This window comes from Capra hircus, chromosome 5 (assembly GCF_001704415.2).
Source record: "Capra hircus breed San Clemente chromosome 5, ASM170441v1, whole genome shotgun sequence".
Lineage (NCBI taxonomy): Eukaryota > Metazoa > Chordata > Mammalia > Artiodactyla > Bovidae > Capra > Capra hircus.
In genome coordinates, this window is record NC_030812.1 from 102890681 (window position 1) to 103031674 (window position 140994).

General features: G+C 50.5%; 4 protein-coding genes and 1 long non-coding RNA gene across 11 annotated transcripts; 2 read left to right on the forward strand and 3 right to left on the reverse strand.

The window, feature by feature from the left end:
- LTBR (lymphotoxin beta receptor) lies at positions 7813 to 14706 on the reverse strand. Its single transcript, NM_001314281.1, is given in 10 exon segments — positions 7813 to 8054; positions 8349 to 8577; positions 9206 to 9231; positions 9544 to 9651; positions 13062 to 13153; positions 13286 to 13382; positions 13753 to 13905; positions 13996 to 14121; positions 14375 to 14471; positions 14590 to 14706. Coding segments are annotated over 10 exon segments (1287 nt in total).
- Positions 21937 to 47910, forward strand: SCNN1A (sodium channel epithelial 1 alpha subunit). 4 transcript variants are annotated; one of them, XM_018048602.1, is made up of 13 exons: positions 21937 to 22138; positions 24232 to 24592; positions 32342 to 32609; positions 34022 to 34215; positions 39303 to 39406; positions 40154 to 40317; positions 40744 to 40842; positions 41038 to 41155; positions 45246 to 45324; positions 45446 to 45503; positions 45633 to 45688; positions 46058 to 46133; positions 46514 to 47910. In XM_018048602.1, the coding sequence occupies exons 2-13, from the start codon at positions 24237 to 24239 to the stop codon at positions 46892 to 46894; spliced, it is 1953 nt and encodes a 650-aa protein (XP_017904091.1). In that variant the 5' UTR covers positions 21937 to 22138; positions 24232 to 24236; the 3' UTR covers positions 46895 to 47910. The 4 variants fall into 4 exon arrangements, with proteins under 4 accessions (XP_017904091.1, XP_017904090.1, XP_017904089.1 ...); XM_018048601.1 differs by lacking the exon at positions 21937 to 22138 and adding an exon at positions 22151 to 23564; XM_018048600.1 differs by lacking the exon at positions 21937 to 22138 and adding an exon at positions 23548 to 24068.
- LOC102178050 lies at positions 51084 to 53146 on the reverse strand. Of its 3 annotated transcripts, XR_001295741.2 has the most exons (4): positions 53066 to 53146; positions 52675 to 52739; positions 52336 to 52494; positions 51084 to 51614 (listed from the first exon to the last, which is right to left on the reverse strand). It is a non-coding gene; the product is annotated as an uncharacterized LOC102178050 (long non-coding RNA). The 3 variants fall into 3 exon arrangements; XR_001918112.1 differs by lacking the exon at positions 53066 to 53146 and having other exon boundaries at positions 51084 to 51551; positions 52675 to 52844; XR_001295742.2 differs by lacking the exon at positions 53066 to 53146 and having other exon boundaries at positions 51084 to 51491; positions 52675 to 52841.
- On the forward strand, positions 52907 to 65665 carry TNFRSF1A (TNF receptor superfamily member 1A). The gene is made up of 10 exons (XM_018048606.1): positions 52907 to 53338; positions 60232 to 60385; positions 60612 to 60740; positions 60958 to 61107; positions 61259 to 61337; positions 63496 to 63566; positions 63657 to 63770; positions 64053 to 64081; positions 64283 to 64559; positions 64700 to 65665. Exons 1-10 carry the CDS (start codon positions 53300 to 53302, stop codon positions 65005 to 65007), a joined length of 1350 nt encoding a protein of 449 aa, XP_017904095.1. The 5' UTR covers positions 52907 to 53299; the 3' UTR covers positions 65008 to 65665.
- Positions 65408 to 83161, reverse strand: PLEKHG6 (pleckstrin homology and RhoGEF domain containing G6). 2 transcript variants are annotated; one of them, XM_018048603.1, is made up of 16 exons: positions 83025 to 83161; positions 81514 to 81719; positions 80200 to 80355; positions 78749 to 78913; positions 78169 to 78264; positions 77881 to 77931; positions 77476 to 77625; positions 76510 to 76620; positions 76261 to 76410; positions 75928 to 76065; positions 75587 to 75706; positions 74183 to 74315; positions 73959 to 74074; positions 67901 to 68046; positions 66520 to 67218; positions 65408 to 66062 (listed from the first exon to the last, which is right to left on the reverse strand). In XM_018048603.1, the coding sequence occupies exons 2-16, from the start codon at positions 81649 to 81651 to the stop codon at positions 66053 to 66055; spliced, it is 2379 nt and encodes a 792-aa protein (XP_017904092.1). In that variant the 5' UTR covers positions 81652 to 81719; positions 83025 to 83161; the 3' UTR covers positions 65408 to 66052. The 2 variants fall into 2 exon arrangements, with proteins under 2 accessions (XP_017904092.1, XP_017904093.1); XM_018048604.1 differs by lacking the exons at positions 80200 to 80355; positions 81514 to 81719; positions 83025 to 83161 and having other exon boundaries at positions 78169 to 78280.

Below are 140994 nucleotides of genomic sequence, written 5' to 3' on the forward strand. Positions count from 1 at the left end.
TGAGTCACAGATGTACGTATGTCTCCTCCCTCTTGAACCTCGCTCCCACCGCTCACCCCATCCCACCACTCTAGGTTGTCACAGAGCTCCAGTCTGAGTTCCCTGAGGCATACGACAAATTCCCACGGGCTCTCTATTTACATATGGTGGTGTATATGTTCCTAGGGAGGTCTCTCCATTCGTCCCACGCTCTCCTTCCCCACCCGCAGGATAATGTCTTTTAATAAACCAATACATTTACGTAGTACAAACAAATAACGACACTATTTTTGCCAGGGTAGGGGGAGATGAAAGAAAGAAACTCCAAATTTAGTTCAACGTTTGTCTTTATATAGGTCGGTACTCAGCAGAGACACTTGACGAACCAAGAGCTGACTTGCAGCCACCAGTGCAAAAAATGAAAGTCCTCATTGCTAACGAGCGTTGCTAGGGAATGAAGGTGTGAGTGCTGGGGGCAGGCAGGGCTGCTCCAGGGTTATCACTCCAGGAACTGTGGGTTATGACTCCAGGCACTACCTGCGATACTGCCTAAGAGGACTGCCTCTCTGAGGCAGGAACAGACGTCCTTTCTCTTCCTGAGACTGCTGCAGTTTTAACACCACCACCACCAAGAGTGGCCTGGCCAGGGCAAGAGCCAGTGTCTCAAAATTGTCATGGAGCTGGATCAGCAAACGGTAGCTTTTGCTCAGACAGAACTCTGGATATTTCTCACCAACTCTCAGCACTCACAGCCTAGATGTCTCCTTATCAAAGTGGCTTCTCCATGTGTTCTCACCCATGTAAGCCCCCGAGGGGCCCCTCAGAAGTTGAGCTCTTTGGGCTTATCAAAGGCAATAGATGAGGTAGGGACATCCTGACCCAAGGCACTTCATTCTTACATCGAAACAATTTTCTGTTTTTTTTTAAAGTAATAAGGAAAAGTAAGACTTTATTTTTAAAACATTTTTATTGGAGTCTAGTGGCTTCACAATGTTTAATTTCTATTGGAGAGCAAAGGGAATCAGCTATACGTATACATTTATCCCCTCTTTTCTGAATTTCTGTCCCATTTAAGTCACCACAGAGCGTTGGGTCGAGCTCCGTGTGCAGGAGGTTCTCGTTAGTTGCCTGTTTTATAGTCTTCCCTGGTGGCTCAGTGGTAAAGAAATTTCCTTGCTAATGCAGGAGACACGGGTTCGATTCCAGGGTTGGGAAGATCTTCTGGAGAAGGAAATGGCTATCCTCTCCAGTAGTCTTGCCTGGAGAATCCCATGGACAGAGGAGCCTGGAGGGTTACAGTCCATGGGGTCGCCAAAGAGTTGGACATGACTTAGCGACTAATCAACAGCAACAAATAGGATCAATAATGTATACATGTTAAGTCCCAATCTCCCCATTCATTGCCCTCCCAAGCAACTTTATTTCTAAAACAACCTTTTAAAAAAAGTCTTTACCATGAACAAGTGGATTAAAACAGCTTCACTGACATCATAAATAAGCTGATCTGAAATCATATTAAACCAATACACAATAGGATTTCCATCTGAAATGGAACCTGGGGAATAGAAAACGGAGACACACGTGTACTCAGGAGGAGGGAACTTAAAAAACGAGAAACTGATTCCCATCAAATGCCTGACTTATGGAGACAGTCTTATCTCCTGACCAATGAGCGCCTAACCAAGGTTTTCTCCCCATTCTGAAGCCAATGAACCTGCTGCTGGGACCCTGCCAATAAATCCAGCCCACTCCAAACCCTCAATCTGTAGCTTGCTGGAGATTGCATTTCCCAAATTGCGATTCTTTTACTGTTTCAGAATAAACTCAATTTCTGGTCATCGGAGCTTGCCTCAGTTTACCTCCTTTGTTCAGATCAACACTGACAACGTCAAATGGCAACCTTCAAAACTGAGTGGGCAGTGCCCTGGAAGACTTCTGTTCCTATGGTATGATGGTGAACTAGACCAGTGGTCAATTACCAAAGGGAGCTGCAGTGATTGGCCAGTATCTTTGAACTCCTATTTTTCAGGCTACATCTATTACCAAGGGTATCACTTGGGAAGCAGTTTCTGACAACTGCTTCCTGCTGGGCCTTCAGACCGGATGGTGTATGGCTCCCAACAGAATTGGGGTTGTGCAACTATAAATCTTAATGATAAAATTCATAACAAGGCCCCCGATTATAACTGACAAGATACAAAGGCAGCATGCATGCCCAATGTGCCATTCCCATTAGGTGCTATGCACTAATACACCCTTGTTTTGTGGATGGAAAGCTATTTAGCACAACATTGGGAAAAACAATGAGTCCTGGGTGGAATTAAAAGAGGGGGACATCACGTGGGGGACTTGAGTTCCCGGAGACCGGCCCCGCCTTGAGACATGGGACACTGTGAGAGGCCCCCAGGGCACACTCAGACTAAAGTACATCCAGGTATGTGTGCTCAGTCATGTCCCATTCTTTGCGACCCCATGGAGTGTCACCCACCAGGCAAGAATACTGGAGTGGGTTGCCATTTCCTCCTCCAGAGGGTCTTCCCAACCCAGGGCTCAAACCCATCATCCCTTGCATCTCCTGCATTGGCAGACAGGTTCTTTACATTGAGCCACAGTCACCTAACACCAGTGTGGGGGACTCAACGTTTTTGGATGCAAAACATATATCCTAACTGCACAGGAGTCATTAGTACCCAATGGCAACAACATGTACAGTGGACTGGCCCACAGGACAGGTAAAGGCCTTAGAGGACATAAGTGCTAGTCTAGGTATCTTGGGACAAATTGGAGTTTGCTTTAATGAAGAATGACATTCAGAAGAAAAGATTTATTAATTAGGCTAGGCAGAGTGAAGGGAGTTTTCAGGAGCAAAGCAAATGATGAGTCAGCTTGGAAAAACAATGAGGCTTTAGCAAAGTGGGTCAGGCAAAAACCAATAATGCTGGATAATGCTGGACCCAGCTTGGAAAGGGCCTGTATGTACCCTGGCCCAACAGACTGTCTTGACCATTTTATTACAGATGGAGGTTGAAGCGGCCATGGGGCAATGGCCCTCTGTCTTAGCTGTTGAAGCCCAAAGGGCTCATGTGTAGGAATCTTATGACCCCACAAACTTATGGAAGTTCTTTAGGGGGTTGTCTCAACCCAGATTAAACCAAGATAAAGCATATCCTATGGTGGCTCAGATGGTAAAGAGTCTACCCGGGTAGAGACCCCTGGGTTGGGAAGATCCCCTGGAGAAAGAAATGGCAACCCACTCTAGTATTCTTGCCTGGAGAATCCCATGGACAAGAGGAGCCTATAGTTCATGGGGTTGCAAAGAATCAAACACAACTGAGCGACTAAGCATGCGTAGTATAGTTAGTATACTGCTAATGCTACTGCTACTGCTAAGTCACTTCAGTCGTGTCTGACTCCGTGCGACCCCGTAGACGGCAGCCCACCAGGCTCCCCCGTCCCTGAGATTCTCCAGGCAAGGACACTGGAGTGGGTTGCTATTTCCTTCTCCAATGCAGGAAAGTGAAAAGTGAAAGTGAAGTCACTCAGTCGTGCTCGACCCTCAGCGACCCCATGGGCTGCAGCCTTCCAGGCTCCTCCGTCCATGGGATTTTCCAGACAAGAATACTGGAGTATAGCTATTCCATAAACCTAAAAAAATCTGTCCTATAAATGCTACATTCAGTGTAAATGCTCTGACAGATCTCATCAATTTGTTGTAAGGAGTCTGTGGCTAGAACTCCTATTCAATATCATACAAGATATCATACAAGATGGCCAGTGTAATCGTGAAAGTCGCTCAGTCATGTCCGACTCTTTGCGATCCCGTGGAAATTCTCCAGGCAAGAATACTGAAGTGGGTAGCCTCTCCTTCTCCAGGGGATCTTCCAAACCCAGGGACTAAACCCAGGTCTCACACATTGCAGGCAGATTCTTTACCAGCTGAGCCACAAGGGAAGCCCCACCAGTGTAATAAGTGAAGAAAACAAATAAAAGGCATACAGGTTAGAAAGAAAGAAAGATAACTGTGTTTTTTTTGAAGACAACATGACTTTATTAATCTACAAAAAGCTTCCTAGAACTAAGAAGTGAGTTTAACAGGGTTGTAAGATACAAGGCCAATATACAAAAGTCAATCATATTTCCATATTCAGTGACATACAATTAACATTTGAAATTTTAAAAATACAATTTATAGTAGCTTCCTCTCTCCATAAAGTACAGATCTTGCATACAAAACTTATGTGTAGGATCTGTATGCTGAAAACTGCAAACCACTGTTGAAAGAAATAAAAAAAGATGTAAATAAATGGCAAGATATGTTTATGGGTTGGAAAACTCAATATTGTGAAGATGTCAGTTCTCCCCAATTCGAATCATAGAGTCAATCACCTTCACTCAAAAATCACAGCAGGTTTTTTTTTTTTTTAAAGAAATTGGCAAGTGGATTCTAAAATGTATGCGGAAAAGAAACTGAAAGGGACTAAAAAAAGAACAATAATTGGAGAAATTACATCACCCAATTTCAAGACTTAGGAAGCTACAGAAATCAAGACTGTGATGTTAGCAAAAGGATAGACACAGGCTGATGGAGCCAGCAGAGTCCAGAAATAAAGTGGCACAAATATTATCAACTGACCTGACAAAGAAACAAAGATAATTCAATGGAGAAAGAACAGTCTTTTTAACAAATGGTGCTGGAATAATTAAACATTTATATGCAAAGACCAAATACTTCAACACATACCTCATACTTAAACACACACAAAAAGGCTCATAAGCATAAATTTAAAAAGTGAAACTGTGAAACATCTAGAAGAAATGTTTCCCTTTTTATTTATTCAGTTCAGTTCAGTTGATCAGTCGTGTCCGACTCTTTGCGACCCCATGGACTGCAGCACACCAGGCTTCCATGTCCATCACCAACTCCTGGAGCTTGCTCAAACTTACGTCCATCAGGGCGGTGATGCCATCCAACCATCTCATCCTCTGTCGACCCCTTCTCCTCCTGTCCTCAATCTTTCGCAGCGTCAGGGTCTTTTCCAATGAGTCAATTCTTCGCATCAGGTGGCCAAAGTATTGAAATTTCAGCTTCAGCATCAGTCCTTCCAATGAATATTCAGGACTGATTTCCTTTAGGATTGACTGGTTGGATCTCCTTGCAGTCCAAGAGACTCTCAAGAATCTTCTTCAACATCACCGTTCAAAAGCATCAATTCTTCAGTGCTCAGCTTTCTTTATAATTCAAGTCTCACATTCATGCATGACTACTGGAAAAACTATACCTTTGACTAGATGGACCTTTGTTGGCAAAATAATGTGTCTGCTTTTTAATATGCTGTCTAGGTTGGTCATAGCTTTTCTTCCAAGGAGCAAGTGTCTTTTAATTTCATGGCTGCAGTCACCATCTGCAGTGATTTTGGAGACCAAAAAAATGAAGTCTCTCACTGTTTCCATTGTTTCCCCATATATTTGCCATGAAGAGAAGGGACTGGATTTATTCGTTAAGTTTTATTTTAATTGGATAACTGCTTTACAATGTTGTGCTGGCTTCTGTCATACAATAATATGAATCAGTCATAAGTATATATATATATATATCCCCTCCCTCTTGAAACTTCCCTCCTCACTCCTGGCACCATTTCTTAAAAATAAGTTTCCTCCTTTTATTTTGTTGGAAAAAAAAATGTATAGTTTTTTAAAAGTCTAAATACCCTGAAACAACGATTAAGGAATCATGATGTCTGGCTCTCGCCTATGGCAAGAGCAGGAGGCTTTCATTCTCTGTCTAAAAATACAGCTCACATTATTTACTGCTCAAAAAAGGAAGTTAGATTTAATACTTTCAAGGTCAACCTTAAATAACCCATCCGCTGGGTTGGATCAGAAGACTCCTGGAGTGTGTGCCTTGGAGCTTCCCCACCTTGAAGGGCCCCAGCAACAGTCATAACATTAGACCCAGAGGGTGGCCTTTTATGGAAGGAGCCGTCAGCTGCAGCAGCTCTCCTCGAAATCTTTCCAGCTAAGACGGTTTCTACTGGGCAGCACAGTAGATAAATTCTGGGGCCCCAAACATTTACAAACAACAAGAGAGCCTGAGAAGATCTGGAGTTCTTTGGAGGAAGAAAAGAAAATACAAGCACATTCGGAGATGCTGTGGTTTGATACCAGACCACTGGAATAAAGCGAGTCACACGAATTTTAGGGGGTTTCTCGCTACATCTAAACGTTATATGTACACTGTACTGCAGCCTATTAAGTGTACAGTAGCATTATGTCTAAAAACCAGCATACACGCCTTCATTTAGAAATACTTTATTGCTAAAAAATGCTAACCATCATCAATAACTCAGGGTTGCCACGATTTATTAAAAAAAAAAACCCACAATAAAGCGAGGTAAGCCTGCAAGACAAGAAGAAATAAAGTAAAAGTCACGGTGCTTCTTCTGGTTGAAGGAGGCCGGCCTCCATCTCTTTATCAGCAGAATGTGAACTTGGCCTCTCAATTTAGGTCTAAAGTATGGATCTTTCCCTTCACCCAACCTTGCCAAATACGGCCTTCTCGGGTGTTCCAGGGGCTATGACTCCGTGCTTCCGATGCAGGGTATAGGTTTGATCCTTGGTCGGGGAGGTTTGCTGCATGTCACACAGTGCGGCCAAACAGACAAAACGGAAAGCCTTGCCAAACCCTTTTGTGCTTTGTTTTGAACCTGGGGGTTTGAGAGTCGGCTGAGAACTTCATACCTGCAGGGTATGGAGGAGGTCTGATGATTTGAGAAAACCAGTCCATTTTATCTATTCAGAGAAATTCTCTTTTTTACCCAGTAGGACTCTAGACCCAGTCTAACAGGGCCTATCCCAACCATGTACAGCTAAACTGGGCAACTGACTTATCCTCTCTGGGCCTCAGTCTCCTCATATATTAAATGGGAATAGTCCTCATACTTGCCTCCTGAGGGTTTTGTGAGGGGTGCATAGGTAAGGTTGCATGGCATTGAGAACACTGCCTGCCACATTGCCAGAGATTGTTGTCCAATACTATCATCACCTGAATTCCATATACCAGCCTGTCACACAAATACCTCGTGGGATTATAGTTGATGACATTTTATATTCCATGGTTTTGACCTGTGCCGTTGACATGGCCCCAGTGGAATCGTGTTTCTCTATAAATCCAAAGGAAATCAAGGGCCTAGGTCTCAGTCTCCTCTTTATTTGTATGTGGGTACAGTTCATAAATACACTCACCAATTTTTTTCCTCCCCATCCAAAACTCCCTTATACCTTGAACCCTACCCAAGCCCTTGGTTAGAGAGACTCGCTTTCCTGTCGAGGAGGGGAGGGGTGGGTGGTCCTCCTTGTCACTCCGGCTTCTTGTTGGGTCTCCCTCCGTCCACTGAAGTGCGGGCCCTCAAAGGGCCTCTGAAGCTTGGGGATGTTGAGCACCATGACTCTGCCAGGGGGGCCCCAGTCCTTGAGTGATTGCGTGGCTGGCTCCGTTCCGTGCCAGGCTTGGGATTCAGATGCCAGGGGGCAGGGTTAGGGTCACGTGCCCTGTCTGTGCCTGAGGCTGAGCCGGTGCAGCCGCAGTGGGCAGGGAGTCTGCAGTGGAGTCCCGGGCCTGCTCAGGCGGCCTGGAGAGTCCCGCCGGGGCGCCGTTCCCAGCCAGCGCCGGTCCTGCTCTCAGAGAGGCAATGTCTGAGGCCTGGCCCCTCAGGGTCCAGCCCTCCGGGCCCTTCCCAGGCCCTCAGTCAGGCCTGTGTGGGGAGGGCAGCCTCCCTTCTCCTGGCTCCTCCAGACATCGTCCGGCATGGCTGACACTTTGGGTCCTTGGCTCTGTCAGAGGGCGTAGCACCCCAGTGTCTCTGTCTCAGCCAGGTGCCAAGCCTTGCCATCCTCCTGGTAGGGCATGGAGAGCCCGGGAGGGCAGGGGGCACCCTCTTCGGGGATGGGGTACGGAGGCTCTGGGGGGGCGGGGGGGTCTCCGGGGCCCCGGGCTCCCCCCAGGACCGGCCCGTTGTAGATGTAGATGTTGCCGGTGACGGTCACAGAGCCGCCGGTGACATGAATGCCGTTGGTGCCTGTGGGAAGGAAGGCAGAGTGAGGGGGCGAGGGGTCAAGGTTGAGGGGGGCCCCCACGTGCTGCCAGCACGGGCCTCCGGCTTCCCCAGGGCCCCATCTGCCATCTCCCCTTTCTGCCCTGTCCCTCTCCATGCGCTTCGGTTTCCTGAGCTCTGCGCTCATTCCCTGTTTTCTTGGTTTTCAGTCTCGTCCCTTCTCTGTAGTCAGGACACTGGCTGTTGCAGTCTCCTCTTTTCTGCCCGGCTCACACGCTCTCCCCCTGCCCACCCTCCCTCCCCGTCCCCTCTTCTCACCAGGGGCCACCTGGCCTTGTTCTGGGGGCTCAGCATCCAGGTCCCTGGCCTGGCTCAGGGGACTCTGCTGTTGGAGCACCTCTTCCTCCAAACCCGGGTTCGCTGGGACGCTGGCCGAGGCCAGGGCCAAGTCTCCAGGGGCAGGCAGAAGCGGCTTTACCAGGTCAGGAACGTGTGTATTGAACCTTGGGGGCTCCCAGTTTCCATCAGCAGGATTCGATTCCTCTCCCTGCAGGACAGAGGCCGAGAACCAGCCAAGGACGGGGGTCTCAGACTCCATCTTTCTTTAATTCCCACCCCAACCCCATGCCTAGGCAGCTCCATGCCCTCACCAAGCTTCCTGCCTCAGGACCTTTGCACTTGACGTTTACTCTTCCTGGAGCACTTTCCCTGCTACATCCTGACGTCTGGCCCTCTTTTCTTCAGCTCTCTGCTCAAATATCAGCTGACCACAGAGGCTCTCTGTCCACTCTAAGATAGTATACCCTCATGGCTTGCCACTGTCCCCCCCCCCCGCCCGCCCACCCCACCATGCTTTATTTAGCAGTTGGGCTCAGTTGCTTCAAGCAAGAATACTGGAGTGGGTTGCCATTTCCTTCTCTATATTTTTAGTTGTCACCACCTAATACATAGTCGACTAACTTTATCCTTGCTCCACTGGTATGAAACTCTGGGAGGGTAGAGACTTTGCTTTGTTCACTGCTATTTCCATAGTGCCTGGCACACAGCGTGCTCAATAAATTATTAGCTGAATGATTAAATGGATGTTGAAGCTGCAGATTCTTTTCCTGCCTGCCCCCCACCCTTGTTCACCTGTCCCCTGCCCCTCCTTGCTGCCTCCCTAGCCTCCCCATTACCTCTGGGTGCCTCTTGAGCAGGGATCCTGGAATAGAAAATGAAATGGCAGGCCTCAGACCAGCAGGCTTTCCCCTCCACACCCCACCCCACAGTATGGCACTGCCCACTCTGGGCTCCCAGGATGATCAGTCTGTCATTACCCTTATCTCCAGCCTCAGAAAGAAGGGGCTGGATTAATGTGATGTCTGTGTTGGGGACAAGTGCTGGGTGTCTTGAGGGTGTGAAGGGGCAGAAGTGTTGGCCCTGAGGGAGCTGAATATTCTCTCCAGCCCCCTACCCCACCTGGATGGGCACAGTCCCAGGCAGACATCCCTGCTGGCCTCTGAGTCTTTCCTACCTAGCTTTCTGCAGAGAGAGGGGTGGCTCTTCCAGGTGTAGATGAAGACGGTGGTGAGGAGCAGGAACGAGACCAGAGGCAGCAGGATGGCCAGCACGAGCATCATTCCTGGAGGACAGCAGACAGGACGAGGCGTGAGGGACCGAGGAGAGCAGCGGGTGGATGGGGCAATTAGGGAGCAGCTCTCCAGTTCTCAGGCCACCCAGATAGGAAACGGGGCGCAGGCTTCCCCTCCTGCTACTGCTCAGTCCTGTCTGACTCTTTCCAACCCAGGCTCCTCCGTCCATGGGATTTTCCAGGCAAGAATATTGGAGGGGGTTGCCATTCCCTCCTCCAGGGGATCTTCCTGACCCAGGGATGGAGTCTTTTACGTCTCCTGCATTGGCAGGCAGATTCTTTACCACTTGTGCCACCTGGGAAGTTCTTTCCCCTGTAGACCCACTGCAGTTCCTAAAGGAGGAGCTGGAGAAACTTCCCTTGGGTTACAGAGAAGGGGCGTAGAGCCTGATGTGGGTGGGGGGGACACCCCCCACCGAGAACCAGGAGAACCAGGAGAGACTCTGCCTCGGATGGAGATGTTTGGGGTGAGTGTGGTTGGCCACCGGCACAAGGGCAGCCCTGTGAGGGTGAGGACAGGCACTTGGGCTGGAAATGGGAATGGGAGGCAGTAAAGGGAGGGTGGGCTTGGGGTTGTGAGCAGACATGGCTGCGGGGTAAAGCCATGTTTCTGCAGATTTGACTATCTGACAGCAAGATATACAGCAGTAGGAGCTGAACCTGTCCTTCTATAGCCATGGGAGTGTTTACAGGGGTGAGAGTCGGTGTCCCGGCTGCTGAACTCTGCCTGTGGCTTTCTGGATGAGGGGGGCTGCTGAATCTCCACTGGGAGATTGCTTGGGGCAGCTCCCAGGAGTGGGAGGGAAGGGGAGGCTGGGCTTCTCAGGTGTCCGTGTACAGCCATGGGCAACCATTGTCTTCCTGTGGGCCTTGTGCTGCCATTGACAGCATGGAGTCCACTATGCCTGTCACTTTTTCTGTCACCTGCGGACCTGGACGTTTAGACACTGGGAGTTCACCCTTGGTGGTTCATCTAATTCTGTGGCCTAAGTGAGTCCAGAGTAGGAGGTGTGGGGAAGAATTAGACCTGGGTTCCTGCTCAGTTGTGTGTTTTTCATATACAAAATGAGGAGATTAGCTTATGTACTCTCTGAAAGTCAAGCTCTAAATACCAATCTGAGAATTACAGAGCCAAGGACATGAAGACCTATTAGCATCAAAAGATGTGTGCTTCCAACAGGGGAAGGATGAGGGGAAGGGATAGTTCGGGACTTTGGAATGGACACGTACGCACGGCTATATTTAGAATGGATAACCAACAGGGACCTACTGTATAGCACATGGAACTCTGCTCAATGTTATGTGGCAGCCTGGATGGGAGGGGAGTTTGGGGGAGAATGGAGATATATATATATATATATATAGCTGAGTCCCTCTGCTGTACACCTGAAACTATCACAACATTGTTAATCAGCTCTGGTGGTGGTGCTTTAGTTGCTCAGTCGTGTCCGACTCTTTAAGACCCCATGGACTGCAGCCTGCTAGGCTCCTCTGCCCATGGGATTTCCTAGGCAAGAATACTGGAATGGATTGCTATTTCATTCTCCAGGGAATCTTCCCAACCCAGGGATTGAACCCAGGTCTCCTGCATTGCAGGCAGATGCTTTACTAATTGAGCCACCAGGGAAGCCCCGTTAATCAGCTATGGTGGTGGTTTAGTTGCTAAGTCATGTCTGACTTTTTCGACCCCAGGGACTATAGCCAGCTAGGCTCCTCTGTCCATGGGATTCTCCAGGCAAGAATAATGGCGTGGGTTGCCATTTCCTCCTCCTGGGGATCTTCCCGGCCCACAGGTTGAACCCAGGTCTCCTGCATTGCAGGCAGATTCTTTGCCAACTGAGCTACAAGGGAAGCCCTCATCAGCTATACACCAATGCTGCTGCTGCCAAGTCGCTTCAGTCGTGTCCGATTCTGTGCGACCCCATAGATGGCAGCCCACCAGGCTCCCTCGTCCCTGGGATTCTCCAAGCAAGAACAGTGGAGTGGGTTGCCGATTCCTTCTCCAATGCATGAAAGTGAAAAGTGAAAGTGAAGTTGCTCAGTCTCTTAGAGACCCCATGGACTGCAGCCTACTAGGCTCCTCCATCCATGGGATTTTCCAGGCAAGAGTACTAGAGTGGGGTGCCATTGCCGTCTCCACCAATACAAAAGAAAAAAGAAAAAAAGTGCCAATCATTTTTTATACACAGTTAAAAATTAATAATAGAATGTAGAAAAGATTATGCTATAGTTGGATGAAAAATTAAGTTACAAACATTCAAATGACTCCACTTTTAGAAAAAATGTTATTTTTTTCTATTGTGTGGAAAAATTTCTGGGAAGATATATTCAAAAATGTCGAGTGGATATGCCAGCTGATGGTTCTGTAGGTGAAGTTTAGTTTTGTTTATCTGAATTTTCTAATCTTTTACAGTCTGCATGTATTATGGCATGGGTTTTGGAGTAAGAAAGACCTACAACAGGTCTTCATAATACCAACTACCACATGGGTGATCTTGGGCAAGTCACCTAACCTCTCTGGGCATTGGTTTCCTCATCTGTCAGTAAGGATAATAATAGGACTATTTCATAGGATCATTACGAGGTTTAAATGAGTTAGTGAAAGTCAAGTTCACAAAGTGTCTAACGCACTAGCTCTTATTAAACGGAAGCTATGATTATAAATGCTCAGCCATTTTTTAAAATTAAGGAAATAAACTTTCCCTTGATTGATAACAATGATAGTCATTAGAAACATAATATAATTCTCTATAGGGCTTCCCTGGTAGCTCAGCAGTAAAGAATCCACCTGCAATGCAGGAGATGCGAGTTTGATCCCTTGGTGGGGAAGATCCCCTGGAAGAGGGCATGGCAACCCACTCCAGTACTCCTGAAGAGTCCCCTGGACAGAGAAGCCTGAGGGCTATGGTCCACAGGAACACGACTGTAGCGACTAAACACGAGCATGCCTATTCTTTCAGGCAAGGAAAGCAATAATTCCAAAGGAAAGACCAAGAAAGCATCAAAGGTGGAATCTTCTCTCTAGTGATGGAAACTGTAACCTACTATGCTCAGTAAATGGGTTATGGGAAGGAGGCATGTCCAGAATGATAACAGTGATATCAGGTACAGTTATATCTATATCTATAGATCTATAGTTACATCTGTATCTATGTCTCTGTGTAGACGTACTATTGTATGTAACTTTTAAGTTACATGTAGAACATATAACTTAAAAAGTGCGTGTATACACATACACGTGTGTAAGTAACCTGGCCCCGGGATACTCCAGTTTTTCTTTGAAGAGCTTCTTGCCTTAACTCTGAGAGGAAAGGGTTCATCATTTTCCCATTTTTTTTAGATGGATGGAATTAAGGCATTTTCCCAGATGCCCCCTCCCCATGCCCCTGGCCCCTCCTCACCTGGCATGTCGGAGGGCTCTTGTGGATTTCTGCAACTGGTGTCAGATTGGGGGGTGCCCGGGGCTTCCTCCACGAGGCCCTGGTCCTCACACCTGTGGAGGAAAGAGCCCAGCTCAGGGGGTCTCCCGGCTGGAAGTGGAGCTGGTCTGTGGAGCTGAGCGTGAGGTGGGCTGTCACTGGCTGGGGCTGGGAGGGCCGGAGGAATGCAGGCTGGGCACCCTCACCTGGTGTGGGGCTGGCAGCGGGCGGTGGGAGAGGAGGTGTTCTGGAAGTGTCCAGCTTTACAGGGGACACAGTTGCTGTTAGCCTCCGTGACTTCATCTGGCAGGAGAGAAGCGTGGGGCAGCCAGGATGAGTGGGCACAGGGGGCTTCTGTCCAGCTGTGGGCTTCTATGACACCTGCTGGACGGCCCCCTACTCACCCACCCTCCCCAGTCTGTACTTTGCAGCATCTTTCCTTCTCTCCCCATTGTCCAGCTTCCTCTCAGTGCTGGAAGGACCTTGAACCCTGCACCGTCCCAACTCCATTTCTCTGCAGGTTCCATGTGTGAGCCTTTCTCAGGCAGGGAGAAGCATTTTATTACACAGAGAACTAGCCACCTGGGGCATCACCATGGACACAGCACCCTGCACCCATTCACGAGCGCCTGCCCAGCCTCCTTCCCACCCTCTGCTGCCAGTGACCTCTGACCTTTGAGCTCGGCCTCAGTGCCAGGCGGGCAGTCGGAGAGTGGCTCACAGTGCTCACACTCAGAGTTCCAAAAGACGCAGTACATCCCCGGCTGGCAGTGACACTGGGTCTTGCGGTTGCTAGTGCAAGGCATGAGCTCCACGAAGCCCAGCACTGCAGGGGTGATGAGGGGGGTGCTCGGCACAGGGGCTGCGCTCCAGGACGTCCCAGCCCCCCGCCCCCACCCCGGAACACCCCACTCACTCTTGTCACAGGGGCGGCACAGCTGGCAGAAGGAGAGATGGTTCCAGTGCTCATTGTACGACTTCTCGGGGCACGTGGCACAGACGGTGTTCTGGAGGCGGCTACATTTGGTGGAGATGTGCATGCCTAGGTTGTGAGTGGGGCAAGAGAAGGCTCAGGGGACTGGGGTTCCCACGGTGCCCTCTGCTGCTTGCTGCGTGACCCTGGGCCTGTCCCGGTGCCTACATCGGATGGCCGGCCAGTGTCTCTTGCTCTCTGTTTCTGCCAGCTGATTTCCCTGGGAGCTGGTGTCCGGTGTCTATCTGAGGCAGCAAGGTGGGCTGGAGCCCCCTGTACCCCGCCTCCCTGTCCCAGACTTCCTCTGGTCCTGGCCTCTTACCCGGGGGGCATCGAGAGCAGCAGAGGCGAAGCTTGGACTCGTAGTACTCCTTTTCCTGGTCTCCGCAGCTTTGGTTCTCTGTGTGGTATGGGAGCCCCTTCAAGAAGAGATGGAATCGGGGGGAGAATTATTCAGGGGTCAGCTGGGAGGAGCAGAGGGACATCAGAGAGGATGGCCCAGACCCCTCTCCCCTAGTCAAGCCCGCCCCCACCTACCTGCATGGGCCCCTCCCTCTCCAGCTGGGGTTGGGCCGCGGCCAGGAGACCCCAGATGCCCAGGATGAGTAACCCCCAGGCCAGGCCGCTGTGGGAGGTGGCCCACGGCAGGCGCATGGCGGCCAGTCAGCCTGCCAGCCGAGCAGAGGGATGGAGGCCTGGGAGGGAGGTGGGAGCCTGGACGTCCTGGCCAGTGGTGGCAGAGCCCAGAGGCTGGGACAGGACTTGACGGACGCGCCCCGGGGGCCGGAACGGCCGGGCCTGGCCTGGCCTCCGGGGCTCCAGCGCCGGGGCTCAGGAAGTGGGAGTGGAGCGGCCGGCGCGGGGCGGGGACAGGGAGCGCTGGAGCCCAGGCGGCCTCTGTCGCAATCGGGAAGAGGAACAGGCTTGGCTGGCCAACGACGTAGGGCGGGAGGGGCGGCCGGGAAAGCACGTGAGGGCAGCAGGGCCGGAACCCGGGCCTCCTCCCTTCTCCTTGGGCCTGATTGGAGAGGAGAACACAGGCCAGGCTGGGCCAGCTGGTGGGAAAGGGGTGGTGGAGCCAGGAGACGGTCCTCAGATGGGCACTAGGGAGCCCGGCTGGGGCAAAGCGGACCCGGGAACAGATAGAGTTCCAGACAGAGCTGTGTCTGGCCAGATCTGAAAAAATGGATGGGCTTGGGACTGTCAGACTTGGAGGGTGTGGAGATCCACTGGGAGCCATGGACAGCTAGCCAGACCAGCATCTGGGAACCAGAAGTACCTCTTGGCAGACTTACTGGACTCCTGGGTTACCGCCCTGTCGTGTGAATTTTTAATATAAACTGCAAAAGAGTTGCCCGCCCCCCTGCCCCTCCCCTGAGTCAACCCAACCCACAGACCAGTGGGCACAGGTCACCTAGGAGACACTCTAGAGGGTTCAGCAGCCCCTGCCCTCCCCCCCCAACCTCCGTGTTCTCAGAGAATGCAGGGACTTGAAGACTGAGTTCCCGTGGTCAGAGTGGCCAGGCCGGGGCTGGACAACCACCACCCTCAGGCCTAAGACCTCACCTTAAAGCCTTCGGATCCCTGAGCTGACAGCCCGCCTGTCCAGGCCTCTCACCTTAAGGATGAGGATGCTGAGGCCAGGATACCATGTAAAAGAGAGCAGGATTTCAGGAGGGCTTGGTCTGGCCCCTGCCCTGTTTTTTCCTACCATTTCCTTGCAATTCATTAAGGCATCCTCGCCCTCCCCGGCCCACACCAGGGAGTCTGGTTTCCACATTTCTCTGCTTCTGGCTAACTCCCACCTGTCACTGAGGGTCACCTGGGCTTGGGGAGGCACCCCACCCTGGGCTGCACAGCCACTCCACCCAGATCCCTCCCTGTGACCCGCTGCTTATCATCCGCCGGCCACTGGCCTTTTGTGCTTGGCAACAGCCTGCCCTGAAACTGCAAGTCTGGGTTCTGGGAGCTTCGCACAGAGTCCGGTATGGACCACGTGTCCAGCAAATATTGATGGACTAATTTGATGATGCGTCTGCCTACAATTCGGGAGACCCAGGTTCGATCCCTGGGTTGTGAAGATCTCCTGGAGAAGGAAATGGGAACCCACTCCAGTACTCTTGGCTGGAAAATTCCATGGACGGAGGAGCTTGGTAGGCTACAGTCCATGGGGTCGCAAAGAGTCAGACATGACTGAGTGACTTCAATGTCAATGTCAATGTCAATATTGATGATGACTTGCCCACATTACATAGCCAGTCCGTGGCAAAGCAAGCCTACAGTCTGGGCTCCAGATGTCTGGGCCCTAGCTCAGTCCAGTAACTGCCTCCTCATGACTCAGCAGAGCCCCTCCAGGCGTGAGGGGTTGACTTGCTGGGCATACAACCTTACCCTGGTTGGTCTGACTGGCTGGACAGGCTCCTGGTGGAGAAGCAGGGGAGCCCTGGGCAGGCGTGTACCTGAGGGGTCAGAGGAATCACAAAAGAGTGAACTGGCCTGCCTGAGATTTAGACACCTCTCTCCTCTCCTAGTACAGGCCCAGGACTTGTATTCTTCCAGTGAATGTCCTGCGCTGCCCCGGGGTGGGGAAGAAGTGTCAGAACGGGCGTGTGCACTGCTCAGGTCAAGGAAATGGAGACTGGGACTGGAGCAATTAAATGCAGAAAGGTCTGTGTGCGTTTTGACTTTAGATCCATTTTTCTGTTTTTTAGACATTTATAAAAATTGAAGTTTAGTTTATTTACAATATTGTATTAGTTTCAGGTGTTGTTGTTTAGTTGCTAAGTTATTTCCAACTCTTTTGCGACTCTATAGACTGTAGCCTGCTACGTTCCTCTGTCAGTAGGATTTCCCAGGTAGGAACACTGAAGTGGGTTGCCATATCCTTCTCCAGGGGATCATCCCAACCCAGGGATTGAACCTAAGTCTCCTGCATTGGCAGGTGGATTCCTTACGGCCACCAAGGAAGCCCAGTTTCACGTGCACAGCAAAGTTATTTTCTCAGATTCTTTCCCATTATAGGTTACTATATTAATTATAATTCCCTGTGTTGTACAGTAGGCCCTTGCTGTTTATCTATTTTATATGTAGTAGTGTGTATCTGTTAATCCCATACCCCTAATTTATCACTCCCTGCTGTCTTTCCCTCTTGGCAACCATAAGTTTGTTTTCTATGCCTGTGAGTTTATTCCTATTTAGCATATAGAATCATGTGTATTATTTTTTAGATTCCACATTTGTGATATCATATATTATTTGCAAAAGTAGGAAGTGAAGAAATACCTGGAGTGACAGGCAAATTTGGGCTTAGAATACAGAATGAAACAGGGCAAAGGCTAATAGAGTTTTGCCAGGAGAGCGCACTGGTCATAGCAAACACCCTCTTTCAATAACACAAGAGAAGATTCTACACATGGACATCACCAGATGGTCAATACTGAAATCAGATTGATTATATTCTTTGCAGCCAAAGATGGAGAAGCTCTGTACAGTCAGCAAAAATAAGACCAGGAGCTGACTGTGGCTCACATCATGAACTCCTTATTGCCAAGTTCAGACTTAAATTGAAGAAAGTGGGAAAACCACTAGACCACTCAGGTATGACCTAAATCAAATCCCTTATGATTATACAGTGGAAGCGAGAAATAGATTTAAGGGCCTAGATCTGATAGATAGAGTGCCTGATGAACTATGGACGGAGGTTCGTGACATTGTACAGGAAGCAAGGATCAAGACCATCCCCAAGAAAAAGAAATGCAGAAAGGTAAAATGGTTGTCTGAGGAAGTCTTACAAATAGCTGTGAAAAGTAGAGAAGTGAAAGGCTAAGGAGAAAAGGGAAGATATACCCATTTGAATGCAGAGTTCCAAAGAATAGCAAGGAGAGATAAGAAAGCCTTCTTCAGTGATCAATGCAAAGAAATAGAGGAAAACAACAGAATGGGAAAGACTAGCGATCTCTTCAAGAAAATTAGAGATACTAAGGGAACATTTCATGCAAAGATGGGCTCGATAAAGGACAGAAATGGTATAGACCTAACAGAAGCAGAAGATATTAAGAAGAGGTGGCAAGAATACACAGAAGAACTGTACAAAAAAGGTCTTCACGACCCAGATAATCATGATGATGTGATCACTAATCTAGAGCCAGACATCCTGGAGTGTGAAGTCAAGAGGGCTTTAGGAAGAACCACTATGAACAAAGCTAGGGGAGGTGATGGAATTCCAGTTGAGCTATTTCAAATCCTGAAAGATGATGCTGTGAAAGTGCTGCACTCAATATGCCAGCAAATTTGGGAAACTCAGCAGTGGCCACAGGACTGGAAAAAGTAAGTTTTCATTCCAATCTCTAAGAAAGGCAATGCCAAAGAATGTTCAGACTACCACACAATTGCACTCATCTCACATGCTAGTAAAGTAATGCTCAAAATTCTCCAAGCCAGGCTTCAACAGTATGTGAACTGTGAACTTCCTGATGTTCAAGCTAGATTTAGAAAAGGCAGAGGAACCAGAGATCAAATTGCCAACATCTGCTGGATCATCAAAAAAGCAAGAGAGTTCCAGAGAAACATCTATTTCTGCTTTATTGACTATGCCAAAGCCTTTGACTGTGTGGATCACAATAAACTGTGGAAAATTCTTAAAGAAATAGGACTACCAGACCACCTGACATGCCTCTTGAGAAACCTATATGCAGGTCAGGAAGCAACAGTTAGAACTGGACATGGAACAACAGACTGGTTCCAAACCAGGAAAGGAGTACATCAAGGCTGTATATTGTCACCCTGCTTATTTAGCTTCTATGCAGAGTACATCATGAAACGCTGGGCTGGATGAAGCACAAGCTGGAATCAAGATTGCCAGGAGGAATATCAATAACCTCAGATATGCAGATGACACCACCCTTATGGCAGAAAGTGAAGAACTAAAGAGCCTCTTGATGAAAGTGAAAGAGGAGAGTGAAAAAGTTGGCTTAAAGCTCAACATTCAGAAAACTAAGATCATGGCATCCGGTCCCATCAGTTCAGTTCAGTTCATTTCATTTCAGTCACTCAGTCGTGTCCGACTCTTTCCGACCCCGTGAACTGCAGCAGGCCTCCCTGTCCCATCACCAACTCCCGGAGTTCACCCAAACCCATGTCCATCAAGTTGGTGATGCCCTCCAACCATCTCATCCTCTGTTGCCCCCTTCTCCTCCTGCTGTCAATCTTTCCCAGCATCAGGGTCTTTTCAAATGAGTCAGCTCTTTGCATCAGGTAGCCAAAATATCACTTCATGGCAAATAGATGGGGAGATAGTGGAAACAGTGAAATATTTCATTTTTTTGGTCTCCAAAATCACTGCAGATGGTGACGGCAACCGTGAAATTAAAAGACGCTTACTCCTTGGAAGAAAAGTTATGACCAACCTAGACAGCATATTGAAAAGCTGAGACATTACTTTGTCAACAAAGGTCCATCTAGTTAAAGCTATGGTTTTTCCAGTAGTCATGTATGGATATGAGAGTTGGACTATAAAGAAAGCTGAGCCCTGAAGTATTGATGCTTTTGAACTGTGGTGATGGAGAAGACTCTTGAGAGTCCCTTGGACTGCAAGGAGATCCAACAGTCCATCTTAAAGGAAATCAATCCTGAATATTCTTTAGAAGGACTGATGCTGAAGCTGAAACTCCAATACTTTGGCCACCTGTTGTGAAGAGCTGACTCATTTGAAAAGACCCTAATGCTGGGAAAGATTGAAGGAGGGAGGAGAAGGGAACGACAAAGGATGAGATGGCTGGATGGCATCACCGACTCAATGGACATGAGTTTGAGTAAACCCTGGGAGTTGGTGATGGACAGGGAGGCCTGGAGTGCTGCAATCCATGGGGTTGCAAAAAGTCAGACATGATGGAGCGATTGAGCTGAACTGAACTGATATTACTTACCTGCCTCTGTCTTATTTCACTTAGTATGATCTCCTCTATATCCACCCAAGTTACTGCAAATGACAGTACTTCATTCTTTTTTATGGCTGAGTAATATTCACATATGGGCTTCCCTGGTGGCTCAGACAGTAAAGCGTCTGCCTGCAATGAGGCAGACCCGGGTTTGATTCCTGGGTCGGGAAGATCCCCTGGAGAAGGAAATGGCAATCCACTCCAGCTTCTTGCCTGGAAAATCCCATGGATGGAGAAGCCTGATAGGCTATAGTCCATGGGGTCGCAAAGAGTTGGACACGACTGAGTGACTTCACTTTCACTTTCAATATTCACATATATATATTTACATGTATACACACACAACACACACACGTACCACATCTTATTAAACCAATTGTCTGTTGATGGGCACTTGGGTTGTTTCCGTGTCTTGCTTACTGTAAACAGTGCTGCTATGAACCTTAGGGTGCACGTATGAATGGCACCCCACTCCAGTACTCTTGCCTGGAAAATCCCATGGACGGAGGAGCCTGGTAGGCTACAGTCCATGGGGTCACAAAGAGTCGGACACAACTGAGTGATGACACCTTATGTTTTCAAATTAGTTTTTGTCTTTACTGGATACACGCTCAGGAGTGGGATTGCTGGATCTTATGGTATCTCTTTTTTTAGGTTTTTAAGGAACCTCCATACTGGCTATATGCAGAGCGAGCTGGAAAGGATATTTGCAACCTCCTGGGGCTGCCTTAAACACTCCACCCTCCTGCTCTCTCCTTGAGAAGCCTGGGCCCCACAGTGGTAAAGTGTCATTTAGAAAGTAATTAATTAATGAATTTGGCTGCACTGGGTGTTATGTACTTGGGATCTTTGACCTTCATTGTGGCATTCGGATTCTTTTTTCAGTTGCAGCGTGTGAGGTCTTTAGTTACGGCATGCAAACACTAAGCTGTGGTGTGTGGGGTCGAACTTGGACCCTCTGCTTTGGGAGCTCAGAGGCAGGGAAGTCCTGAGTGTCATTTCTGAAGTCACATAGTTTAAAAGTAAAAATGGCAGTCATAGAATAATGACTATAACATGGTCCCATTTATGGAAAAGCTATATATTTTGTTTTCTAAAAATACATGGAAGTCTACAAAAGCACCCAGAAAAGATACAGATGGACACAAATGGCAGTGGCGGCCAGAGTCGAGGGGTGGGAACGGGATGGGACTGAGCGAGGCTTTCGTTGATCTGCAAACTTCTGTGTTATTGGAAAACTGTGTTGTGAGGAAAATGTGTTCAGGATTTTTTTTCTCTGCACCTTAAAAGATAATATTTAAAACAGAGCTCTGACATAAGCACAGGCCTCAGGTTTCTGGTTTTTTTCCACCAGAACGAGCTTGCTCTGGCCCATTCCAGATCTGGAATGCTGCTGTCTCTAAGCTGCCACACCTCGGCAGGTGCTTCGGGGACACTGGGCTCGCTCCCTGGCTCAGCCCAGACCGGGCCTCAGGATCCTGCTCACTGAGGCTTTGAAGGAAAAACTATTTGCCTTGCGGCCTTGGGCCAGTGACTGGATTTCAGGCATCAACCGGTAAACAGACGTGGCAGGGACGTGCCTCTCTGAACCTCTGAGATGGGACAGGCAGGGTGCTGGCTACCCCTTCTCTTGGTAGGATGTCCTTTGGGAAGGTGGGGATGGTAGACAGAGCTTCTCATGGAGCCTGGGAGACAGTCCAGGACCCAGATGGCTGGTGGGAATATGCGAACCTGCCTGACTTTCAAAACCAGGTGCAGGGGAGCCCCAGTTCCCCACGAGACTGCGGCTGGTCTGTCTCGGGGTGTGTGGCAAAAGCCCTAAGCAGATAACCCCCCACTTGCCGAAGAAGAATTCTGCTTCTGTTCTTCACGCTACTGTTGTTTGGTTTTGTGTCCACAGAAAACTGGTCTGTCTTTTCGGAGGGTACTTTCTTCAACTGGAAAATGAAGAAAAAGCCAGCCTTTCCCTTCTCCACAGAAGGGTCCCCTAAGGCGCTGGGGAAAGGCATGCGGTGGGTTTGGAATCCTGATTGACAGCAACTCTCACTTTAAGAGGCCACGGAGACCAGCCACAGACGGGAGCCTTCGTTTGTTTCGCAAGACCCAGCTGAGATGCCGCCTTCTCCGAGAAGTCTTCCTGAATCTCCTGGGTTAGTGCCTCTCCCTCCCTCCTCACCCCCAGGGTCCCTCAGCACTTGGCTCCCCTCTCTGTTCCGAGGATCCTTGTCTTATGACTTCATGACCTCGAGGGCCTGTCTTCTCCTATCCAGCTGCATCCAGGCTCAGGCCGGGCCTGTCTGCATGTCCCAGCCCGCCTCCTCCCGGAGGCGGGAGGAGCCAGTGGCTACCTCCTGCAGGATCACAGTGCAGACCTCTGGCCTGGGTGTATGCTTGGGTCTCTGTGCCTTCTGAGCCCTTCTCTGATCCCTCCCCCTTTTCCTACTTGGTCCTTCACTCTCTTGCTGGGTTGTCTGGGGCAGAGATTTTGAGGAAAACCACAGCCCCCACGTTGAGCTTTTCCTTCCTTCCAGGGTTGGTGCAGCCTTGGGCCAGGCTCAGCTTCTCTCTCCCCACTCTCTTCACGGCCAAATCCCTCCTGCCTCCTCGGTGCCCACTATCCCTGGGCTCCGAGGCTCTGCCTAAGTGCCCTGGTGGCCCCTCTTCTCTGAGCACACATTCCAGCAACCCCGTGACCACAACTGGGGACATTCCTGGCCCGGCAGCCGATGGTGTAAAAAGGAACAGAATGTCCCAGGGCCCCGCCCAGCCCCCAGCTCCACCTGGGCCCCTCCCTGGGCTGGACAGGCTCAGGGTGGGGGTGAGGGGTCAAGAGGGCAGGACCAGCTGGGAGAGGCAGAGGGGTGCTCCTGGGCGAGGTTGGGAGGTAGTCACACCTTAGTGAGCAGGGAGGAAGCCTGCAGGCCTTGTCTCCTTCTTCTCCAAGGCCTAGAAGTGAGGCTGACCCAGGGGTGCCCTTGGAAGGATTCCCTGGGGAGGGGCCCTGGTTCTTGGAAGCCCACTGGGGGCAGTCCCTGCCCCTGCCTCTCCCCCAGTGGTTGGGGAGGGGGACTCCTTTCGGGGCTGGCTCCCTCCTCTTCACCCCCCTTCTCTGCCTGTCCTCCATCCCTCCCTCCCGGTCCTTCCTCCTCCCCTCCATCCACCCACTTCCACTATCTGGCCTTCCCTGTTCTCCTGGTCCCCACACCTTAGTCTCACTCATCCTGACTTGTCCTTTTTCCTTGCTTTGCCCTCCTGTCTTTGCGTTCAGCATCACCTCCTGGTTCCAGACCTCCATCCCTCGCCTGCCTTCTTGTCTCCCGGTCTCCCTGCCTACTGGCTCCCCAGGACTCCCAGCCCTGACTTTTCTTCTGCCCCACCGTCTTGCTTTTCCAGTCCGGGTGCTGCAGGTCACCTGCCCTCAGGAGCCCTCCTCCCTCGGGAGAGCTCTCAACTCTGACTCCTCCTTGGCCCCTCCTCCTGCCCGGCTCACCTTTAATTGAGATGCTAATGAGGCTTCTGCCGCTTCCATCCTGTGCGGGCGGGCGGGCTCCCTGGTCTGGCTGCTGCACCTGTCAGGTGAGGGGGAGGAGAGGCTGGGCTGCCAGATTCAACTGGAAAGGAACCAGTCCCAGTCCAGCCACAACCTGGGATTGGGAAGCAGGAGGCAGCCCAGACCTCTTGGAGCCCAGCCGTCCCTGGGGCCGAGAGGGAGTCAGGTCACAGCCCGAGGTCAGGCCCGGGGACCAGAAGGGAGAGTCCAGACTGCAGGGGAGAGGGGGTCAGGAGAGGAAGAGGGGCAAGATCACAGAGCCTGACACCTGGAGAGGAAACAGGCAAGGAAGAGAGCCGAGAGACCCAAAGAGAAGTGAAAGGCAGAGAGAGGGACAGAAAGAGAGAGACGGAGACAGAGAGAAGCTAAGACGCAGATATTGGAGGAAGAAGACCAAAGACAGAGATTGACTTTCAAGAGGAGACAGAAAAGGAGAGTCTAGGACAGAAACCAAAGAGAGTCTTATCAGGGAGGCAGAGAGGCCACTCAGGGGAGGCTTGGCTCCAGCTCTTGTGACCAGACTCTGGCAGGTCAGCAGGCTCCCGGGGACGGGGCCCGGGGAGGAAGGGGAGAAAGTGGGCAAGAGGTGGGAGGAGAGTGGGATGAGGGCACGGGCCCCAGGTGATGAGGATGGAGGAGGCACCCAGAGCCCAGAACTCAGCCCAGCCCCTCGCCCTCCCCGACCCCACCAAGGGCTCATGAAGGGAGACAAGCGTGAGGAGCTGGGGCCGGGCCCCGAGCCTTCGGGCCCCCTGCCGCCCACGGAGGAGGAGGAGGCCCTGCTTGAGTTCCACCGCTCCTACCGGGAGCTCTTCGAGTTCTTCTGCAATAATACCACCATCCACGGCGCCATCCGCCTGGTGTGCTCGCAGCACAACCGCATGAAGACGGTCTTCTGGGCTGTGCTCTGGCTCTGCACCTTCGGCATGATGTACTGGCAGTTCGGCCAGCTCTTCGGAGAGTACTTCAGCTACCCCGTCAGCCTCAACATCAACCTCAACTCGGACAAGCTCATCTTCCCCGCCGTCTCCATCTGCACCCTAAACCCCTACAGGTAACCCGAGTCAGACGTCCCTCTGGGCAGGAGACGTGATGGGCCGGCCGTTCTGCCCAGGGAAGACTTCCTAGTGCCTGAGCCTTCTCCAGAGCAGGCTTGTTGTACCGACAGTCTCCTCCTCCACCCCTTCATCCTCCCGAAAGTGGGAGGGAGTGCTGATGAGGTCGAGATGCTGATAAGTTCAGAAGAGCAGGGTAGGAATCAGCCCCTCCTCCTTATCATGAGATGAATCTGATGGAGATCCTGCAATGAGATGACTGCAGGTGTGGAGGGGGGCAGTGGTGGTGGTGGTGGGAGCTGGCTGGGACTGGGCCCTGGCAGGGTGGTCTGGGTTGAGAAGGGCAGTTTGTGTTAGAGAAAGCAAAGTGGGGGAGCAGTGGTGATGGAGCTCTCCATGAGCCTTGAGGTGGGGTTGGGGGGGGTTAGTGGGGGTGTAGTCCCAGAGCCAGGACAGCAGGACAGGATGGAAGCTGCCCTGGCCAGGCTGTTCCTCCAGAGGCCCAGGTGGCCCTGTTGCGCTGTGCAGTCCACCTGTCCAGGTGCACTGTTTGGGTGTGTCCTGAAGTTTTGGGTTTCACCAGCGTTCTTTGCCAATTTTCGGTTTGCAAGCCAGAGTGGGTGGTGGTAACCATGGAGAAGACCGGAGGGCAGGGTTGGGTGTTTACACACACCTTTCCTGTGTCACACCTTGGTACACCTCCGGCAGGCCAGATACGGCTCTAGGCACCCAGCGAATGGGCTCATCAATAATTCCTACAATCGTTGCTGAAGGCCAAGTACTCTGCTAGGTACTGAAAGATAAGATGGAAGAGATAGGCATATAAACAAATAACCTCAGCACACTGTGACAGGTACCATAAAAACTGTGAGCTAGAGTCAGAGTGTAAGGTTTATGAGTGAGTGTGAATGTGATCGCACGAATGTGTGTGAGCAAACAAATGAGGTGTGCGTGCAATTGCGAGTGACTGGGATTGGTCACATATCAGGGGTGGTGTGGTCTGTTGTGTCCGGAGGTGTGTCATGAGCTGCTCAGGGTTGGGACATCCTGTCCTACAGAGAAAACACTGCTCTGCCACTTCACTGATAAACTCCTGTATGAGGCCCAGGTTAAGAGGCCAGTTACTGAGAAGCTGCTTCACGCACCAGACCACCGGACGCAGTTAAGGACGCAGTTGAGAACTCCTCGGGCAGCTCCTTTAATTCTTCCAACAATCCTCCGAGGCAGATATTGTTATTATTCCTGGGTTACACTTAAGGAAACTGGGCAGAGAGAGCTAAGGCACAAGGTCAGAGACTCCACTGTGACTTTCCCTGTTTGTGGTGGTTGTTGTTCAGTCACCAAGTCGTGTCTGACTCTGCAATCCCATGAGTTGCAGCACCCCAGGCTTGCCTGTCCTTCACTATCTCCCTGAGCTTGCTCAAACTCATGTCCATTGAGTCAGTGATGTCATCCAACCATCTCATCCTCTGTTGCCCACTTCTCCTGCCTTCAATCTTTCCCAGTATCGGGGTCTTTTCCACCCTGTTTGCTTGCTTGCAAACCCCTGCCTCTTCTTAATTCCCAAAATGTGAATGTGGAATAATGGAGTTTCTGCTCAGATGTTATATCTCATTTCTTTTTCGTTTGTTTGGGGTTTTTTTTTGTTTGTTTGTTTTGTGCAGCATGTAGGATCTTAGTTCCCTGATCAGGGATCAAACCCACACCCCTGTATTGGAAGCACAGAGTGTTAACCACTGGACCACCAAGGAAGTCCCTGCATCTCATTTCTGAGCCTGTCTTATTCCCTCTCTCAGCCTTCTTTCTCTTTCCCTGGTGCCTGCGGCTTTGCTTCTCTTCTTCCCAACCTCAGAGCTCCCAGCCCTCTTCCTTCCCCTACTTCCCCCACCCTCATTCCCTGGGGCAGAGGGGAGGGGAGGGCAGGCAAGCATGAGGAACTAGCCAATAGTAGGCTCTCAATAAAGACTGGTTGAAAGATACGGGTGAGAGATGGACAGTGCAAGGTTAATCTGTTGAGGCCTGTTTATTTTTCAAGGTTCCGCAGGGTGCAAGGCCCTGGGTAGTAGACGAAAACGCCCCAGGGAATGAAAACTAGAGCCCTGGCCTCTGGGGCTTGCAGGCTGGGAGGCAGGTGTTCTCACCAATTAAAACTCCCTCCTGCAGGAGTTAGTGGGAAGACACCCAGCACCCTGGATAGGAGGGGAGTCAGAGAAGGCTCCTCAAAGCCGGGGAAGGATATGGAGCCCCTACTATGTGCTCGATCCTGCACTGGGAGTTCTCTAAGCACTACCTCATTTAATCTTGACAGGCCCATGGAGACAGGCATTATTATTTCTATTTTGCAGATGAGGAAGTGGAGGTGAAGTAACTGAGCAGGGTCAAACAGCAAGTAATAATGAAAAACAACAACGAGAACTCTGGCGGTCCAATGGTTAAGACTCCACACTTGCAATGCAGAGGATGCCAGTTCAATTCCTGGTCAGGGAACTAGGACCTCACATGCCATAGGGTGTGGCCAAAAATAAAAAAAAAAGAAAGAAAAAAACACCAATGATAATGGCTAACACACATGGTACTTAATATGTGCCAGACAAAAAAAATTTATATTAATCAAATGATTTAATTTTCATAACAGATCACTTATGTAGATACCAGTATTGCTCCCATTTTATAGATGAGGAAACTGAGGCCCAGAGAAGTTAAGTAATTGCTTAAGTTCATACAGGGAACTGGTGGTGAAACAGATTCAAAAATTCGTCGCCCCCCCATCACATAGAAGCCAGTGAATCTAGGGTCAGTAGCTGAGTCGAAGACCAAGTATGTTTGCTTTCAAAGGTCTTTCTCCCATTGCAGTTTAAGAAGGGGCCAGGCAAAGGCATCCAGGGTTGGGGGCTAGTGGGAGCCCGTGGGGGAGCAGCAGGAGTCCAGAGGGAGGGAGAGAAGAGAAGGGAAGGATCCGGGTTATTGGTTCCTGTTCCAGGAGAGGGGCAGGGGTGGGTGCACAGGTTGATGTAGCCTGGTGGGTGGGGACCTGCGTGTGACTCATGCTGCTAGCTGGCGTGGGTGCTGGAGGCAGAGGCAAGATAGGTGACTCGGACTGGGAAGCAGGGAGGGGGTGGAAGTCGTGGAAGAGATAAAGGAGCTTGTGAGATAACTGGAGGCAAAGTCAGCCCAGGTGCCCAACTGCACGTGGCAGGAGTGTGGCCAGCAGAGGGGGAGGGGTATTCTGGGCTGTTCTTAACTTCCAGGAAAGGGGATAAGGCTGAAGACCTTCATACTAAGAAGGAGGTGTTGAGAGTCCAATGTGAAAGGTCAGCCACAACGATCCCCAGACCCTTTCTGGTTAACAAAGGGCTCTTTTCACCCAAGAGAGGGGGCCAGACAAAGCCACATCAATAGCAAACAGAGCCCAAGAGCATATTTTTTTCATTCAATCCTGCGGGGGGACTGAGGCTGGTTTTAAGGAAGAGTGTGGCATTCTTGGACAGCAAAGAAGGTCATGGAATCTTCCTTCCCCTCAGAGAGCTACACTGAGGGAGGGGAAGGCTCTGAGCCATGTCATTCAACCTTGACCCTGGGGGGGACCCTGCACTGCCCCCCACTCCCCCCACAGGATCTGGAAAGCAGGCTTTGCATTGGCAGGACTGGGAGGGACAAAAAGCCCAGACTCTTAGAGCTGGGACCCCCTCCCCCTGCCACCCCCACCAGCGATGGACTCCTTTGTGTCAGGAATGTCACTTATCTCTGCAGCAACTGCTGATGGAAAGTTCTTCCTTAGGTAAAGCTGCAGCTTGCTGCTACTGCTAAGTTGCTTCAGTCGTGTCCGACTATGTGCGACCCCATGGACGGCAGCCCACCAGACTCCCCCGTCCCTGGGATTCTCCAGGCAAGAACACTGGAGTGGGTTGCCATTTCCTTCTCCAATGCATGAAAGTGAAAAGTGAAAGTGAAGTTGTTCAGTCGTGTCCTACTCTTTGCTACCCCATGGACTGCACCCTACCAGGCTCCTCCATCCATGGAATTTTCCTGGCAAGAGTACTGGAGTGGAGTGCCATTACCTTCTCTGAAAGCTGCAGCTTACCTCACTGTAACTTCTGCCCTCCGGCCCTGGTTCTGTCTTCGGAGCAGCTCTAAAGACCATCTCCTCCTTCTTTACCCAGTGGTCATCAGTTCAGGGGCTCCAAGGACAGCAGTCACCAGGCTGTCTTTTCGGCATCCATTATCATGATCTGACCTTCGTCACAGGCTTACTGGATAAGGAGAAAACTACCAGCTCAGAGTTGGAGGAGAAGACAGAGGCTCTGAGAAACGTACAGGTTTTGCAAAAGTCACCCAACTGTTTAGGTGGATGAATCAGAACTGGAATCTGGTCTTCGGCTCCACTTTAAAAAAAAAATTAATTCATTCATTTTTGGCTACACTTGGTCATCGCTGCCATGTGCGGGCTTTTTCTAGTTGTGGAGAATAGGGGTGCAGGCTTCGCATTGCCGTGGCTTCTCTTGCTGTGGAGCACCATCTCTAGGTGCGTGAGCTTCAGTCCTTGTGGCGCACAGGCTAAGTTGCTCAGCCCCATGTGGGATTTTCCCCTACCAGAGATCCAGCCCGTGTTCCCTGCATCGGCAGGTGGATTCTCAACCACTGGATCATCAGGGAAATCCCTCTGCTTCTGTTAAGATCACAAAGTCACAGGGCAGTTGAGTGGCAGGCTCTCCTGTCTCCTCAGCTTTCTCTTCTCCAACAATAGGTTACTATTATTTTACTATTATTGTTCTTATTAAAGAACAGTTGTGACCATAAAAACAATAGCTGCAGTCAGACAGTACTCACTCTGCCAGCTCTTTTTCTCACTGTGTTTCTCATATGTTAATTCACTTAATCCTTATGACCACGAAGGTTAAGTGGTGAGGCTACGAAATGATCCTGGGAAGCTGATTAGAACTCAGTTCCTATAACTTTTACTGCTTTTTTTATTTTTAACTTTTAATGTTATATTGGAGTATAGCTGATTAACAATGTTGTGATAGTTTCAGTTGCACAGCAGAGCAACTCAGCCATACATACACATGTATCCATTCTCCCCCAAACTCCTCTCCCATCCTGCCTGCCCCATAACACTGGGCAGAGTTCCCCGTGCTATATAGTAGGTTCTCGTTGGTTCTTGGGAGCCTGGTGGGCTGCCGTCTCTGGGGTTGCACAGAGTCGGACACGACTAAAGCGACTTAGCAGCAGCAGCAGCTGTTCTTTTAATGACCAATAACAGACAAATCTCCAAATGCCAAACACACGCCTTCGACCTGAGCTGCATTTCTCCCCTATGAGAGGTTGAGGGGCAGCCTGCTAGACTTTTATGAGGGAGATGGTGGCTGAGGACTGTGAGGTTTGGACTCGGCACATGAAGACCACCATGTGTGTGTGTGGTGGCTGCTCAGTCTTGTCTGACTCTTTGTGACCCCATGGACACAAAGGCTCCTCTGTCCATGGGATTCTCCAGGCAAGGATACTTGACTGGGTAGCCATTCCCTTCTCCAGAGGATCTTCCCAACCCAGGGATCGAACCCAGGTCTCCTGCATTACAGGCAGATTCTTTACCATTTGAGCCACCAGGGATTGTTCTCCATATCAGTGGTCCATTTTAGACTCCCGCCAGCAGCAGTTTCGGATGCTCCACATTCTCACCAACACTTGATGTCATCAGTCTCTTCGTTTGAGCCTCAGTTCAGTTCAGTTCAGTTCAGTTGCCCAGTTGTGTCCGACTCTTTGCGACCCCATGAATCGCAACACACCAGGCCTCCCTGTCCATCATCAACGCTCGGAGTTCACTGAGACTGTCCATCTGGTCAGTGTGGATGTTAAATGGTACCTCATTATGGTGTTAATTTACATTTGAGTACTAATGATGCTGAGTGCCTTTTCATGTGTTTAGTGACCATTTGAATATTTGAGGGGTTCCTTTTTAAAACCATGTCATTTTCTTTTTGATTTGTAAGAAATTTTTATATTTCAGGATTTCTTCTTTAGATATTTTTTATTCTAATGAATTTTGCCTACCCCTAGGTTGTGAAGGTATCTTTGATGTTTCCTTTTATAATCTTTATGGTTCTGAATTTTTTGTTTGGGTTGCTTGACTTAATTTTTGTATACAGACTAAGGTAGAGGTTGAGGTCCTTTCTTTCTTCCCCCCCTTTTTTCATACAATATCCAGCATCATCTTTTTTTAAAACTTATTTTCCTCATTGAGCTTGAACAGGTGCTTTGGTCAAAAATCAGGTTGACTATATATATATTTGAGTTTATTTCTGGACTCTATTCTGTCCCATTGATCTTTTTATCCTTACATAAGCACTACACTGTTTTGATTACCATGGCTTTACAGTCTTAAAGTTAGGTAGAGTAAGCACTCCAACTTTGCTCTTCTTTTCCAAACTTGTTTTGGCCATTCTAGATTTTTGCATTTCCAAAGCAATCTTAGAATTGACCCGTCAATTTCTGCAAAAATGTCTGCTGGAATTTTGATAGGGCTTGGCTTGAATCTGGGCTTCCCGGGTGGTTCAGTGGTAATGAACCTGCCTGCAATGCAGGAGATTTAGGTTCAACCCCTGAGTCCGGAAGATCTCCTGGAGAAGAAAATGGCAACCCACTCTGGTATTCTTGCCTGGAAAATTCCATGACAGAGGGGCCTGGTGGGCTACAATCCTAGGGTCAAAGAGTCCCACACAACTTCTCCACTGAGCACATATGCACGGCTTGAATCTAGGGAGCAATCTGGAAGGTGGCATAGGAGTTCCCGATCTACTAACGTCTGCAGCTCCTTTTATTTTGGTCTTTGATTTATTTCAGCAGGATTTTCAGTGTACAGGTCTTATACACCTTTTATCAGATTTACTCCCAGTATTTGATGTTGTTTATGCTATTTAATATGGTGCTCTTATTTCATTTTCCATTTTTTTGATCGCTAGCATGCAGAAACATTTTTTGCATATTGGTTTTGTATCCCGCAACCCTGTTTATTTATCGGTCCTAGGTGTTTGTTTTGTTTTGGTAGAGTCTATCCCTAAGGCCCTGCTACTTTGCCTGCTACTTTCATGATGGAGATGATACAGGCTCTGTATTGAGAAGGAATGTGAGGATTCATACTGGACAGTGTTTTTTGAGCCCCACCTGAAACTCCCTAAAACTGAGTCTTTGGTGTAGGAGGGCGGGGAAAGGAGAGCGTGTGGTATCGGTATTTTTAAAGTTCCTCGGAAGGTTCTAGAAGTGCAGTTGAGAGTCCCTGATTTAGAAAGTGTCAAGTAGCAGACGGTCAAAGGCCACCCTCGCCGAGAGGTGGCAGATGGCCCATGCACCTCGGGTCCGTGAGAGTGTCTGGGCCTTGCCGGCCCACCCCTTCTCCTGCCTTGGGAAATGGCAGACAAGTTCCGGGTTGCCTTCCAGGCCAGGGCGAGTGGGAAGAGAGCACCTCCCGTCTCTCCCTAACGAGAAACATGTGGCAATAAATGCCGTCCCCGCCGGGGCTCACTGTCGCCTCCAATCACCAGGAGGACACACCTGTCTCCGCTCCCCTACCCTCGCCCCAGAGATAGCCCTGTAGACCCCAGAGCTATGCCCCGCAGACTTCTCTGGACTGAACTGATCTCACCCGTTACAGACGGGGAAACTGAGGCACGGGAGATGGTGGCGTGGGAGGGGGGGCGAGGATTGTTACCAGGCCGCCACCTCCTAGTCCGACCATTTGCCATCGCCTCTTCCAGGTACAAGGAAATTCAAGAGGAGCTGGAGGACCTGGACCGCATCACGGAGCAGACACTGTTCGACCTGTACAAGTACAACGCCTCCCACACCCTAGTGGCCCACGCCCGCTCCCGCCGAGACCTGCGGGAGCCGCTGCCGCACCCTCTGCAGCGCCTGCCCATCCCGGCTCCGCCCCACGCGGCCCGCAGAGTCCGCCGCGCCGGCTCCAGCGTGCGGGACAACAACCCCCAGGTGAACAGGAAGGACTGGAAGATCGGCTTCCAGCTGGTAAGGCTCCGCCACCGCCCCGCTACCGCCCCGCCCCGCCCCCGCCCGGAGGCCCCGCCCCCTCCCCGCCCCTGCGCGCCGCAGTCGGCTCAGCTCCCCGTCCTCTGCGGCCCGCCTTCGCTGCCACTGATACGAGGCGGGAGTCCGCGCGCTAGCAAAATAAATAGGCTACATACAAGAATAAATTTGAAAATTAAAATTAAATAACGTCTCTGTGGGCACCAGCTTGTGGAGGCTCCTCGCTGGGGGCCTTTATGGGGGAGCGTTTATGGGGATGGGAAGTCAGATCTACTGTGGAAATGCTCTTTCTGAATTCTGATCCCCAGTGTGGGACTCACTTGGGACCTTCCAGGGTGATGGGGCATTGGGGCTCCGGCAGGCCCAAGACAGAGGATTGTTGTTTAGTCGCTCAGTTGTATCTGACTCTTGGCGACCTCTTAGACTGTAGTTCACCAGGCTCCTCTGTCTATGGGATTTCCCAGGCAAGAATATTGGAGTGGGTTGGCATTCCCTTCTCCAGGGGATCTTCTCGACCCAGGGGTCCAACCCAGGTCTCCTACATTGATAGGCAGATTTTTTACCACTGAGCCACCAGGGAAGCCCATATCTATCTATCTATCTATCTATCTATCTATCCTCTCTCTTAAGCCTCCCTCCCATCTCCATTTATTTTTTTAGTTTTCTTGCTATCGTCTCCCTATTCTGTCTTGGGCTTCCGCGGTGGCTCCCTGGTGGCTCAGACGATAAAGAATTTGCCTGCAATGCGGGAGACCTAGGTTCAATCCTGGGTCAGGAAGATCCCCTGGAGGAGGGCATGGCAACCCACTCTAGTATTCTAGCCTGGAGAATCCCCATGGACAGAGGAGCCTAGCAGGCTATAGTCCATGGGGTCGCAAAGAGTCTTACACAACTGAGCAACTAAGCGCACACACCCATATATACATATACATATATATATATATTTATGGCTGATTCATGTTGTATGGCAGAAACCAACACAATATTGTAGAGAAATTATCCGCCAATTAAAATAAAAATAATAATAAAGATTAAAAAAGGGGGAGCGAAGCAGAGAGATGGTACCCAGAGACCAGGGTTCCAGTCCCCCCTTTGATACTGGGACAAACTGCTTGATCCCTCACAGTATTCCCATCTGTGAAATGGGGAGAGTAATCTTTGCTTCACCCTCCTCAGAAGCTGCATAAATGACCCCAAGGTGTGTGCAGCTCCCAGTCTCCTCTATCAATCCTGTGCTCTCCAGGTCTGCTGTCTTCCAGGCTTCGGCTTCTCGCAGCCTGGCTCCCCGCCCTTGTCTATCAGTCTTTAGGACCCCAGACCATTCATTGCTTGACCTTGCCCCCCCCTGCTTACCCTTGCTGCTGGTCCTCTGATGCTCTGGTCTCTGTGTCCAGTGCAACCAGAACAAATCGGACTGCTTCTACCAGACATACTCGTCAGGGGTGGATGCTGTGAGGGAGTGGTACCGCTTCCACTATATCAACATTCTGTCCAGACGGAGACAGGACACCTCTCCCTCGCTGGAGGAGGACGTGCTGGGCAAATTCATCTTCACCTGCCGCTTCAACCAGGACTCCTGCAATGAGGCGTGAGTCCTTCCCTGCCTCCAGGCTTCCCGCTCTGCCCACCGCCCCCACCCCCGGTCTCCGGTCTCCTTTGCTGGACCATCCTGAGACCCAGCATGGAAGGCACCCTGAAGTGCTGGTTGAATAACTGAATGCCTGCAGGTGGGGAGAAAGGGAAAGTATTGACCTCAGGTCTAAACCTCTGCCTGGGGAATGGCCCTGCGGGCCATGTGTGGCTCCCTGCTCCCTGGGTCTGCGGAAGTGTCAGATGGGAGCTTTGAGAAGGCCGGGCTTGAAGTCTGGCTTTGAGAAACCAAGGACTGAAGCATGGCTCCCTGTTTTGCTGAGGCCTCTTTCTCACTGGCATCAAACTCGAGAATGCCTGGAAGGTCATCTGGTCCCCTGCTCCGCTGGCTCAGATAATGCAGGCAGCAGTGGGGGGCGGATACAGCATGGACTGAATCAGGGACTAACCCTCAGCTCCTGCTCTGGCTCTGTTTCTTCTGGATCAGGTGACTCTGGGCATTTCACTCCACTCTTCAGAGCCTATTTCTTTGTTTATGAAATGGAGGGAAATGAGATTCTTTCAGTGTTCATTGAACCAATATTTTTGACTGTCTGGACTATGTGCCAGTCACTGTTCTGGGCATTTGGGATACATCAAAGAAGAAGAAAAATATCCTTGCCCTTCTGACACTTTTTCTTTCTTTGACCACACTTGGTGGCATGCAGGAGGATCTTGGTTCCCTGAGCCATGCCCCCTGTACTGGCATCTCAGAGTCTTAACCACTGGACCACTGGGGAATTCCCTTGACTCTTATTCTTAAGCAATGAAGTTGATAACATCTGTCTTCGAGTGCATGAGATAAGGAGTTTGAGGGCACTTTATACACTGCAGTGAGTTGTGGGTCTCATTGTTGGTGGGAAGTGACTGTCACGCAGGTGAAGTGACTTGCCTTAGGACACCAGGCCGGCCAGAGCCTAGGGTCCCCCTCACAATACTGCACTGCCCGCCTGGCATTCTCTCAGTCACATCTCCTGTCATGATGTCCTTGCAAAGAGGTCATGGCTGCTGCCAGCTCTCTGAGGGCTGTGGAGGGGAGGAGGCTAGGAGTAAGGGAGGTCCCCTTCTGTAGCCGCTGCTCACCCCCACCTTCCCCTCCGTATTCCTTGAAGTTCAGGCATTGTCTCCCTGCCTCTACCCGGCTGAGGAAGGGCCTGAGGCAGCATCTCCACCCCACAGGGACCCTGTCCCTTCCTTGTCCCTGACGACTGTCGGCAGGGCCAGGTGTCACCTGCTTCTGCACCCCACCCCCGCCTGGAGCACACACTCTGCCCGCACACACCTTTGCTCCTGTCTTGGGTTTGTGTGTTTGTTTGAGGACAAGTGAGGCAGGAGCAGCACCTGAGCCTGTGGCAGCCCACAGCTGCCACCGAGTGGCTCTGTCACCGTCTTGCTTTGCCCGCCCCAGGCTCCCGCCTTCTCATCAATGGAAAGTCCATAGTTCATCTCAGTCTTGACACTTAGGTCACTTCCTCACTTCAGAGCCCCATCGACTCTCCCCAGGGTTATCATAACCCCCTAATCTGTCTCTCCACCTCTCGAGCCTCCCTTTATTCTGAGACCACAGGAAGCTTTATTCTTCAGCCTTCTGACCGCACTTCGCTGCAGTTAACTATTCCAGACAGTCCTGTGTGAAATCCGTCAGTGGCTCTCTGGCCTTCGGGATCGAGTTGAAGTTCTTTATCATGGCTTTCTCAGCCCTCTCCTACTCTGTATTCAATTCTCTTGCCTCTCTCTCTATGATCTTTTCTTTAATAACAGCTTTATTGAGTTGTACATCGCATACCACAAAATTCATCCTTTGAATGGATATAATTCAGTAGTTTTTACTATATTTACAGAATTGTGCAACTATTAACACTGTCTAATTTTAGAATGTTTTCCTGTCTCCCTATGTTGTCCCCTCCTCCAAGCCTTGGGAACCTCTAATCTACTAACCACTGTCTCTATGGATTGCCTGCCGGGGACATTTCATATAAATGGAATCACATAATATATGGTCTTTTGTGACTGGCTTCTTTCACTTAGTAATGTTTATCCATGTTGCAGCATGTATCAGTAATTCCTGCTTTTCTTTCTGTTTTTTTTTAACTGCATCACAAGGCAAATCTTAGTTCTCTAACCAAGGATCCAGCCCTGGTTCCCCCTGCAGTGGCAGTGTGTAGCCCTGACCACTGGACCGCCAGGGAAGTCCCCCAGTTCATGTCTCTTTTTCACTAAATAGTTTTCAATTGGATGCTTATGCCACATTGAGTTTATCTATGCTTTGTGGATGAACATTTGGGTGTCTTTCACTTTCCGGCTCTTATGAATAATGCTGAATGCTGCTATGAATGCTGTACACATGTGTGTATGGATGTATGTTTTCATTTCTCTTAGGTAGATACCTAGGAGTGGAACTGCTGGGTCATATAGTAATTATATATTTAATATTTAGAGGAGCGTCAGACTGTTTTCCAGGTATCTGTGCCATTTTACATTCCTACCTGCAGTGTGTGAGGGCTGCAAATTCTCAACATCCTTGCCTTGTTATATCTGTCATTTTGTCTTATTGATTCCCTATACCCTTTTTTTTTTTGGCTGCACCATGAGGCTTGTCGTATCTAGCCCCAACTAGAGACTGAACATGGGCCTACAACTGTGAAAGTGCTGAGGGCCACTGGATCACCAGGGAAATCCCTGATTTCCTATACTCTTAATAGAAAATTTATATAGCCCTTACTCAGTGCTAAGCACTGTTCTGCTGCTACTGATGCTAAGTCGCTTCAGTCGTATCCGACTGACTCTGTGCGACCCAGAGATGGAGGCCCACCAGGCTCCGCCGTCCCTGGGATTCTCCAGGCAAGAACACTGGAGTGGGTTGCCATTTCCTTCTCCAGTGCATGAAAGTGAAAAGTGAAAGTGAAGTCGCTCAGTCGTGTCTGACTCTTAGCCACCCCATGGACTGTAGCCTACCAGGCTCCTCCATCCATGGGATTTTCCAGGCAAGAGTACTGGAGTGGGTTGCCATTGCCTTCTCCGAAGCACTGTTCTAGGTGTCATTTAATCCTCCTAGAATCCCTATGAAGTCAGTACTAGTATCATCCCCATTTTACAGATGAGGAAACTGCGACATAAAGAGATCAGTGCTTGGGCTGGTCCCCCAGCTCACAGTCGTTAGAGCTGGGGTTCAAGTCCAAGTGGCTTTGCCCTGGAGTCCGTACTCTTCACCGTCATGTTACACTGCTTCTCATACACCCTCGTAATGCACTCAATGTGTTTCTCTTTGTACGTGTTTTTACCAAGTGTGTGTGTAATGTGGACGTAAATGGTGTTGTATGATGTATCTCATGTTGCCCTTCACTTTTTAAACTAAGCTCTGTGAGTTTAAGATTCATCTGTGGTCTGCTCTATGGATTCCACCTGCTGCAGACAGCCCGTGGTGTCCCTGTCCCCTCCCCTCTGAGCAGGGCTCCCAGGCCTCTTCCTCTTTTGTCCCTCCCTGAGCACAGCCTGAGCTCTGGAAATGCTGCCATCCTAGCTCTTCCCAGAATGTGCGCTAGTACTTCACACCCTGAGCCTCTGCTTTTTGAGGCCAATGGACTATTCCAGATCATTGAGCTCCATTTCTTTGTTTTATAGACGAGGACAGTGAGCTTAAGGAAAATGGTTTGCTTAAGGCTGTATAGTCATCGCCCCCCACTCCTCGTCTCTGTCCAGCCTTCTTACCTCCCCTACTTCTCTTCCTTCCTCCTCTACCACCCTCAGCCCAAAGACCTGTCCCCCTCTTCTCCCTGCTGCCCCCATGGCTGGGGAGTTAGAACAGATACCCCCTGTTGGCTGGGGAGTTCAGTTCAGTTGCTTAGTCGTGTCTGACTCTTTGCAACCCCATGGACTGCAGCACAAGAGGCTTCCCTCTCAATCACCAACTTCCGGAGCTTGCTCAAACTCATGTTCATTGAGTCGGTGATGCCATCCAACCATCTCACCCTCTGTCATCCCCTTCTCCTCCTGCCTTTAATCTTTCCCAGCTTCAGGGTCTTTTCCAATGAGTCAGTTCTTCGAATCAGGTGGCCAAAGTACTGGAGTTTCAGCTTCAGCATCAATCCTTCCAATGTATATTCAAGACTGATTTCCTTTAGGATTGACTGATTGGATCTCCTTGCAGACCAACGGACTCTGAAGAGTCTTCTCCAGCACCACAGTTCAAAAGCAAAAATTGTTCGGTGCTCAGTTTTTTTATAGTCCAACTCTCACATTCATACATGACTACTGGAAAAACCATAGCTTAGAGTTAGATAACCCCTGTTCCCATGTGGGCTCTGGCTGCAGTCTGCACAGCCTCCCCATTGGGGGACATGTGATTTGCTATCAAATCATGTTCCTATTGTAGCAACACAAATCTGGGACTCCTTTCTGTCTGTTCCCGAGCCTGTCCCAGCCCTGCTTTGGACCTCCCAGTGGGAGGCATGCTGTTGCAAGACCTGTTCCTGCCCTTGGATCTGACCTTCCTGGTCTCACTGTCTTGCCCCTGCCCCCTACCACTTCCTTTCTCTTCCGTTCATTCATCAACTATTTGTTCTCGATCTCCTGTATCTCCTACATGCCAAGAAACATGCCATTAACCCAGAGATGATTCAGCCATGAAGGAGATTTGTTTCCTGTCCTCAAGGAAATTGTAATCTGAATGGGGAAGTAAGATGTAGACGTGTGAGAAGCCAGGGATGCTGCAAGAATTCATAATGTAGTGCGGCACCGAGAGGGGAGAGGCCACAAGGCCAGTGAGGTCGGGGGGCCTGGGGGAAGCAGCCTGGGTGAGAGGTAGCTGACCTGGGCCTGAGCCCCATCTCATGCTTGCTGCTTGTGTCAGCTTGGGCAGCTACTTGACCTCTCCGAGCCCACGCTTCCTCTCTTGTGAAGTGGGGATGATGCCTAGTGAGAGGGCCTGGGTGAGGCTCCAGCACCAGGTCCACACATAGTAGGTGATCAGGAAACAAAGGGCTCTGAAAGTGCTCCCCCTGACCCCTGCACCTTCCCTTCTGACCCCTCTCTCTCTCTTCTGAATAGGAATTACTCTCACTTCCACCACCCGATGTACGGAAACTGCTACACTTTCAACGACAAGAACAGCTCCAACCTCTGGATGTCCTCCATGCCCGGGGTCAACAACGGTGCGCTGTCCCGAACCCAGCCCCAGCCCCGGCCCCCGCCCCGGCCCCGGCCCCGGCCCCGGCCCCGGCCCCCGCCCCGGCCCCCCCGGCCCCGGCCCCCCCGGCCCCGGCCCCCCCGGCCCCGGCCCCGGCCCCCCCGGCCCCGGCCCCGGCCCCGGCCCCGGCCCCTCTGCTGCCCTGTGTGCCCGCATCTACCTGCCTTGAGCTCCTGTCCTAGAAACGCTCCAGGCCTCTCTGCAGTACGCCCATCTGTATCCTGGAAAATCCTCTTTGCTTTTTCTCCCCTCTGGGTACCATGTATTCCATCCCAGGTGTGATAGGAATCCTGTCCTGGCTCTGGCTGGCCCTGCACCCCAAATCCAGCTCGTGCATGTGCGTGCTTGGTCACTAAGTCATGTCTGACTCTTTGCGACATCATGGGCTGTAGCCCGTCAGACTCCTCTGTCCATGGAATTCCTAGGCCAGACTGCTGGAGTGGGTTGCCATTTCCTTCTCCAGGGGATCTTCCTGACCCAGAGATCGAACACATGTCTCCTGCATTGGCAGGTGGCTTCTTTACCACTGAACCACCAGGGAAGGCCCCCGGATTCAGCTCAGGGGTTGCCAAATCCATTTGGAGGTCTTCCTGAACTTGCTGCCCTGGGAGGCTTAGAGACTAGGCAGGGTGGGATGATGGGTTTCCACACCCTGATGCTTCTCTCAACCAATGTGCCCTGCCCCTGGCTCTGTTCCCCACGTTCCTCCCAGGCCTGTCCCTGACACTGCGCACAGAGCAAAATGACTTCATCCCACTGCTGTCCACGGTGACCGGGGCCCGGGTGATGGTGCATGAACGGGATGAGCCTGCCTTTATGGATGATGCTGGCTTTAATCTGCGGCCTGGCGTGGAGACCTCCATCAGCATGAGTAAGGCAAGGATGCTGACTGGGAGACCTGGGGAGGACCCCAGATGAGGGGCAGAGAGAGGGCTTGGAGGGTGACAGCTAGAGGGCCAGAAGAAGTTGTGATGGGTGAGCTTCGAGCATGTAGCAGTCTTCAGGAGCAGAAATCTGGGGCGAGGGGCCGGCCAGGTTGAGTGTCCGTTAGGAAGTAGCTTTCTGAGGAGTACACGTGGGATGAGAATACCAAGAAGGGGTTCGGAACATGCTGAGGGTTCCAGGGGATGCTCCAGGCCCAGCGTCCTGGGAAGTAGCCCTGGGGGCATGTTGTGAAATGACCAGGCACGTGGGAGAGATGGTGGAGGACATACAGCCAGGGACTGAGGGAAGACTGTGGTTAGGAAGAGGCCTGGACCACTTGCTCTAACCTCTGACCGCTTGGTGACTCTGGATTCTTAGGAAGCCCTGGACAGACTTGGGGGTGACTATGGCGACTGCACCAAGAATGGCAGCGAGGTCCCGGTGGAGAACCTTTACAATACCAAGTACACACAGCAGGTGAGGCCCAGCCTGTTTCCATGGCAACCGTCTCCCAGCCGTAGCCAGCAGGTGTGCGTAATGGGCGATGGGAGCAGTGGAGTGAGAGGTGGAGGCACACTGGGGGGGCTGATTTGTCCTCCCCTCCCTTGCCATCTGGGGCTGTGGGGGGTGGGCAGGCCTGACCCCGTCCCCCTTCGTGCTCCCCTCCTCCAGGTGTGCATCCATTCGTGCTTCCAGGAGAGCATGATCAAGGAGTGTGGCTGTGCCTACATCTTCTACCCACGGCCCGAAGGCGTAGAGTTCTGTGACTACAAGAAGCATAATTCTTGGGGTGAGACTGCGGGAGGCCGGCGCCCGCTCCCACCTGAGCCCAGGACTATCCCAGGAGCCCTGCACTCTCAGCACCCCCACTGTGGCTTCCAGCTCCCACGTCCTCCAGCCAGTTCTCCCACCGACTCCTGTTTCCCGGTGGATGCTGCCCTGTCCATTTTCCTCTCACTCTGTCTGTCTTCCCTGTTCCTCCCTCACCGTTTTTCTCTCTCTCTTGACTTCTGTGTGTTTATAATCGGATGTCCCCATTTAAAAATAACTTATGGGACTTCCCTGGTGGTCCAGTGGTTAAGAATCCACCTTGCAAAGAAGGGGACGCAGGTTTGATCCCTGGTCAGGGAGCTATGATCCCACATGCTGCAGAGGGACTGCACCCGTGAACCGTAACTAGAGAATCCGTGAGCCGAAAGGAAAAATTAAGACCTGACCCAGCCAAATAATTAAATAAGCAAATAAATATTTTTTAAAAAATAAAAATAACTTGCAGCAAAAGGAAAGAAGAGCACGTGAGGAAGATCTCCCTGGGTTCCTTGCTCTGCAGGTAGCATCCTGCTCACTCCCTAGGGTACCAGCAGGGCTGTTGCTGGGCGCTGGTGAGACAGTGCTGGGTGCAGGAAGAAAAGACTAGAAATTGTGTGAATCTGCCTCATTCCCTAACACCTTCCAGTTTATGTATGTTTTATCATGGACGTAATATATAGCAGTTCAATAGGAGCAGGTGTATCATTTAGAAATGACTTGTGGAAGAATTAAAACATTAAAACTAGAGGAGAGCACAGTCAAAAGAATCTGGAAGACACTAGACTCCCCTCCTGGCCCTGGTCTAGGAGCAGATCAATCTCTTTTCCTTTTCTTTACAGCTGAGTTATTCAGCAGGGAAGCTGAGAGGGAAAGAAAGTCCCCAGCAAGAGAACACAGAACATAGAGGGCAGACATAGAATACACAGCGCGGGCGTCCTTGGTCCACACCCCCTTATCTGGCCTAGCCGACCCCTCCGAGGGCTCAGGGCAGGGACACAGTGGACTCCAGGGTGGAGAGCAGCCTCCGTCTGTGCATCTCTCCGCCTGCTTTCTCTCCTGGTGCTATTCTCTCATCCTCCCCCGACCCATGCCCTGTAGTCTCGGCCTCTGATTTCTGGCTTTCTGGCCTTGGAGAATCACAGCGCATCCGAGCTGGAGGGAAGCTCAGAGGCTGTCTTGCCTGATGGGCCCCTTTCTCAGACGAGTAAGCTGAGGCCCAGAGGGAGGACAGGATGTCCCAGGACATGCGGAGCAGGCACTCTGCCCACTGTTCCCCGGGCCCCAACACGCTGATTGCTAGGTGGTTGTGAGTTTGAAAAAGATCCTTGAGAGAAAAATGACCTTGCTGTTTGCTAGAAGCTGTGAGGATGAGGGAGAGAAACCCGGCTAAAGATACAATCTGCTGAGCTTCCTAAGGACCGCTTGCTCCCCAGCCTAATTGCTTCCCAGTCTTTCTAATTAAAGATTAATTCTGTGATTAATTATATAAACCCTGGTATTCAGAGGGATTTGGGTCAGAAATGAAGAAGGACCTGGGTGACTGAAAGTATCACAAATAACAAAAAAACCTTACCTAGAACCTGGGAAGAGGGGTGAAGGGGGAAGCTGTGGTCCCATTGAAAGTGAAAGTGAAACTCGCTCATTCACGTCCTACTCTTTGTGACCCCATGGACTGTATAGTCCATGGAACTCTCCATGCCAGAATACCGGAGTGGGTAGCCTAGCTGTTCCCTTCTCCAGGGGATCTTCCCAACCCAGGGATCGAACCCAGGTCCCCTGTATTGCAGGCAGATTCTTTACCAGCTGAGCTACAAAAGAAGCCCAAGAATACTGGAGTGGGTAGCCTATCCCTTCTCCAGCGGATCTTCCCGAACCAGGAATCAAACTGCGGTCTCCTGCATTGCAGGTGGATTCTTCACCAACTGGCCTATCAGGAAAGCCCTTAAAAGTGAAAGCCTCCCAGTCGTGTCTGACTCTTTGCGACCCCATGGACTATACAGTCTATGGAATTCTCCAGGCCAGAATGCCGGAGTGGGTAGCTCTTTCCCACTCCAGGGCATCTTCCCAACCCAGGGATCAAACCCAGGTCTCCCGCATTGCAGGCGGATTCCTTACCAGCTGTGCGACAAGGGAAGCCCATGGTCCCATTATTCTTTTTTGGTAACAGGTGTGCTGAGATAATTCATTTCCTGGGTAACTCACTCATTGACAGTGGACAGTGCAATTTTAGTATTGTGTGTGCCTAGTCACTCAGTTGTGTCCGACTCTCTGTGATCCCATGACCTGTAGCCCTTCAGGTTCCTCTGTCCATGGAGATTCTCCAGGCAGTACAGTTTTAGGTTTTTTGCACAGTCGTGGAACTGTGTGACAATTGTTGCAATCAGTTTAGAACCTTCTCACCACTCCAAAAAAAAAAAAAAATTGTACCTATAGTGGTCTCCAAGCTTGCCATTCCCTGTATCCACAGGCCCTCCCCCTCCCCCACCCCCTACCCCGGCCCCTCAGAACCACTCAGCTACTTTCTGTCTACTATAGATTTGCCTCTCCTGGACATTTCATAGAGCACAATATGTGATCCTTTGTGATTGGCTTCTTGTACTTAGCGTTAATATTTTCAAGGTTCATCCACCTGGTATCAGGTGTTCATCTACCTGGTATCAGGGCTTCCCTGGTGGCTCAGCTGGTAAAGAATCTGCCTGCAATGTGGGAGACCTGGGTTGGGAAGATGCCCTGGAGAAGGGAAAGGCTACCCATTCCAGTATTCTGGCCTGGGAAATTCCATGGACTACAGCCCATGGGGTTGCAAAGAGTTGACTGAGTGACTTTCACTTTCACTTTCCACCTGGTAGCATATATCAGTACTTCATTCCTTTTTATGGCTGAATAATATTCATTGTATGGATAGACCGCATGTTGTTTATCCATTTATCAATTAATGGACCTTTGGGTTGTTTCCCCTTTTTAGCTGTTGGGAACAATGGTGCTGTGAACATTTGTGTACAAGTTTTTGTGTGGTCAGTGTTCTCAGTTCTCTGGGGTGTGGAATTGCTGGGCCATTTAGTAGGTTTAGGGTTTCCCCAATGGGTCAGTGCATAAAGAATTTGTGGGCAATGCAGGAGACGAAGGGGACACGGGTTTGATCCCTGGGTTGGGGAGATCTCCTGGAGAAGGGCATGACAACCCATTCCAGTATTCTTGCCTGGGAAATCCAATGGACAGAGGAGCTGGGTAGGCTAGAATAAGACCCAGCGGAGCAACTGGGCACACATGTGTGTAGTATAGTATTTTATGTTTAATCTTTTGAGGAACTGCCAGACTATTTTCCACAACAGAGGCACCAATTTATATTCCCAGCAGTGATGAGTTCCAATTTCTTCATGTCCTCATCGACACTTGTCATTGTCCTTTTTCACTATAGACATCTTGGTGGTGGTGGTTTAGTCTCTAAGTCGTGTCCAACTCTTCATGATCCCATGGACTATAGCCCACCAGGCTCCTCTATCCGTGGGATTTCCCAGGCAAGAACACTGCAGTGGGTTGCCATTTCATCTCCAATAGCCATCTTAGCGGGTGTGAAGTGGTAGCTCATTGTGGTTTAATTTCATTATTCTTATACAAAGACTGTTCCCACTTTTCTTTTTCACTTTTCAACGTTTGCCTGTATCCGGAATTTGCCTGCAATGTGGGAGACCCATGTTCAATCCCTGGGTTGGGAAGATCCCCTGGAGAAGGAATGGCAACCTGTTCCAGTATTCTTGCTTGGAGAGTCCCATGGACAGGGAAGCATGGGTGGCTATAGTCCATTGAGGTGGCAAAGAGTTGGACCCATGACTGAGCGACTAACACTTTCACTTTAACAAAGGTGTAATCTGTTGGTTTTATTTTTCGCTGGACTTGGCTTTATTAAGCCATTTCTTAAACATGCTCTGGTGCTGTCACTCAGGAGCCCTTCCTGTTTTGCTCCATAATACTCTTGTGCACTGGGTGTCAGGGGTCTTGGGAGACCTGGAGGGTGTGGATGGAGAAGGTGGAGGGGGCCTAGGAAAATGAGCACCTCTCTGCACCCGCAGGCTACTGCTACTATAAGCTCCAGGATGCCTTCTCCTCAGACCGCCTGGGCTGTTTCACCAAGTGCCGGAAGCCATGCAGGTGAGCATCCCCTCCTGGAGCCCAGGTTGGTCGTCTGGGTACCACAGAGGATCCTTGGTCCAGCTTTGAATGGGAGAGCCCCACCCCTACCCCCCTCACTGAGCACCTTCTCCATCCCCAGTGTGACCATCTACAAGCTCTCTGCCAGTTACTCACAGTGGCCCTCCGTGACATCCCAGGTAGTGTATGTGTGTGTAGCACTGCGGTCTTCCCTGGGCATATGTGTATGCGTGTGTTTGACCCCATCCCCAGCTCTGTAAGCCTGAAGAGTACGGGGGTGACCCCACTGACACCTCACCCCCTCCCAGGACTGGGTCTTCCAGATGCTGTCCCGACAGAACAACTACACCATCAAGAACAAAAGGTCAGTCCTATCCTGGTCCTGGGCTTCCCTGCCTGCTGATGCAGGAGACTCGGGTTTGATCCCTGGGGTGGGAGGATCCCCTGGAGAAGGAAATGGCAACCTCTCCAGGGCTCTTGCCTGGAGAATTCCATGGAAAGAGGAGCCCAGCGGGCTCCAGTCCATGGGGTTCCAAAAGAGTCGGACACGGCTGAGTGACTAAACAGTAACAATAATTCCTTTCCCTGGGTCCCAGCCCTGGGAAAGGAATCTGTGGGAGGGAAAGCAGACCCAGGAAGAGGGATGGGTACAGCTGATTGGAGGAGAGTGGTTTTGAGCAGCAGAGAAATTAACCCTGGGCCGTCTCTTCCCACCCTCTCCCCCACTCCAAAGGGATGGAGTTGCCAAACTCAACATCTTCTTCAAGGAGCTGAACTACAAATCTAATTCTGAGTCTCCCTCAGTCACGGTGCGTCCTGCCCCACCGAGCCTGGGATTCTCTGCGGGCGGGGGGTCTTAGTCAGGGGGCTGTCCATGAACACAGGGGATTACCTCTGTGGGGCCTGAGGGTTTGGGCCTCAAAGGTGGGGGACCAAGGAAGGGGAGAGGGTGAGCATTAGAAGGGTGGAAGGAGGGCTGGGTGATGGGGAGAAACCTCTCGAGACAGGCCTGGGTGTCAGCCATCCCCATGGTGGCCTCATTCTTGGTTTTCCCTGGAAGAAACCAGCCAGCAGTCCTGTGCTCCCAGAGGAGGGGAGCAGAGGCCAGGGGCCCTGGGGTCAGGCGAGGCCAAGTGGAGTGGAGAATGGGCTCCCTGCCAAGTACTCAGCGTGCGTCTCTCCCTCACAGATGGTCACCCTCCTGTCCAACCTGGGCAGCCAGTGGAGCCTGTGGTTCGGCTCCTCCGTGCTGTCCGTGGTGGAGATGGCTGAGTTCATCTTTGACCTCCTGGTTATCACCTTCCTCATGCTGCTCCGGAGGTTCCGAAGCCGATACTGGTCCCCAGGCCGAGGGGGCAGGGGCACCCAGGAGGTGGCCTCCACTCCAGCCACCTCCCTCCCCTCCAGTTCCTGCCCCTACCAGGCTTCTTCCTCTTCATCCCCGCCGGACCCTGCCATCTCCCCGGCCTTGTCAGCCCCTCCACCTGCCTACTCCACCCTGGGTCCCCACCCAGCTCCGTCAGGCTTGGCAGAGGCCAGCGCCTCTGCCCACGCGCCAGGGGAGCCCTGAGAGGGAAGGACGGTGTCCCCTCCCCAAGGCAGGCACTTCCTTTGGTGGGAGGGACCCAGCCTTGGCAGGATTCAAGAATGTTTGGTGGCTTCCTCTCAGAGCTGCCCAGCTGCCCCTGGTGTGTGCGTGGGTGGCGGGGGGATGAAGCAGGATGGATAGGGGGCTGCGGAAATTGCCTGGAGACCCCCTGCCAGCATCACCCCGGTTCCCCCGCTGGTCTTGCCTCGAGAACACTTTGCTCTCCCCCACCCCCAGTGCAGCCAAGTCCTCTTATCCCTTGGATCAGCCAAGCCAAACTTGGATCTTTGACAAACAATTTTCCTAGGAAACAACTGACGACCAGAACAAAACATAGACAAGGGCACACAAAGGCGTGTGTGGTTTCCTTCCTAAAGATGGCTGGATTCGGCCCCAGAATGGCCCTCCACACCGCCTTCCAGTGACACAGGCGTTTGCTCTTCTTCTTGAACTGGGGTGGGGAACCCCACCCCAAAAGCCCCCTCAGTTAGTTGCTAGGCAATTCTGTTTGCCTGACTCCCAGGGCAGGAACTGGGGCAGCCCAGTGTAGTGAAGACCTGGATTCCCAGTCAGCCTCACTACCCTATCCCCCCACGGAGCCTCGCCCAGCGCCTCTGCCCTGTGTCCTTGTCTTTCGTAACTCTGCATATTTGCTCAAGCTATCTCCTTCACCTGGAAGCCTCCCCCATCTGCTGGAGAACTCCTAAGCATCCCTGAGAACCCTGCTCGGATACCGTTACTTCTGTGAAGGCTTCTTCCCCAACCTGTCTACCCCAGATCTTACCACTTCCCTCTCCCGTGGACTCCCATCACACACCATCACATCCGTGGAAGTGCTGACGCTGCATTTAATTTTCCTCTTCATTTGTGTCTGTGTTCCCAGCATGACTGAGCTCACTGTGGTTAGGGATTGAGTCTTGTTCATTCCTGTATCCTCACAGTCTAGCCCAGTGTCCCACTTGGAGCAAGTAGGCAGGTACTTAATAAATATTATTGCATAAAGAATGCCTGGAGGGACTTCCGTGGGTCGGGGAACTAACATCCCCCTGCCATAGGGCGTGGCCTAAAAGAAAATGTCTGGAGAGCTGCATGGCACCATGAGGGGGCCAGGGAGTGGGTGCAAGTCCCACAGTTCTGGGTTGGGGAGTGGGGCACAGGACAGTCTCCCATTTCCCTGGCTGCACAATGGGAACGACCATCCTTCAGGGGCCTTGGAAGAGACAAACCGTCTTGCTAGTTCTTCACGGGCATTGCTGAGCATCTGCTCTGTGCCCAGCACCACGTTCAGGTGGGAGGTGAAGACAGGTGCCCTCTGCCAGGAGTCCTGCTGTGCAATGCTTGGGGTTAGTGTCGCTGTCCACAGCCTGGACCCCTTTCCTTCTCGACTTTGGTCACCACCATCTGTAATCCTCCTCTCCTGCTGAGTACCACTCACCACCCAGCTGCAGCATCCTCACCTGCCTGCCTCTCCATCAGCTGTCCAGTGCTGGTGGAAGAGGATGAGACTCAGCCCAGCTTCCTGAGGAGCCTCGAAGCCTGTGTATTCTCATTCGCACATCAGCACAGAGAGAGCAGCAGCGGGCATCTCCCCAGCTTTTATTTCAACAGAGGAGACGCTGAGGGATGTCAGAGTGGAACCCCGGTTTCCAGACCCCCAACTCCTCCTCCCACACCAGCATCAGCCCTGGGAGCCAGGCGTCACCCTTCCTCACCCTCCTTAGGGCCGAATCCTGATGCCTTGATCTGGCTCTCCTAACCAACCCCATCCCCAACCTTTGTGATCTGCTTGACCTGAGGAGCCGCAAGAATCTTGGGAAAGAGGGGGAGATGGCAAAGGGAGGGGGAGGTAAAGGTTGCGAGGAGGAAATGATGCGATGACTCTGGACTTCCCTTTCCTAGATTCACAGTGATGAGGGGAAAGTGTCACGGCAGTTTCCTCTGAACCCTCAGGTTCAGCCTGCTTCTGTGCTCTTTGACCCCAGCCTGCCCTGGCTCCCTCTCCCCTGACTCAGTGGGCGGGGCCTGTCAGACAAAGCTGGAGCTATTAAGGATGACAGAAGGCAGCCCCTACTCCCCATCCTTCCCCTGCCACCCCTGGTCCTCCGGAGTTTCTCCTGCCAAAAAGCAGGTCCACCTAAGGGTCTTTCATCCTCCCTTCCATCGGTGTGTTACCCCTGCACACTAACTTTTGGGTTTTTGGGTTTTTTTTTACCTTTAAAAATAGTTTATTTCCTTCTTCACCAACATCCTCCCCCTCCACATGCACATCCTGACCATTATTCAAAACGTCACAAATTCAATAAAAACTGATGTTCATGTATTTATCTGACGTGGTTCAAGATAAGGTTAATTTCAAAAGCAAACAGATGCCAATTATGGGGGCTTCCCAGGTGGCGCTAGTGGTAAAGAACCCACCTGCCAATGCAGGAGACATGAGAGACTCAGGTTTGATCCCTGGGTTGGGAAGATCTCCAGGAGGAGGAAATGGCAACCCACTCCATTATTCTTGCCTTGGAGAATCCCATGGACAGAGAAGCTTGGTGGGCTACAGTCCATAGGGTCGAAAAGAGTCTGACACGACTGAAGCGATTTTACATGCAAATGTGGGAGGGAACTAGGGCAGGTACCAGTAACATGGGGCATGCATTTTTCTTGAGTGTTTATTTTTTATTTTTTGGCTGCACTGTTCAACATGTGGGATCTTGGTTCCTCAACCAGGGATCAAACCCCATGCCTCCTGCATTGGGAGCACAGAGTCTTAACCACTGGACCACCAGGGAAGTCTCTCTAGTGTTCATTGAAATGGGTGGTGATCAACACATGTGCATCATATGAGCAGTTATCCAGAATGAGCACATGCAGGAGAGGGGTGCTGTCTGTTTCCTCCTTTCTAGATCTCAGGTTGATCAGACAGGTAGAGGAGACAGAGTTCACGCTGTCTCATCTTCCTTATGGAGCTTATCAGGTGAAGTGACTTGTCCAAGTTCATGATTAATACAGAACCAGGTCTCCCTGTGACACATGGGGTTGGAATGACTGGGCTGGGGCTGGGACCCACGTCACCCCGACTGAGAGTCCAGTGTCCTTTCGATGACTCTGTGCTCCTGCGGGGTGTGTGGCACATTATGGAGAGAGGGGGCTCTGTTTTCTGAAGCTCCTTTCCCTTCATCCTTTGCTCCACAAGCCCTAATAGCCAATCTTAGTTTTCCCCCTCTTCTTTTTTAAAAAAAATATTTATTTATTCAGTTTTGGTTGCATGGGGTCTTAGTTGTGGCAGACAGGCTCTCTAGCTGAGGTGTGGAGGCTCAGTAACTGGAGTACAAGGGCTTAGTTGTCCCGTGGCCTATGAGATCTTAGTTCCCCGACCAGGGATCAAACCCACTGGAAGGCAGATTCTCAATCACTGGACCCCAGGGAAGTCCCCGGCCTCTTCTGTTTCTCTGTGTCTCCCTTACCATGATTCCTTCTTCCCGGGAGGGCTGATGCTTGGGCTGTCTCCTCTGCCACAAGACTAATTAGCTGTTCATATTCTTAGATCCACCCACCTCTCACCACCTTTTTTAAACAGAATTTTATTGAACAGTTGAATACCATGTTTCTCAAGGCTTTAAGCTTGCTGCGTAAATAGGCATTCATCCTAAACAATGAAAGAAATTCTCCTTTTGTGCCGGGCTATGTGCAAGGGCATTGGCAGTTGGAACAGACCCTTAAAAGTTTCTTGGAACATTGAAAATAGGACCCTGGCACCTGAAACTAACACAGCATTGTAAATCAACTGTGTTTCAATAAAAATTTAAAAGAAGAAAAGAAAAAAAAAAAAACCCAGGACATTGAAGTTGTTAGTGTTAATACAAAATATTAACATGATTATCACTGGGGAATTCCCAAGCTGTCCAGTGGTTAAGACTCTGTGCTTTCAAAGCAAGAGTGTGGGTTCAACTCCTGGTCAGGGAACTAGGATCCTACATGATGAAAGCCATAGCCAAATAAATAAATAAAACCCGTTGCAACCACTGACGGATCCTAAAGGAAATCAACCCTGAATATCCATTGGAAGGACTGATGCTGAAGCTGAAGCTCCAATACTTTGGATGCTTGGAAAGACTGAGAGCAGGAGAGAAGGGGGTGACAGAGAATGAGACGGTTGGATGGCATCACCAACTCAATGGACATGAGTTTGCTCAAACTCCAGGAGATGGTGAAGGACAAGGAAGCCTGGCATGCTGCAGTTCATGGGGTCACAGAGTAAGACATGACTTAGCAACGGAACAACCGCAACAACCACTGACTGAATGCTTCGAATATGTCAAACCCTTGCTAAACACTTTGCGTCATTTATCGTCCATGCGTGCGGTGTGAGGGGTACCAGCAAGCTTCCCATTTTTAACACGAGGTGTCTCTTAGTGCCTTCACACTGGAAGCTGGGCTATTGGACTCTTGCACTGTATTTCAATGACTCGGCTTCTTTAAGAGCTCTGCTTTGGGTCTACTCATGTGGCACTTGGAGCCTCCCCGGGTGATGGTAGAGGTGATCCTCATCCTCTGTGGGTCCAGCTTTAATCCTCTAGTATCTCAGAAGCTGGAGGATGGGGTAGAGTGAAGTCAGCCAGAAGTAGGGACATCGAGGCTCCATTCACACCTGGGATCACAGAGGGGAGGCCAGGAAGGGCCAGAGAGGGTGGATTCCAGGGTTGAGGGTTAGCTGGTGGATCAAGAGATCAATGGGTAAGGAGCTCCGATGCCAAGTCACAAAACCCTAGGCGCTCCTCACTCCTGTCTGCTCTCCCTGTATTTCTAGCAGTCTCAGCAGCTGGAGAATTCGGGGCCTGGACTGGGTCTTGGGGATGCTCCGCGCATCCAGAGACCATTTGGGTGAATGCTGTACTCCGTTGTGGGATTCATCTGGGAGACGTCCCGCACGGATGGGCATGGCATAAAACATCCTAAGAGTCAAGGGTGGAGTCTGACTGGTTCAAAAGGACTGATAGGGAAGTGGCCATTATCTGTTGCAACAAAACAGGGCCTTTGGTCCGAAGTCAGAAGTCTGCGGGCTGGGCTGGCCCAGCAGGGCACATGACCGGCACGTCTCTGGGCCTCAAAGCATGGAAACATACACACTGCCATATGTAAAAGAGACCGCCAGTGGGAATTTGCTGTATGACTCAGGGAACTCAAACCAGGGCTCAGTAACAACCTAAAGGGGTGGGAGGTGGGAGGGAAGTTCAAGAGGGAGGGGACGTATGCATATTTATGGCTGATGCATATTGACGTATGGCAGAAACCAACACAATATTGTCCTTCAGTTTAAAATCAATTTAAGAAACAACAACAAGGGGGGACTGTCGTAGATTATCTTTGAGGGCAGTTTGGATCAATGTGTCAGAATATTTGGGAAAAGGGCACTGGGAACGTTCTAGCAATACCTGATGGAGTGAGCTGTAATTCCATTAGGCCTCATGACGTCACCTTCCCCATGGAAGCTGGGCCAGGCACTGTGGCTCTCATTTCATGACCGAGGTCTTCTGGGAGGTTCAGCCAGAATCAGCAGTTGAGGGTCCTGCCCGGCACAGATGGAATGAGACCTGGTGGGGTGGGGGGTGGGGAGTGGGGCAGGTCAGGATCCCCAGTCAGGGTTAAGCTTTACTCTGAGGTGTGGATTGCAGGTGTACATTCCCAAGAAAGTGAGACATTAGGATGTCATTGGAGAACCCTGGGAAAAGGGGAAGAGCCCTGAGGACGGGATCAAGTCTGGCATCACTTACCTGACTGCGACAGCGTGAGAGAGGGTCTCTTCATTACGCAGACTGGAACACAGAAGACCACCCAGCTAAAAAAGCAGAGAGTTCTGAGCTGGAACCCAGTGAATCTGACTCCAAAGCCCTGTCTTTCTCCTTCTGTTCGCTTGGGACAGGCCTGGAGTTGTGGGAGAGGAGGTGGAGGGCCGGGAGGGGCGCACCTGGGTATTTGGGGCGGGTGGGGCGTGGTTAGGCCCTGGCACGTGGCCGCTGGATCCCAGAGCCCTGCCTCTGTCTGACTACAAAGGGTTAAGGGACCTTGGCCCCCCCTTCCTCCCGCCTCCTCCCGCCTCCACCCCAGGCTCTTCCTGTCCTGAAGTTGCGATACCCCATCTGCCTCTCTCCCTTCCCCTCCCACCTCCTCTCAGCTCAAGTTTTCTCGGAGTTCTCCCGGCTCAGGGCCGCAGGGCTGGCCTTCCGGGTTTGAGGTCCTCTGGATTGGGCTGTGTCCCCGCCCCAGTCTCAACCCTCCACTCCCCGACCCGAGGCCCAGCCTCCACTGGGGATACGCAAGGACTGTGTTGCTGCCACTGTCGCGGGCCGCCACTGCCCCAGCCCTGATGGGGGATTGAGAGGCCACAGCTGGCCGGACATGGGCCTCCCCACCGCGCCTGGCCTGCTGCTGCCACTGGTGAGACGGGGAGGGGCCCAGGGAGGAGCGGGCCGGCGGGCGAGGGGCGCCTGGGGCTGGAGAGGGCCTCAGGCCTGCGCGGGCCTGCCCTCACACACTGCCCCATTCACCCGCGTCCCAGAGCCGGGGGCGAGCTTGAAAGGCCAGGAGGGAAAGTGGACCCAGGCCTGGGCAGGCTGGGAATGTGGCGGCAGGTGCCCACAGGGTAAGGAGAGGTGGTTTGTTAGGAAATCGAAAGGAATGAGAAAAAGAAGGTGGGTCTTCTCAGAGTCCGGATGGTTCTGCCCAGTCGCTGTGTTGGGCCGCGGAGAAGCGAGGCTACCTGGGCGCCGGGCTGAGAATGGAAAGCAGGGGCTGGACGCCTCTCGTGAAGTGGGGAAACTGAGTCCAGGAGAGGCCCTGGGCTGGGGGCGGTGGGCTTGGGGTGCTATGTTGGGGGCGTTTGGGAAGGGAGTGGGTAACCACATAGGGGCTGGAGATCCCGCGGCCTCTCCAGGCCCAGGCCTCCTGGACCCCTGGGGGGCACCCTTCACCCTTGGTCTGTGGCCTCTGGCCTTAGGACTGACCCCCGCTCCGAGGCCGCAGAGCCCAGGGGCCTGTCCTCTGGCCCCCTCCCCCGACCCCAACAACAGATCACTTGCTTTCTTCTTCCACAGCTCAGTTTGGGGAAGTTGGTAGACACTTGTTTTCGTCACTGGAAAATGTCCCCTTCTCTTGCCTTAGCCTTCTTTCAGTGTATCCTTGACCCCCCACCCCCCCTTCAGTGGTCTGGGGGCAGAGACCCAGCCCCTCGCCTCTGCCTAGTTCGGGGACTGCGTTGGCCACTTTCTCCTGGTTCACTCTTCCTCTGCCCAGTCGCCACTCCCCACCTTGACTCCCCCAACCTCTTCTCCCCCGACCCTCCTTCCGCCAGCGTCTCCTGCTGTGCGCCCTAATCATTCCTTCTTTTCTGTCTAGTCTCCCCACAAGTCCAGACTTCTGGGAGCCTCCTCTTTGAAACTTTCTCTCTGGTTCCTCCTTCTCTGCTCTGGTCCACCTTTCTCGACACCAGTTCCTCACGAAGCACCCCTCCTCCCTCCTGATCTCCTTCGTCCATTCTTGCACACCCCCAAACCCGCCTTTCCCTTCTCTCCAGGCTGTCCTCACAGGCTCCCCCCATTTCCCGCTGCAGCCTCCCTGACACCTCTTCTCTCCTGGGGCAAACCACCCGATCCAGTCCTGTCTCCCTCAGGTACTCGCTGTCTGGACTTGAACGGGTTACGTAACCCGCCACGTCTTGCTTCTTTATCTCTAAGATGGACAGAATAGTCACCACCTCATGATGTCGTTGTTTTGGTTTGTTTTGTATTTGATTTGATTTTTATTATTGGGGTATAATTGCTTTACAGTTTGTCTTAGTTTCTGCTGCATAGTATCGTTTCAAAGATGGCATAGATGGATACATGTCAGGTATTTCATTCCTTTGTGCCTGCTTGGTGCTGGATACTGTTTGAGGTGCTGGTAGTGAACATAGTCTTTGTCTTCATGGGATTTCTGATCTCGTGGAGGAGCAGGGTATGGCAAACGGAAAGCACTCAGTATTAATGAGAGCTTTTCTATTGTTAGTAGTAATAGTGTGTGTGTGCGTGTGCGCGCGTGTGTTGCTTAGTCATGTCCAGCTCTTTGTGACCCCATGGACTGTAGCCCGCCAGGCTTCTCTGTCCATGGAATTTCCCAGGCAGGAATACTGGAGTGGGTAGCCATTGCCTTCTCCAGGGGATCTTTGTGATCCAGGGATGGAACCCGGGTCTCCTGCATTGCATGCAGATTCTTTACTGTCTGAGCCACCAGGGAAGCCAGTAGTGGTGGTTATTGCTCAGTGGCTTCTGCATTTGGAAAACAGAGATACAGGGGGCCTGGAAAGATAAAGAAAGGTGTCAGGTGCCTGGGGTTGCAGCTGATCCGGCCCAGGTTGGGGTGTGACAGCTAAGGGAACAAGCTTAGCTTGGAACTGGAGGGGACACAGGAGGTGTACGGAGCTGGGTAAGGCTTCCCTGGGCCAGTCAATGAGCAGTGCAGGGAACAATGTGTGTGTTGGGGGGGAGAGGGTGGTGGAGGCGGGGAGAATGCAGGAGCACTGTGACAGAACACACAAGATCTTGCTGCTCCCAAAGAGCTTACAATCTTGTAGCCAAGACAGCTTACAGAAAAAAATGATTCTCACGATCCTGGGGAAAACGCCCACAAAAGCGTGATGTGGTGCCCTGGAACACCGATGGGAGGCAGAACCAGGAAGGGGGGTGAGTGCTGTCCTGTCTGCGGATCAGTGCCCAGCTCCCTCCCCAGTCACCCATCTCTGACTTAGCTAAGAGTCTTTTGCGTCTTCATCTCATCTTCCCCGGCATTCCTATGGGACCTGCACCTCAAAGATGCTCCTCCCCGGTTTGTTGAATGAATAAAGGATGGAATGAGGGAGGGAACGCCTCCTGGAAATTGGGTTTTGGAGCTGAGATTTGAAGTCACAGACAAGCAGGAGGCTGAAAAAAGGGTTGCTGGTCTGAGGGAGAGTTTGGGCTTCCCTGGTAACGCTAGTGGTAAAGAACCTGCCTGCCAGTACAAGAGACGCAAGAGACACAGGCTCGTTCCCTGGGTTGGGAAGATCTCCTGGAGGAGGAGGAAATGGCAACCCGCTCCAGCATTCTTGCCTGGAAAATCCCATGGACAGAGGAGCCTGGTGGGCCACAGTTCATGGGGTCGCAAAGAGTCAGACACGACTGAAGCGACTTAGCACACACGGCTCGGAGGAATAGAACAGTGGGGTTGTGTGTTGGAGGCTGGTGGTGGCAAGAAGCTCAGTGTCTTAACTGTAGGGGTAAGATTCTATTGAGGAACAAAAAAAGTGAGAGAGGCTCCCCTGGTGGTCCAGAGGCTAAGACTCTTGAGCTGTCAATGCTGGGGCCCTGGGTTTGATCCCTGGTTGGGGAACTAGATCCCACATGCCACAACTAAGACCCTGCACAGCCAAATAAATAAAAATAAATAGTTAAAAAAAAAAAAAAGAAAGAAAAAGTGAGAAAGAGAAAATTGAAGGAAGTAGGGGAAGGAACGGAGAGAGAATCTTGACTGTGATCCCTGGTAGAGGAATTCCATTCGTTCATTCATTTCTTCATAAATAATTCTCTCAGGTCCGCTGTGTCCAGGAATGTGTCCAGAATAGTAGCAGGTACCTCTTCAAGTTCTCATTCAGGGAAGGAAGGCGTGACCTACGGAAATGATGTTCAGGGTCAGGCGAGAAAGATTCCTGCACCTGTGGGTGCAAGTTGAAGCTTGAATGCAGACAAGCAAGGGTGTAGGCTGGACTGGAGCAGGGAATAGTCAAGAACACAGTGGCAATGATCTGAGAGTGAGGCAACCCATGGAGAGGACTGAGAGATGACGGAGGAGATCTGGCAAGATGGACTACAGACCCGGATTGTGGCATGGGAGGGATGGGGACCCTGAGGAGAGAAGGGTGGCCAAGACAAGTTGATGTTGTGATATCTGTCTGGGTCAGGAGGTCAGTGGGTTTTGTTTGGGGGCATGTAGAAGGTCTGGGAATTCGCCTAGTGAAGTGCGTATCTGACAGGCTCAAGCAGAGGTTCTCAGACCCTTATCTGCCTCGTGTTCAGGCAGAAATGTTCAGACTCTTATCTGTAAGCGCTGCCTTCACTCACCAGGGATGCTCGAAAGGAGAGGAAGGCTTGCCAGCATCTCCTGTGAGATTGTGCAAGTGGGTGTGAGAGTGTGTGGGAAGGAGGAAGGAGTTTTCCCCTGGAGATAAATATATTCCTACTGCCCAGCACTGACTCCCATCTTCCCACTTTGGTTATCACTGGCTTTTACTGGAGTGAAAGAGAGATAGTCATGAAATCAATCAATCAAACCACATTTATCTTGCCCCTACCGTTCTGTGTGCGGGGGATTAGACAGTATCTCTGACCAAAACGCTTTCAGATCTCTCATCGCATAGTTTATGGTCTACTTGGGGAGATTATTATCTAGTCACCCAAAGCTGCTATGTTATGGTAAGAGCCCAAAATAGATATAATAAATTCATGTTTTTAAAGCTCACAGGGTGGGGTTTGCATGGAATATGCTGGAAGGGGGGAAGCCTCACTGATGGGGGGCTTCAGGGGAGGGAGGCCAGGCCTCAGCAGAGCCTTGGAGGAGAAGCTGTCTTAAGCTCCCCAAAGATTTTGACATCAAATGAACAAAACACTTTAATGAACAAGTGAATGGGGGACAGGAGAGTGAGGCGGCTGGTCAGAGACCACAGGGTCTCTGCTGTCAGCTCTTCCACCCCCTCGCTGCAGCCCCAGCGCAGGAAGTCGCACTTAAAAGCCTCCCCAGGCGGAAGTTGTGGGGGAGTTGGAGGGGTGCTGGGCCACCTCCTCAACTGTCTCTCCACAGGCACCCCAGCTTCCTGCCTTTGCCCTGCTCCAGGCCACAGACACTCAGGTTGACTGGGGTCTGGGCGCTCAAAGCTCACCCTCTGTTTCTACTGTTTCACTGCAAGCCTGCCAGTGCAGGAGACATAAGAAATGCAGGTTCGACCCCGGGGTCTGGACGATCCTCTGCAGGAGGGCATGGCAACCCACTCCAGTATTCTTGCCTGGAGAGTCCCATGGACAGACGAGCCTGGCAGGCTACTGTTCATAGGGTCTCAAAGAGTCGGACACGACTGAAGCAACTTAGCACAACGCACAGTGCAAGATGCAGTGGCTAAAGATGCACTCGGTGCCAAGGGATGGTGCCCACTAGTGGGGGGACCTGAGGCCCTGGCCCCTAGGATCCAAGTGGGCTGGCTGGGGGAGCAGGTGGGGACTAGGGGGGCCCCCCTGGGGAAATGGTGCTGATTGTCTTCCATCCCTGCTTACTTGCTCCTTCCCTCATGGAACTGGGCATTCAGAGCTCTGGAGCTTTTCCTGTGCAGCCTGTGGGCTTGCGGGAGGGGCTGAGGAGCCTCATAACTGGTCTTGTTTCCTAAGGATTGTTTAAGGACCCCAGGGAGGTCCCCAAGCCCAACCCAGCTGGCCAGAACCAGCTGAGCTGTGGGAAGGCAGTGAACTCAGCTGGGAGGGCAGCCTTGGTTCGCTCCCTTCTGGACATAGGGCACTCCCTTCTGGAGCTAGGGCAGGTCAGGGGCCCTTGTTGTCGGGGGGGGACTGGCAGAGCTGGGAGGAGGAGGGGTCTGGGTGAGGCTGAGTCTAAAGGAAGGATGCTGAGGGGTGGGAAGGAGCTGAGTGGCCCTCCGGGAGGGGGAGGGGCGGGTAGTGACCTGAGAGGGGGAAGCCTGAGGTCACCGGAGACTTCCCTTTGGGATGGAATGGGATAGGGAGCCATTTCCCGAAAAAGTGGGCCAAAAGGGACTGAGACCCATGGCCTGGCTGTTTGGAGGAGGATGGGAGGAAGGGGGGCTCTGCGTAGGGATACAGCCTGACCCCCAGGAGGGAATCAGATGGGGTCCAGATTGCGTGCGGGGTCCTGGTCCCATCAACCTTTCAGCTGACTCATGACCCTTAAGGAGCCGGGGAACCGACGGGTCCCCTCTCCCTCCCCTGGATTCCCTCCCTCCCTCTGGCCTGAGTCACTGGGCGGAGCTGCTGGGAAAAGATTTCCCTTTCCCGGATCTGAGTTAACCCCCAAAGGGCTGGGGATTGCGGCAGGAGGCATGTGGCCTGAGAAAGCCTCTTTCCCTCCTTCTTGGGAAGCTGTTTCCTCATCAACCCGAAGTCCCTGGAAGGCTGCACTCCCCCACCAACCCTGGCCCAGACCTGGACCCCCGCCCCCATTCTTTGTCCTGATGCTCTCTCTGCAATTTGGCTCTGCTTCCAGCCGCCTGGATGTAGTTCCAAGGTCCTGTGACCTTAGATGCTATGAGGCCTTCTTCGGGAAAGGAACTGCACATACAGGATTGGGAAGCCCTTCCCATAAACATCCCCAAACTCTTCCTGTTGCCCTGGAAGCCCCAGGCCTGTTGTCAGGGGCTGTGGCACGGGGCTGGGGTGGCTAGGGAAGGGTGCTGCCTCTGGGTAGGGGAGGTGCCCTACAGGGTTGCAGCTGGGTTTCTGAGTGTAGCTTCCTCTGGCTGGCGCTGGGGCTGGGGCTGGGGCTGGGGCTTCTAACTGCTGCAGCGACACCCAGTGGGGGACTGGGGGGTGACCTGCCTACGGCTTACCTGCTCTGGGCTGCCAAGCCCTCCTGTCCCCGCTGGGGTCTCTGGGCTCTGGTTAGCCTGTTGCTCTCCAAGCTTAACAGGGCTTCCCTGGTGGCTCAGCCGTAAAGAATCCGCCTGCCAGTGCAGGAGACACAGGAGATGTGGGTTCGATCCCTGGGTTGGGAAGATTCCCTGGAGGAGGAAATGGCAACCCACTCCAGTATTCTTGCCTGGAGAATCCCATGGACAGAGGAGCCTGGTGGGCTAGAGTTGGATGTGACAATGTAATACAGGAAAGGGCACAACCCTATAGGTTCGCCTCTGTGAATGTTCACAAAGTGAATACACCGTGAGCACAGCACCCAGATGGAGAAACGCCACCTCAACCTTTAGGGCTGCTCATTGGAAGGAAAGAAAGGCCTGTTCTCACCCCCTCTACTGAACACCTGCCCTGGTCCAGTCCTGAGAGCTGGTTTGGGGAAACAGGATGAAGTATGAGCCGCACCTGGGATCTTCCAGCCTTGAGTTGGAGGGAAAAGGATGGGAAAACGAGAGAACAATGGCGATGGCACGGTGCCGACAGCCCAGGCGGAGTGTAGGTGGGGGTGTCCCGGCGAGAAGATTTGAGAAGGCTGAGAAGGCTTTAGACTTGCTACCTCTATGATCCCCATCCTCCCTCCCTTTCCTGAAGGTCCTCCTCCATCTGACTCCTCCCCAGGTGCTTCCGGCTCTGTTGGCAGATGTGTACCCCGCAGGGGTTCATGGGCTGGTCCCTCACCCCGGGGACCTGGAGAAGAGAGAGACTTCCTGTCCCCAAGGAAAATATAACCACCCGCAAAATAGCACCATTTGCTGCACCAAGTGCCACAAAGGTAGGAGAAAGGGATCCCCGTGGAACTCCTCAGTCAGGAGGCCCTGCTTCTTCCTTTGCATTTTCCAGATGTTCTAGAACCTGGCTTGGTTGCCTCTGCTGGTCTGGGGCTTTCTCCCTCCTTTCCTCTCCGAGGGACTTTGGGAGGTGCCCAGGCTATCTTCCCAGGCCTGGAGCTCCTCCCCTGAGCTCCTGGCTGCAGCCTAATTCCAACCCCTGAATCACAGGTACCTATCTGTACAATGACTGTCCGGCTCCAGGGCGAGACACGGACTGCAGGGTGTGTGCCCCTGGCACCTACACTGCCTTGGAGAACCATCTCCGACGATGCCTGAGCTGCTCCAGGTGCCGGGATGGTGAGTCTCAGGAGGGCGCAGGGCTCTGAACAGGCTGGGTCAGGTGGGTGTTCGGAGGGGTGTGCAGTCTCTCTCTAGGGGAGGGGACGGGTGCGTGCTGCTGGGGGTGGGCAGGGATGTCCGTGCACGAGTGACTGAGTGCATGGCGGTCGTTACTCAGAGAGACACACCAGATGAGGACCATGGGGGCTCACACCCCATCTCCTCCCCTCACCAGAAATGTTCCAGGTGGAGATTTCCCCTTGTACAGTGGACCGGGACACTGTGTGTGGCTGCAGGAAGAACCAGTACCGGGAATACTGGGGCGAAACTGGCTTCCGGTGTCTGAACTGCAGCCTCTGTCCCAACGGCACAGTGAATATCCCCTGTAAGCATGGCTCTCCCAACGCCGCTCCTCGCCCCGTCTCCGTCTCCAGAGCAGGGTCTCCACCTTGCTGTGCCCTGCCCCTCCTAGCCCTCCCTCTTGCCCTCAGCGTGAGGCGCGTCCTCTCTCAGCTGTGCTGCTTGTCTCCCCGCAGGCCAGGAGAGACAGGACACCATCTGCCACTGCCATATGGGCTTCTTTCTAAAAGGCGCCAAGTGCATCTCCTGTCACGAGTGAGTCCTTCCGCCAGCTGCTGCGCACTGGACTGGGGTGGGAGGATGGCGAGGTTCTAGGGGGTGCTTTCGCTCCTGCAGGATGCTTTTATTTTTTGTAAATTGTTATTTACTTATTGGCTGCGAGAAAGCTTTCATTGAGCAGAGCAGGGGCCACCCTCTAGTTTTGGTGCACGGGCTTCTCATTGTGGTGGCTTCTCTTGCTGTGGAGCACAGGCTCTAGGGCACTCGAGCTTCTGTAGTTGTGGCACACGAGCTAAAGAGTTGCGGCTCTGAGAGCCAGCGCTCAGTCGTTGAGGTGCACAGCCATAGCTGCCTTGAGGCATGTGGGATCTTCCCGACCCAGGGATTGAATTCATGTCTCTGCATTGGCAGGCAGATTCTTAACCACTGGACCACAGGGGAAGCCTGCTACTGGCTGTTTGGTATGGGAGACACTTCATGTCGAGATACCAGCCAGTCTTCCCTGCCCACAACATGTTCAGAAATCTTATGAAGTCTTTGAGGAATAGAGGCTCATACCCCCAAGGACTTGCAGTTCCTTTTAGACATTCAGATCTTTTTCTGAAGACATTCAGATTCTTAGGCAACAGACTCTGCTATTGATTCAAGGAATACACGTTTACATCTCTGAAATCAGACTCCATCTTACAACAGTTGATGGTACAGGTGGCAGCTGTGTGTAGGATGTAAATAATGATGCCTTTGATTGTTGATCTTAGGTTTGATACAGTGTGGTCTTTCCTTCCCAGTCCTTTTGACCACACCTCCTCACTCCTTCTTGCTTTGCACACTTGCGTCCAAAGAGGAAACTCTGAGGGCTCTAAAGTTGAATTGCCCTGGGTTTAAACCTCAGGCTAGCCACTGTATTGGCTGTGTGAGCTTGAGCCAGTGACTTAACATCTCTGAGACTCAATTCTTCTTTACCTTTAAAGTAAAGATAATGACATCAGGTTGGCAAAGTTGTAAGAACCACAAAACATAACTACAAAGTGTCTGATGAGAAATTAGTTTCTTTTTCCCACTAGTCTCTTTTTCTTAAAATCACTTTTACACCGTTTCCATGTGGTTCTCCGCGTGAGCCTGTGAAGTGGGCAAAATCAGCTCTCCTTGTTTGCAGATTCCTGCGAAGAACTCACCTCCTCAAGTTCCTTCCGAAACCCTTGATGCAGTTCTCATCCTTCCGTGCTGCCGGGTGCCAGCTCCCAGCATGGGAAGACGTGCTTGTTCTAGTGTCCTCTGGCTTCCCCCAACAAGATGTGTTTTTTAATGGTTCACATGACCCCCTCTCAAAGTCAGGTGCTGTCATCAGCTGTGGCATCTAGAGAAAAAGTTCTTTAATCTCTCTGCCACTGGATTCTCATCAGTAAAACAATGATAAAATAATTCAAAGGACTTCCCTGGCAGTCCAGTGGCTAAGATTCTTCTCTCCCAGTACAGGGAGTCTGGGTTCCTTGATCATGGAACTAGATCCCACATGCTGCAACTAAGACCCAGTGCAGCTAAATATTGAAAAACAAACAAGAACACACAAAAAACCAGTTCAATGACAGTCAGCATGTATAAGAGTTTACTATATGTCAGACATAATTATGTTACTTAATCCTTAGTCCAAGTAGGATCCCTGTTTTACTGATGAGAAAACAGGCTTACAGGTTAAGTGATGTGCCTGTAATCACACAGTCTGGTGACTCTGACTCTGACTGGTGGCTCGGTGGTAAAGAATTCGCCTGCCAATGCAGGAGACACTCATTCAATCCTGGGTCAGGAAGATCCCCTGGAGAAGGAAATGGCAATCCACTCTAGTATTCTTGCCTGGGAAATCCCATGGACAGAGGAGCTTGGGGGCTACAGTCCACGAGGTCACAAAGAGTCAGATATGACTGAGCATGCACACACTGACTGCTTTTAACTCTTTCCCTACACAGCCTCTTCAAGATCAAATCCAGCTCTAAAATGAAATGATTCTGGGATCAGCTAATTTTTTTTTCCTTCCACTGCATCAGTTGCTGAGATAGGATTGATTTCCATTCTATCACGAGATAGCTAAATATTTGTAAAGGGCAGAATTTCCAACAATCTGTATGGGTCTATTTTTTTCCCCCTATATTCCTCTTAGTGGGGGGCCCCTACTCACCAGCACTGTCTCTTCTTTTAGTTGTAAGAACAAGGAGTGTGAGAAGTTATGTCCAACCCGACCTTCAACTGGTAAAGATTCTCAGGACCCAGGTGAGGAGAACTATCCTAATGCCCAACCAAGCCCAGGGGCCCTTTCCTGGTCTTGCCCTCGCCTCTGACCACCTTCTGCTCTGTCTCCAGGCACTACAGTACTATTACCCCTGGTGATTGTCTTTGGGCTTTGCCTGGCATCCTTCGCCTCTGTGGTTTTAGCATGTCGCTACCAGCGGTGGAAGCCCAAGCTCTACTCCATCAGTGAGTGGGGACTTTGGGAGGGCAAGGCGATAAGGGAGGGTGGGGTGCACAGGCACGAGGGAGATTAAGGGTATCCTCTTAGTTTCTTGCCAAGGACCCCGCTGGCCTGAGCTGGTACGGGATGGCTGGTGAGAGCTCGTACTGCATCAGTGATTCTTTCGTCCCTGGGGTCACATAGGCCCTGAAGCGTGTCACCACAAGGGCCCACCACCAGTCCTGCGATGGGCGCTAGGGCTGAGAGAGGAAGTGAAATTTGTGACGCTCTGTTTCTTTTTTTCTCAGTTTGCGGGCAGTCGACTCTGGTAAAAGAGGTAAGATGATACCGGGGAATGACCCCCAGGCTTCCCTAACTGTCCACTATTACCTTGTAACACCCAAAGCACCCAGAACCAACCCCTTGCCCTAGGTCTCCCCTGATTCCTTCTAGCCCGGCTCCCATCCATAATCCAGAAGAACGGGGGCTGTGGGGCTGTTTTTCCTCTTGCGCTAATGCTGTGCCGTCCCTTCCTCAGGGGGAGCCAGAACTCCTGGCCCCGGCCCCAGGCTTCAACCCCACCACCACCATCTGCTTCAACCCCACCCCAAGTTCCAGTCCTGTCTCCATTCCCCCTTACATCCCCTGTGACCGGTCCAGCTTCGGAGCCGTCGCACCTCCCTCCAGCGAGATGGCCCCGCCCCATCTAAAGGCTGGCCCCATCCTCCCCGGACCTCCGGCCTCCACCCACCTCTGCACCCCAGTTCAGAAGTGGGAAGCCAGCGCCCCCAGCGCCCCCGATCAGCTCGCGGATGGTGAGTTCCTCATTCATCCTCTCTGGGAACCCTGGCCCCGGCCGGGGAGGTGGGTGGGCGGGGCGCCCTGAGTTGAGAGCGCGGTGAGGGGCCAGGCCGGAGGGCCGCAGCTCCAGGCTCACCGCGCTGCCTCCCCGCAGCCGACCCCGCCACCCTGTACGCGGTGGTGGACAACGTGCCCCCGTCGCGCTGGAAGGAGTTGGTGCGGCGGCTGGGACTGAGCGAGCACGAGATCGAGCGGCTGGAGCTGGAGAACGGGCGCCACCTGCGCGAGGCGCAGTACAGCATGCTGGCGGCCTGGCGGCGGCGCACGCCGCGCCGCGAAGCCACGCTGGAGCTGCTGGGCCGCGTGCTCAGAGACATGGACCTGCTGGGTTGCCTGGAAAACATCGAGGAGGCGCTGAGCGGCACCGCCCGCCTCGCGTCCGAGCCCCGCCTTCTCCGGTGAGGCTCCGCCCCTCCGACTGCGGGCCGCCTCGCCTGTGGACGGCTGCTTCCTTCCTGCGTCAGGCAGCCCGGAAGGATCTGCGAGATGCCCTGTGGACCTCCTGTTTTGTTTTGTTTTTTTTCCTGGAGAGGAAGAGTCTTGGAGGAGCAGGCACGATCTGGCAGCCACTGACCTGGTGCTACTCCCTCAGTGTACATAGCTTTTCTCAGCTGCTGGCGGGTCAGCTGCGTGTAGTGTGTCTGCGTGTAGTGTGTGTCTGCGTGCAGTGCGTGTGTCTGTGTCTCTGTATGTGTGTCTGTGTGATGTGGAGTGTGTGTACTCGTGAGAGAGGCCGAGTGTGCCCGGAGCCCACGGCAGTGGTTGCGAAGGGGGGGGGGGGGGCGCCCTGCCTCATTGCCTGTTTTTTGGACTTGGAGAACCCAGCAAGGCGACTTGGGGACCCTGCGTTGATCCCTGAGCCGGTTTCCGCAGTAGATAAGCCATCTTTGTATCCACTCTGCACATCCACTCATCCACTCTGTACACTAATAGAAACTTTGTCCCCCTGCCTGGACCAGCTCAACTGTCCCCAGGCGGCGGGGGGAGCACAGAACAATGGGGCCTCCCAAGGGAGCTGTGGACTTCTGTAAATACACTAAAATCCTCCGATTGAAGCTCTGCCCTGGAGGGAGTGGTTTTTCTGAGTGAAGATGCTGTTGTGGGAGGCTGGGGAGGAGGCGGCCAGAGCCCCGATCCTGCTGGGGCACAGATGGAGTGAACCTGTTCTCAGTCTGTCACACCTGCCCTGACCCCCACCCCAGGTTCTCTTTGCTCCGCCCTCATCTAGTGCTGCTTGGACGGTGGTTTTCACACACAGCTTTATGTGGGGCTTCGGGGTATCTGTGACACATAAAGGTACAGTTCTTGATCCCCAAAGTCCTCTGAGCAGGAGGGGCAGGATGCCTGGGGAAAGGTCCTTGAGGTAGAGTCCCAGGGTGGAGGTGGCGACCAGCATTCATCAGAAGAGATTTCCTCCTGGAGAAATGCTAAGGGTCTTTCGTGTTCCTCACACCTCTCTGAAAGGGAAAGAAGCAGGCATCAGGTAGACATGGGTGAAGAGTGAAGCTAAAGGCCCCTCCCTGCCATGACACCACCACCCCCATTCCTGCCCTCCTGTATTTTCTGCCTTTGTGCAATGGCTGTCATGTCTAAGTCATGTCCACTCTGTGACCTCATGGACTATAGCCCACCAGGCTCCTCTATCCATGGGCTTTTCCAGGCAAGAATACTGGAGCGGGTTGCCATTTCCTTCTGCAGGGGATCTTCCCGACCCAGGGATCAAATTTGTGTTTCCTGCATTGGCAGGTGGATTCTTTACTGCTGATCCACCTGGGAAGCTCTCCTGTGTTGACCCATCTCACCACCACCCCCGCTCCCCCCCCCCCACCTGACCACCACCTCTTGCATCCCCGCTGGTTCCACACTGGCCTTTCCCTCCACTCCGGCCCAAGCCAGCTTCCGTTCTGCACTTACGACGTGGACAGGGGTGTGTCCAGGTGTACAACATGAGACCCTCGCATCCTCTGCAGTTGGACCCGAGTCAGCTTCCGAGGCCTGCTGCCTCCAGCCTCGGGGACGCCTTCGATCCTCTGACTGGCCAGTTCCTCGCGGATCTCTCGGAGCATATCCTCGGGCCGGAGGGGGTGAGGGGAGGGGGTGTAGTCAGGTCCCTGGAAGAGATACCCCTCTTCTTCTTCGTCCCCTGAGGACTCCCAGGGGCTTTCCTCAGAAGAGTCAGCGTGGGCTGGGGAGGGGCACAGCTGCCCCCGGAGCTGGGCCCTCTGCAAGGTTTCCGCCACCACATTCTCGCCTGCTGAGGTCCGGTCTTCTTCCTCAGACCAGGTCGGTGGGTCTACCCTGGGAAGACTGCCTGCTTTCCGGACACCTTCCTCTGGCAGTACAGGGGCGCTTCGGCGTTGGGGAGCCTGGGGGTCAGAAGGCTGGGGACGCAGAGGGACATCTCGGAGTTCCAGGGTGGAGAAGGTGAGGCGAGGGTCCCGCCGAAGGGCCCTCAAGCGTAGACGGCTCAGCGAGGAGTGGGACTCTTCAGGAGAGCCTGGGATGAGAGTGCCGTAGCCAGGGTCCGAGGTATCATCTGGCACCGAGGGGGCATCTTCATCCATGTCTTCTGTCACCACCAGATGGGGGATGACGGTCGAGGACGCGCAAGCACTACAGTTAATAGCAAGTGGTCAGAGTCAGATGCTGAGGGGTCAAGTTCAAGTCCAGGGAATCTCCCTTGATCTCTCCATCCAGAAATGACCTCTCCTTCAAACTTATTTTGGTCTCACTGTTTGCACTTCATTGATTGTTCTTCTCATCTCACTGGCTAGACCACAAGCTCCTTTAAGCCATTTTAGCCCCTACGTTCGGGTCCAGAAACTTGTTATCAAGTATTTGCTCTTTGCTAAGCTCTGCTGAGTTCTCCCCCAACCCCACCCCCACCCCCCGCCCATGGATGGAGTCTTTTTTTTCTCTGTAACAAACCATGATGCTCAGCAACTGTGTTATTTTGTGTGAAGCTCTCACATTATCTGTACAGATTTGAACTAGCCGGATTCCTACAGCCCTGACATTCTGCAAAACCCCTGGCCTGGGGAGCCTATTTCTCTCGAGGAGTTTGCTCCTCTCCTGTCTGTTTCCTTTACCCTGTGCCCACCCAAGGCTGGCTAACCCAAAGGCGGTCCTTTACAGGGCTGGTGCCAAACTATAGTCTGGGTTCCTCAACCAGGTCCCACCCCTGCCACCACCCCCAGCCAAAGTTGTCATTCCTAGCCTCATAGGTTCCCCTTCCTTTCCTCCCAGCCTGCAGCCCCCCTACCCTGGGAGAACTTGTACTCTCTGTGGTTCTTACCTGCCCTCCGTGCTGTTCTGAGAGCCCTCCTGGGAAGGCGTGGAGGGCCTGGTGCTCGGGGACTCCCCATCTTGGTTCCGATAGAGGGCCAAGAGCTCCCTCTTCTGTTGGATATACTCCTCTGCCTTCAGCTTTTGCAGGGTGGCCTGGAGTGCGGAAACATTAAGAGCTCTCCTTTATTGAGCACCTGTTGTATGCCAGGTACCATGCTAAGTGCTTTACAAATATTATCTTACTTCATCTTCTCCACGACCCTATGAAGCAGATTTTTTTGCTCCTACATTACTCCCAGAACTTCCCTGGTGGCTCAGTGGTAAAGAACCCACCTGCCAATGCAGGAGACTCGGGTTCGATCCCTGGGCCAGGAAGATCCCTTGGAGAAGGAAATGGCAGCCCATCCCAGTATTCTTGCCTGGAGAATCCCATAGACAGAGAGGGCTGGCAGGCTACAGTCCATGGGGTTACAAAAGAGTTGGACATGACTTAGGACTAAACTACAACAACTTTACTCCTGAGAAACAGAGACTCTGAGGTTAAGTAACTACCAAGGTCATGCCTTGGGAAAGTGGGATGGAGCCAAGATTTGAGCTCTTTTTTTTTTTTTTTTTATTTTAGTTGGAGGCTAATTACTTTACAATATTGTAGTGGGTTTTGCCATACATTGATATGAATCAGCCATGGGTTTACAATGTGTTCCCCACCCTGAACCCTCTTCCCACCTCCCTGCCCATCCCATCCATCTGGGTCATCCCAGTGCACCAGCCATGCAATCTTTAAACTATATAAACAATAATAGCTAACATACACAGTGTTTCAAGGCCTACTTAGCTGTCTTTCTCTAGTCTAACCCACCTGTTCTCTCTATATACATTTCTGCCCTCAGTTTGGAAGCTGGTGAAAAAATCCTAGGGAAATTGTGCCATGACCTGGAGGCCTGTGACCACAGGACACAAAATTATCTTTACTTTTTCCTTTTCTCTCCTTGGCCATCAACGAATCATGTCCAGTTTTTCCACATAGTATCTCTTGCACTTGTCGTTTCTTCTCCATTCTTGTTCACATCTATGGGCTTATGGACTCATAATTAGATTACTACAATAACTATCTAACTGGTTTTCATATATCCATCTCTCTTGGACTCAAAAGCTTCTGACAGCAATATAAAAGATTACATTCATAAAAGTAATGTTTAGTCAAGTAATATCTCCATTCACAAACCTTGACTGGTTTCCTTCTGTTTATTGAGTAACGTCCAAATGCTATTGCTGCTAATGCTAAGTCGCTTCAGTCGTGTCTGACTCTGTGCGACCCCATAGACGGTGGCCCACCAGGCTCCCCCGTCCCTGGGATTCTCCAGGCAAGAACACTGGAGTGGGTTGCCATTTCCTTCTCCAATGCATGCAAGTGAAAAGTGAAAGTGAAGTCGCTCAGTCATGTCCGACTAGTATCGACCCCATGGACTGCAGCCTCCTCTGTCCATGGGATTTTCCAGGCAAGAGTACTGGAGTGGAAGATTTGAGCTCTTGAGCTGGTCCTGGGGGTAGGTGGGGGAACAGAAGTGCCCTTTCCCAAGCTGTACCATTCTTCCTGCCTCTCATGCCCCCTTGGCAAGCCCTCTCTCTTGTTTGCTTTTTTCCTTCAAGAAGCCCTTCCTGATTGGTGGTGATAGTGGCATAATTGCTCTGAATGATGCTGGATCTTCAGGTTACTCTTCCTCCTACGTGCAGGATGGGCAGGGGTATGCTTTGTCCTGGGCGGAGGACTCTGCTGTCCCTCAGAGATGAGAGCAACATCGTTCCAAGAGGAATGGAAAGAGGATATACCACATTTTGTCCTCCTTAGCATTTTCCTACGGGCACCATCAGAATAAAAGAGTGATGTCTGAGAAGTTGTTCATAAAGCCCTCCTACATGCATATGGATATTGGATACACCACCTGGCAGGGTGGAAGCATGGATGTTAGCCCATTTTACAGATGAGAAAACAAGACTCAGAAAGATGAGTGGAGTTGAACCAGGCCACACAGGTAGAAGCCTTTGTGAGTCCTAATTCAATAACTGCACTATTTTTCAAGGGCAGCCGTAAAGGGTCAAGAATGATCCAAGGACAACTTTTCTCTTGGTGGCAGGGAAAGGCGGCAGCGGAACCCTTGGAGAGGCTAAAGGCGGAGGTTTAGCAAAAAGTCTGCGGTGGCGGCGGCTGCAGGCAGCGCTGGTACCGGCACAGACTGAAATGGCCGTATCACTGTGGAAATATCGAAGGACTTCATGCTGGTGGTTCCAGCTTGAGCCTCACGCCTTCCTTCCCCAAGGGCCAGCAGCTGAGAGGTAAAATCTGGTACATCACGGGGCCGACCACACCCCCAAGCTCTACTCTGATTGGTTGACGCCCATTAAAAAATTTGAATATACTCCAGCCCCACCCCACGCAGACTTGAAGTACACGAACCGGCAACTCTTAGGCACCAGGACCTTCCCAAAGCCTCTCTAGAAACACAGGGAGGTAAAGGGGAGCTGGGTCTGTACGAGAGACAAGTTGGAGAAACGGATGAACAGAGACAGGAAAATGACCTCAGGCTATTTCCAATTTTCCCGCCCTGGCTTCCTAGTCACTGTCTCCTGCGAGGATTCTCAGCAGTCTCACAAGACTTGGTATGTTGGCCAGAGCCAGGCTGATGGTTCCTGAGGGCAGGAGACCACCACACCAGGCCAGGTCCTGTGACCTGAGTGTGGTGAGGGAAACGAGGTGGGAGGAGCTGGTCTTGGGGTCAGGGCAGCGCTGGGGCAGCCTGCTTGATGTTTGGGACCCAGGGATCCAAACTATATCTCTCGCATCTCCTGCATTGGCAGGTGGATTCTCTACCACTGATTCACCTGGGAAGCCCCACCCTAGCCCTAACCCAACATTACGAAATGATCCCCAAAGAGTCTAGTTAATAACCATCACCATATGTTGTTACAAACATTTTTTTTCCTTGAGAAAAGGACTTTTTAGGATCTGCTCTCTTAGCAACTTTCATAGTTCATACTTATCTCTCACCTAAACTCCAGTCTGTTTCCATTTTTCCACAAACCCCCCAAAGCCCTTAAGAGATCTCTGGGCTTTACAGGTGGCTCAGTGGTAAAGAATCCACCTGCCAGTGCAGAAGATGCAAGAGATGTGGGTTCCATCTCTGGGTGGGGAAGATCCCCTAGAGAAGGAAATGGGGGCCCATCCCAGTACACTTGCCTGGAAAATCCCATGGACAGAGGAGCCTGGCAGGCTACAGTCCCTGGGGTCGCAAAGAGAGTCGGACATGACTGAGCTCACTTGCACTGCTAAGAGATCTCTACTGGGCTGTCCCCTACGACTTCATTTCCAAAGGCTTCTGTTTCAAACTAAACCTCACTACCCCAGCCCTGCCCCACCCAGGAAGCAGCAACTAAACAAACAGGTTTCCCTTTCTGTTGTCTTTGCCAAGGCAGCTTTTCACACAGGAACCTTGCAAGCAAGTCATCCATTGTCCTTGTGGATCTGAGTTACCACGAGCTGCCACCACATTGCCTGCTTAATCTGAATGGTTTCTTTGAATCTTCCCTGTGAGACAAGGACTGTTATTATTTAAGTCCATTTTGCAGGTGAAGAAATGGAAGATCAGCCTCATAACTCCCCCAAGGTCACCCAGTCAGCAAGAGGCAGAGCTGGGGTCTGAACCATGCATTCAATATAGGCTTCTCTTAGTCTCCCTAAGGCTCACCTGTCTCTTCTTTCTTCTTTAGCTGCTTTCTTCTTTTTCGCACCATGTCCCTAAGGCCATGGCACTCAACCTCAATGTTTCATACCCAAACTAGTACGGAAAGTCTCCTGCCACCAGTCTCTCCCTCTCCCAGTCCACCTGTCACATGGCCACCTAATAATTCAAGATCAGACAGATTTCACCGTGGCCCTCCCTTGCTGAAGAATCTATGGCAACTCTTGTGTCAACCTGCTAACTAAATTCAGACTCATCCAGTCCACACTCTTCTGCAGGCCCTGGGGTCCCTGTAGAACTTGGCCTGTCATCACTGGCTCCACACTAAACCCTTCCCTCCTGACTCAGAAAGCATGCTTACTGTCCCCCACAAATAAATCCAGCCCAATTTCTCCCTTGAGTCTTCTGCCTGGGGTCTTCCCATCCTTAAAGTCCAACTCAAATCTTCCCTCTTCTTTAAAAAGAAAAAAAGTTTATTTATTTATTTGGCTGGGTCAGGTCTTAGTTGCAGCATGAAGGATTTTTATTGTGTCATTCGAGATCTTTCACTGTGGCACTCGGGCTCAGTTACCCTGCAGCATGTGAGATCTTAATTCCCAGATCAGGGACTGAACCCACAACCCTCGCATTACAAGGTGACTCCTCAACCACTGGACCACCAGGGAAGTCTGCTTCCCTCTTCTTCAGCCCTTCTGCTCCCATAGTGGGTTGAATAGTGGGCCCAGACAGACAGGTCTAGGTCCTGGCTCCCAGAACTTGTGAATGTGGATGACCTTGTTCGGAAGAAGGGTTTCTGCAGATGCGCACAGATTCTAAGTGAAGGATCTCAAGATGAGGTCATCCTGGATTTGGGGCTAATGAGCAGTGTCTAAGAGACAAGAGGGGGATACTGGGACACAGAGACACACAGAGAGCTGGACCATGTGAAGACAGAGGCAGAGAGTGGAGTGATGCTGCCAAAGGTTAGGGAACACTTGGAGCCCCTATGAGCTAGAGGAGGCATTGAAGGATGCCCCCTAGAGCCCTGGAGAGGACACCTTGATTTTCAACTTCCAGCCTCCAGAACTGTGATGGAATACATTTCTGTCATTTTAAGGCACCAAGTGGTAACCAACACAGCTGCGTTTGGGGAACTTCGTTGGTGGTCAAGTGGCTAAGACCCCATGCTCCCAATGCAGGGGGCATCTGGGTTCAATCCCTGGTCAGGGAACTAGAACTCACATGCTGCAACTAACTAAAGATTCCCCATGCCACAACTAAGAACTGGCACAACCAACCAACCAACCAACTAAATAGATAAATATTTTAAAAACTATAGCTCCATTTGGGTCTCGCTGCTTTAGAACTCCTCTAGTTTTTGTTGCAGGAATCTGCCCAGGGTCACTCGCTGGGTTAACATTTTCACGGGCTCTATGTCATTTACAGGACAAAGTTCAAGTGCCCCGAGCATGGCATCTGGAGACCATGTGATCTGGCAGGGCACTGCTGCCCTTGTGCTGGATGCCCTGGTAACACCGCCCACTAGGCTGGTGATGGTCTTAACACACACAACTGCTTCCGATTTCCGACCTTCACACACTCTGCTCTCCATCTGGGATGTCTTTCCCACCCACCTCGTTCCCCCAACGTGCCCCAAGAGATCCACCAACTGGGCTCAGACAGTAGCTCCTTTTGAAGCCTTCTCATCATCCCTACCCTCTGCACAGTCCCTGCCCCAGACAACCCCCAGACAGAGTGAGCCACACTGCTCTGTCCCTTCCACATGCTTCTGTCGCGTGTATACTCATTCGTCTAGATAGGCTGTAGCGTGTATTCCGTGAGGGCAGAAATGTCATTTTATACTTTTCTGATTCCCCAGCCCCTTGCCTTTCATACGCAGCAGGTGCCCTGTCTGCTGACTAGAAGCCCAAGTTCAGCAGTTAATTGTTTCACAGCCTCGAAACCTTCAGGGAAGTGTGTCTTGGCTGGCCCAGAGATGGGCACCCAAGCTGGCCAAAAGCTTTTTTCTAGGCTCTTTTTTCTTTTATACTTTTCTTTTTTCGGCCGTGTCCCATGGCTTGTGGGATTTTAGTTCCCAGACCAGGGACTGAACCCATGCTCTTGGCAGTGAAAGCGCAGAGTCCTATCCATCGGACCACCAGGAAACTCCTTCTTCTGTGCTCTTAAGGATGGTCAAGGCTGTGTCTTCCTCTGAGAGCACACCAGAGGGGCAGAAGTTCTGTTCTGAAGCTGAGTGCTTCTCCCCTAGCTTCTCTCTCCTCTCCTTGATCCTCCCCTCTTGTGTCGAGCTCCAGGGCCCTCCCCAGCCCCACGCCCAGCATCACATACCTGGGCCTGCTGGGTCTTCTCCAGCCACCGGGCCCGGTCGGCAGTGCTGGGACAGTGCACGGTGAGGGCACTGGAGACACACTGGAATTCAGTGAGGTAGATGAGCAGGAAGCTGCCTGGGGGCGGGAAAAGGTCTGCTTCCAGGGCTGGACCTTATCTGATCCCCATCCCACCTCTGCTTCTGTGGCCGATGGGAAGGGAGACAGACTAGAGGAGAGGCTTACTGGGATCACGGAGTGGCCGGCACACAAGCTTCTCCAGCATGAGGGGCGGGCGGATAACCTTGGCTTTGTCCGCCTTGCGAGGGGGCTTGGTCACCAGGAGCACATCGGAGAACAGGAACAGGTATACATCCAGCTAAGGGCGTGCAAGGAGAGAGACAGGGGTCAGCTGGAGCAGGGGCGGAGAGAGAGGGGTCAGGCATGGGTGTGCGGGCAACACAGAGCAGCAGGAACTGAGAGCTGGGAGCCCCTCCTTGTGGGCACGTCTCTTTACAGGAGAGAAAGTGGCTGACTTGGGTCACAGCAACCAGCAGAGCAAGGCCAGAACCATCTCCTCTTCCCAACACACACAGAGACACATGGACACACTCACAGAGATAGACACACACACAGAGAAACATATGGACACACACACAAAGACACACACACACATAGAATACAGACATAGACACACACAGACACACAGAGAGAGACATATGGACACACACAGACATAGACACATGCAAAGATACACACAGAGACACACGGACACACACACATAGACACACACACATAGAATACAGACATAGACACACACAGAGACACAGAGAGAGACATATGGACACAGATATAGACACACACAGAGACAACGGACACACACAGATATAGACACACATATAGACACACAGACACACACAGAGACATATGGACACGCAAACACACACACATACACATACACACACAGACACACACAGACACAAATACACAGACACGGAGACACACACAAAGACACACACAGACACAGAGACACATAGACACACACACAGACATAGACACACACAGACACACAGAGAGAGACATATGGACACACAGAGACATAGACACACACACAGATACACACAGAGACAACGGACACACACACACAGACATAGACACACATATAGACACACAGACACACACAGAGACATATGGACACGCAGACACACACATACACAGACACACACATACACAGACACAAATACACAAACACACAGACACACACAAAGACACACACAGATGCAGAGACACATAGACACACAAAGACACACAGAGAGAGACATATGGATACACACAGACATAAACACACACACAGACACACACACAAAGATACACACAGAGATACACATGGAATGGACACACATACAGACACAGACACACATACACAGAACACAGACATAGACACACACAGACACACAGAGAGACACATGGACACACTAGGACACACAGACACTCAGACATGGATATACACACACACACTCAGACACGGACACACACACACACACACACACACAGAGCCCCCTCCTCCCATTTCCAGCCTCTGATCCAGCCTGGCTCCAGGGCCTCTCCTTTCTTCCTCTTCCCTTCCCTCCCATCCTCCCCGCTCCTCACCTTCCCTTCACGTCCCTCCTTCACACGCGCGGGCCCCTCGAGCAGCAGCTGCCTGGTGTGCTCCGGAGCGACCTCCAGCATGGGGGCCATCAGGTCCAGGGTGGAGAATTGTCGCAGGTTCTGAGGGTGCAGAGAGCAGAGAGGGCATGGAAACCCCGCCCCTTGGAGGAGTGCCTCGGGTTCACCCCGCTAAGCCCGCCCCCACCCCCAGCACCGCCCCCCCCGCCCCCCCCACCTCAAGGAACGATGGCTACACACAGAGCCCTTGGCACCTCTGCCCCTCTCCCTCCCGGCCTGGGGGCCTTACTTTCAAGAAGCCCGCTTCCCTCTGTCTCTCTCACCTTCTCCACCTCCTCGCTGGAGGGCTCCAGCACCTCGTAGGGCCCGATGCGCCGGGCTGCAGCCACCAAGCTCTCCTGCTCTTCGCCCTGGCGCACCTGCTTGTTGATGTGTCGCAGGAATGACTCCATCGCTGTGATCTGGGGGAGCAGGAGCGGAAGGATGCGGAGGAAGACGGCTCAGCTCCTCGCCGGTTCATCCCACCCACTGAGGACATCAGCGCCACACGGGCACATACGCACGAGGAAGACCTCAAGGGTTCCCGGAGCTGCGCCCCCACACACCAGCCCCCGACAGCCCCCTCCTCCCACAGGGGTCAGTCCTGACGGTCCTACCATGGCGGTCAGGGCCTCCTGGGCCTGGGGCTTGGGGGTCCTCTTGAGCACAGCCTGGAGCAGCAGCGGGTACTTGGTGATGCGCTGGTGGGGCTTGATGAGCAGGTCTCCCAGCATCTGCCTCCCTGAGCGCTTGTGCTTCTCACACCACTGCCAGGGAAGGGGGGCAGGGGTGAGGGACTGTAGGCTACCTTCCTGCCTTGGACCAAGGTCCACCGCTTCCCCCTTCCCCAGCGACTCCTCTCCCACCTGCACGAAGATGTGGAAGAGAGGGTTGTGGTCCTGCTGCTCCCGGGCGTAGGCCATGGTCTGCCTCACTCGCAGGCAGTATAGGACGTACGGCTGGAAGCGCTGGCTGCACTGGAGGGACAAGTGTGGGGACGGGGAGCAGGCAGGGGAAGGTGGGATGAGATACCGGCTCCAGCCCCACACAACACGCAGAGCAGCCTGGCCTAGACCCTTCCTCCAGTGCCTGCCAATCCAGACTCTCCTCCACTTCCAGCCCCTCTCCCTGGACTCCAGGGAGGGGTTGAGGTCCTGAGTGGTTGACCCGCTGCCACCCTTTGAGCTCCATCCTCAGCCCCTGCCATGCCCCGCTGCTCTGGATTTCACCCACCATCAATAATTTAGCAGACGCAGACGGTTGTCAGGGCGCTGTAGATCCCATTTCAGCCCAGCTGTGGAGTGGCGACCTGAGGCTTGCCCAGAGTCCTGCCCTGGAGAAGGGGCCCACGGAAGGCCCCCAGGAGACTGTGCCCCACCTCTCTACCCCAACCCAACCGTGCAAGGCCATGCTTCCCTGGCTGGGGAATTGGGCGGAGGTTGGATCCCCAGCCTCTTGCTTGCCAGTGCCCTGTGGTCTTTCATATCCCCTCCCGCCAGGTTCCCAAGGGACAAGTCACTAAGGCCCCCATCTTGTTTCCTGATGCTTGTCCCTGAATCTCTGTCCCAGACATCAGATTTCATGATGTGTGTAGCCCTTCCCTGAGACAGTTGCCTCTGGGATGTTCAGAAGCCCAAAGAGCCCTGGAAACAGAGGTCATACTGGTGAAATGAAGGCAGGAGATGAACTGGTATTTGGCGGTAAGGGCAGTGTCTTTGGACTCGCTTGAATCACAGCAGGATTCTGGCGGCAAGGTCTTGGCCTGTGGACAGGACCCCTCGGGGCCCTCCCAGTTCCACCCCATCTGGAAGCGGCCCTTGTCCCCTCCTCACCGTCAGGAAACCGTCCTGCAGGCTGACCGGGTCCAGAGGCTGGCCTGAGGCTCGTGTCTCCTCTAGGGTGGGCCCCAGCACCTCTTCCCAGAAGCTCCGGTGGGCTCGAATCAGGCTGGGGACGTTTCCAAACAGGGTCTCAGCTGACACCTGGGGGAGGGGGTGGTACTCAGCCGTGTGTCTGGGCAGGTGACCCGCGGGCTGCACGGGCCACGGACAGGCAGGCCAGCTGAGCCTGGGTTGGGGGGCTGGAGCAAGAAGCGGAGTGGAGAGGGTGGAAGGTGGTGTCCTAGTAGATGGGGCAGCGGCATTCAGTTCTCTGTGACCTTGCCCCCCCTCCCAGACCCTGGGCTCAGTCCACCCACACCAATCTGTCCCCCCGCCCCACACCGAGTGCCCACTCACTTCCGTCAGCAGACCCACGCGCTGCAAGTTCAGCAAACCCGCAGCTAGGAGCTGGATGCAGGAAGAGAGAGGGTCTTAATGCCTGGTCTCCTCCTCTCGGACCCCAGCCTCACCCTTCACAGCATTCCCACCCCCATCTTCAGTACCGCAAACCTCTCTCCCAAGACCCTGGGCAGGGGGCTCTCGGTATCCTGCCCCTCCCTCTCCAACAACCCTGCCTTGTTCTGGTCTGGGTGATGGGGGATGATGCCAGGGCTGGGGCCGCTGGCTGGGTGGGGGCTGGCTCACATCCGTCATGATCTTGAGCTTCCGCACGTAGATAAGCTCCGTAGTCAGTAGCTCCCACAGGGCCTCCTGCTGGTGGCAGAGCTCCCGGCTCATCTCCTGGGTGGGGATGGGGCTGGTGAACGATGACAAGACCAGCTGCTGCCATCTGCTAAATGCTACCGGATCTGCATCCTAGACAGCCTTTAACCTTCTCTGTCTTCCAGTGTGGAGTGGGTGTTTGTCATCCTCATGTCATGAGGCGACAGAGGCACAGAGAGGCTTGTTGTCTTGTCCAAGGTCTCACTAGTACGTGGCGGGGCCTCACTAGTACGAGGCTGGGCCTCGCTAGTACCCGGCAGGGCCTCGCAGGTACCCGACGGGGCCTTGCTAGTATCCAGTGGGGCCTCACTAGTACCCAGTGGGGTCTCACTAGTGCCTGGCGCGGCCTCACTAATACGTGGTCGGGCCTGGATCTGAAGCTTCAGTGACATGGCTCCAAGTGCTCTCCCCGCGGACTTCACTTCCCATGGCCTTTCCCTCCTCCGGGTCAGAGGTGAGGGGGGTGTGTTGTGTGTCTCGAACCCCACGCGGACAGGCTCACCTTGTGCCCAGGCACCAGCTCCTTCCAGGACTTCTCGATGGCCACGCTGTTCTCGCTGCCCTCCCCGATCTCCCAGCGCTGCCGGTCCTCCCGCGGCAGGCGGGGCATCCCAAACATGCTGAAGGTATGCAGCCTCACCTGCAGCTCGTGGGCCTTGGTGACTTCCTGGGGGCACCAAGCGGGGATTCGTCCTGGCACCCGGACCACCCGGCCAATGAAGGGCTGCGTGCGTGCATGCATGCGTGTATGTGAGAGAGCTCATCTTTAGGAGGGTTGATAAGGAGTCTGGGGCCCTTGAGGAGAAAGGAGTCTAGAGCCCTCGAGAAGGAGAAAGGGGTCTGGGGGTCTCAAGGAGAAAAGGACAAACTTTTTACATTGTTTTGTCTTAGTCAACATAACAGTGTATCTTGCTTGAGGGCATGTTTCCCCTTAACAAGAACCTTCTGACTAATCTTGATATCTTAAGACATGTTGCGGGAGTGAGTCTGGTGAAAGTGAAAGTGAAGTTGCTCAGCCGTGTCCGACTCTTTGCGACCCCATGGACTATAGCCTACCAGGCTCCTCTGTCCATGGGATTTTCCGGGCAAGAATACTGGAGTGGGTTGCCATTTCCTTCTCCAGGAGATCTTCCCAACCCAGGGATTGAAGCCAGGTCTCCCGCATTGTAGGCAGATGCTTTACCGTCTGAACCACCAGGGAAGTCCATCAGTTCTAACCTTGTTAATTTAAGATGTATGTTGTGGGAGTAGACCTGGTAAAACTCTATAGGGCCCTGATAAGACTAGGGAGGGGACACTCTCCATCCCCCTTCTGATGTCTGTGTCAGAAGCTTTCTCTGTCCCCTTTCACTTTAATAAAACTCTGCTACACAAAAGCTCTTGAGTGATCAAGCCTGGTCCCTGGTCCTGAAACTAAATCTTCAGAGATCATGAATCTGACATCGTTCACTGTAAGTTATCACATGCGTGTGTGTGTGTGTGTGTGTGTGTGTGTGTGTGTGTGTGTGTGTGAATGGGAGGTGGCAAGCAGCCCTGAGCATGAGTGGGGACACGCAGACCTGGCAGGGGCGAGGAGGATCAACCCTGGCTGGGATTACAGGGGTCAGCACAAGGCTGGAACCTGTATGGAGAGGTGCCTTGTCTTCAGGGAGGTCCCTGACTCCGGGCTCCCTAGTCAGAAAGACAGCTTCCAGGTCTCTCCTGAGTCAGACCCCTTCAGAGGGACCTTCAGGAGGGGGCCCGAAGGCGGCTTAGGGAACCAGCGGTCCCAGGAATATTTGGACACCTGCCCGTAAAGCGGACATTCTTATGAGACAGCCTGGCTGGGAGATGCTCCCTTGAGAGGATCTCTAGACAGAGCTGCACTTGGCTTCTTGGAGGGGCTCTGGTGTTCTCAGCTCTGATCTCAGCTCAGGCTGGGAGCTCAGTGATGTGAAGAGAGGGACCTCTCACCTTGAGTTTGGGGGAGTGAGGTGTCCCGACCCCAAAGGGACTCCCGTGTGTCTTCTCGGGCTCTGGTTCTCGAAGCCTCAGGGGAGACAGGCGTCGGGCCGGGCCAGAACCCGTGGTGAAGGGGACGTAGCCCTGGAGGAGTCGGCGGCTGGGATCCTGGAGGAAGAGCAGGGGTAGCTCTGGGTGTGCCCCCTTCCCGCAGAGGTCCCAGAGAGGCAGAGAGGGGCCCGGCTTAGCTCTGAACAGCGTCCCCTACACCTGCCTGCAAGTTGGGCTGGTTCACCGTTCCCCTAAAACCAGTTTACTGTGAGCCGCTCCGGCCCTGAGTCACAGTGGCCGCTGCCAGGAAGGCTGCCTAGATGGGCAGGAGCCAGTCGGGCAGGGCAGAGGGGCTGGGGGTACAAGCAGCCTCGTGCAGAGCAGGCGCAGAGGCACGTACGTGACTGGGCTCTGCGTGTGCCCCGGTGTCCCCAGCTCCCGTGTGCTCCCTACACTCTGGCCATGTATGTGCACAGGGCCCGGTGCACACGCACTCTGCAACCCACGCACGTGGGGGTGAGGGCACATGTGTGCCCTCCCATCCTGTTGGGAGTGGCTGCCCTTCTGTGGAAGAAGTTGAGGCTTGGGCTAGCAGTCCCTCCTGGGCAGGCCTGGTCACATTCCTTGACCTGCCTGTGGCCTCACCCCATAGACTTCCTAGTCTCCCTTCCCGCCCTCAGTGGTGTCCCATGGCCAAACCCTCTTCCAGTCAGACGAGGGATATCCCCAGCTGGAAACAGAATTGACCTCAAGGTGGAGGGAGGCTGAGGGAAAGGCCTCTGGGCCTCCACGCCCCTTTCCTTGGTCAGCGCTGGAGGCCAGCCAGGGGGGTGGAGCCAGGCAGGCCCCCACACCCCTCCCCACCTGTAGAGTAGGGACACCTTGAACCTTTGCTCTTTCTCCAGGCCTGACTCAGAGGAAGGCAGGTCTCAAGGAGCCGCTCACAAGCTCTTCCCTAGTAAAGGCGGGAGTCTGGGAGGCACCGAATCCTGGGTTTGGTGACCTCCCACCCCTAGCTCCATGCCTCCAACAGCACCGAGGGCCTGGCCCCTCCTGGCTCTCTGCCTCACCTGCTCCTTCTGTCTGGGGTGAATGTGGAGTCCCGTGACCCTGGCCCCACACAACCGTCCTCTCCCTCACAATCCAGGAGAGAAGGCGGGGGTGTGGGCTTGGAAGAGTGCCACCAAGGCCTGGCAAGGGGACAGAGACTTGAAAGCCCGGGTGTCCTCCCGCCTGCCCCTCCCAGATCACCTTTGGGGCACGGCCCGGACTCACCAGCAAAAGACCTCCTCGGGGAGAGACATTGCCTGGAGGACTCGCGACCGAGGCCCGATACCTGCCTCCATAGGTCTCAATGCGGGAGGCCACCAGCCCTTGGAGGGGACTCTTATTGGGAGGACCCAAGGCCTGCATCCCTTCTTTCCTGGGTCACCTGCAAAGGCTCATCACTCCACTGTGCAGGGAAAAGGGACCCCCTGAGGCTGCAGAGAGAATATAAGGATCAAAGGGTCAGCCTTGGTTAGTGGAGGGTGCTAGGCTGGAGACAGAGGTGGAGGGGAGGGGAAGAAGAAGAAGGGAAGGGGAGAGCCCAGTTTGCTTGTTGGGAGAGTACAGTGGCCTCATCAAGGACTTGGTGGGGTTGGGTACACCCCCACATGCTGGGCAGAAAGCCCCTTGGAACCATATCCCCTCATTCACATGTGCACACTTGGGATACCAGTTCCTGCACTGGCTTCAAAGGATGCTGACATCCTAAAGAGTAGGAGCAAGGGTCACAGGTCCCTGCTTCCTGGGTGCCCCCAGGTGAGGGGAATGCCCCTAGCAACACCCTTCCTTCTCCAATACACAGGAGTGGGGGTGTGGGTGGGAAGTTGTCGGGGTGGGGGAGGTGGGCAGGGGTGGTGAAGACATCCCGATCTGCCACCTGTTTTTGCACAGCCCACAAGCTAAGAATGGCTGTTTTACATGTTTAATTAGTTGGAAAAATCAAAAGAAGAATAAATTTAAAAAGTAAATAAAATCATGAAGAAGAAGAATAGTTAACAACACAGGAAGATTATATTCAACTCAAATTTCCATGTCCCTAAGAAAACACTATGGGATCAAAGACACGTTCCCTGCTTGGCCAGTTGTGACTTCCTCCCTGCTAGCTATGACAGCGACTGCAGCAGCTTCAAAGTCTGAAATATTTGCTCTCTGGCAACCCATTCCAGTATCCTTGCCTGGAGAATTCCATGGATAGAGGAACCTGGCAGGCTACATACAGTCCATGGGGTCGCAAAGAGTGGGACACGACGGAGTAACACACACACACCCCCTAAAGGAACGCCCCACCCCTTACCTAGACCCTGAGGCCATGGGCAGGTCTTAGACCTCTGGCCTTGGAGATGAGCAGAGAGGGAGCGGGCTCTGTCTAGTTTCGCCAGCCTCTGGAGCTCCTCGGTGAGGCTGGGAGACACGCGGGGGGGCTCCCTCCCCTCCCCCTAAAGCTCCGTAGAGGCCTCCCTGCTCTCTGGGTGGGCGGGGCTTGGAGAGGAGAGACCGCCTAAGCAAGTGCTGGTGTGCCTCCAGGTGGGCCCCGGAACCCCGCTCCGCCTCCCCTTACCTTTCCTCTGATTTGTGAGCAGGGGAGAGCAGCGTTCCTTGCCTCCCAATAACCCCTCCCTCCTTGGGCTCCGAGTCCCTCTCCCCGCAGCCTCGGGTCCTTTCTGAGCTTTGACCCGCTTCCCTTCCTCTGGGCCCCGCGCCCCCCGCCTCCCGTCCCGCCCCGCCCTCCCGCCCCTCACCTGTGCCCGCAGGTGTCCCGGCGCCCGCTGCCCGCGCCGCCAGCCCCGCGGTCTCCGACGACGACTCCCCGGGCGATGCGCGCCCCGCGGCCGGGCCGGGTCTGGGACCGAGCGGCCCGCAGGACCCGGGCTGCGCGGAGCCGGGCCGAGAGTGCGGGGGCGGGGCGGGGGCGGGGCGGCGGGCTGGCTCCTCCCTCTCCCGCGGGCAGCCGACCCGCCGCGCAGCGGGCGCCCTCGGTCCCTGGGCACCGGGCGGCTCTGCCTCGCTCCGCAGGGCTCCCTCCTCTCTTCCCCTCGTCCCTGAAGTCGCCACCCGCCCCCCAGTCCGGCCTGTCACCCTCGCGCGCTGCCCTCCGGGTCGGGGGTGGTAACGACCGAGTGACCCGCTGCAGGTGCCCACCTCGCTTTCCGCGTCGGTGAGTGGCCGGCTAGCCCCGTTCCCCGGCCTCGGCCTCGGGCTCGTCTTCCTCCTTTAACCAGGCAGGAGAGCAGGACCGGCAGCAGAAGGGGCCTCGCGGATCAGGGACCCCCGGGGCACTGCCCCCTTCTGGAAGCGAAGTCCAAAGTGTGACCCTTATCTCTGCTTGTCGGCTCCAGCCATCTGGTGGAAGGTTGGACTTCACCTTTGCTCCGGGGATGGCGCCTGATGCCAGGCTGAGGCTGGCCCAACTCTTCTTCCACTAACCAAGTCTGGGGGTGGGCGGACCCCACTCTTAACTGGCAAACAGCCACACTCCTGCCTTCAGGAGGGCGTCTGAGCACCTGCAGCCACTAATAAAACAGACACTGTTCAAGGAGGGCACACTTCACATTCCCAAGTCAGGACACATAGTCTGACAGAAACACTGGATATCAAGAATCAGGAGTGTCCATAGACGTGCGGTCACTGTCATCTCACACTCGGGGAGCCGAAGACCCGAGGGTGGAAGGGAGAGGAGGGCAGGTCTGAATGCAGTGGCTCCAGCCCTTCACCGTGTCCTGTGGTCTTCCTCCTGTGAGTCAGCTGTGCAGTGATATATGGACACTTTCTCTGCTTTCAAAAGCTCGCTCTCTCATTGTATCGGTGGCATACTGAACCCAGCAGTGATCTCAGGTGTTCCAGTCCTTGCTGACTGTGACGGCTCTGTTTGATGTGGAAGAGGGATCTTTATCCTTTGATACTTTCTAATTTCGTCCACCTTCCTCCTATTTGCCCTCCAAGTATTCTCTTGTTCTGAGCTTGCTGTGATGTGATTGCTCTTGTAGTTCAGAAGAGCTGTTGGTACCTCTAGCTGTATACATCCTTACCTCCTGCTTCCTGCTTTCCAGTTGATTAGGATCAGTTTTAGGGAGAGCAGTAGGATGGGGCAGGAACTGGGATGGAGAGAAGCCGTTTTCCCATTCGTGTGTGTGTGCATGTGAAAGATGGAGAGAGAGACCCAGAGATAACAAGACTAGCCATGAGGGAAAGACAGCCAGTAAACAGGAGGTGGTGATTACTGTCAGTATAAAATGACACCCCAGACACTGCTGGTGCCAAGGATGCCCTCCCAGGTCTCCAGGAAGGAAGTGGAGGGAGTAAGAATGGAATTGAAATTGAGAGACCAGAGGCAAGCCCGGACTTACAGGCTCTGGGGAGAGCTGGCTGGACTAGCCCAGTGGACATGAGGGTGTTAACCCTTTCACTTCCCTCTAGGCTGAGATCCAATCTCCACCAGCCACTGCCCCAGGGCCTGTCCTCCGCCCCTCTGGGAGGCAAGGTTCCCAGGGAAAGCTGGAGTCTAGAAGCTGGAGGAGTGGCCGGCAGGAGTGTGTGGGCTGGGAGGTGGGACTCCTGAGTTGTGTTTATTCTGCTCTGGCCTCCTTAGATGGTTCTTCTCACAGTCTCCCTGTCCTTTGGTGCTGTGGAGAAAAGACCCCTGCCTGTGATAGGCTGAGAGGGGAACACGACTCAGGGGGCTGAGTGTGGCCTAAAGACTTGAGAGATTGGCGGGTTGGCCTCTACTGAGTGGAGCTGGGGTGGGGGTGGGGACACCTGGAAAGTGTCTTTCTTCCTGGCAGACCCCTGCCTTCCCTCAGACTCCTCCCTCTTTTTTTTTGGCTGTACCACACAGCTTTCAGCATCTCAGTTCCCCGACCAGGGATTGAAGCTGCACCCTCAGCAGTGAAAGCGCAGAGTCCTAACTGCTGGACCACCAGAGAAGTCCCCCGGCTTGAGTCCCATTTCTCCTCTGAGCCTCGGTTTCTGCCCCAGTGCAGATGACCCCATCAAGTCCCCAGCTGGACCCCGCAGCTAACGAGGTGTCATCTATCCAGGAGCGGAGCTCTGAGGACCAAAAGGGTCTGTCCAGTACAGCATGAGAGTAACTTCTGGGGCTGGCGTAGGGAACCCCAAGTCCCTCCTGCCTTTCCTCAGAGGTGGGAAGGTCAGGGAGATTGCCCTGATCCCTGAACTCTGCCCAGCCCGCACCTCTCAGGGCGGGGTGGGGGCCACCTGGGTTAATGAGGTGCTGGCAGGCGCTGGCAGCCAGGCAGCTGATCGGAGGTGTGTCCTTCTCTAGGCAGAGTTGGGAAGGGTGAGGTTGGGTGGGGGAGCTGAGGGTTCCAGCTGGGAGGCACCAAGTCACGTGAGACAGATAAAACCAGGAGGCCAGGCCAAGGGACACAGCTGATGGCGCCTTAGATGGGAACTGGTGCCCTCCCTCCCTAGGCCACTTACTGGCAGTGTTCTCTGTGCCAAGGTGCGAGGGGTATATAGAATACGCATTCCTAGTATGAGTTTCCATATTGAACAGTGCAGGCTTCCCTGTACTACCCTATAGTTCAGCTGGTAAAGAATCTGCCTGCAATGCAGGAGATCCTGGTTCGATTCCTGGGTTGGGAAGATCCCCTGGAGAAGGGCATGGCAACCCACTCCAGTATTCTTGCCTGGAGAATCTCATGGACAGAGGAGCCTGGAGGACTACAGTCCATGGGATTGCAAAGAGTCGGACATGACTTAGCGACTGAACCACCACCACCCGCTCCAGTGTTCTTGGGCTTTCCCTAGTGGCTCAGGCAGTAAGAATCTGCCTGCCACGCAGGCGACCTGGGTCCAATCCCTGGGTTGGGGTGATCCCCTGGAGAAGGGCATGGCAACCCACCCCAGTATTCTGGCCTGGAGAATCCCCATGGACAGAGGAGCCTGGCAGGCTACAGTCCATGGGGTCGCAAAGAGTTGGACATGCCTGAGCGACTAAGCACAGCACAGCAGCATTCCTATTAGGGAGATAGCCCCTGACTTTCAGGAGATTACAAAAGAACGGGGAGCCACACAGACTAGTGGGGAACATTGGTATGTAAGTTACATGTAAGGAATGAACCAAGAGCTGTGGGAGGGACTAATAACTACATAGGGCAGCCAGGGAAGGCTTTGTAGAGGAGGCGAATGTTGTGCTGGGGCTTTGAAGATAACTAGGAGTTTGCTAGGTAGAGTAGGAGGGAAGGGCATTTCTGGAGGAGGGAATGGCATGAACGAAGACAAAGTGTTTAGAAAGGAAGGGGAAGGGACTTCCCTGGGGGTCCAGTGGTTAAGAATCCTCCTTCCAAGGGGATGCTGATCCAGATTACGTGACTAAGGTCCCACATGTCTCTGGGCAACTCAGCCCTTGCACCACAACCAGAGTGCCCTTGAGCTGCGACGAAGACCCAGCACAGACAGAAAAAAAAGAGAGAGAGAGAAAGTGGGGAAGGGCAGGACTCCCAAAGGCCTCCTGAGAGTCTGCCCTGACGGCCTCCTGGGGACATCGCCCCCTCCCAGCTGCTGATTTCTGGGTGGTGGCTTGAGAGGACTAGCTTCTTCCTGGTGTTCAAAGACCTCAAATGCATGGTCCCGGGTATGCTTCCTGCCTTTCACCTGCTGCTGCTCTTCTTTGTCCCTGGACCGTCCGCTTCCTCTGAATCTACATCAGCTTCCCTGGCTCCATGAACTTGCTCAAGCACATCCCCCTGACCGGCATAGATATTGCTTTTGACCCCTTGTCCCCCCATCTCCACTTCCACTTCTTTCAATATCCTGCTTCCTTCAGTACATTTTCCTGACAGTTCGTCAGCCAGAGCAATCACTTTCTTTCCTGCTTTCAATGCCTTGGCCACCAAGCTCCTTTGAAAAGCACCACCTAATCTTGCTGCTGTGGGCATAGGTGCCCACGGCCCTCACTGGACTCCTTGGGGGCTGGGACACCCTAGCACAGGGGCTGGTGCAGGCCTAGGATCGCTGTCTGTGGAGGTGAATGGCCTTGACTTACTAAAGGACCCAGATAGAATGAACTTGTAGGTGGAATGTCATATCTCTGCTCCTGCCGAAGTAACCACCTTTGTTTTTTAAATACTTGGAATGCTTCCCTAAATTCGTTGGGGGCATTCCTGGTTCATTAGTGAAGCTTCAGAGTTTCCTCAGTGGCGCTCATCTAAAGGCTCCTGGCTCCTTAAGACAACCACCGCACATAGGTTTTACCTCACACACCAATTCTGATGGATTAATGGTGGAGTCTTCTAGAATATTTTGTCCAGCGCTTCCCTGGTGGCTCAGTGGTGAAGAATCCTCATGCTAATACAGGAGACACGGGTTCGATCCCTGGGTTGGGAGGATCCCCTGGAGAAGGAAATGGCAAACCACTCCAGTATTCTTGCCTGGAAAATTCCATGGCCAGAGGAGGCTGGTGGGCTACAGTCCGTGGGGTCGCAGAGTTGGACACATCTGAGCCACCAAGCACGCAGCAAGCACCTCTCCCCAGAGGGCCCTGGTCTCCCCTAGTGGCAATCTTTGGAAGTGCAGTTAGATTTTACCTGGTCTGCGGGGGCCTGGAGTGGCCAGGCCCCCACGTCCTGGCCTTTCTCAGTGAGATGGCAGCTGTGTGGTCTCACAACTCCGTGCAGGAAGGCTGCCTAATGTCCTCGGCAGATGGTCCTCCCTGCTGCCCGATGACCGCCAGCAAGGCTGCTGCCCAGGTTGTCCCTTTGTTCCCACAGCTCTGATCTGTGACAACCCCTTCCTCCAAGTAGTCATTTGATTTCCTCCCTCAGGTCTGGACTGACAGTGGGTGTCCACCTGCTCAGCCCGAGTGACTCAGAAGCACCCAGAATGAAGAATTTTAAGGCTCTGGGTCAGTCTTTGCAAAAGTGTTCAAAGTGAGAGTAGCTCACAACCCCCAACCTCGGTCAGCTTCTATAAGCACTATAGCCCTTGTCACGAGTCCAGGCTCACAGCCAGCTCTTCCTCGTGAAATACACAAAATATATGAGTATTTTGAGGTTCATTTGCCCAGAGAGATTGACTGTCAGCCCATCTCATTATGACGCATCTTGCCCAGCCTGGGAAGGTGGGCAGCTCTTTCACTCCTAAAGCAGACGCTAGCACAACAGTCCTAAATCATTATTTATAATTTGATTTGACAACCCTGAATTTCAGGAAGTTCTTTCTCATCTCTGACCCAAATACCTCCTGCTCGAGCTTAAAGTAATTTCCTCATGTTCAGGGGAATATCTGTCTCTGTATCATGTGCCCCTTTTTGGATAATTGAACTACAATTTGGGTCACAGTTCATGGCTTCCCAGGTGTCGCTAGTGTTAAAGAATCCAGCTACTAATGCAGGAGACTTAAAACACACTGGTTTGATCCCTGGGTTGGGAAGATCCCCTGGAGAAGGAAATGGCAACCCACTCCAGTATTCTTGCCTGGAGAATTCCACGGACAGAAGAGCCTGGCGGGCTACAGGCCATAAAGTCACAAAGAATTGGACACGACTGAAGTGACTTAGCAAGCACACTTGGGTCATTGTAGCAGCATCCTGAGGCCTTGGACCCACTCCCCATCCTTCAGAGACTTAGATTCTCAGTTTGGGGTCACATGGGCAGCCCCTAGGTCTCAAGAACCATCCTATGTGCCTGGCACTGTGTTCAGTGGAGACCAGTTTGCTCTCTTCCCTGCATAACCCAGTGGAGCAGGGGTGCCTGTATTAGCCCACTTGATAGATACAAAAACGAGACCCAGAGGTAAAGCCCCTTGGCCAAGGACATGAAGCCAGTATGTGGAACAGCACATGGAACATCCAACAAGGCTTCAGGGCGGGCACTGGTCCAAGCACTAGCCTCACAGGAGATCTCTGTGAGCATTCTGGAGAGATGTCTTCTCTGACCTCGCCCCCGTTTCATCCCCATTTTATGCTCGTCCCACGTGGCACTTGTGGTAAAGAATCTGTCTGCCAATGCAGGAGACTTAAGAGACACGGACTTGATCCTGGGTCAGGAGGGACCCCCTGGAGGAGGAAATGGCAACCCACTCCAGTGTTCTTGCTTGGACAATCCCATGGACAGAGACTTGTGGGCTGCAGTCCATGGGGTTGCAGAGAATTGGACACGACTGGACACATAAGTGTTATGTTCATCTCTACCCTGATTCTGCACTGATCCTTTGCATCTACCTAGATGACCTTCAGTTGTGGCCCCATGTGTTCCTTACAGTCTTTGTTCAAAGGCAGGCCCTTCACAAGGGTTTTTGGGGCAGGTGAATTTGACTTCTCCAAGTCTCCATCCTTGTATGTAAAATGAGGCTAATAATACTAATTTTGGAGTCATTATGATAATAACAGCTAGCTTTTTATTAGAGCAATTACTAGGTGCAGGCATAATTTAGCACTCGACGTGTGTCATTTCATTTAATCCTCACCAAAACCCTTCGAGTTAGATATTAACCTCATTATAACAGATGAGGAAACAGGCTCAGAGAGGTTACATAACATGCTCACGAGGACAAAGTTAGCAAGAGGAGAAGCCAGGATTTGAACTCAAGTTATATGGCCCCAAAGCCTGCACCTCTCACCTCTTCCCTGTAGAAAATCAATGGGTTACTGTGGGTAAGCCTGTCGTGAGATGGTGAAGGACAGGGAAGCCTGGCATGCTGCAGTCCATGGGGTTGCAAAAGGTCGGGCGTGACTTAGCGACTGAACTGAACTGAACTGAAAGCCTGCCGTGGGGCTAGGAAACCACAGGAAACTGCCTGCCTTGTTTCCATCTGAAAGGTTGTCTCAGCATTCAAAGAGACAGAAGTCTCCTTTCTGAAGCCTTGAGAAGTGATGCTGGCCTTTGCTCAGGGCTGTCCTGAAGCACAGGGCCCTGCAGCTCACCACTAGCACTGCTTCCTTAAAAAAAAAAGCATCTTCACGGGATTTTGCTCTCGGTCTAGGGGTTAAGACTCCACGCTTCCACTGCTGGGGAAATGGGTTCAATCCCTGGTTGGGGAACTAAGATCCCGCGTGCTGAGAGGCACAGCCAAAAATCATCTTCATATATCACCCCATCCCCCAAATATCACTCCTCACATCTGTTCAGCCTCTCTGCTCTGTCTCCTCGAAAGCCCTCTTCCTGATCATCCGTCCTGGAGCTGCATCCTCTTGCTGTTATAAAGCCACTTGCCCTGGTCCTCTGGCAGATTTTTCTGGGAAGCCACTGTGCTCAAAAGCAGGTAGTCAACTCCCATGAGGATGGAAGATGCTTGTCTTGGTATCCGGACTCTGGGTGCATCCAAGGCTGATGGGAAACCCTAGCGGGCTGAGGGGCCAACCAAGAGGGGATTTAGAGAACTACCTTCCTCACGGGCCTCTGTTCCATCTCCCTTTTCCTTCCCCTCCTCCAGTCCCCGGCGGAGGGATGAATGGGGAGTTATTCGATCCTCCTGACTCATCAGTTCTGCACATTCGGCACAACTCAGATTGATTCCCACCCAGCCATCAGACCCCTCCAGTCCCCACGCCCTCTCCCACCTTTGGCTCCTGTTGTTTTTGCCACCCCCGCCTCTCACTGCCCTCGCTGTTACCAGACTTTCCATGGTGGGTGTGCATCTCCTTAACTAGGCTGTGTGCTCCTTCAGAGAGGCAGCAACAGCACAGTCGTCTAGCTCAGGTGTGGAGTTAGGCAGCCTTGGTTTGAATCCTAATTCTGACACTTTGGCTATGTGGCCTGGGCAAGTTATTTAATATCTGTGTCTCTGAATCTTCACAACGGAAGCATCTATCTCATATGATTGTATGAGGACCAACTGAAAGTGTTGAAAAAGCGAAAGTGTAAGTCGCTCAGTCATGTCTGACTGTTTGTGACCCCATGCCCTGTAGCCCACCAGGCTCCTCTGTCCATGGGGATTCTCCAGGCAAGAATACTGGAGTGGGTTGCCATTCCCTGCCCCTAGGGGGTCTTTCCAACCCAGGGATCGAACCCAGATCTCCTGCATTGCAGGCGGATTCTTTACCATCTGAGTCCAAGGGACTCAGGGACCAAGTGAATTAATATTAAAAAGCACTTAGAATGTGACCTGACATTGTATGCTCAATACAAATTTATAATATAAATAAAATGCAGCAATGGACAAATAATTAATTACTGTTGGAATAATTAGGCTTCAGAGCAAATTAACAACAAGAAGAGACGATACTACAATACTAGTAAGTGGCATTCTTGCAAAATATGTATTTAATGATTGTTGTTAAATGCATTCTTTACAGGAGAATCACATCATGGTGCTGTTAAAAGTTAATCTAACAAGGACACAGTAGGAATAAACAAATGAACTGAGAAATGACTGATGATTGACCAACAGGAGATGATCCAGCAAGCAGGAGCCATGTATCCAAATTAAAAAAAAAGATTTTCCATTATCCAGTAATTTAGGGGCCAAAGTTAATGAAAAAATTTTCTATAAGTCATTAAATGTTTGTAAAAATATAAAACACTGAAATGCCTCTGATACATGTCTCTTTAATTTAAAGACCTCAAGTAATAGCTCAGTTGGTAAAGAAGCCACTTGCAATGCAGGAGACTTTGGTTCAATTCCTGGGTCACGCGGATCCGCTGGAGAAGGGGTAGGCTCCCTACACGAGCATTCTTGGGCTTCCCTTGGGGCTCAGCTAGTAAACAATCCACCTGCAATGCAGGAGACCTCGGTTCAATTCCTGGGTAGGGAAGGGCCGCTGGAGAAGGGAAAGGCTATCCATGCCAGTATTCTGGCCTGGAGAATTCCATGGATTCTATAGTCCATGGGGTCACAAAGAGTCGGACACGACTGAGTGACTTTCAGTTTTACTTTCTTTTGCATTCAGCTGTTGAAAGTAAATGTGAAACTTCACACTTCCTCCTCCTGGAAGTCGTGTAAATATGCAGAGGAGAACAGGCCCAGACAACACGGCTGAGGGTACCTGCCAAGCTCTCCAAGGCTGAGAACAGCCAGGGCGCAGGTGTGCCTCAGAGCAGAAAGCATCCATTGCCCAGATGCTCTTTAAGAATCAAGAATGTTTTTAAGATAGATGGATAAGGCATGGTGCTGCGCCACCAGTTCGTCACCTGCATCGTGTGAAGTATCATCACCCTTAGAATTTTGCCTGTTTTGTGCTGAGGCATTCACCCTCAGGAATCAGGCATTCTTGGACAATGGGGGGCAAATGGAAATGAATAGCATCATGGGGCTTTCCCAGTGGTCCAGTGGTTAAGATCCTGTGCTTCCTTGGCAGGGGATTTGGGTTTGATCAGTCCAAGGAGTCCTGCCTGCCTCAAGGTGTGGCTGCTCTGTGATGTATCCAACTCTAGAACACCCAAATAGGGCCCAAGTATGTTTTTATTTATTATTATTTATCACTGCTTTATGGACTCATTTTCTATTAAATCCTCAAAAAAGTTTTTATTGCAGTATGTGCTGTACTTAGTCACTCAGTCGTGTCTTTCTCTTTGCGACCCCATGGCCTGTAGCCCACCAGGCTCCTCAGTCCATGGGATTCTCCAAGCAAGAATACTGGAGTGGGTTGCCATGCCCTCCTCCAGGGGATCTTCCTGACCCAGGGATGGGACCTGCATCTCTTATGTCTCTTGCATTGGCAGCTGGATTCTTTACTACTAACGGCACCTGGGAAGCCCCAGTTGCTGGTGTAGAGCAAATTAAATCAGTTATGCATATATCCCCTCTTTTTAGATTTTTTTTTCCCATATAGATCATTAACAGAGTATTGAGTAGACTTCCCTGTGCTATACGGCAGGTTCTTATTATCTATTTTATATATGGTAGTGTGTACATATCTATTCCAGTCTCTCCACCCCCCTGCCCCTTACTGCCTGGTAACCATAGGTTTGTTTTCTGCATCTGTGACTCTATTTCTGTTTTGTAAATAAGTTCATTTGCACCTTTTTAGATTCCACATGTAAACACTATCATGCTATGTTTATCCTTCTCTAAGATAAATATTTATCATGCTATATTTATCTAAGTGAAGGGACTTACTTCACTCTGTGTGACAATCTCTAGGTCCATCCACAACTTTTCTTCTTAATGTCACATTGGAGAAGGGCATGGCGACCCACTCCAGTATTCTTGCCTAGAGAATTCCACGGACAGAGGAGCCTGGTGGGCCACAATCCATGGGGTCACAAACAGTCAGACATGACTGAGAGACTAACACTTGTGCCCAAAACAAAAAGATATATGTGACAGAGAAGACATGAAGCTGGGTCACAGGCTTGTGATGATTCGATTAAAAGAGGACTCATCAAAACCGATATTTTGGTGTCATTTTGTTTGGGGTCACAAAGCTTTTGCATTCCAAGCATTAATATAATCAGTTCAGTTCAGTTGCTCAGTCATGTCCGACTCTTTGCAACCCCATGAATCTCAGCACGCCAGGCCTCCCTGTCCATCACCAACTCCCGGAGTTCACTCAAACTCATGTCCATCGAGTCAGTGATGCCATCCAGCCATCTCATCCTCTGTTGTCCCCTTCTCCTCCTGCCCCCAATCCCTCCCAGCATCAGAGTCTTTTCCAATGAGTCAACTCTTTGCATGAGGTGGCCAAAGTATTGGAGTTTCAGCTTTAGCATCATTCCTACCAATGAACACTCAGGACTGATCTCCTTCAGAATGGACTGGTTGGATCTCCTTACAGTCCAAGGGACTCTCAAGAGTCTTCTCCAACACCACAGTTCAAAAGCTTCAATTCTTCGGTGCTCAGCTTTCTTCATAGTCCAACTCTCACATCGATACATGACCATACTAGATGGACCTTTGTTGGCAAAGTAATGTCTCTGCTTTTTCCAAGGAGTAACCGTCTTTTAATTTCATGGCAGCAGTAGCCATCTGCAGTGATTTTGGAGCCCCCAAAATAAAGTCTGACACTGTTTCCACTGTTTCCCCATCTATTTCCCATGAAGTGATGGGACCAGATGCCATGATCTTAATTTTCTGAATGTTGAGCTTTAAGCCAACCTTTTCACTCTCCTCTTTCACTTCCTTCAAGAGACTTTTTAGTTCCTCTTCACTTTCTGCCATAAGGGTGGTGTCATCTGCATATCTGAGGTTATTGATATTTCTCCAGGCAGTCTTGATTCCAGTTTGTGCTTCTTCCAGCCCAGTGTTTCTCATGATGTACTCTGCATATAAGTTAAATAAGCAGGGTGACAATATACAGCCTTGATGTACTCCTTTTCCTATTTGGAACCAGTCTGTTGTTTCATGTCCAGTTCTAACTGTTGCTACCTGACCTGCATACAAGTTTCTCAAGAGGCAGGTCAGGTGGTCTGGTATTCCCATCTCTTTCAGAATTTTCCACAGTTTATTGTGATCTACACAGTCAAAGGCTTTGGCATAGTCAATAAAGCAGAAATAGATGTTTTTCTGGAACTCTCTTCCTTTTTCGATGATCCAGCAGATGTTGGCAATTTGATCTCTAGTTCCTGTACCTTTTCTAAAACCAGCTTGAACATCTGGAAGTTCATGGTTCACATATTGCTGAAGCCTGGCTTGCAGAATTTTGAGCATTACTTTACTAGCGTGTAAGATGAGTGCAATTGTGCGGTAGTTTGAGCTTTCTTTTGCATTGCCTTTCTTTGGGATTGGAATGAAACCTGACTTTTTCCAGTCCTGTGGCCACTGCTGAGTTTTCCAAATTTGCTGGCATATTGAATGCAGCACTTTCACAGCATCATCTTTCAGGATTTGAAATAGCTCAAGTGGAATTCCATCACCTCCACTAGCTTTGTTTGTAGTGATGGTCTCTAAGGCCCACTTGACTTTACATTCCAGGATGTCTGGCTCTAGGTGAATGATCACACCATCATGATTATCTGGGTCGTGAACATTACAGGTAAATGCTTTAACCTCTGAGCCACCTGGAAAGCTATTAATACTTAATAATAATTAGTAACAAAAATCCAGGAGGGGTGAGAGGCTGAGGCACACCTGAAGTGTCTCATGTGGTGTTTATTATTTTTAACCTGTTCCGTCCCTTCCCTATTAGACAAAATTATTTTCAGCAATAATCATGAAAAGAAATGATGACATTTCATATTTGTCCTGACTCAATGAGAAACATTTAACCTGTGATTTGCCCTCTTTTTCGCTGTTTAAAAACAGAAAATACCTATTCGTCCTTTAGATCTCAGACCTCTTAAATGTTGGGGCCTTCTCTCACCTCTGGAAGTGTCCTCCGTAAGTGTCACAAACTCCACGAAATGTTAGTAGAAAGATGAGGGAAGAACATTTCATGGAGTAAGGACTTCAGGTAGGAAAGCCAAAGGCCAGACTTTCCAGCGCAGGGAGTCGAAGAACAGAAATAAACTCTGGATGGGGTCTCAGAGTCAAGTGGATGCTCGCGGTGGTGAGCAGGAACTCCAGAAGAATGGCCCAAGTTTATCTGTGTTTGCTGGCCTTGCCAATTGTCACAGTCTGCTGTTCCAGGAGGTTCTCAGAGACCAATCCAGAAATCCAGGGCCCTGCCCTCCCAGGGTTGCCCGGGCAACCTCTGTTGGTAAAGAGTCCTGTTTACCACCTTCTGACTCATGCTTACCTGTGGTTTCTATGACTGCCACCAACAGTGAAGCATAAATCCATTCCTGGAGGGTGGGGTCTGCAGGGTGGGGCTGCCTTCTTCCTTTTTCTGTCTCAGAATCCGGCAGAATTTCCCAGACCATAGCAGAGATGATGGGGGTTGGGGGAGAGTCTTTGTCTATGGAATTTCAGGTGTGAGTGTCCTTGGGAGGGGATTCAGAGAGGCGGGGGGTGGGAGCCGAGCAGGGTAGAGGCACAGGCCTCTGCATTCGGGCCTGGGGTTCATGCAGAAAGAACAGTGTGACCCCAAGTTTATCAGAAACCCTCTATGTCTAAATAATTATGGAGAGAGAGTCTTCGGGTATAGAGGAGTTAGAGCAATGAGACTTCCCTGACCGTTCAGTGGTTAACCCTGCCACCAATGCAGGGGGCTTGGGTTCAATCCCTAGGCAGGGAACTAAAATCCTACATGCTGCAGTGTGGTCAAAAAAAAAAAAAAAAAAAAGTGTTAGAGCAAGATTGAGGAGACCTGGGTACTTCTTCACCAGAGACAAACAGGCTTTGGTCCTCAGGATGGCGGTGAGGATGATAGACTGGATTTATAAACACAAAGCTGGGGGCAGGGTGTGGGAACAGGCTGATGACAGCTGGTAAGGACACACACAGAGGAAGCAAAAGAAAGGCAGCCACAGGGACAGAGGGTCTTTTGAAAAGACCATTTCATACTGATTCACTTTGCTATATACCTGAAACTAACACAACATTGTAAATCAACTATACTCCAGCAAAAATTAAAAAAAAAATACCATCTCATCTCACATGTTTGCACAGTCCTAGAGGTTACAAAGCACCTGTGTGTCCATCTTCTCATTTGCTTTCTACAGAGCCATGTGAGGAGGCCAGAGCAGGAAATGCAGTCTATCCTAGAACGGGAAGACCAAGGCTTATCGAAGTTGACTAACATAGTCAAGGTCAAAACCAAGACTAAGATCTAGACATCCTGGCTCCCAGTCCAGCGCCCTTGAAAAACCAGTGCTGTTCAAGCTTCAGCATCTATAGACCTCTTTAGTGGGTATCCAGGACACACAAAGTGCCACAATTTTGGACACATTTAAAAAATGATCACAAACTCTAAAACAGAATAAAAAAACACCTAAATAGGTAACAAATCAATGAGAAAGATATACATGAAACCTTCACTAAAGTGTTTGTATTGCGGTCGATGTCAGAAAGCTTGAGTCATTTCTCATGTCTGAGTCATAGCCAGCCAGTTTTTGTTGTTGTTGTTCTGTTTCTACTCAATTAGGAAAAGTTGAGGAATGAGGTTGAGCGCTTCATGAGACAGGCCTGGATAACAGATGAAACTTACATTCAGAACTGTGCAGAGCATTCATTCTCAGGGAAGATGGTTTGCTGAACAATTAGGACCGAAGGCTGCAGGTTGAAAGACTGACTATTTTAACTGGATGGTGGTTTAGTCACTTAGTCGTGTTCAACTCTTATGACCTCATAGAATGCAGCCCACCAGTCTCTTCTGGGGCTTTTCCAGGCAAGAATATTGGAGTGGGTTGCCATTTCCTTCTCCAGGCGGTCTTTCCCACCCAGGGATCGAACCCAGGTCTCCCACATTGCAGGCAGACGCTTTAACCTCTGCACCACCAGGGAAGCCCTGAGCCATCAGGGAAGGTGGGGGCAATTGGGGATTCCTTATCCAATCCTTGACTTGGCTCAGCTTTGGAAAGTACTTCTTATTCTGAAGGGCTTCCCTGATAGCTCAGTTGGTAAAGAATCCGTCTGCAATGCAGGAGACCCTGGTTTGATTCCTGGGTTGGCCAGATCCCCTGGAGAAGAGAAAGTCTTCCCACTCCAGTATTCTGGCCTGGAGAATTGCATGAACTGTACGGTCCATAGGATCGCAAAGAGTCGGGCACAGCTGAGCAACTTTCATTTCACTTTCTCATTCTGATGCAGAATTACAAGTTGTGTGTGTGTATGTGTGTGTTAGTTTTCCATTTTATCAAAGTAGTTTAAAAATTCTCCTAATTATATGTTTTTAATTTCTTTTTCAGAGAAATCAAATATTGGGACATAGTAAAACTTTGATGAGGCAACTGTGCCAGAGTTTTAGCTTTAAGAAATCCTGATATTTTATGCCAATGTTCAGTTCAATTCAGTTCAGCCGCTCAGTCATGTCCAACTCTTTGCGACCCCACGAATCGCAGCATGCCAGGCCTCCCTGTCCATCACCAACTCTCAGAGTTTACTCAAACTTATGTCCATCAAGTCATCCAACTATGTCATCCTCTGCTGTCCCCTTCTCCTCCTGCCTTCAGTCTTTCCCAGCATCAGGGTCTTTGCAAATGAGTCAGCTCTTCGCATCAGGTGGCCAAAGTATTAGAGTTTCAACTTCAACATCAGTCCTTCCAATGAACATTCAGGACTGATTTCCTTTAGGATGGACTGGTTGGATCTCCTTGCAGTCCAAGAGACTCTCAAGAGTCTTCTCCAACACCACAGTTCAAAAGCATCAATTCTGCAGCACTCAGTTTTCTTTATATGCAATTGGAGAAATGCTCTTTATTGGTATTCTTATTTATTGTCATCCCACATTTCATGTTTTTTTTTTTTTTTTGGTTGTGAGGCATGTGGGATCTTAGCTCTCTGACCAGGGATCAAACCCATGCCCCCTTACATTGTAAAGCAAAGTATTAATCACTGGACCACCAGGGAAGACCCCACATTTCAAAAATTCATATAGTGAAAAGGAAGAAGTAAAACTTTTTATTTTCAGATGATATGGTCTTATTTATTAAAAAAAAAAATACCCTGAAGAATTGATTAAAAAAAACCCAAACGAAAAACAAAAACCCAATCCTGATTAGAGATAAGTAAGTTCAGCAAACCTGAGGGATGAAAGATCAATATAAACTTCAGTTTCATTTCTATTTGCCAGCAATGAGCAATCTGAAATTAAGAAAGCAATTCCATTTATAATAGCATCAAAAAGAATGAAACACTTGGGAATAATTTAACCAAATAAGTGCAAGTCTTATACACTCTGAAACATTGAAAGAAATTAAGGACTTTTAGACAAATCTAAGAACATCCTTGTTCATTGTTTAGAATATATAACATTGTTAAGATGGCAATGCTCACCAAATCAATCTACAGATTCAACGAAATCTCTGTTAATACCGCTTTTCTTTTCTTTTCTTTTTTCAGAAATAGACAGGCTAATCCTAAATTGCATACAAAATTGCAAGGAACCAGGAATAACCAGTAAAATCTTGAAAACAGAAGGACAAGGTTGAAGGACTCACACTTGCCCATTTTAAAACTTGTGACAAAGCTACAGTAATCAAGACAGTGTGAAATTAGCATAAGGACAGACATAGATGAATGGGACAGAATTGAGAGTCCGGAAACAAACTCATACATTTATGATCAATAAAGGTGCCAAGACGATTAAATGGGGGAAAGATTAGCTTTTTCAACAAAAAATGCTGGTAAAACTAGATATCCACATGCGAAAGAATGCATTTGAACCCTTCCTTCATACCAGAAACAAAACTTGACTCAAGGGACTTCCCTGGTGGCCCAGCGATTAAGACTTCACCTTCCAGCGCAGGGGAGCAGCTTCCATCCCCTGCTGGGGAGCTAAGAGCCCACACATCTTGAGGCCAGAAAACCAAAACACAAAAAAGAAACAGTATTGTATATAATAGATTCAATAAAGACTTTAAAATGGTCTACATTACAAAAAAATCTTTAAAAAAAAGAACTGAACTCAAAAGAGATCAAAGACCTAAATGTAAGAGCTAAAACTAGAAAACTTTAGAAGAAAACATATGAAAGTTTGTGCGACCTTTGATTAGGCAATGGATTCTTAGAAACGAGAACAAAAACACAAGCAATCAAGGAGGAAAATATACAAATCAGTTGGACCTCATCAAAAATAAAACTTTTGCAGTCAAAGAACACAAACAAGAACATGAAAATACAGTTCACAGAATGGGAGAAAATATTTGCAAATCATATATAAGATAGGGAGCTAGTGTCCAGACTATGAAAAGAACTCTTACAACTCAATATTAAAAAGATCACCTTGTTAAAAAATTGGGCAAAGGGTATGAATAGGTATTTCTCCAAAGAAGGTAAACAAATGGCCAAAAATCACATGGAAAGATGTTTTTAACATTATTAGTTACTGGGGAAATGTAAATCAAAATGATAATGAGATGCTACTTCACATCCACTAGGATAGTTATAATAATTATAATATAATTATAATTTATAATATATAATTATAATACAACAGCATCGACAAGTGTTGGTGAGAATGTAGAGAAAGTAGAATCCTCATACATCGCTCCTGGGAGTGTAAAATATTTCAGCTGCTGTGGGAAGCAGTTTGGCAGTTCCTCAAAAGGTAAAATACAGAATTACCATCTGACTCAGCAATTTCATTCACGTACACTTGAGAAAATTGAAAATATTCATTCACACACATGCTCGTGCATGAATGTTCACAGCAGGATTATTCAAAATAGCCCCAAAGCAGAAACAATCCAATGTCCATCTACCGATGAATAAATAAGCAAAATGGGGTCTATCCATACAGCAGAATATTATTCAGCTGTAAAGAGGAGTCAGGTACTATTACGTGCCACAACATGGATGAACTTTGAGAATATGGTGCTGAGTGAAGGAAATCAGAGAGAAAAGACCACCTAGTGTAAGAAGCCATTTATATGGAAATATCCAGAACAGGCAAAGCCATAGACGACAGGAAGTAGATTAGCAGTTGCCAGTGGTTGGGGGAAGAAGAGAATTTAAGACTAACAGCTAATAGGTATGGGGTTTCTTTTTAGGGTGATAGGAATGTTCTGGAAATTAGATAGCACTGATGGTTGTACAACAGAGTGAATATACTAAAAATATACACTTTAAAATGGTGAATTTGGGGACTTACCTGGTGGTCCAGGGGTTAGGAGTCCACACTTCTATTGCAGGAAGCAAGAGTTTGATCCCTGGTCAGGGAACTAAGACCCTGTATGCCATGCGGTGTGGCCAAAAAAAAAAACACCTAAATTAAAAAAAAGTGAATTTTATGCTATGTGAATTGTATCTCAGTAAAAATGCTAAAACAAAACAGAACTGATGTGAACTCCTCTGCCCTCCAGCATCTATGTACTTTCCCAGGGCTTGGCAGAAGGAAGCAGGTTCCTGTACTTCTATTTCTATGACCATGTTGAAAAGAATGTAGCCTTCGTGACTGCAGTTTGACTCACGATGAAAATGTTTTCTATTTCCTCCAACACTGAATTAGGTTCAGGACACATGTTGAGGACTGTCAATGGTTCTCTGAATTCAGCAGTGTTCAAACCAACATTCATGTAATGATAACAATAACTCACCTTTATTGAGTACTTCCTTAATTTTTTAACTGCTGGGTGTTGACCTCTGTGGCAGCATGCGGGGTCTTCAGTTGTGACATGCGAACTCTTAGTGGCAGCATGTGGGATCTAGTTCCTTAAATAGGGATTGAACCCAGGCCCCCTGCACTGGGAGCCCGGAGTCTTAGCCACTGCACCACCAGGGAAGTCCCCATTGAGTGTTTTCGATATGCCAGGCATTGCTTTCTGTGTAGTTCTTCGCTAATCTTAACCACCTCTATAGGAAACAGGCATTATTATTACTGTTAACAGCATCATTCCCACTTTTCAGAGGGAGAAACTGAAACAGGGTCGGAAAATCTCCTTTGTTAGAATTCCAAGGTATCTTTTTCATTTACCAAATAACCTCTAATAAAACATTTTCCTCTGGCAGTAGAACATTTTAGAGAGAAGCAGAACAAAAATTCGGTGACTGCTTTGCCATCATCTATGTTTTCCCCTTTCTAAAAGCTATTGCATAGTCTGGATATGAAACTTTTCACCTGGAGACTTGAATGTTGGCATCTGCACCTAACGGCGATTGCTCATGAACTCGGCGTGCCATTGTTCTAGGACATCCTGCAGTGGCATTTCATCAAACTGCTTTCTTGCCAAGTGTTTATATCACTAGCTCCACAGCTGGTTCGTCTGTATTTTCTGTTGTGTCTTTTCTGTTCTGTTGCTCTGAAGAGTGAGGGCAACTAGAAGTGATATGCCTATTTGGGGGCCTTTTTGGGGGCCTTTTGGGGGGCCTATTTGGGGGCCTTTTTCCATCTCTACCAAGAAATTAGATTTTTATCCTGGGAAATGCTATATTGGGCTTATTCTGGAAAAAAAAAATCAGTAGGCTTTAACCTGTGACCAGTACGCAGGTTTTGATGACTTTGAGCCTTGATTTGACATTTTAGAGTTGATAATGCACTGGGGACGGGGTGAATCGTCAACAAAACCCAGCTTCTGGGACTTCCTCGGTGGTCCAGTGGTTAAGACTCCATGCTTCCATTCCAGGCTTCCACTGGTTTGGTTCCTGGTCAGGGAACCAAGATCCCACATGCCACATAGTGTGGCCAAAAAAAAAGACTCCCAAACCCTCCAGTTTCCAGCTAATGTTTATGGTATTTCCTATTTGCAGTTTCTCTTTTTCTTATTGTGTGAAATAATCACTCATATTTTCCTTCATCGCAGCCCCTTTGGACATATTATACCCCACTGAATGCTGCTCACACTTTATGGATGGCATTGTTCTGAGTTGTCAGATCCCTATTACTACCCTCATCGCCGCTTTTATGAGTCAAGGAAGCACTTTTGAGGCATTGATGATATTTTTCTAATTTGGGGCTATAACAGCAGGGCAGTAGAGACGTATAAGGCACATTCTACAAGGTAAACAAAACTGTGCATAGGAAAGAAAAATGATTTGCCAGTGTCAACTACTCCCATTGACGAAATATTTAAGAACATGAAATATTTAAGATTGTAATAACTATTAACATAATGAGACGCAGTGATAGCTGTAATCAATGCCACATTTCAAATTCGTGAAAAGTGGCGAACTAGGGTGCTTATTCGGAGAAGGCAATGGCACCCACTCCATAGGAGTCGGACACGACTGAGCGACTTCACTTTGACTTTTCACTTTTATGCACTGGAGAAGGAAATGGCAACCCACTCCAGCGTTCTTGCCTGGAGAATCCCAGGGACGGGGGAGCCTGGTGGGCTGCTGTCTATGGGGTCGCACAGAGTCGGACCGACTGAAGCGACTTAGCAGCAGCAGCAGCAGCAGGGTGCTTATTGGGCTTCCCAGGTGGTGCTAGCGGTAAAGAACCCGCCTGCCAATTCAGCAGACTTGAGACACAGGTTCAGTCCCTGGGTTGGGGAGATCCCCTGGAGGAGGGCACAGCAACCCACTCCAGTATCCTTGCCTGGAGAATCCCATGGACAGAGGAGCCTGGAGGACTGCAGTCCATGGGGTCGCAAAGAGTCGGAGACGACAGAAGCGACTTAGCACGCACGCAGGGTGCTGATTACCCCTTCCCCTAAAACTACCCTCAGTCTACCTGTGGGCTCAGTGATACAATTTGCCTTGGAAACATTTCAAAGGGACAAGATATTTTAAATTCCTCAGAGATAGGCTGTGGGGAAGATGACAGAACAAAGTAGACAAAGGCCATCCGAGGTGCTGAGAGAGCCTGGTAGCCTGGACTCGGAATCTTGAAATTCTCCCCCTTGGCCTGGGAATCCTACGCAACCGTTCTATGTCACCACCAGAGGGCGCTGTAAAACTAGAGATGGCAGCCTTGAACCCGCTGAGTCGCTTTAGTCATTCCCAGGCGTTATTGATCTTTTTAAACTTTCTTTCTTTCTTTCTTTTTTTTTTTTTAAGACAAAATCTTTCATGAAACGGTTAGATGTTCTTTCATTTTGTTCTTTTCTTTCACAGTTCATCCCACAGCCAGCTTAAATCCCTTGACTATCCAAAGATGAGTTATGGCTGTACTGGGTCGCCGTTACTGCAAGGGCGTTTCTCTAGTTGCAGCAAGCGGGGACTAATCTAGCTGCAGTGGCTTCTCTTGCTGCGGAGCACCGGCTCTAGAGCACAGGTTCAGCAGTTGCGGTGCACGGCTCAGTTGCTCTGTGGCGTGTGGGATCCTCTGGGATCAGGGATCAAACCCCTGTCCCTTGCATTGGCAGGTGGATTCTTTAGCACTGAGCCACCGGGGAAGCCCCTGCCCCAGGCACTCTTGACAGCCAACTTCTAGCCTTGTTTTTCTCCCTTATCCTTAGGGCTCTTAACCTGGTGACTCTGGTCAGTCCTCAAATTATCAGTGACCATCCAATATTTATGTGTAAAAGATGTGTGCCTGTGTTTAGCTTCATTATTGTATCTAGAGGGAAGGTTTTTTTTTTTTAAAGCTGTTCTAGGTATTAGTTGCCACTCTTGGGATCTAGTGCCCCGACTAGATGGAACCCAGGTCCCACTGTATTGGCTCAGAGAGTCTTATTACTCACTGGACCATCAGGGAGGTACCTAGAGGTAGGTTTTATAGGTTTTAATCAAACTCTCAAAGGGATTTGTGACCTTCCCATCCTCCCAAAGCAATAGCATTTCCTTGAGAGTATAGAATGCAATGATGTTAGGTACTGTTGACATCTATCAGTAGTAAGCACTTGTTATATGTAACGTAACCGAGGCTAAGTACATGTTCAGTCGTGTCTGGCTCTCTGTGGTCCCATGAACTGTAGCCTAATAGGCTTCTCTGTTCATGGGGTATTCCAGACAAGAATACTGGAGCAGGTTGCCATATCCTCCTTCAGGGGATCTTCCCAACCCAGGGATTGAACCTGCATCTTCTACATTGCAGGTGGATTCTTTACCCCTCAGCCATTGGGGAAACCCAACATAACATAACAATCTCTAAAATTTCCTTGCAAAATATCCCCATTTTTCAGAAAACCAGAAAAAAAAAGACTTACAAAACCCCCTGAAGTTCAAAGAGATGAAAGTACTTTGCCTCCTATCACACAATTAATAAATGGTGAAGCTGAATTTAATTCCAGGAATGGTTGCCTTGAACTGTACTGTTGCTACACTGAGAAATAAAAGTAGCCAGAGATTCAGTCATTCATCAGCGAAGACTGAGTGTGTGTCTAGCCCCCTGAGTTGGGTGCTGGGATAGAGGGGGAACCGGACAGCCCTGCTTCCAACCTTCTTGGAGCTTAGTGCCTGGAGGTGATGGTGGCGATGGTGGTCATGTCAGCAGGAAACAGGCAGTAAACAAATAAGCCTGTAATTGCAAATCAAGAAAGGCATTCTGAAGGAAACAAAGGGGACAGAGACATAGAAAAATGGGGAAATTTATAGATAGTTGGAGCTGAAGCTGCAATACTTTAGCCATCTGATGTAAAGAGCAGAATCATTGGAAAATACCCTGATGCCGGGAAAGATTGAAGGCAGGAGAAGGGGGTCGACAGAGGATGAGATGGTTGGATGACATCACTGACTCAATGGACACGAGCTTGAGCAAACTCTGGGAGATGGTGAAGGACAGGGAAGCCTGGTGTGCTGCAGTCCATGAGGTTGCAAAGGGTCGGACACAACTCAGCAACTGAACAACAACAGATAATTGAGCCAGGGAAAACCTGAGCATGCCGGCTCAGAGTAAAGGGTGGAGATTGCTGTGAAAAGAGGCAGAGACTGAGTCTCTCAGGGAGCGGCAAGCCTGGTCTGGGACACATATGAGAACCATCCGACATGGCTGAGCAGGGACCCAGAGCAGAGGTGAGGGTGAGAGAGAAGCAGATGTCATCGGGGCTTTCTCGACCAGATAAGGAATTCAGATCCTCTTCTTAGAGAACTAGGAAGCCATTCTAGGGAAAGAACACCAGCTAATTTGTTTTTTCTTATTTTATTTTTATTTTATATACATAGTATTTTAATTAGAGGATAATTACTTTATAATATTGTGATGGTTTTTGCCATACATCACATGAATCAGCATTAGAAAAGTGAAAGTGAAGTCGCTCAGTCGTGTCCGACTCTTTGCAACCATGGACTGTAGTCTATCAGGCTCCTCTGTCCATGGGATTTTCCAGGCTAGAGTACTGGAGTGGGTTGCCGTTTCCTTCTTCAGAGGATCTTCCCGACCCAGGGATCGAACCCGGGTCTCCCGAATTGCAGGCAGACACTTTACCCTCTGAGCCAACAGGGAAGCCCTGAATCAGCATTAGGTATACATATGGCCCCTCCCTCTTGAGCCCCTCTCCCTCCTCCCTCCCCATCCCACCCCTCAAGGCTGTCACAGAGCACTGGCTTTGGGCTCCCTGCTTCATACACGGAACCCCCACTGGCCATCCATTTTACATATAGTGATGTATATGTTTCAGCGCTATTCTCGCAAATCATCTCACCCCTCCTTCCCCCAGTGTCCAAAGTGTCTGTGTCTCCTTTACGGCCTTGCAAGTCGGATCGTCAGTACCATCTTTCTAGATTTCATACATATGCATTAATATACGATATTTGTCTCTCTCTTTCTGACTAACTTCACTCCGTATAATAGGTTCCAGTTTCATCCAACTCAGTAGAACTGACTCGAATGTGTTCCTTTTCATAGCTGAGTAATATCCCACTGTGTCTATGTACTACACCTTCCTTATCCATTCATCTGTCGATGGACATCTGGGTTGCTTCCATGTTCTAGCTATTGTAAATAGTGCTGCAATGAACAATGGGATACATATGTCTTTTTCAATTTTGGTTTCCTCAGAGTATACGCCCCGTAGTGGGATTGCTGGGTCATATGGTAGCTTTATTTCTAGTCTTTTAAAGAATCTCCATACCATTCTCCACAGTGGCTGTATTAATTTGCATTCCCACCAACAGTGTAAGAGGGTTCCCTTTTCTCCACAGCCTCTCCAGCATTTATTGTTTGTAGACTTCGATGATGGACATTCTGACCAGTGTGAGATGATACCCCATTGTAATTTTCATCTGCATTTCTCAAATAATGAGAGATGTTTTTAAGTGTAAAAAACTCCCACACAATGCCAAATTTACCATCTGAACCATCTTTTTAGGTTTACACTTCAATAGTGTTAAGTGCCTTCATATAGCTGTGCAATCAATTTCCAAAACTCTTCATTTTGTAAAATGAAAATTCTGTACCCATCAAACAACAACCTCCCATGTCCCCCTGCCTACACCTCCTGCAGTCCTTGGCAACCAGCCTTCCATCTCCTTCTGTCTCTGTGGATTTGACCACTGTAGGGACCTCATGTAAGCAGAATCATACAGCACATGTGTGTGACTGGCTTATTTCTGGGAACATTATGTCCTCAGGTTCATCTGTGTTAGCCTGAGTCAGAATTTTCATCACCGGGGAGGAAGAGGACCCGGATCAGAGGCCACGGTGATGGGTAAGTCTTTTGCATGGATGCCGCCTGGTAGAGTGAGTAGTTTCTGGGAAGAGCAAGCCTGGAGCCAGGAGCCCAGTCTTCAGGGAAGGAGGGGGAGTGGCCAAGAGGCCAGAGGATGACGGTAAGCGTTTACCTTTCCTGAGACTGTTCCTGTTAGCTGACCTGTAAAGGGTGGGGGGATAATCTCTCATTCCCCAATTGCTGTGGAATTAACGTGTTGCTTAAATAAGTGGTCTACAAATTGTCATTATACAGTGACCTAAGTCTTCCTTTCCTTCTCGAGTTTGGGTGCATAATGGCACCTGCCTCCTCCAGGGTGGCTGTGAGTGTGAAATAAACGTATAAACTAAGCACAGAGTTGCTCAGTCGTGTCTGGCTCTTCATGACCCCACGGACTATACAGTCCCTGGAATTTTCTAGGCCAGAATACTGGAGTGGGTAGCCTTTCCCTTCTCCAGGGGTTCTTCCCAACCCAGGGATCGAACCCAGGTCTCCCGCATTGCAGGCAGGTTCTTCACCAGCTGAGCCACCAGAAAACTGAGATCATGACATCTAGTCCCATCACGTCATGGCAAATAGATGGGGAAACAATGGAAACAGTGGTAGACTTTATTTTGGGGGGCTCCAAGGGGGCACCAAAATCACTGTAGACTGATTGCAGCCATGAAATTAAAAGACGCTTGCTCCTTGGAAGAAAAGTTACGACCAACCTAGATAGCGTATTAAAAAGCAGAGACATTACTTTGCCAACAAAGGTCCGACTAGTCAAAGCTATGGTCTTTCCAGTAGTCATGTATGGATGTGAGAGTTGGACTATAAAGAAAGCTGAGCGCAGAAGAACTGATGTGAACTGTGGTGCTGATTCTTGAGGGTCCATTGGACTACAAGGAGATCCAACCAGTCCATCCTAAAGGAGATCAGTCCTGAATATTCATTGGAAGGACTGATGCTGAAGCTGAAACTCCAATACTTTGGCCACCTGATGCAAAGAACTGACTCATTGGAAAAGACCCTGATGCTGGGAAAGATTGAGGGCAGAAGGGGCGACAGAAGATGAGATGGCTGGATGGCATGACCGACTCAATGGATATGAGTTTGAGTAAATTCCGGGAATTGGTGATGGACAGGGAGGCCTGGCGTGCTGCAGTCCATGGGGTCGCAAACAGTGGACACAACTGAGCGGCTGAACTGAACTGAACTGAGGCACAGAGGGCGTCTGGTGGAGCCGCCGAGGGAGAGGAGGGGCGGGGCAGGGGCTGGGAGTGGGCGGGGCCCAGGGCGCGGGGAGGGACGCAGGGGCAGCAGGGCTTCCCGGTGGCCACGAGGGGGCGCCGCGGGGGCGGAGGGAGCGGGTCTCCGGGCGGGCGGGTGACTCACGGCGGCTGGAGGGAGGGAGGGAAGATGAGTCAGCCGTCCTCCAGCTTCCCGCTCCCGCCGCGCCCCGGCAGCCGCCCGGAGCTGACCCTAGGGAGGGGCCCCGGGGGCGCCGCCCTGCAAGCGGCAGGGCCCGGGCCTCCCCGAAGCGGGGGCGCCCTGGGTCTCGCTCTCAGCGTCTTCATCTTCGGGGCCGGGGCTTCGGGAGGAGACTCCGCGCTCGACCCGGGCTGATGATCCAGGGCGGCGGGCGCCAGCTTGGGAGCCGCAGAGGCGCTGCCCCCGGGCTCGGGGTGGGCGGTGGTCTTGCATGCGGGGCCAGAGGAGGGGGCTTCCCTGGGGAGCCGCTCCCGCCAGGCCGGTGGGGTCCGCTAGGATGCTCCGGGTGCGGTGGGCTGCAGGCGGCGGCGCAGAGAACAGGGTCACCCCGCCCTGCCGCCAAAGCCGCACGCAGTAAACCTACCCTGTTCCTTGGCGCGCAGGCTGTTTTCGCCTCTTCCCAACGTGGTGCCCGATGCCCGGTGCCCGGAGAGGGTCTGACTCAGACCTTGGGGGTCAGAGCTGTCCTAGACCTCGCGGAGCCTGGGCCCCGGCCTCGCGTGGGCGATCCAGCCCAGGCAGGGAGGTGACTTGTCCTAAGGCCCCAGAGGGGAGACCGAGCTCCTGAATCGGGACCTCCTACTCACCAGCCCGTGGAAAGTGCTTAAAATTGTTCCTGGCACCTAGTCTGCCATTATGTATAATAAATAATATATATGCCTAATAGCTCATCTTTGTGGGGTACTTACTGTGTGCCCCTGCGTGTTCTTCGTGGATTGCTTGATTCTCACAACTGCACTAAGACATAAACACTACTCTTATCCTCATATGGGGGCTGGGGAAACATGCTCAGAGAAGTTAGGTAACTTGCCCAAGATGACACAGCTAGGAAGTAGTGTGTGGGAGTTAAATCCAGACCTCTTGAATTCAGAGGCTGTATGCATGAGACTGACTTCAAATATTGGTGAGGTGCAGGTGTTAACACAAAAATTAACTGGTCCATCTAAGAAAGAAATGGGAGATTTTTATTTCCCATTTGGAGCCAAACTGAGGCGTTATAACCTGAGAACAGCCTCTCAGAAAGCTTTGAGAACTGTTTGGCCTGTTAGGGGCTTCCCTGGTGGCTCAGAGGGTAAAGTGTCTGCATGTAATGTGGGAGACCTGGGTTCAATTCCTGGGTCGGGAAGATCCCTTGGAGAAAGAAATGGCAACCCACTCCAGTACTCTTGCCTGGAAAATCCCATGGACAGGAGACCTGGTAGGCTCTAGTCTGTGGGTTGCAAAGAGTCGGACACAACTGAGTGACTTCACTTCACTTGGCCTGTTAGAGGCCAACACGCGGTTGTGTAACAAGGTTTGAGAGAGGGGGCTGTGCATTAAATGACAGGTTATTGACAGTTTACATGATCCAGATCCACAGGCATGAAGCACAGTCATGGATTATCATCTTACAAGATTAAGAAAGAAGTTTATCTCTTAAGGAATTGCAGCCCTTTATGAGATTAAGAAAGATCATGATCGAAGAGGAGGTTGGGTTAATGCGGAGACATCACACATGTACGCACAAACACATATGCAAAAAGGGGAGGAAGGAACCCAAAAGGACAAAGAAAAATGTTTAAATTATGACGTGCTTTAGAATTTGAATTTTATTTCATCACAGGACTATGCTGCAGGTGGTTTGCTTCTCAGGGTGTCTGAAGAGCAATAGTGTTAAACTGAGAGCTAGCTAGACGCTAGGGGTGGGGTCTGGTGAGCTCTGTCCCTCCAACCAGGACCCAAGTTCTGCAGTTTCCCAGGTGCCACAGGACAGAAGAGAAGCACTGGGTGTCATCTCATCTGGTCATTAGCTAGCCCTCTGCTCCCTGGTCTCCGGCCCCCACTTCTGGCTCCTTTGGTGGCTCATACTCACTGCTTCAGGGAACACTGCCTTTAGCAGAGTTTCCCAAATACCTGCCAACAGAGAGAGACCGTCTTGAGGATGTTAAAGACACAGATCCCAGCCTGTGGCAGAGGGGTGATTCTCAGCCTTGATCTTACATTGGTGCTCAGTGGACTTTATGCCTAGGTCCTCCTCCTTGGAGATTCTAATTAGTTAGATCCGGGGATCCCCCTGAGTCTTGGGGGGATCCTTGAGTGCAGCTGAGATTGAGCACGGCTGCTCCAGTGGTAGAGTCCGAGGGTGGAGGTGGCCTTAGGAATCTCTACATTTAAGAAGCTGCTCGTGTGATTTTCAGGTTGCTCCCCGGTTTGCCAACCTCTAGTGTAGAATACATTTTCCTCTAATTGTCTTTGAAGACTGCCCCAGATTCTTACAACTGAACTATCTGCCTTATGCATGTGAACTGCCTCACAGGTTGTCTCAGAAACTTTGCATCAATTCTCCCACGCGAGAAAGGGAGCAGGGTCCCAGCTTAGCTTCTCCTAAGCCCCTTCCTTAGTTTATAGGAGTTCTCTCCTTACCAGAGACCAGCATTCTCACCCATTCTGTCAGCTTCATTGCTTCAAGTTCTGGGCAGGGTGGTGAGCTCCTCTGAGCTGGGTGGTAGCCTAGAGGCGGAACTCTTGCATCCCGAGGGCTCAGCCATGTTGACAGCCCAAGGACCTCAGGGACCCTCACGCCCATCTTCTTTCCCCAGGTCTCAGTAGACAGTGTTGTCATGACAAGTGAGCTGGCTCTAGGGACTGCTCCCCCCTTCCTCTGGGACGTGTTTTTAGCCCTCTTTTTTCAGTGTTGTCTTCTGCCCTGAGGGCTTCCCAGGTGGCTCAGTGGTAAAGTATCCGCTTGCCAATGGCGGAGACTCGAGTTGGATCCCTGGGTCTGGATCCCCTGAAAAAGGAAATGGCAACCCACTCCATTGTTCCTGTCTGGGAAATTCCATGGACAGAGGAGCCTGGGCTATAGTCCGTGGGCTCATAAAGAGTCTGACACGACTTAGCAACTAAACAACCACAATAAAATAACAACGTCTGCCCTGGAGTAAAGTTACATCTATCACCCTCCAGCTGGACAGCCAACCTGTGAATCTGGCTACTGTGAGTTCTTCCGGTTTCTTGGTGCTCATGTTAGGTGTGAGGCTAGGAGTCCAGGGACCTGCGTTCTGGACTGTGTGCCCCCAGGGCATATTACGAACCGCTGTAATCCTCTCCCCATCACTCTGGGTCCTCTGGCACCCCTGTGCCACCTCACTCAGATCACCCCCTCCCCGATCTCTGTCCCTGCCCGAGTGCTCCACCCTCCACCCAGAGCTGCCATCCATTGTTCTCCTTGGGAGTGGATGCATCACGGGAAATCACTGTTTGGGGCCAAGGAGGAAGGAAGGAGGGACGGGACTGGAAGGGGCGGGTGATGGAAAAAGTGACTGCCAGCCATTGCCTGGACATGAGCCTGGAAGGCTGGGCAGGGCAGTTGCCGTGGCGCTGATCAGAAAAGCAGGCCACCACTGGTTCCCTGTCCTCAGCACTGAAGGCTACTTGTGTGTCTTTCCTGTTCTGCTCTAATAGCTTTAGGCTGCCTCCTGGGACAGGTCCAGGTCCTCAGCCTGACCAACGGAACGTAAAGAGCACGTGCTGAGCATTCCACCTGCCCCTGCGGACCTTCCAGCCTTCTCCACGAGCTCTGTGCCCCAGCCGGCTCACCTTTGTGGGCCCCTCCTCCTGGGCTCTCTTGCTCTCTGGCTTTGGGTCAGAAGCCCAGGGAGCCTCACCATCCCTAGCTGGTCTCCCTCAACCCCCACCTACCCCTCCGTGATTAGCCCCTCCTTGGGCACCCTTTTCTCTCCATCTGCTGCTGGGATCCTGGCTGCTGGAGGGATCCTGTTAACAAGGAGGGAGGGATGAAGGAGGGCAGGCACTTTAGGACTCCTTTCTCTGATCAGGCTCTGGCAGGCTGGCCGCGTGGGCGGGGTAGCCTTGAAGGTGTAATCTGAGCTGTACCCAGAAGGCTGCCCTGCCCAGAATTAGCTCGGCTGAAATCCTGAAGTCCAAGGGTCACTCTCTGGGTTAAAGAGTTTCTTTGTGTTTCTGTATTGCACATAGGGTTATCGTTACCATCTTTCTAAATTCCATATATATGCATTAGTATACGGTATTGGTGTTTTTCTTTCTGGCTTACTTCACTCTGTATAATAGGCTTCAGTTTCATCCACCTCATTAGAACTGATTCAAATGTATTCTTTTTAATGGCTAAGTAATACTCCATTGTGTATATGTACCACAGCTTTCTTATCCATTCATCTGCTGATGGACATCTAGGTTGCTTCCATGTCCTGGCTATTATAAACAGTGCTGCAATGAACGTTGGGGTACATGCGTCTCTTTCAATTCTGGTTTCCTCGGTGTGTATGCCCAGCAGTGGCATTGCGGGGTCATATGGCAGTTCTATTTCCAGTTTTTTTAAGGAATCTCCACACTGTTCTCCATAGTGGCTGTACTAGTTTGCATTCCCACTCTGTGGGAAAAGGCAAGGGTGGGATGATCTGAGAGAATAGCATTGAAAGATGTATATTATCATATGTGAAACAGATCGCCAGTCCAGGTTCGATGCAGGAGACAGGTTCTCAGGGCTGGTGCACTGGGATGACCCAGAGGGATGGGATTGGGAGGGAGGTGGGAGGGGGGGTTCAGGATGGGGACCACATATAAACCCATGGCTGATTCATATCAGTGTATGGCAAAAACCACTACAATACTGTAAAGTAATTAGCCTCCAACTAAAAAAAAAAAGTTTCTCTGTAAAGATCCCACATTCCCTGGGAAGGTGAGTACATTACTTTCATTCATTTCTCAATGTTTTTTGTAATACTTTCAGCAGATAAGAAGCTTGACCATAAGCTTCAAGGTGTGAAGACTATCTTCTTTGTGTAGACATGGGTGGCATGGGGTCTGGTGAAGAGTAGGCTTAAAAAAAAATCTGCTGAATAGATTTATTCCCCATTCAATAAATGTTTCTTGAGCACCTACTGTGTTCCAGGTGTTCTAGCTGCTTGGGATATTAATGAACAAACAGATAAAGAACCCCTTCAGGCAGAGAGATGAACAGTATATTTTATATACATGTATATATATGTGTGGCACTTCCTTGGTGGCTCAGAGGTAAAGAATCTGCCTGCAGTGCAGGAGCTGCGGGCGATGCACGTTTGATTTTTGGGTCAGGAAGATCCGCTGGAGGAGGTCATGGCAACCGACTCCAGTATTCTTGTCTGGAGAATCCCATGGACAGAGGAGCCTGGAGGGCTACAGTCAATAGCATTGCAGAGTTGGACACGACTTAAGCGACTTAGCACGCATACATGTATATGTGTGTGTGTCCAAAGCCTGCTACCTCCTCTGAAGGACCTCACTGAACCCCACAGTCCCATCCAGACTTCCTCTGTCCCCTTCGCTATAAGCAGACTGTGCCAGGTTGCTCTTTGTGACCCCAGGGACTGTAGCTGCCAGGCTCCTCTGTCCCTGGCATTCTCCAGGCAAGAACACTGGAGGGAGTTGCCATTCTTTTCTCCAGGGGATCTTCCTGGCCCAGGGATCGAACCCGAGTCTCTTATGTCTCCTGCTTTGGTGGGTGGGTTTTTTACCTCTAGCACCACCTGGGCTAAGCAGACCAGTCTCTTCAAGTTTCCTTGGTGTATCTTAGTTCAGAGACAGTTGACAAGGAAAGCAGAGGCTCCTAACAAAGGAGATACTTGTGGCTACTAGGGAGTTTTTACGGTTGTATGTTGTATAATAAACCCCACACTAGAAAGAAAGAAAGAAAGAAATTGAAGTCGCTCAGTTGTGTCCAACCCTTTGCAACACCATGGACTGTAGCCTGTCAGGCTCCTCTGTCCATGGGATTCTCCAGGCAAGAATACTGGAGTGGGTTGCCATTTCCTTTTCCAGGAGATCTTCCCGACCCAGGGATTGAACCTGGATCTCCCTCATTGTAGGCAGATGCTTTACAGTCTGAGCCACCAGGGAAGTTTCCAAGTGAAACTTAATGCTGTGTAAATGACTGTATTAAAAGCAATCAAGTACTGTCTGATCCAAGAAGGTGACGTAGGAGGTTCCTGAACTCACCTTCTCCTATGAGCACAGCAAATCTATAGCAACATGTGGAGAAATTCCATCAAAAAAATCCAGAAATCAGTTGAGTGAATTCTATACGTTGGATGAATGTATAGAATTTGATGAATCCACATCAAAATGAGTAGCAAGGCTGAGAGAGAAACCCCATCCTACACAGTGCTATGCAGTCAGGAGGGGACTCAACTCCCAGTGTCCCCCTGGGGAGCCAAGGCTTTGGACTTAATATCTTGTGCTCTAGCTTTTAGGACTTCCACTTTTGGGGATGGGCCTGAGACAGGAGATAGATGGTCCCTAGGCTGAACAGTTTCTCCCCTCTGGACAGAATCTCCATGATAAGTGCAGGATGATGGAGGAGGCTGGGCTCTACCCAGATAAGAGATAAAAGGCCACATATTCCTCATTCTTGAAGTTAAGGAGACCTCTTCAGCTACATATGCCCAGAAAGGCTCCTTGGAGTTTTAAAAGGGAGGGAGTGCCGCGTGATATCAACTACCCATAGGCCTCTTCACTAGAATCCATCTTGGCTAAGAGATGAGCATGGACACATGGGAGGACCCTGAGATGTACCAAATATGGACTCAGAACTAGGCAAATCATAATGATTGGCCAAAGGAAACCTGGAAGAAATGTCCTATATACATGATTCAAACTTCCATGAGGGTACGACTCAGCTACTCTCTCTCTGAGCCTGGACAAGTGGTCATTGACAAGGCCCTGGCTCCTCAGCTTTGCAGAAAAGAATTACCACAAAGACAGAAAGTAGTGAAACAAGTAAAGGACTTATTAGGAGGAGAAGAGTACAGTATGCGTGGATAGACACACGGTCACCACTGTGACCTGGCTTCAATATCTGGCTGGGAACTGAATGAAGCCCTATTTCAAGCCGCTGCAGGCTGAGGCCACCTGAGGTCAGCCCCCCAAAACACCTAGCTCTGAAAGTCAATGGGTCTTGCATCCATAGGATCCGCAAGACTATAGCAAATGAAGAAATAGTTCTTAATGGGCTGCATACATCCAAGCTTAGTGGGGAGGGAGCAGACAGAAATGTCCTTTTCTCAGTCTTTTCCTGAAGAAGTCCTATCTGCATAACTTAAAAACTGTTGCTTCAGCGTCTGGCTTCCAATCAGCCTGCTTCTAGATTGAGATCAGACAGAGATCTTCGACTTGGGGACACTGACAGGTCTCAGCATATCCTCAACTACTGGGAGCCATGGCGAACAAAGAATGCAGCTTGGACAATCACAGAGGCTTGAAAGATAATCAAGAACCAGCCTGTCAAGAGCTGAGCTGAGCTGAATGATAAAGTTCATCTGCTACTTGAGACCAGCCTGTCAAGATTGGGACAGGTGGCTGTTTTGTCTATTGCACAGAAAACAAGATGGAAAGTAAAGGAAAAGGAAGAAACAGAAGAATATGCTTCAAAAAAGAAAGAAAACAAGATAAAGAAATTGGACATAAATTACTCGATAAAGAGTTCAAAATAACGATCATAAAGATGCTCACTGAGATCAGAAGAACAATGCATGAACAAAGTGAGGGTTTCAACAGAGTTAGAAAAATACAAGGAAGTACCAGGCAGAAATCACAGAGCTGAAGAATTCAGTTACTGAACTGAAAAATTCAATAAGGGGGATCAATAGCAAACTAGATCAAGTGGGAGAAAGGATTAGTGAACTTGAAGACATGATAGTGGAATTCACCCAATTAGAGGAGCAAAGAGAATAAAAGAAAAAAAAAAAGGGTAAAGAGAGCTTGAGAAAGTGAAAGTTGCTCAGTTGTGTCTGACTCTTCGTGACCCCATGGGACCCCATGGGCTATAGTCTATGGAGTTCTCCAGGCCAAATACTGGAGTGGGTAGCCATTCCCTTCTCCAGGGGATCTTCCCAATCCAGGGATAGAATCCAGGCCTCCCACGTTGCAGGTGGATTCTTTACCTGTTGAGCCACCAGGGAAGCCCAAGAATACTGGAGTGGGCAGCCTATCCCTTCTCCAGTGGATCTTCCAGATCCAGGAATCAAACTGGGGTCTTCTGCATTGCAGGTGGATTCTTTACCAGCTGAGCTACCAAGGAAACCCTAAAGATAGCTTGTGAGATGCCATTAAGTGGACCAATATTCACATTATAGGAGTTCCATGAAGAGAAAAGAGGGAGAAAAGGACAGAAAGTTTATTCAAAAAAGTAATGGCCGGGACTTCCCTGGTGGTTCAGTGGTTAACAATCCATCTGCCAATGCAGAGGACATGGATTCGAACGCTGGTGAGGGAACTGAGATTCCACACGTCTCAGAATAACTAAGTCCACGTGCTGCAACTGCTGAGCCTGTGCTCTCTGGTGAGCCCATGTGCCACAGCTAAGACCCAACATGGCCAAAAAAAACCAATTTTTTTTTTAAAGACTCTAAGTTTCCAATGCAGGGGTCGTGGATTCAATCCTAGTTGGGGAAGTTCTGTGTACTACGCACCCGGCCTCCTCCACCAAAAGACCCCAATATGTCATTATGAGAATTAGTATGAAGTTTACTCAAAAAATTAAAAGTAGAACTATCATATAATCCTACAGCCCCACTTCTGGGTGTTTATCAAAAGGAAAGGAAAACAAGATCTCAGAGAAATATTAATATATGCAGCCCCATGTTCATTGCGGCATACAACAGCACAATACAGATGCAACCTAAATGCCCCTCAATGGATGAATAGATAAAGAAGATATATACACAATGAGATACTATTCAGCCATGAGAAAGATGGAAATCCTACGGTTTGTGATGACATGGACAGAACTTGAGGGCTTTATGAAGTGAAGTGAAGTGAAGTCGCTCAGTCGTGTCCGACTCTTTGCGACCCCACGGACTGTAGCCTACCAGGCTTCTCAGTCCATGGGATTTTCCAGGCAAGAGTACTGGAGTGGGTTGCCATTTCTTTCTCCAGGGGATCTTCCCAACCCAGGGATCGAACCCGGGTCTCCCGCATTGGAGGCAGACACTTTACCCACTGAGCCACCAGGGAAGTGAAATAAGCCAGACAGACAAAGACAAATATTCCATGTTATCTCTTATAGGTCGAATTTTAGAAAGTTAAACTCACAGGGACAGAATGTAGAAAATTAATCGTCAGGGCCTGTGTGTGTGTGGTGGGATGGGGGAAATAGGAAGAGATTGGTAAAAGCTTGCAAACTTTCAGATGAATAAGATCTGAGGATCTAATGTAAACATGGTGACTTTCAGTTCAGTTCTGTAGCTCAGTTGTGTCTGACTCTTTGCGACCCCACGGACTGCAGCATGCCAGGCCTCCCTGTCCATCACCAACTCCTGGAGTTTATTCAAACTCATGTCCATTGAGTCAGTGATGCCATCCAACCATCTCATCCTTTGTCGTCCCCTTCTCCTCCCACCTTCAATCTTTCCCAGCATCAGGGTCTTTTCAAATGAGTCAGTTCTTCTCATCAGGTGGCCAAAGTATTGGACTTTCGGCTTCAGCATCAGTCCTTCCAATGGATATTCAGGACTGATTTCCTTTAAGATGGACTGGTTAGATCTCCTTGCAGTCCAAGGGACTCTTGAGAGTCTTCTCCAACACTGCGGTTCAAAAGCATCAATTCTTTGGTGCTCAGCTTTCTTTATAGTCCAACTCTCACATCCATACATGACTACTGGAAAAACCGTAGCTTTGACTAGATGGATCTTTGTTGGCAAAGTAATGTCTCTGCTTTTTAATAAGCTGTGACTTAATGGTGACTTTAGGTGATAACAATGTTTCGTAAGGCTTCCTTGGTGGCTCAGATGGTAAAGAATCCACCTGCAGTGCAGGAGACCTGGGTTTGATCCCTGGGTCAGGAAGATCTCTTGGAGAAGGGAACCCACTTCAGTATTCTTGCCTGGAGAATTCCATGAACAGTGGAGCCTGGCGGGCTATAGTCCATGGGGTCGCAGAGAATCGGACACAACTAAGTGGCTAACACTTCACTTCACTTCAATGTGCTGTATAACTGCAATTGTCAAGAGAGTAGAACTGAAATGTTCTTGCAGAAAAAGCCCCTAAAATAAAAGATAAATATATGAGGTGATGGATATGTTAATAAACTGGATGGGGTAATCCTTTCATAATGCATATGTCTATCAAATAACCACAATGTACACCTTAAATATCTTACAGTTTTGTATGTCAATTATACCTCATTAACTCTGAAATACAATAAATCAGGTAGCTTCTGTGAGTGTGTGTATCAGTGTTTGTAGCTGCAAAATATAAAACTCTTGGTCAGAAAAGTAATTTATTTTAGGATATTTGATGCTCAGGAAACTTCCAGGGATAGCAAAGAGACCAGCTTGCAAACCACACAGACCTATTACTAGGCCAGCGAAGGCGTGCCCCCATCCCTAGTCATGGGCAGTGCATCTCATACGGCCAAAATGGGTCCCCTAGACACAGGAACCTCATGTCCTCAAGCCCCAGATGTCCATGCCTCTGTCTCCTCCATTGCCAGGAGATGTAGCCCTACTGGGGTAGCCCTACCTGCCTCCTCACACTCTTTCTTCACTCACAATTTGAAACCTCAGTTGGTTGCCTTGGGTGGGTGGAGCTTAGGCCACATGCCTGCTCCCTGGCTGAAAATAAGGCTGGGAAAGCAACTTTTCTGGCTTCTACCAGGTTCCGTCAGTGCTCTTGGTTTTAGCCGACAGAAACTGACTCTGGTTGACTTAAGTGGAGGGAATTTACTGCAGGAAAGGTAGGAGGAAAGTGAAGGGGGGCAGTCCTTTGCGAGGAATCTACCATGTGCTTTGTCATTCTCATTCTTTCTTTTAATCCTCCTGCCTGTCAACCTTGTGAATGAGGTATTGTTACTCCCACTTCACAGATGAAGAAGCTGAGGCTCAGTGACTTTAAGGGACTTGGCTAAGATTGTACAGCTGGTAAGCGGCAGATACAGAAATAAAATCTAGAACATTTTGATTTAAAATTCCATGCTGTTTCTGGAGTTTATTTTTCTCTTTTTATGTGCATGGATTGCCCCAAAGCTCCAAATATTTTCACCACTGCTGGAGACCTGGCAGCATCAGCCAGTGGGGTGGCTGCCAAGGGCCGTGGCAGCAGAGGAGACTGGGAGGCGGGGTATGCCTGTGTGGGTCCTTTGTGTCAGGTATTTATAAACCTGGATCTTCTCCCTCACAACAAATATCAGAGGTATTTCTTCTGGCTCTCAGATTCAGGCAAGGTCTCCTCCCCTCTGTTCATAAGAACACTTCCAGGAGAGGCAGTACCCAGAGGTCAGGTGAGGCCAGGACAGCTGGGGGTGAAATATGGCTCCCAGATTATAGGTACCCTGGGGACTTGGGGTCTGCCATAGAGTCCCTTGGACAGCAAGGAGATCAAAACAGTCAATCTCAAAGGAAATCAACCTGGAATATTCATCAGAAGGACCGATGTTGACGCTAAAGCTCCAATCCTTTGGCCACCTGATGTGGAGCCAATTCTTTGGAAAAGACCCTGATGCTGGGAAAGACTGAAGGCAGGAGGAGAAGGGGGCAGCAGAGGATGGCATCACTGACTCAATGGACATGAGTTTGTGTAAACTCTGGAAGATGGTGAAGGACAAGGAAGCCTGGCATGCTGCAGTTCATGGGATGGCAAAGAGTTGGACACAACTGAACGACTGAACAACAGCAACGTGGGACCAAAGGCCCGAAACCTCGTCTGCAGGATTTTGTCCCAAACCACATGGCCTTGCCTCCTTTGGCCACGAATGGTTGGTTCAGCCTGAGCACCACTGGCTGATCAGGGCCCATGATGGGCTTTGGTGTCAGGGCTGTGGCCACATCAGAGTGCTGGGGATGGGCTGGGCCTTATGGTTGAGGGGCAGAAGCAGGAAGAGGCCCAGAAAGAGCAGAAAAAGAGGCGGCCCACCTGAGAGGTGATCGCACCCTGGGTCCTGGGCACTGTCCCCTTCCTGTTACATGGCTTCCTGTAGGGTGGTCGTTCCTGGGGTCCCTAGAATCCTTCAGAGCCTTCTTGCTGTGAATTCCATACAGTTACATTTTTAGACCTGACGGAGCGATAGAGACTGTGGTGACCCAATGAGACCAACGAGGGAAGACCCGGATCACAGACCCTGATGTGGTCTGCCCACCACATCCTCGTCGGCCGTCCTTGGGAAGCTGTCATCGCCCACGCTCGGGCTCCTGGCTCCTGCAGTTCAGAGTCACAGGAATGCCTCGGACCACAGCCTGACAAGGGGGTAAGATGTGGACTAGAAGCCCAGGGAGAGAGAGACAAAGGGCCAGAGGGGCCAGGACGCACCGTGGGCTTCCACTCACGACACCATCACGGAGCTCGGCCACGGGGTGTGTTGTAAATAGTGTGCTCCTCATGGGGGTCAAAGCATGGGTTTGTATTTTAATGTGTGTACTGACTCATTTAACTGTTTCAAAATTCAGAAGACACAGAAGGGAGTGCACTGAAAGTCACTCTCCTTCCCAGCCGGCAGCTCCCCTCCCCCGGCAACCACTGGAGAGTTTTCTCAGCCTTTCTGAACTGTTCCATGCACACAGAAGTGAGCTCACTCACACGGCGCCCTGATGACACATGTCAGCCCATGATTCCCATTGTCCTGCGCCTGGTTCTTCATTGTGAATAAGTGACTAATGTTCTCCTGGGTGAGGGGAGATTAGAGGCCATCCTGGAACAGGTAACAGAGCTGGTCTGCCTGGAAGGTGGACACAGTGGGCGGCAGCCTGTTCTGGCCAGGCCCTCAGGGAGGTTGTGTGTATGTGAGTGTGCATGTGTGTGTGTGTATGTGTGTGAGGGTGTGTGTGTGTATATGTTTTTGTATGTGTGTGTGTATGTGTGTGAGAGTGTGTATGTGTGTGAGGGTGTGTGAGTGTATATGTATATGAGGATGTGTGAGTGTATATGTGTATGAGGATGTGTGAGTGTGTATGTGTGTGAGTATGTATGTATGTGTGAGGGTGTATGTGTGTGTGTTTGTGTGTATGTGTGTGAGTGTGTGTGTATGTGTATGAGAGTGTGTGTGTATGTATGTGAGAGTGTGTGAGGGTGTGTGTGTATGCGTGTGAGAGTGTGTGTGTATATGTGTGAGAGTGTGTGTGTGAGGGTGTGTGAGTGTGTATGTGTATGAGAGTGTGTGTGTGTGAGGGTGTATATGTGTGTGTGAAGGTGTGTATGTGTATGAGAGTGTGTATATGTGTGAGAATGTGTATGTGTGTGAGGGTGTGTGTGTATGTGTGTGAGAGTATGTATGTGTATGAGGGTGTGTGTGTGTGTGAGGGTGTGTGAGTGTGTATGTGTGTGAGAGTGTGTGTGTGAGGGTGTGTGAGAGTGTGTACGTGTTTGAGGATGTGTGAGTGTGTATGTATGTGAGAGATTGTGTGTATGAGTGTGTGTGTGTGAGTGTGTGTATGTGTGTGAGGGTGTGTGTGTATGTGTGTGAGGGTGTGTATGTGAGTGTGTGTGTGAGGGTGTATGCGTGTGTGTATCTGTATGAGAGTATGTGTGTGAGAATGTGTGAGGGTGTGTGTATGTATGTGAGAGATTGTGTGTATGAGTGTGTGTGTGTGTGAGTGTGTGTGTGAGGGTGTATGTGTATGTGTGTGAGGGTGTGTGTGTATGTGTGTGAGAGTGTGTATGAGTGTGTATGTGTGTGGGTGTGTATGTGTGTGAGTGTGTTTGTGTGCACGTGTCTCCAGGAAGCCCTTGGGAAAGCTCTGGTGCAGAGCCCCACACTGCACTTGGTTCTAGGTCTGCAGTCTTAACCCTCAGTCTGGGTTTCCTTCCCACAAGGGGGAGTGACAAGAATATCCCTTGCGGCTGTTGGGAGGGTGGGACAAGGATGTGCTGGGAAATCATCCTCCCAGGTAAGGGGTTATTCTCAGCTGGGCAGACTGGAAGAGGTTCTCCATTTCCCTGCAATGGCATCTTGACCCTTCTCTGCTGGGCTCCCGCCCACTGCCTCCTTCTCCGGAACCGACATCATCTTACCCTGGGGAGTCAACAGAAGCCTTTGCCCCAGCCTCCCACCCCCACCTTCCTTCCCACAGACCAGTTTTAGCCCCACCTCACCTCTCTCCCGCCCTCTCTTGGAACCTGAAACTTTCTACCTCTGCCCTCTACCCCCACATCTTCCACCTTCCCCTCATTCCTGGCTCCCTTCAGCCCCTATTCCAACATGCTCAGATTTTTCCATCTGGTATAGTAAACCTGGGCTCCCTTGGGGCTCAGACGGTTAAGAATCTGCCTGCAATGCAGGAGACCTGCGTTCGATCCCTGGGTCGGGAAGATCCCCTGGAGAAGGGAATGGCTACCCACTCCAGTGTTCTTGCCTGGAAAATGCCATGGACAGAGGAGCCTGGCAGGCTACAGTCCATGGGATTACAAAGAGTTGGATACGACTGAGTGAATAGCATTCACTCACTCATGGCAAACCCTCTCCTGACCCCATATCACCATAAACTGCTCTTTTTCTCCCCCACTGCAAAGTCAAATTCCTTGAAAGATGAACTTAGCCTCAAACCATGACCCCTACTCTTTCCTTCACTTCTAAGCCAGTCTCACGATTTAAAAAAAATTTTGGCCATGTTGCAAAACTTGTGGGATCTTAGTTCCCTGACTAGGGATAGAACCCATGCCCTGTGTAGAGGAAGTGTGGACTCCTAAACACTGAACCACCAGGGGATTCCCCTGTCATATTTTTTAATAGAATGTTTATGGAGCTTTACCTATCAGGTGCTCTTCTAAGAACTTATGTGTAGTGACCCACTGAATACCCAGAACAACAAGTCAAAGAGGTAGGTACTGTTACTAGCCCATTTGACAGATGAGGAGACCAAGGGGGAGAGATTGACTGTGGTCACGCTGAGTACAGTCCACACCCAGGGAGTGGGTGGTTGCAAAACCAAGTTCTCTGTCTAGCTCTCATGTGCATGGATCCAGGAAGCAAATTCATGCCAGGTCAGCAACCAGCTCTTTGTCCAAACAATGGCACCTGTCAGTGAGTTTTGATTCCCCCATCCTGCCTTGGCTTGGGACACTTTGGTTTCTTCAGTTTTGATGTTCCTCTTTCTCTTCCCCTTTCTTCTCCCTTTCCTTGGGTGAATCCACCCATTCCAGGGGTCCCTGGGTGCTCACTGATCTCCTAAGCTATAATCTGCCAGGCTCCTCTGTCCATGGGATTTCCCAGGCAAGGAATACTAGAGTGAGTTGCCATTTCTTCCTCCAGGGGATCTTCCCAACCCAGGGATCGAACTTGAGTCTCCTGCATTAGCAGGCAGATTCTTTACCACTTAGCCCCCCTGGGAAGCCCCTTGATCCCATTAGGGGTTTACAAAGACTCCAGTCCAGTACTGTTTGCCACAGTCAGTTAACCACCTGGGATCTCAGTTTACAGATCACTTTCTCAAGAGGCTTCCAAAGACCATCTCTCTGTATGCTCTTCATGTCCACGTCTGGCACTGTCAGATCACTTCTTATTCTGGACTGCAATTGTCTATTTCCTGGTTTGAGGGCCCTGTCCCCACCAAGTCTGGGGAGTGTGTTTTCCTTTTAGATCTGATAGCTCCATGCCTTGCCTTTTGAGAGCACTTCATAAATGTGTGCTGAGTGACATCTCAATGATGCGGATCTGGCTGGAGCTGTGGGAGGGAAAGGAATTGCAAAGCGGTGGTTTGGTTCAAGAGAAATCAAAGAGAGGGAGGTTCAAGAGGGAGGGGACATATGTATACCTATGGCTGATTCATGTTGATGTATGGCAGAAACCAATGCAGAATTGTTAATAGTAAGTTAGGGACTTTGGGAAAGTCATGTCCACACAGCTATGTTTAAAATGGATAACCAACAAAGACCTATTGTTAAGCACAAAGAACTCTGCTCAATGTCAAGTGCCAAGCCTGAACGGGAGGGGGGTTTGGGGGAGAATGGATTCATGTATATGTATGGTTGAGTCCCTTCTCTGTTCACCTGAAACTATCACAACACAGTAGTCGGCTTAACCCCAATAGAAAATAAAAAGTTGAAAAAATAATGTAGAGCAATTATCCTTCAATTAAAAATAAATAAATTGAAATGTTAAAAAAAGATAAATTAAAGAGAAGAGGAATAATGTAGGAGTTTGGAATGAATGTATACACATACTATACATAAAATAGAAAACCCAAAGGACCTGCTGAACAGCACAGGAAACTCTACTCAGTATTCTATAATAACCTGAATGGGGAAAGAATTTGAAAAAGAATATATATATGTACATATGTATATATATAACTGAATCAATCTCTGTGCTATACACCTGGAACTGCTGCTGCTAAGTCGCCTCAGTTGTGTCTGACTCTGTGTGACCCCATAGACGGCAGCCCACCAGGCTCCCCCAACCCTGGGATTCTCCAGGCAAGAACACTGGAGTGGGTTGCTATTTCCTTCTCCAATGCATGAAAGTGAAAAGTGAAAGTGAAGTCGTTCAGTCATGTCCGACTTTTAGAGACCCCGTGGACTGCAGCCTACCAGGCTCCTCCATCCATGGGATTTTCCAGGCAAGAGTACTGGAGTGGGGTGCCATTGCCTTCTCCAACACCTGAAACTAACACATTGTAAATCCGCTATCCTTCAATTAGAATAAAATGAATGTGAAAAAAGATAAGAAATATCTAAATAGATGCTGTCCATAGAAATTCATTGAACTGTAGGAAAATAAAGTATGACTAAAAATATGTGTGCCAATTTGGAAAGACTGAAAAAACAAAGAGAAGAGTCAAAAAGAGAAGCACAGAAGCATGGAGATGCACATAGCTGGGCAGGCTTGTCTGGGTCCCGCTTCCCTTATCTTCCCCTCCAAGGGCAGCGGGAAGAGCCTAGGTTCAAATGGGGAGGATCTGTGTTCATGTCCTGCCCCACCACCTGCTGCAGTGTGATCTAGAGAAAGTTCCTCAACCGGTTTGTTTGTTTATCGTTGACAGAAGCCACCTGAAACCACAGGGCAGTGGGCCAGGGCTCTGCTCTTTCTCTGTCCCCAGATGTCCTTGCGCAAATGGCCCCCATCTCCATGCCTCTGTTGTCCAACTTAGAGTTGAGAGCCTCGGCCAGACCCTTTCCAAACGCGTTCCCGTGTTCATACCCCCTTACCTCCGTGTATACTTAGATTTTACCTCTGAAAGTTCAACCCAGCAACGGACATTTCTCCCAGAGGAAGGAGGTGACGACATTTCACCTGGCTATCCTACACCCACAAGATGGCACAGCCCTGCCCACCTGGAGGAGCAATTATAGAAGCTGTTTATGCAGATGGAACAGCCCGCACCACAGGCTGCTTGGGAATTACACTGATTCTGGGTGCCTAAACACGAACAGCTGATAAGACCCACAGCTGATTAAAAAAAAAAACAAAACAAAACCTGCACAGTTTTCGTGCAAAGCTTACCTCTTTCAGCCTCACAACAGCCCTGGGTGGGGACGGCGATAGTCTTGAGTAGAGGGTGGGCTGCCAACCTGGAGCCCCAGGAAGAGCTGATGTTGTGGATCAAGTTCAGAGGTTGCCTGCTGCAGAGTGTCTTCTTGCTCAGAGAAGGGCAATCTTGCCTTCCACTCAGGTCTTCAACTGATTGAATGAGGGCCGTGTCCCCGCCACATTAGGGAGGGCACTCTCTTCACTCAAGTCCATAGATTTAAGATCTCATCCAAATGCAGCCCTATAGAAACACCCAGAATGATGTTTGTCTGCATGTCTGGGCACCAGGGTCTAGACACAGTGCCATATCACATTAACCATCACAAGGGCTTTTTGTTTAATCCCTAGAACCTGGGAGATAGGTCTTGGGGTCTCCACTGATGATAAGGAAAGGGAGGCTCAGAGCAGTGATGAGGTTTACTCGGGGCTGTAGTGCACGCCATCACCAAGTGGCATCTCTCACGACTACACAGAGAATGCTCCCTGGGTGTTACTCGAAAACCAGCATCCAGGGGCCCAAAGCAGGGACCTATGAGGTCATGATCGGGACCCGATGGAAATGGATAGCCATTTCAGTTTTAATTCATAACTCTGTTCCTTCTAGGGTTGACAAGGGTCTGGGCTTGGGAATCATGAATCAACTAGACAACCTATTGATAATAATAATATCTCCATTTTATTTTGCTTTGATGCTTTATAGTGTTACAGCTTCATAGTACGTTAAAGCTGAGCATCCACAGTGAAGAGGGGAAAAGAGCTCTTTTTGTTGCAGGCTTCCCTGGTGGCTGAGTGGTACAGAGTCCGCCTGCCAATGCAGGAGAAGAAGGAGATGTGGGTTCAATCCCTGGGTCGGGAAGAGTCCCCTGGGAAGGAGATGGCAACCCACTCTGGTATTCCTGCCTGGAGAATCCCATGGATGGAGGAGCCTGGCGGGCTATAGTCTGTGGGGTCGCAAGGAGTAGAACACGACTGGGCACATAGGCTTCATGTTACCCTCCATCGGAAGGACTCTGCGTGTCAAAAAGCTAAGCACATCAAGACCACTTACACTGCTGGAAATATTCCTAGTGGAAATAAGGATGAATCCTTCCTGTTTATGTAACAAGTTTTCCCAGTCTTCATTGGCTTGTGGGTACTAGAGACAGTCACAGTTATGTTAGTTACTAAAGAGAAAAAAAATGACGAACAGAAGGGAGATGCTGGGCAGCTGGGAGCGCACACCTCTCACCATCTAGATAAGCTTGCCTCATTTCTTCATACCTCACTGTGGAAAGTCTAACATCTTCCTCCCCATGCTTCTCTTGGTCAACTGGCCCTGACTTCCCGCTTCGGGCCGACAGCAATCTTATCACCACTCCCTGTGACGTTCCTGTTTGCCAACCTAGCAAGCTTTTCCGTTATTTCCAAATCCACCCCCTCTGCCCCCGCTGAGAGGCATCCGTGCTTGCGGCCGGCTTGCCAGGTGCCTGGCGGGGGTGATGGAGGGAGCGCACAGAGTAGGGGCTCCAGGTTGGACAGGAGCCCACCTGTTCTTTCCAAACGAACTTCTCGAGGCCTTTCTGCAGCCCAGTTCTGGCTCCCGGTTGCTTGTCCCTCCCTATTTCCTCACCTTCCTTCCCCTGCCTTCTCATCACTATCCTCTTTCTCTCAGGAAAGAACATTACATTCCTCCTGGTTTCCTTGATGGGGAAATTCCATCTTTTGTCACCCGGAGTGTTTGTCTTGGCTCCAGGCCTCGCCCTGGCTGTCCTGGGAGTGGGCAGAGACCTTCTGAGAATTCTTCATGAGAGAAGCAGGCCTTCTCCCTCCCCGGTCTGACTCCTGCCACCACAGGAGCCCAGGCTGCGCTTCCCAGCACCAGCCAGTTGAGACCAGCACAGGTCCCCATCGATCCCAGCTGGAGGCACCCCCCGCCCCCCGCCCCGGCTCTGACCCACACGGCTTTGTGATTCGTCCACCCCTGTGGTTTGTCCACAGTGAGTGGGCGCCCTGGGCTGAAGGCAGAAGGGTCTGGTCTGGAAATTGCCCTTGACTTCCTGGTGTCTGGACAACTCTGTGCTCAGGTGGACATCTGGGACGGTGTTCACAGGATTCATGTCCCCCCCTCCATCCTCTCCCCCCTCACTGGGAATACTCCAGGCTCTGTATTCAGGGACCCTCCTCTGCCTCGTAAGAATCTACGTACCCCGTTCCCTACTGTGGGTATCGAAGGCTGGACGTCCAGCTCCAGGGAGTTCTGATACCCAGGCTCTGGAGTCCTCTGCGATCCTGAGATGTTCTGTGTTGCTGAAGCAGTTCCCTGTTGCTCAGCGGAACCCTGGGGGTCCTGAAAGCTCATTCATGCAAGTCAAGATGCTCTGTTTCCCTGAATAATGCCTCCAGATGACCCAACCTTGGGCACACAGGGACACCGCTACTGTTCTCAGAGCCTTCCTTTCTGCGTGACCTGGTAAATTGCATGCTGAGGTGGACAGCCTTGGTTTAAGTGAATTCTTGTGGTCTCTTAGCCAGAACTTGGACAGGAAAGGATTGAAAAAGGAAAAAAAGTCAAGCTCAGTGTATTTTCACGATAATTTTTTGATACCTTCTTTGTGTGAGGCATTGCTGCCTTTAGGAGGGAGCTGGGCCCCCATTTCCCCACTCCCCGCTCAGTGGGATCTCTGATCCTCTACCCTCTGCCTGAACTTGACTTCAGGAGCTCTGGGTCCTGTGGCCTGGCCTCCGTTCCAGGAGCCAGCTTGTGCTGCTGGCTGGTGTGGGATCACGGGAGATTGAGCTGTGGGAATGACACTGACTTGATGATTTAATATGAACTACAATCGTCTATCTAGACAGGAGACCAGAAAAAGAATATCTGGGCAGGGGCTTGGCCACCCTGGTGGTGGCCTTGGTGGCAGGACAACCAGACAATGTTTGGCCACCTGATGTGAAGGGCCAACTTAGTAGGAAAGACCCTGATGCTGGGAAAGATTGAAGGCAGGAGGAGAAGGAGATGACAGAGGATGAGATGGTTGGATGGTATCACCGATTAAATGGACGTGAGCTTGAGCAAGTTCCAGGAGTTGGTGATGGACAGGGAAAGCTGGCGAGCTGCAGTCCATGGGGTTGCAGAGTCGGACATGACTGAGCAACTGAACAACAGGAGCCTATGTCCTCCTTGGGGGAGACAAACTGGGGTGATCTGGCTGGGGAAAGAAGGCAAGCAGGTGAAGGGGGTAGACAACAATGAGGAGGCCAGCTGGGGAGTCCTCACTGATAGGATGGCAGCTTAAGAGCAGTGAGAAACACATCTGGGTGTATATGGGGGAGAGTTTCTCAGACAGGAGAAGAAAAGGTGGCTGTCTGCTTGGACTCAGCCACAGGGAAAACCATGAGGACAGAGAGCTCGTGGAGACCAGATCGGGCAGAGGGCTTGCAAGCCGTTGTAAAGACTGGCTTTCAGGGACTTCTCTGGTGGTCCCGTGGTTAAGAATCAGCATTGGCAATGCAGGAGACACGGGTTCGATCCCTAGTCCAGGAAGATTCCACATGCCTCGGAGCAACTAAGCCTCTGTAGCACAACTGCTAAAGCCTGGGTGCTCTGGAGCCTGTGCCCGCAGCTAGAGAGCTGGCCCGGCTCGCCGCAACTGAAGCCCACGTGTAGCAGTGAGGATCCAGCACAGCCACAAATAAGTAAAAAATTTTAAAAGTAACATAAAAAAAAAAAAGACTGGTTTTCCATTCAAGGAAGATACAAAGCCCTTGAAGGGGCTAAGCAGAGGAGTACATGATCTGACTTACATTTTTACAAGGATGAAAGTGAAGATGTTAGTAAGCAGAGGAGTACATGATCTGACTTACATTTTTACAAGGATGAAAGTGAAGATGTTAGTCACTCAGTCGTGTCTGACTCTTTACAGCCCCATGGACTGTAGCCCACCAGGCTCCTCTGTCCATGGGATTCTCCAGGCAGGAACACTGAGTGGGTTGCCATTCCCTTCTCCTGGGGATTTTCCCAACCCAGGGATCTAATCTGGGTCTCCGGCATTACAAGCAGATTCTTTACCATCTGAGCCACCAGGAAGCCCTTTTAAAAGCATGACTCAGACCTATTTGTTTTCAGTGCTATATAGTACTTCATCGTATGTGTGTGTGGGGGGGGAGGGGAAATAAACAACAATTTACTTGTCCACTCTCCTTCCATAAGCCCTGGCCTGCTCTTTGCAATAATAAGCTGTTACGAACAGCTGTTACGAACATAGTTTTCACATCTCCTAGTGTTCCTGGGTGAGCATTTCCATTGGGTGGGGGTATTTACGAGATGAATCACTGGGATGAACATCATCTTTAACTTCTGACCACATATTGGATTTCCACCTCCACTTGGATTTCTGACTGATGGATGTAAAATCTGACTTCGGATTTCCTCACTGGCAAGTCTTGTCCTAAAGTCTCCACATATCAGTAAAAGGCAACTCCATACTTTCTGCTGCTCAGGTCAACACCTTCGTGTCCTCCTGACTCTAAACTGTCACCGAATCCTATTAGACTGACCTTACCCTTTCTAATTAGATCCTCCTTGCCTACTACCCTGGTCTAAAGCACCATCATCTCTCACCAGGATTAATCCAATAGCATCTTTTTAAATACAACTCTGAAAAATTTTTTAAAATTTATTTATTTTTGGCTACCCTGGGTCTTTGCTGTGTACAGCCTTTCTCTAGTTGCGGCGAGTGGGGGGTACTCTCCAGTCGCTGTGCTTGGTCTTCTCACTGCGGTGGCCTCTCTTGTTTTGGAGCACAGGTTCCAGAGCTGTGGCATGCGGGCTTCATTGCCCCGAAGCATGTGGAATCTTCCCAGAGCAGGGATTGAACCCGTGTTCCTTGCATGGGCAGGTAGGACTCCCGCCACAGGACCACCAGGGAAGACTTAAACTGCATCCTCTTCCTCGGTTTCCCTACAGAGGGAGCTTTTGCAGACCCAAGTCAGGTCAGGACCCTTCCTCTCTCCACACCCTGCAATGGCAGCACCTCCTTCAGAGGAAAACCCTTGGAATGTCCTTGGAATGTCCTTGGAATGGCCAATGAGACCATCTGTCTCTTGTTTCCTGTCTGATCCCCTCTCTGTGACTCTGTTGCTCTCACTGGCCTCTGCTCTGTCCCTGGGACCTGCCGACACCCTGCTGCCTCAGGCCTTTGCACTGGTTGCTATACTAAAATAGCCTCAGTGTTCTGCTTTATTCAGTGTTTATTGTCTGTTTCCCTTAATAAAAGGCACTTCACAGGCAGGGCGTTTGTATCTCCAGCACCTAGAATGGTGCTTGGCACAGTGTGGGTCCTGGGTGGCTGTTTATTGGATGAATCAATGAGTGGATGAACGTTCTGGTTATGTAACCTAAGCCAGACAAAGAGGAGGTGACATCAGGAGGGGCGAGAAGCAGGGAGCAGGTGGCAGGGTCAGGGGACAGAAGGCCCTGGGTAGAGCGGGAAGATGGTTGGGTTTGGGGTTCTAGAGGAAGGAGAGACAGGAGGGGATGAGAGGGTGCATACCTGGGTCAACTGATGAAGAGGCTCTCTGTTCTCTGCCCCATTGCCTGCTTTTTCTCAGGAAACTTTGCTGGTTCCTCCTCTCTAGAACTAGAGTGAAGTCATGAAAACTTGTAAAATTAAGTTAGTGAAACTGTTAGTTTCTCAGTTGTGTTTGACTCTTTGAGATCACACAAATTGCAGTCTGCCAGGCTCCTCTGTCCTTGGAATTCTCCAGTCAAGAGTACTGGAGTGGATAGCCATTCCCATCTCCAGGGGATCTTCCCAACCAAGGATTGGACCTCGGCCTCCCACATTGCAGGCAGATTCTTTACCATCTGAGCCACTGGTGAAGGTCCCAAACTAAGCTAGTACATCTATAAAAATGAAATAGAACAGAATAGGAAATAGCAGAGCTCAACATGTGTAGGAAGGGTAAGTGTCATGAGAAAGCTTTATTTCATTGAGGTTTGTGCACATGGTACATGTGTGTCCTGAGTCACATATATGGTTGGGTCATAGACAAACAAATTTAAAGCCACTGGTTCTGAGTGTGGGTGGGGAAGTGGAAGAGCTCAGGGGCCAGGCGACTAGAAGGATTTTGTTGTGAATCTTGAAATCATCAGTGCTTCCTAGGGGGTACTGCTGGAAAGAAGGATAGTTTACCAAGGTCAAAACTCTTCAAGAAATGCCCATGGGTCTGAAAGTGGTCTTTCCTCCTTGTCCAAGATTTCTTATTCTAAATCTTTCCAGTGGTCCTCCAGCCCAGAGCAGCTGGTAGCTCCTTGCCCACCAGTAATTCCAACCTGCCTCAGTATCCTAGCAACCTGCCTCCAATGCTGGTTCATGGTCCTGGGCTGGGTTTCCTCACTCATACACTTCTCACTCTTTCCAAGTATGCTCATCAGGAAAACAGCAGCACAATGCGAAATGGAGCAGGACCTTATGGCTCTTACCACCCCCCACCTCATATCCTCTGCCTGCCTTTTGTCTATGGAAAAACTTTAGCCAAACAATAATCAGAGAAGTGAGAAAATGCAAACACAGGAAAACAATCAAAGGAGACCAAATAACAATAATTTAGTCATTAAGCATAGTCAAAGGAGCTTAGTTCCTCCTCCAGGTTTATAGATAATATTCTGAGCCATATCCTGTGAGCTGTCTTGTAGATACTGAAATCCCCACGGGCTGGAATAATTTAACTCCACGATGACCAGACTGTTGCCATAACATAAGCTGCCACAATTCTGAGAACTGGCCTCAAGGAAAAGAAAACAAACTGACTATGGACCTGAAGATTAACCGTACTTGAAACAGTCTAGATGATGCTGGTCAGACCACTGATGACCGATTTCAAGATGACGGTCAGAGCTGACTATGCTGTTTCTGCATGGAGCCCCCTCCCTCTGTCTATAAAAGCTCTGGCCCCTTGATTGTCAGAGCAGGGAGTCACCTTTAGACAGGAGTCTGCTCTCCCCCAACTGCCTCTGGTTGCTGGCATCCAAAACAAAGCAAACTTCCCTTTTGCATTTGAGTGGTGAGCGGGCCCCACTTTTGGTCAGTGTCAAGGTCAGTCACCATCTTTGGAGTGCTTCTGTGTGCCCTTCTTGCAACTCCACAAGGCATGCATTACCTTTTGTTTTATAGAGGAGGGGTAGGGGTCCAGAGGTTGAGAGGCTTGTCCAAGGTCACTTAGTATCAGAGGCAGGGTTTGTACTCAGGTCCATCTCACTCCCAGGTGTAGCCGTTGCCAAGCACTTTCCAACCTCCCCTACCAGCTGACTGATCCACTCTCATGGGCCATCTCCACAGCATGAGGTTCAGACTTCATGCTGCAGTTCAACTACAAAGCGCTCATTTCAGGGATGTTCTGTTCTATAGCTCTGACGCCAATTCTCCAGCAGGAGCTGGGTGTCCTGCAGTTTAACTGTTCTGACACCACCTACCCAGAGATGGCACCATATTTCACAGGTTGATGGCTCAATCCCACAAGACTGCCCACCCCACTTCAGATGTCAACGAACGTCCAGGTTGTTACCTGTGCTCCGGCCAACTATACATGAGAGGTTCCCACGATCCCATCGTGGGTTCCATTAAGTTGCTAGAGTGGCTCAGAGAACTCAGGGAACCGGTTTACTTACTAGATTATCGGTTTATTACAAAGGGCATGAAAGGATATGAGTCAACGGCCAGATGAAGAGATGCATGAAGTGAGGCCTCCAAGGCAGGAGCTTCTGTTCCTGGGGAGTCTTGAGGCCAGCATGGTACTCATGGATGTGTTATTATGGTTCACTAGGCTGGAAGCCCTCCAAACCCCATCCTTTCGTGTTTTTATGGAGGCTTCCCTGGTGGCTCAGAGGTTAAAGCATCTGCCTGCAATTCGGGAGACCTGGGTTCTGTCCCTGAGTCGGGAAGATCCCCTGGAGAAGGAAATGGCAACCTACTCCAGTATTCTTGCCTGGAGAATCCCATGGACGGAGGAGCCTGGTGGGCTACATACAGTCCATGAGGTCGCAAAGAGTTGGACAGGACTGAGCGACTTCACTTTCTTTCTTTCTTTCATTATGTAAACATAGTTGATTAAAACATCGGCCATTGGTAGATTCAACCTCTAACCCATTTCCTCTTCCCAGAGGTTAAGGGGTGGGGCTGAACTGTCCAACCTTCCAATCATCCGGTTGGTTGCTGGCAACCAGCCCCATCCTTAGGTACCTTCCAAAAGTCACCTCATTTTAACCTCAGGTGTGGCTGAAAGAAATAGGCTAAGATAGTGACACCTTTATTGTTCTTATCACTGAGGAAATTCCAAGGGTTTTCGGAGCTCTGTGCCAGAAACAGGGTGAAAATCAAGTACATTTCTTGCTATAATCCACAGTATCACCAGTTCTCCCACAGTGCTGAAGCATAAACTTTAAAATTCTTGAGTGATTGGTCTCCCCTGGTGGTCCAGTGGCTAGGACTCCATGCTTCCATTGCAGGGGGGCCAGGTTCAAAATAGCGATTCCACCTAGCGTGTGTCTACTGTGGGTTGGGCGCCTTAGGTTTGCATCCAGTGGGTGAACTGGGCCTGTGGGTGGCAGTGTCAAAGCTGTTGCAGGAAGGGAGACTCCTTCCAGGGCCTGAAAGCGAACTCTTGCCTTAACACTCAGAAATGAATTGTCCCAGGAGACACACATGCTGACCAAGCATGACACTTACTAAAGTGTCACGACACTTAATAAAGGGAAGGGGCACTGGGGCGGAGAGCAGTAGGGTAAGGGAACCCAGGAGGACTGCTCTGCCATGTGGGTCAGCCCCAAGTCTTATGATGATGGGGTTAGTTTCTGGGTTGTCTCTGGCCAATTATTCTGACTCGGGATACTTCCTGGTGGTGCAAGCATTGCTCAGCTAAGATGGACTAAAGCAAGAAGGATTCTGGGAGGTGGAAGGACATGCGGTGTCTCCTTTTGATCTTTCCTGAATTTTTCTGGTTCGTGGTGGCTTGTTAGTTCCACGTTCCTTATCAGGACCTCCTGTAGTAAAATAACTCATACAAATGGTGACCCTGGTTCCTGGCCAGGGTGGATGGTTTCAGGCAATGGGCCTCCCCTAACAAAGCGGCCCTCGGTTGCTGGCCCTGTTCCTGACCTGTGCTCCGTGGGGCAGTTCTCCCGGGCCCTGTGGTGCTGTGTGGCAGCCCCTACACTTCCCTGATGACTCTCAGGGGAAAGTCGACAGTGACTTCGAGGTACAGAAGGACCTTCATTCCAGAAGGATACGTTCAGTCTCAAACATTAGCCAAGGCTTCCAACTGCAAAGTTACGACCATTTTCCTTGGTCCTCGAGGGGCCTGCTCCCGGGAAGGTGTGTGGCCAGCTCACCTCTGCTCCCTCAAGTTCTGCTTCTGAGCTCCCAGTTAGTGACGGTTCAGGGACGCCATGCCGACAGTCAGATGCATAGGATAAGGTACTCACAGAACCAGCCTCTTGGCAGGTGGCAGAGGTGCCCGCGGCAGTGGGGACTTGACACCCCTCTGAGCTTTGAGGGCCTGGGAACCCCACCTCCGCCCTCTGTCCCCAGCCTTAGGACTTGTAGCTGTCTCCTGTGGTTATTATTTCTGCATTTCCTCGTTCTTTTGATTTTTCAGTCCTCCAAAACTTGTTTAACTAATTCCCTATATTACATTTGAAGAAGGAATTCATAGGGCCTGCACTCCATCTTAAGCCTGTTCATGCTGATCATGCTCAGCCACCTTTCCAATGGACTCTGAAATCTGTGTTTAGTGCTTATGAAAACAACGACAGAAGGATAAGACCCCCTCCAGACAGGGGAACCTTGAAGATCGTATCTAGGTTACTCATCGCCTAAGAGAAACCATACACTAATCACCCCTTCCTCCAGACAGGCCATAAATTTTTGTGTATCAATCGGAGTGTAACCTGGGGTTTATTGATTATTGGCTAATTGTTTGACTGTTTGAGCACATGAGCACATAGCATGTGAATGATGGGATTACTGGGATTGTATTTTCCTTGGTTTATGTAAGTCTCAAGGAATTTGGAGTGGTGGGTTCAGACACGTACACATGGGGTATAAAAGATTTTCACAAATGCTGGTCGGGGTCCTTGGCTAAGAGGAGACTCTGCCTTGCGCCCGCCGGTGTAATAAACTGCACTCCACTCTCTGCATTGTCCTTCTGAGTGAGTTTGTTTCCTGGAACGCGTGGCTACAAAAAATTCTCTCTGGTGAGTTACCTATTTAGGATTCTGTCTTCTTGACCAGACCGTGGTTGTATATTGGTTATTTAACAGTTTCCAACCCACCACAATTGAGAGCAGATGCAGTGGCTGTAGGTACAGAGTACTGGTGACTCAGTGGTAAAGAATCTGCCTGCCAATGCGGGGACATGGGTTCGATCGTTGGTCTGGGAAGATTCCACATGCTGTGGGCTAACAAAGCCCATGTGCCGCAACTACTGAGGCCTGAGCTCTGGAGCCTGAGAGCTGCAATAAGTAAAAGAAAGCAGATATAAAATATACTAAATATAACAGCCAGCGATTTATGAAGGAAATGGTGAAATATTTGCTTATGTCAGCCCGGGTTGGATAAACTACTACTCTCCCTGGGAGAGAGATTTGTACTTAACTGAAGTGCTGTGACCGTCCTTCTCTGCTTTTGCTTACAGCAAAATGTGCCCAGAATGTCATTCATGGGCCAAACTACCACTAGACAAGAGCTGACTCCAAGTATCAAAACATCCTAAGGCACCCCCACTCTCACCCGGTTACTGAAGCAACCCACAGGTCAGAAGTGTTAATCTGTAGGGATGGTTAAGGAGTCAAAAGATAATTGAACAGGGGACTTCCCTGGTGGTCCAGAGGTTAAGAATCCACCTTGCAATGCAGGGGACAGGGGTTCCATCCCTGATCAGGGAAATAAGATCTTATATGCCACCGGGATCTTAGAGAACCCCAAACTAGGGAGTCTGTGCTACAACGAAGAGCCCAGATTCCCTAACAAGACCTGATGTAGCCAAATAAAATATATTAAAAAAAAAAAAAAAGGTAACTGAAGGCAAATTACAGCCTGAGAGCTTTTTTAAAAAAACCATCTGTTCCCTTAACTGGTGTTCTGTAAGATAAGCTCAAGAATTTCTCTTAGTTACCAGTTTCTGTCGATCCTTGTGGGGCAGTTTTCTTTTCCAGAACATCATGTAATTGGAATCACATAATTGATAACCCTTTTTGGATTGACTTCCTTCACTTGGTAATATGAATTTAAGTTTCCTCCAGGTCTTTCTGCAGCTTGATAAGCTTGCTTTCTTTCTATTTGGCTGTGCCTTGTCTTAATTGCAGTATTTGGGCTGTTTAGGTGCAGCATGTGGGATCTTTAGTTGAAGTATGTAGGATCTAGTTCCCTGACCTGGGACTGACCCAGGGCACCTGCATTGGGAGGGCAGTCTTAACCACTGGAATACCAGGGAAGCCCCTCATTTCTTTTTAATTTTCAAAACTACTCTCTGAAATGGGCTTCCCTGGTGGCTCAGTGGGTAAAGCGTCTGCCTACAATGCGGGAGACTCTCTGAAATACATTTTATCATCTCCAACTTACACAGGAAGAAACTAAGGCCCAGGCATGTTAATCAAATGCCAGGGGCAGGTCTTTTTAATGTAGATCTGTCTCAATGTCTCTGGCCAGTGGGGGCCAGAATTTTCCACCTCAAAAGTGTTTCATTGGCATGTTAATTATTTTTAAGCTTGTTATTTTCTAAGAAACCGGAGACCTGAAAGAAATGCTGCAAACCAAAGGAAGGGTCCTTCTTTTGTTAGAAACATTGACATTTGTAAGGGAAATCTCCATTTGCAAGGGTGTCTTTCTCATTGTACCGGGAAGAAAATGACCAGATCTCTAGAAATTCTTTGGAGAAGCAATGACTTTAATCTGCATCACAACATTTAACCTTGTTTGCTGAGCTTTCCTACCCTGGTCCCCTTCCATAACTGGCTCTCCCCACCCCCAGCACCCTGATTTACCTTCTGCTAAGGATGGTATTCGAGGCGAAGTTTAGTTATGTTTTCTGTGTCTCTCCCGCATAGACAAGTTAGAAACTTTTGTTTGATGTTCTCCTGCTAACCTGTCTCGTGCCAATTTAATTCTTATATCATCCAGATGAGCCTGGAGGGTAAAGACAAGGTTTTCCTCCCTGAAAACCCCTCCCCATGGTTGTGAGGCTTCTCTAGGCCTGCCCGGGCTTTGTGGTCCTGGGCAAGTCCACATCTCTTTTCTTTGCCTGTTGAGTTCCCCATGTTGAGAATGTAGAATAATCTGTGTCTCCTTGTAGACTGAAAAGAAAAAAAAAAACCACAACGGGCTCAAGAGTGAGGTGATGTATGTATACTTACATACGTGTATGGCAGAAACCAACACAATATTGTAATTATCCTTCAGTTAAAAATAAAGAGAAAAAAAGCACAACCAAAAAGTTGAGAATCATGTTTTATTCGGTGGATTTTCTGAGGACTTACACTCAGAAGGCAGTCTCTCAGATATCTCTGAGCCACTGCTCCGAAGAGGTGAGTGAGGAGGATAGATAAGCTTTTGCAAAAAGAAAAAAAAAAACACAAAAACCCAAGTAGTCAGAACTTCAGCCTTTCCTTGTAGTAACGAATCCACCTGCCAATGAAGGAGATTGGGGTTTGAGCCCTGGTCTGAGAAGATCCCTTGGAGAAGGAAATGGCAACCCACTCCAGTATTCTTGCGTGGGAAATCCCACAGACAGAAAAGCCTGGAGGGCTGGGCTACAATCCATGTGGTCACAAAGAGTTGGACATGACTTAGCTACCAAAAAACAACAAAGTTGGAATATGAAAGGATCATTGTTAATTAAAGAAAAACCAGTCATCTCAAGTTAATGAATTTAGCACTTTTCTATGTCTGGGAAGATGCAAGAGTCTGGGCTTATTAAAATCATTGTTTTGATGTGCACCTCAGTTATCTGGGGCCAAGATCCTGCTTTCTCCATCCTGAATTCCCTCAGGGTGCACAGTTCGGGGCATCTGCAGTGGCTGATGGCTTGTTAGCCTCAATTTTCTTTGTTTACTGATATAGCAGGCAGCATTTTTCATCCACAGCCCCAGATGAGAACTATAACTGGGAGACAGCCTCACAGCTCAGCGGAACTGCTCTGAAGAGGCAGGCATGATGCAGGAGATAAGATGGCCCCAGGCTAAACAGCTATATTCTCCCCTATGGACAAAAACTCCAAGATAAAAGATCTTATCTGGGATAAAGGACCACAAATTCCTCATTCTTGAAGTCAAGGAGGCCTTCCTGACTACACATGCAAAGAAAGGCTATTTGGAGATCAAAAAGGGAAATGACGTCAACCTACCCATAATGCTCTTTGCTAGAATCCAATTTGGCTAAGAGATGCGGGTGCACACATGGTAGGACCCAGAGATAAAGCAAATACAGACTCAGAACCAGGCAAAGTAAAAGGACTGGTCAAAGGAAACCTGGAAGAAATGTCCCATAAAAGTGATTCAAACCACCACGAGGGCGTGGCTCTCTTAGCCAGCCCATGAATCTATTTACACATACTCTTTCCCTCCTAATAAAGACTTAACTGGCTTACTACTTTCCGTCTCTGTGTGGAAATTCATTTGTACACAGCTAGTGGGCCAGGGCCTTGTCTTTGCCCACTGGTTCCTGGTGGTCTAGTGGCCAGGATTTGGTGCTCTCACTGTCTAGGCCTGACCTCAATCTCTGGTTGGGGATCAAAATCTTGCCTCAAGTCACTGCAGGCTGAGGCCACCCAAGATCAGGGAGGTCCGTACATTTATGATTTTATTTATTTAGTTAGTGTGTAATTGCTTTACAGTGTCATGTTAGCTCCTGTTGTAAGATGAAGTGAATAAGCTATATGCATGCAAATGTGCCCTCCCTCTTGGAACTCACTCGAACTCCACCCCTCATCCCACCTGTCTAGGTCATCACAATGGACTGGAATGGGTGAATTTAACTCAGATGACCATTATATCTACTACTGTGGGCAAGAATCCCTTAGAAGAGATGGAATAGCCATCATGGTCAACAAAAGAGTCCGAGATGCAGTACTTGGATGCAATCTCAAAAACGACAGAATGATCTCTGTTTGTTTCCAAGGCAAACCATTCAATAAGGCAGTAATTCAAGTCTATGCCTTGACCAGTAATGCTGAAAAAGCTGAGATTGAATGGTTCTATGAAGACCTAAAAGACCTTCTAGAACTAACACCCCAAAATGATGGCCTTTTCATTATAGGGGACTGGAATGCAAAGGTAGGAAGTCAAGAAACACCTGGAGTAACAGGCAAATTTGGCCTTGGAGTACAGAATGAAGCAGAGCAAAGGCTAATAGAGCTTTGCCAAGAGAACGCATTGGTCATAGCAAACATCCTCTTCCAACAAAACAAGAAAAGACTCTACACATAGACATCACCAGATGGTCAACACTGAAATCAGATTGATTATATTCGTTGCAGCCAAAGATGGAGAAGCTCTATACAGTCAGCAACAACAAGCCTGGGAGCTGACTGTGGCTCAGATCATGAACTCCTTATTGCCAAGTTCAGACTTCAGTTGAAGAAACTAGGGAAAACCACTAGACTATTCAGTTATGACCTAAATCAAATCCCTTATGATTATACAGTGGAGGTGAGAAATAGATTCAAGGGATTAGATCTGATAGAATGCATGAAGAACTATGGATGGAGGTTCATGACATTGTACAGGAGGCAGTGATCAAGACCATCCCCAAGAAAAAGAAATGCAAAAAGGCAAAATAGTTGTCTGAGGAGACCTTACAAATGGCTGTGGAAAGAAGAGAAGTGAAAGGCAAAGGAGAAAAGGAAAGATATACCCAT

Bases quoted from the DNA above. Each gene is read 5' to 3' on its own strand.
- SCNN1A (XM_018048599.1), top strand. From the start codon at position 24,141: ATGAGGGCACGGGCCCCAGGTGATGAGGATGGAGGAGGCACCCAGAGC. The intron at 24,593-32,341 runs GTAACCCGAGTC...CGCCTCTTCCAG, and splicing joins TGCACCCTAAACCCCTACAG to GTACAAGGAAATTCAAGAGG. The intron at 45,325-45,445 runs GTGAGCATCCCC...CTCCATCCCCAG, and splicing joins AAGTGCCGGAAGCCATGCAG to TGTGACCATCTACAAGCTCT.
- TNFRSF1A (XM_018048606.1), top strand. From the start codon at position 53,300: ATGGGCCTCCCCACCGCGCCTGGCCTGCTGCTGCCACTG. The intron at 61,338-63,495 runs GTGAGTCCTTCC...CTCTTCTTTTAG, and splicing joins AAGTGCATCTCCTGTCACGA to TTGTAAGAACAAGGAGTGTG. The intron at 64,082-64,282 runs GTAAGATGATAC...TCCCTTCCTCAG, and splicing joins AGTCGACTCTGGTAAAAGAG to GGGGAGCCAGAACTCCTGGC.
- PLEKHG6 (XM_018048603.1), bottom strand. From the start codon at position 81,651: ATGCAGGCCTTGGGTCCTCCCAATAAGAGTCCCCTCCAAGGGCTGGTG. The intron at 77,626-77,880 runs GTGAGTGGGCAC...CCCCTCCCCCAG, and splicing joins GCGTGGGTCTGCTGACGGAA to GTGTCAGCTGAGACCCTGTT. The intron at 75,707-75,927 runs GTGAGAGAGACA...CTGCACCCTCAG, and splicing joins CCAGCGAGGAGGTGGAGAAG to AACCTGCGACAATTCTCCAC.